Here is a 144,179-nt window from a genome sequence, read left to right as displayed (position 1 = left end):
TGACGAATCTGCCGAGGTAATGAACTGTAGTAAGGGAAGTGGTAAAGGATGAAAGAGGTAGTTTTTTCAACAGTTAGAAGGAAACTGTCGAGAGACAGGGTGATGTGCAAAGCGAAAGAGAGAAGGAAGTGACAGGAACAACGCTGTTGGCAATGGAGACATTTGAGATGGTGAAGACTCACATATTGACAAGGTTGAGGGAAGGACCATAGATGTGGGTGGGGGAAAGTTTATTCAATTCAATTCAATTTTATTTGTCATATATGCAGCAGACGTGTGTACTGCACAATGAAATGTTGATTTTTACGAATCCTCCCAACATTGGAATAAATATGGCATAACAATGATAGAAATACTAATAGAAAGACAGTAATAATACATAAAACAACAGTAATAAATAATAATAAATTAATCGTTCATGAGTCTTATGGCCTGGGAGTAGAAGCTGTTTCGAAACCTGTTGGTACGAGACCGTATGCTTCGGTATCTCTTACCGGACGGGAGCAGGGCGAAGAGGTTGTGGCTGGGGTGACTCGCGTCTTTAATGATTCTCAGGGCCTTCCCCCGGCACCTCTCGGGGTAGATATCCTGCACAGCAGGTAATTTAATTCCTATAGTGTGTTGTGCAGCTTTCACTACCATCTGTAGAGCCTTGCGGTCTGTGGCGGTGCAGTTGCCATACCAGGTAGTGATGCAGCCGGACAGGATACTCTCGATGGTGCACCGGTAGAAGTTGGTGAGAATCTGGGGGGCCATTCCAAATTTCTTCAGTCTCCTGAGGAAGAACAGGCATTGGCATGCCTTCTTTGTTACAACATCAATGTGATGGGACCACGTTAAGTCCTCCGTAATGAATACACCCAGGAATTTGAAGCTGCTGACCCTCTCCACCTCAGCCCCTTCGATGTAGATTGGGGGGTGTCCCTTCCCCTGCCGCTTCCTGTAGTCCACGATCATCTCCTTTGTTTTGCTGATGTTGAGGGAAAGGTTGTTGTACTTGCACCATTCTCCTAGGGCTCTTACCTCCTCCCTGTAGCCTGTCTTGTCGCCATCTGTGATCAGGCCTACAACGGTAGTGTCATCAGCAAACTTGATGATGGAGTTGAAGTTGTGCGTGGCCACGCAATCGTGAGTAAACAGGGAGTACAGAAGGGGGCTGAGCACACAACCCTGGGGAGCTCCCGCGTTCAGGATCAGTGTGGAGGAGGTGTTTCTGCCTATTTTCACCACCTGGGGTCTTCCCGTCAGGAAGTCCAGGATCCAGTTGCATAGGGAGGTGTTAAGTCCTAGCTCACTGAGCTTGTTGACAAGCTTGGAGGGGATAATGGTATTGAATGCTGAACTATAATCAATGAACAACATTCTCACATAGGTGTTCCTCTTATCCAGGTGTGATAAGGCAGTGTGCAGTACAGTGGCGATGGCATCATCCCTAGATCTGTTTGGGCGGTAGGCAAATTGGAGTGGGTCCAGTGTGTCAGGTAGTAACGAGTTGATGTGGGTTTTGACCAGCTTCTCAAAGCACTTCATGATGACAGAAGTGAGTGCTATGGGGCGGTAGTCGTTTAAACAGGTTACATTCGTTTTTGGGGGGACTGGAATAACCGATGTCATCTTGAAGCGGGTGGGGACTACAGACTCGTACAGTGAACGGTTGAATATATCCGTAAACACGCCTGCCAGCTGGTCAGCGCATGCTCTAAGGACACGCCCAGGGATTCCATCTGGACCGGGTGCTTTGTGGGTGTTCACTCTCTTAAAGGTCTTGCTCACGTCAGCCACGAAGATTGAGAAGACCCGGTCGTCCTGAGCCGCGGGCGCCCTTGTAACAGGCCAGTTGTTGTTGGCCTCAAACCGGGCGTAAAAAGTGTTAAGCTCATCCGGGAGAGAGGCATTGCTGGGCATGACACAGTTGGGTTTCCCTTTGTAGTCTGTAATAGATTGTAGTCCACTCCACATCCTTCGCGAATCTGAGCTATGATAGTGTGACTCCACTTTGTCCGTGTATTGTCTTTTTGCATTTTTGATGGTTTTTCCTGAGGTCGTACCTTGATTTCTTGTACTCATCCATGTCCCCAGAGTTGAATGCGATGGACCGTGCTTTTATGTGCAGGGTGTGGTTGAGGCAGGTCATTTTTACATTCAAATACAATACCAGTATATTTCATGTGGGAGGTGGAAAGAAACTGATTTTTATTACCTTGGCTGTAACAGTGATTTTAGTGCAGGGATATCACTGGTTCTATCTGATTGCCACAAGGAAAATAACTTGGGATGTACAAATCTACAATGTGCTATCAAAATGCAAAAATAGCAATAATTAGTGTCGGTTGTGAAACTGGAATATGCAAAGTGTATATTATTTTTTCTCAATGTTTCATATTTTGTAATATAGTTGCATTTGATATTAAATCATTTTTTCTACTACATCACAAAATACCCTTATTAATTGTTAAGTATATTTTCCTCTGTCCAGGTCAAATTTGTCAGAGTAAGGTACTGTAACTGCACAAAAGACCTCGATGTCCAGCATGAAATAAAAAAAGTAAAACTACTGTCTACTTCTGTAATATAAAACTAAGACAGAATTCATGCTCTCAGTATATAATACAATCCAACAGTTCAAAAAATGAACAGTTAAGAAAATAGATCAAACTACCAAATTAAGATTATTATATGGAATGATATTGCACTCCATCTGGTGCTCCTGCCAAAACGGTTATACTCTGAAAGAATTTGTTGAATTAATCTAATTCTGGTGCTTAAGATATGATTTAGGAATAATGTTTATTGCTTTCAGGGATACTGCATGACACAGGTAAAGCTAGAAAAAAAGAGAAGCAAAGAAGTTATTTTCTCACACTCTGCTTTTTGATAATTATCCAATTAGTGGCTGCTCTGAATGTCCAGTGGATAAGTGCATTGCATGACAGAACTAAGTTGTGCAGGCCAGGAAGGTAATAGGCTCAATGTTCAGTCTGTACTGAATTAGCTGATCGCAGCTGGGCCATGGTGACATAGAAGATCATCTCTGATAACTTCCTTGCATCCCCCTTCCAACCCCATTTCCTTCTGAGCCCACCTCTGAAAATAAACTCCCCCCAAGTCACTCACAACGGCACTTTCAAACTACCAAATGTTCAGCCTTTGGCCCTCTGTTTACAATACTATTGCAGCTATCGATCTGCTCAATCACACCCTCACCACTGCCTTTGATGCCCTTATCCCCAGTAAAGCCCTTACTAGCTCCCACCCTGGTCGTTCCCCCTGGTGCAGTCTCCATCTTCGCTCCCTTAAGTTCAAGGGGTGCAAACTTGAGCGTATATGGTGTACAAATGGTTTGGCCACTCATTGCTAGATCTGTTTGGACCAACAAGTGTGATGAGCTTATGGTATCCTTTGTCACTAAGATTTAGACCATCTGTTCAGCTGCCTTTGCCACATCCCTCCCTTCTCTTTGCCCACCAGCCAAGTTTCCTGCCTCCTGCCCTAGCCTTGAACGCACATCTTTCTCTAGTTTCTCTCCTATTTCTCCACATACCCTCTTTGAGCTCATCTTGTCCATGAGACCCACCTCCTGCTCTCTTGACCCTATTCCCACTAAATTGTTGACCACCAACTTCCCTACTAGGCTACCATGCTAGCTGATATTGTAAGTGGTCCCCTTTCCGTAGGTACTGTACCCCTCCCTTTCAAATATGCCGTCATGAACATCTCCCCAAAAATCCCACCCTTGAGCCTTCTTCTTTGAAAACTACCGCCCCACTTCCAACCTCCTTTTCCTCTCCAAAGTCCATGAAGGTGTTGTCGCCTCCCAATTCTGTGCCCATCTTTCCCGCAACTCCATGACTGAATCTCTCCAATCAGGTTTCCAGCCCTGATACAGCACTGAAACGGCCCTGATCAAAGTCACCAATGACATCCTCTCGAACTGTGACCGTGGTGCATCATCCTTCCTCATGCTTCTCGATCTCACTGCAGCCTTTGACACAGTTGACTACACCATCCTCCTCCAACATCTCTCCTTCGTTGTCCAGTTGAGTGGGACTGCCCTTGCCTGGTTCCAATCTTACCTATCCAGTCGTAACCAGAGAATCTCCTGCAATGGCATCTCTTCCCGCCCCCATATCGTTACTGCTGGAGTCCCCCAAGGATAAATGCTTCCTCCCCTTCTATTTTGTATCTACATGCTGTTCCTTGACGATATCATCCGAAGTCAGGTTCCACACGTATGCTGATGACATGTAGCTCTATTTCACTACCACCTCTGCCAACCACTCCACTGCCTGTGTTGTCAGACATCCAGTCCCGGATGAGCCGCAATTTCCTCCAAACATTGGGAAGATCGAGGCCATTTGCTTCAGGTCCCCGCCACAAACTTCATTTCCTAGCCACCTATTCCATCCCCCTCCCTGGCCACTGTCTCAGGTTGAACCAGAATGTTCACATCCTCAGTGTCCTATTTGACCCTAAGCTGAGATGCCAACCCCATATCCTCTTCGTAACAAAGGCCACCTACTTCCACCTCTGTAACATCACCTGTGTCCACCCCTGCCTCAACTTATCTGCTGTTGAAATTCTCATCCATGCTTTTGTTACCTCCAGACTCTCCTGGCTAGAATTCCCATCTTCCGCCCTCCATAAACTTGAGCTGATCCAAAATTCTACTGCCCATATCCTAACCTGCGCTAATTCCTCCTCAACCATCAACCCTTTACTCGATTACCCACTTCTGGTCCACCAATGCATTGATTTTCAATTTCTCATCCTCATGTTCAAATCCCTCCATGGCCTTGCCCTCCCTATCTCTGTGACCTCCTCCAGCCCTACAACCCTCCAAGAACTGTGTGTTCCTCCAACACTGGGCTCTTGTGCATCCGCCACTGACTTTGCCCCAACATTGGCAGCCGTGCCTGCGCCATATAGCTCTAAGCTCTGGAATTCCCTCCCTAAATCTCTCCACCTCTCTCTCCTCTGTTGATCCTCCTTAAAATCTACCTATTTTAATCAAGCTTTGTGGCTTGAATCTTTGGGCAAAACCCATTTCGGCTAATGTTCCACCCATTTATCTTCCTGTTAAAATTTCCAATCTGGGTGGGAGAAGGCATCTCCTACATCTGCCTCTTCACGGGTACACATGCCTACATATTTCAATTTTTTTTTCTGTTGTGGGGAGCTGCTGAGCTGCCAGAGTGAGGGTATTTCTGGTCACTAGCACATTTTGCATCCACATGGTAAGAAATACTATTGAGAAGCATGGGTTTCCCTATGGGAATTCTCACTTTTGCTACCTTGATGGAGGAGGCAAACAGAAGGGAGATAAAGAGAGTGAGGCAGCACCAAAGAAGGTTGTGGGCAGTCTGTTACTACATTCATAATGATTTTGTAAGCTCCAGAGATCTTGGGAGTTTGAGTGCGGAGCTTTGCCATCAGCAACTTCAATTCACGAAGAAAGCCCTGAACGTCACCTTCTGCATAATGACCGGTAGCACCAATCAAGTAACAGCTCTGTCCATGTCTGTTAAAGTCAGCACAGCCCTCAACCTTGATGCTATGGGCACCTTTCAAGCTGCAACTGGAGACTTATGCAACATCAGCCAGGGAGCTGTTCAAGTCTGCAATAGCTAGGTCATCAGTACCATCTTCAGGAGAGTTGGGGAATTTATTCATTTTGGGATGATTCATAGGCAGTATGAAAGGAGTATTCAATTCTATCATGCAGTTGGATTTCTAAGAATCAGGGAGCAATAGATGGCACCCACATTGCATTGTAGGCTCCTATTGTCTACATATTGAACAGAGAACATTTTCCAGTCAGTTGTGCCCGATTAGTGGGCATGAAGTGGAGTTTTGCATCTGCGCATCTGGTCCAATTAACCCCTGCCCTCTAACGCCATTTCATTACTCCCCATGTGCAATGCAACAGGGGATCAACTAGTATCTATTATATATTAAATTTGGTACGTGAGGTGAGTGTTTCATTGAAAACTTTCATGTGAATCTTGCTTTTATGGGAAAACCTATTATACAGTAGTATCTATAGTATCAGTTATACCTGTAGGTGGCACTCTGTTAGGAGTTTTCAATGTAAATGAGTGTCACTCCTTGCCTGTCACAGATTCACCCAGCTTGGTGTCACATACAGCGGCTCCTATTTGCATAAATCTATATGTGGTCAGATTGTTGAATTGTAGTTAGTTTCTGTTAGATTTGTGATTTTTAGTTTTAAATTGGTAAGAACTTTCACTTTAAATGTGAATTTATTTCTTTAAATATATCTTTACATTAAATCAAGCTTGCCTTTCTCTTAATTTCTATGATTTCAATACTTTTTAAAAGATTTTCCATGTCTTCATTCCTGTATATGTAGAAATGTAATGAATATTTAACTAGTTTATTAACAATCTGGATCAGGGCATAGATAGAGCAGTTATTAAATTTGTAGATGATATACCAAATTGTGCCATAGAGTCTGGACCTTAGAAGAAGGAAAAAAATTACAACTGGATTTGGATAGAATGGGGTAGTGGACCCAAGATTGGCACATGTTTTTCAATAACATGGGTGGGTGTAGATTAAAGGAGACACTGACCACTCACTAAAGTTCAAGCTCAGTGTTTCAGTGCACTCTGGCCAAACTGAACAGGGCCCTGGGCTCTATTGCCTGAACTGTTCAGTATAAAAGGATGGCCACAATAATAGGGTTATATAAGGCTTTGGTAAGACCACATATGGGCTATTGTGTGCCCTTCTGAACCTCCGCCCTGCCGCACCTCAAGGAGGACATTTTGGTTCTAGAGATAGTGCAGGGAAAAACAGTAAGGAAATTATATCCTACATCCGCGTCTCTTCAGACGCCCTCCGCCACTTTAACGGTTTCCAGTTTCCTGGCCCCAACCATCTCCTTTTCACTATGGACGTCCAATCCCTCTACACTTACACCCCCACCAGGATGGCCTGAGGGCGCTCCGCTTCTTCCTTGAACAGAGGCCCAACCAGTCCCCTTCCACCACCACCCTCCTTCACCTGGCTGAACTTGTTCTCACATTGAACAACTTTTCCTTTGACTCCACTCACTTCCTCCAAATTAAAGGTGTTGCTATGGGAACCCGCATGGGCCCTAGCTATGCCTGCCTTTTCGTGGGATGTGTGGAACATTCTTTGTTCCAGTCCTACTCAGGTCCCTGCCCTCACCTCTATTTCCGGTACATTGATGACTGTATTGATGCCGTTTCCTGCTCTCGCCCTGAACTAGACAATTTCATTCACTTTGCTTCCAATTTCCATCCTTCCCTCACCTTCACATGGTCCATCTCTGACTCTTCCCTTCCCTTCCTCGACTTCTCTGTCTCCATTACTGGGGATAGGCTATTGACATACATTCACTATAAGCCCACTAGCTCCCACAGCTACACTTCCTCCCACCCCGCTTCCTGTAAGGACTCTATTCCATTCTCCCAGTTTCTCTGTCTCCGCCGCGTCTGTTCTGACGATGCCACTTTCCATACCAGTGCTTCCGATATGTCTTCCTTTTCCTCAACCGAGAATTCCCCTCTACCTTGGTTGACACGGCCCTTGACCGTGTCCGTTCTATTTCCCGCACTTCTGCTCTCACACCTTCCCCTCCCTCCCAGAACCACGATAGAGTTCCCTTTGTCCTCACTTTTCACCCCACCAGCCTCCACATTCAACGGATTATCCTCTGCCATTTCCGCCACCTCCAGCATGATCCCACCACCAAACACATCTTCCTCTCCCCGCCCCTTTCAGCATTCTGAAGAGAGCGCACGCTCCGCGACACCCTGGTCCAATCCTCTATCACCCCCAACACCCCTTCCACGGCACCTTCCCATGCAGGCGCAGGAGATGCAACACCTGCCCTTTTACCTCCTCCCTTCCCCAAAGCACTCCTTCCTGGTGAAACAGCAATTTACTTGTACTTCTTGCAATTTAGTATACTGTATTCGCTGCTCACGATGCGGTCTCCTCTACATTGGGGAGACCAAACACAGATTGGGTGACCGCTTTGCGGAACACCTCCGTTCAGTCCGTAAGCGTGACCTCGAGGTTCCGGTCGCCTGTCATTTTAATTCTCCGCTCCATTCCCACTCTGATCACTCCGTCCTCGGCCTCTTACACTTTTCCAATGAAGCTCAACGTGAGCTCGAGAAACAGCACCTCATCTTTCAATTAGGCATTTAACAACCTTCTGGACTCCACATCGAGTTCAACAATTTCAGACCATAACCTTGGCCCCTATTTTTTTTTCTCTCTCAGATCACAGCTGTTAATGATTCTGCCATTGCCATTTACACCTCACCTAGAGTCATCTTTTGTTTCTTAACTTGTCCCATTACCATCTCCTTTTGCCTTGCACCATCATCCCTTTTGTCTTTTAACCTCTCTTGCCTTCCACCCTATCACAGACCTTCCCTTTTGTTCTTTCCTCCCCCCTCCCTTTCCCTGCCCCTACACTTGCTTAAAAATCTAACTTTTTCCAGTTCTGACGAAGGGTCATCGACCTGAAACGTTAACACTGTTTCTCTCTCTACAGATGCCTGACCTGCTGAGTATTTCCAGCATTTTCTGTTTTTATTAAGGAAATTCTTTGGCCTGATATCATTAAGCTATGAAGATAATCTTGGTCCTTTGAGTATGGATTCACTGGAGAGGTGAAGACTTATAGGGAATCTTATTCAGGACTTTAAAAAGATTAAGGACATTGATAACGTACTGGTGGATACATTGTTTGAGACGCTGTGGGTGGGTAGAACCAGGGCCCATTTAAATTGAGGAAGCCGGGAGTGAGGTTGAATGTGCGGAATTTTCTTTCTTTCAGAGGATGACTGGCCTCGACTGACTCCTGCAGTCCTTCAAGAAGGTGTTGGATGCATTTCTGGAAAATGACTAGACCACTGGAGAATAAAGGTACGATTTTGGGTAATAACTGATGGATTGAGGCCTCCTGGGGTTGTCAATGAAATTATTATACTGTTTTAAAGCTTTTACTAGCCTCACCATAGTAGTCGCAACACTACATAATTGATCTGATGTTTAAATGCAATTTTATGGCTCCATTAACTTATTCTTTAATTAAGGATAAATACATTAATCATTTCTTTGAAAGCTTTGAAATTGGTTAAATGACAAATTTGGCCAGGTTAAAATTCATCTATGCCCTGATTTAACTAGGAGGACTCAATCCAGGCATTTATTTTTCCCTGCCTGTTGACAGTATTACACTTTGTGAATTTGTTATGCTTTTTGTAAAACATTCTGTGTAAGGGCACTACATAACAAGTGAATCATCTGAAGTGTGTCCAGGGATATTACCACCATGACTTTAGTAAGTAATAAATGGGGCATCAGATGGTCATATCATGTTCTACTAACATCTCAACTACTAGTATATGTTCATATCCTTCCTATAATCATCCTGCTTGAGCTAATAGTATCTGAGTATGTGCTTAATTAAGATCCCTCCATTGATCCACTTGGCATTCTTTTGCATAACCCTATTATTTTACATTAATATGAACTTAATAATGGTGGAATTTACATACACATTATGGTGAACACATTTGTTATAATGAGTTCAGAATGATAATCTATCATTGCTGTCAGTTCTCTGAGGACTCTCACTGTTTGAAAACTGAGATCATACTGTAAACTAACACTACAGTGTCATGGGAAATGTTAGTTCCCAGGAAAGCATCACTATTGAATTAATCTTTGAAAGCTCTGAATTGTAAGGTGGTCCTTCTATCTTTAGACTTTTGTTAACAGCTCAAATGTAAGCACATGCCAGCTTCAATAAACATTTCCCCATCACAAAACAGCACAGCCTCAGTGTGCTTCATTATGGCTACTAATCTATTACTAATAGAATGATTATACTTGTATAATTATAACTACAAGATTATATTAGCAAGCCAATCAGAAACAGACATTTTGTAAGGGGAAAATATCAAGATGCAACTTTTTATTATCTTCCAGAATAAATACACAGCTACTCAATCCAACCCTGGCCTCAACATCCAGTCTAAATAATTTGAAATGAATAGTCTACTTGATACATAATTATATCCTGATGGGTCAAGAATCATGTAATGCAAATACTTAACCTTATGCCAAATGTGTTCTGCACACCAACTAAAATTGATATTTCTATTCAATATCTGATTCATTACTCATAAATGAAACAATAAAAAAACTACTGCATTAATTACTCTGTAAATAGTATGGACTGATCAAATTATTCAATATGCAGAACTCTTTTTTGTCACTATGCAATTTAGAGTCAGTATGGCTGCTGTATTAATGCCTGCAAAATACAATTATCACTTGTTATCTCCTGCTAGCGCACGGAGGTAAGTAGCACGGAGTCCAGTTCTACGGAGTACTGCTTCTACAGAGTACTGAACTCAGTAATTTGGTGAGTGAGGGAATTTTAAGGGTTGATCACTTTCTAAAATTTAGTAAAGTTTTGCATTTAACATTTGGCATTTAACTTAACTTTAACTTATAGTTCCTTTTACAATGGTAAACAAGCTGCCTGCTAGTGGCATTTGCACAACTAATTAGGTGACTAGCTAGAACTGGCTACCCGGTAATTACTGTCAGCAGGGGCTTTGGTATTTCTGCTGGTGTAAAAACAAGAGGCTTTTGCTAACGCATGTAGGTAAGTAGCATGGAGTCCAGTTCTACGGAGTACTGCTTCTACAGAATACTAAACTTGGGAATTTGGTGAGAGGGAATTCGGTGAGGTGGGGGGTAAGAGGTGCTGCTTGATACATAAAAAAATATAAACAACTAGGGTTAAATTAGCACTGTGGGATAAGTTACAGTAAAGACCTAAAGCATATAACTAAATTTAATAAATTAAACAAGGTTATTACCTAGATTAAAAACTATTAAGAGACAATTGAGTATTTCAAAACTTGAAAACCTAATTAGTTAAATAAAATACAATAGAGATGGCAGGGCAGGTGATGTGTTGCAGCTGTAGCATGTGGGAGCTGGTGGACCCCAGCGTGATCCACAGCAACCACATCTGCAGTAAATGTCTGCAGCTCGAGGAACTTCGGCTCAGAGTTGATGAGCTGGAGTCGGAGCTTCATACACTGCGATACATCAGGGAGGGGGAGAGTTACCTGGACACTGTGTTCCAGGAGGCAGTCACACCCCTTAGGTTAAATACTTCAGATTTGGTCCGTGGTCAGGGACAGGAGGGTGTGGCTACGAGTGAGGCAGGTATGGGGATCCAGAAGGTAGCATTGGAGGACCATCAGCCCTTACACTTTTACAACAGCTACGAGGTTCTTGCAGCCTGTGTGGACAAGAGCTGGGACTGCAGGGAGGATGAGCAAACTGACCACAGCACCCTGGTACAGGAGGCCATTCAACTTCGGGGAGTAAAAAGGAATGTAGTAGTGGTAGGGGACAGTATAGTTAGGGGGATAGATACTGTTCTCTGCAGCTGAGAGCGCAAGTCCCGAAGGTCCCAGGGTTAAGGACAACTCCTCGGGACTGCAGAGGAACTTGGAGTGGGAGGGGAAGGATCAAGCTGTCGTGGTCCACGTAGGTACCAACAACACAGGTAGGCGAAGAAAGAGGTTCTGCTGAGGGAGTATGAGCAGCTAGGGGCTAAATTAAAAACCAGAGCCACTAAGGTAATAAGACATACATATAGATTGGGCTAACCAAATAAGTAACAATACTGTGGAGAAGGAATTCCTAGAGTGTATACGGGATGGTTTCCTGGACCAATATGTCGAGGAACCAACTAGAAATCAGACCATCTTAGACTTGGTATTATGTAATGAGAGAGGATTAATTAGCAATCTTATTGTGCGAGGCCCCTTGGGGAGGAGCGATCATAATATGACAGAATTCTTCATTAAGATGGAGAGTGAAGTAGTTGACTCAGAGACTAGGGTCCTCAATTTAAATAAAGGAAACTACGATGGTATGAGGTGCGAGTTGGTTAGGATGGATTGGGGAACGTTACTTAAAGGGTTGACGGTGGATAGGCAATGGCAAACATTTAAAGATCACATGGATGAACTACAGAATTTGTTCATCCCGGTTTGGCATAAAAATAAAACAAAAAAGGTGACTCAACTGTGGCTAACAAGGGAAATTAGGGATAGCATAAGGTCCATGGAGAGGACATATAAATTGGCCAGAAAAAGCAGCAAACCTGAGGATTGGGAGCAGTTTAGGATTCAACAAAGGGATTAATTAAGAGGGGGAAAATATAATAAGAGAGTAAGCTTGCAGGGAACATAAAAACTGACTGTAAAAGCTTCTATAGATATGTGAAGAGAAAAAGATTGGTGAAGTCAAACGTAGGTCCCTTGCAGTCAGAATCAGGGGAATTTATAATGGGGAACAAAGACATGGCAGACCAATTAAATACATACTTTGGTTCTGTCTTCACAAAGGAGGACACAAATAACCTCCCAGAGATGTCGGGGAACATAGGGTCTAATGAGAGGGAGGAACTGAATGAAATCAGTGTTTGTAGGGAAATGGTGTTAGGGAAATTGATGGGATTGAAGGCCGATAAATCCCCAGGGCTTGATAATCTACATCCTAGGGTACTTAAGGAAGTGGCCCTAGAAATAGTAGGTGCATTGCTGGTCATCTTCCAAAATTCTATAGACTCGGGCACAGTTCCCATGGATTGGAGGTTAGCTAATGTAACCCCACTATTTAAAAAAGGTGGTCGAGAGAAAACGGGGAATTATAGACCGGTAAGCCTGACATCGGTAGTGGGGAAAATGCTAGAGTCCATTATAAAAGATGTAATAGCAGAGCACTTGGAAAACAGTGACAGGATCGGACAAAGTCAACCTGGATTTACAAAAGGTAAATCGTGTTTGACTAATCTACTGGAATTTTTTGAAGATGTAACTGGTAGAATAGATAAGGGAGAACCAGTGGATGTGGTGTATTTGGACTTTCAGAAGGCTTTCAATAAGGTCCCGCATAAGAGATTAGCGTGTAAAGTTAAAGCACATGGGATTGGGGGTAAGGTACTGTCTTGGATAGAGAACTGGTTGGCAGACAGGAAGCAAAGAGTTGGAATAAACGGGTCTTATTCCAAGTGGCAGGCAGTGACTAGTGGGGTACCGCAGGGATCGGTGCTAGGACCCCAGCTATTCACAATATATATTAATGATCTAGGCGAGGGAACTAGATGTAATATCTCCAAGTTTGCAGATGACACAAAGCTGGGTGGGCGTGTGTGCTGTGAGGAGGATGCAGAGAAACTCCAGTATGATTTGGACAGGTTGGGTGATTGGGCAGATGCATGGCAGATGCAGTATAATGTGGATAAATGCGAGGATATCCACTTTGGTGGCAAAAACAGGAAGGCAGATTATTGTCTGAACGACAACAGATTGGGAGAAGGGGAAGTGCAATGAGACCTGGGTGTCCTTGTGCACCAGTCGCTTAAGGTAAGCATGCAGGTGCAGCAGACGGTTAAGAAGGCAAATGGTATGTTGGCCTTCATAGCGAGAGGATTCGACTACAGGAGCAAGGATGTCTTGCTGCAGTTGTACAGGGCCTTGGTGAGACCACACCTTGAGTATTGTGTGCAGTTTTGGTCACCTTATCTGAGGAAGGATGTTCTTGTCATGGAGGGAGTGCAGCGAAGATTCACCAGACTGATACCTGGGATGGCAGGAATGACGTATGAGGAGAGATTGGGTCGATTGGGCTTATATTCGCTGGAGTTCAGAAAAATGAGAGGGGATCTCATTGAAACTTATAAAATTCTAACAGAACTAGACAGACTAGACGCAGGAAGGATGTTCCCGATGGCAGGGGAGTCCAGAACCAGGAGTCACAGTCTAAGGATAAGGGGTAAGCTATTTAGGACTGAGATGAGGAGGAATTTCTTCACCCAGAGAGTGGTGAACCTGTGGAATTCTCTACCACAGAAGGCAGTTGAGGCCAATTCATTAAATATATTCAAAAAGGAGTTAGATTTATTTCTTAAGGCTAAAGGGATCAAGGGATATGGGGAGAAAGCAGGGACAGGGTACTGAATTTGGATGATCAGCCATGATCTCATTAAATGGCGGAGCAGACTCGAGAGGCCGAATGGCCTACTCCTGCTCCTATCTTCTATGTTTCTGGATTACTACCTGAGCCACGAGCAAATCGGCATAGGGTCAATAAGATCAGAGAGTTGAATGCGTGGCTCAAGGATTGGTGTGGGCGAAATGGGTTTTGATTCATGGGGCACTGGCACTAGTACTGGGGAAAGAGGGAGCTGTTCCATTGGGACCGGCTTCACTTGAACCGTGCTGGGACCAGTGTCCTGGTGAATCGAATAACTAGGGCTGTAGATAGGGCTTTAAACTAAATAGTGAGGGGGGAGGGTTCAGGTGAGGGAAAACTTGGAAAGTTAAAGAGAGAGGACAAGGCAATAGTGCTGGGTAGCGATAGGGGTAATGATAATCATAGTGTGACAGGGACAGAACGTACAAGCAAATAGGGTCAGAGTAGGGAAAAATGGTAAAAAGACAAAATTAAAGGCTCTTTATCTGAATGCACGCAGCATTCGTAACAAGATAGATGAATTGATGGCACAAATAGAAATAAATGGATATGATCTGATAGCCATAAGAAAGACGTGGCTGCAAGGTGACCAAGGCTGGGAACTGAATATTCAGGGGTATTTGACATTTCGGAAGGATAGGCAGAAAGGAAAAAGAGGTGGGGTAGCTCTGTTAATAAAGGATGCGATCAGTACAGTAGTGAGAAATGATATTGGTCTCGAAGATCAAGATGTAGAATCAGTTTGGGTGAAGATAAGAAATAATAAGGGAAAGATGTCACTGGTGGGAGTAGTCTATAGGCCCCCTAACAGTAGCTACACTGTGGGACAGAGTATAAATCAAGAAATAATGGGGGCTTGTAAGAAAGGTACTGCAATAATCGTGGGTGATTTTAATCTTCATATAGATTGGACAAATCAGCTGGTAAAGGTAACCTTGAGGACGAGTTCATAGAGTATATTCAGGACAGTTTCTTAGAACAATACGTTGTGGAACCAACCAGGGAACAGGTTATTTTAGATCTGGTAATGTGTAATGATTGCATTGTTCCAATGAAGCTCAACGTAAGCTCGAGGAACAGCACCTCACCTTTCGATTGGGCACTTTGCAGCCTGCCGGACTGAACATTGAGTTCAACAATTTCAGATAATTATCCCTGCCCCCATTTTTCATGCAGTATGATTTTTGCCATTCCCATTTGCAACATTTTATCTTTCCTGCCTCTTACAAAAGTACAAGATGTTCTTTCAATTCCTTCCTCCCCTCCTAACCCCCCCCCCACCCCCCGCCTCTGCACCTGCTTAATATCTGTTACATCTCCAGCTTTTTCCAGTTCTGATGAAGGGTCCCAGACCTGAAACGTTAACTGTTTCTCTCTCCACGGATGCTGCCTGGCCTGCTGAGTATTTCCAGCATTTTCTGTTGTTATTTCAGATTTCCAGCATCCGCAGTATTTTGCTATTATACATGATTAATTAATGATCTGATTGTAAAGGATCTTCTAGGGAAGAGTGATTGTAACTTGATAGAATTTCACATTCAGTTTGAGGGTGAGAAACTTGGGTCTGAAACTAGTGTCTTAAACTTAAATAAAGGCAATTACAAGGGTATGAAGGCAGAGTTGGCTAAAGTGGACTGGGGAAATAGATTAAAAGGTAAGACGGTAGATAAACAGTGGCAGACTTTTAAGGAGATATTTCATAACTCTCAACAAAGATATATTCCAGTGAGAATGAAAAACTCTACCAGAAGGATGAACCATCCGTGGCTTACTAAGGAAGTTAAGGATGGTATCAAATTGAAAGAAAAGGCATACAAGGTTGCGAAGATTAGTATAGGCCAGAAGACTGGGAATTTTTTTAGAAACTTGCAAAGGATGCCTAAAAAAAAATAAAGAAGGAGAAAACTAGCAAGAAATATAAAAACAGTCCATAAAAATTAAGATAAAGTAAACATTGGTCCTTTAGAGCATGAGACTGGGGAATTAATAATGGGAAACAAGGAAATGGCAGAGACTTTGAATAAATATTTTGTATCTGTCTTCACGGTAGAAGACACTAAAAGCATCCAATAACAGTGAAAAATCAAGGGGTAAAGGGGAGGGAGGAACTTAAAACAATCACTATCACTAGAGAAAAAGTACTAGGCAAACTAATGGGACAAAAGGTTGACAATCCCCTGGACCTGATGGCCTGCATCCTAGGGTCTTAAAAAAAGTGGCTGCAGAGAGAGTGGATGCATTGGTTGTAATCTTCCAAAATTCCCCAGACTCCGGAAAGGTCCCAGCAGATTCGAAAACCGCAAATGTAACAACCATATTCAAGAAAGAAGACAGAAAGCAGGAAACTATAGGCCAGTAAGCCTAACATCTGTCATTGGGAAAATGCTGGAATCCATTATTAAGGAAGTAGTAGCAGGACATTTAGAAAATTATAATAAAACCATGTTGACTCTGCTTGATTGTATGAAAGGGAAATCATGTTTGACAAATTTATTACAGTTCTTTGAGGATGTAATGAGCAGGGTGTTTAAAGGGGAACCAGTAGATGTGGTGTATTTGGATTTCCAAAAGGCATTCGATAAGGTGCCACATAAAAGGTTACTGCACAAGATAAGAGCTCATGGTGTTGGGGGTAATATTAGCATGGATTGGCTAACTAACAGAAAACAGAGCACATAAGAACATAAGAAATAGGAGCAGGAGTAGGCCATTCGAGCCTGCTCCGCCATTCAATGAGATCATGGCTGATTTTCTGTCTCAACTCCATTCACCGGCCCTATCGCCATAGCCCTTGATGCCCTTACTAATCAGAAATCTATCGACTTCTGTTTTGAATATACCTAATGACTGAGCCTCCACAGCCCTCTGGGGTAGAGAATTCCAAAGATTCACCACCCTCTGTGTGAAGGAATTTCTTCTCATCTCAGTCCTGAATGGCCGACCCCTTTATCTTGAGGCTGTGGCCCCTAGTTCTAGACTCCCCAGCTAAGGGAAACATTCTCCCAGCATCCATTCTATCAAGCCTTGTAATAATTTTGTCGAGATAAATGGGTAATTTTCAGGTTGGCAAACTGTAACTAGTGGGGTGCCGCAGGGATCAGTGCTGGGGCCTCAACTATTTACAATCTATATTAATGACTTGGATGAAGTGACCAAGTGTATTGTAGCCAAATTTGCTGACGATACAAAGATAGGTGGAAAAGCAAGTTGTGAGGAGGACACAAAGTTTGCAAAGGGATATACAGGAAACTCTTTGGTATCCGGCAACGACAGGACCGGCGTGTTGCCGGTTGATCAAAAATTCCAGATGACGGAGAGGGTTATCTACCGAGGCTATTTTTAACAAAGAAAAATTTAAAATCAAGAAATGTGCAGTATACAGTAATTGGGTACTCACCTACAGAATGTTGTGTTAAATGGATGGTGGAAGATGCTTGATTAAGTTCAGTACTGCCAGGTGAGGGTAATGCAATGGAATGACTACCAGCAGCGTGGGAGACACACAGTACCCCTGTAAAATGGCGGATCAGAAGAGACTATCGGCAGCGCGGGAGAGTCAGACTCCTGTTACAGGGGGATTGAGGTGTTCCGACTTCCAACAGCGCCAAGAAGTCGAGTAGTGGCAGTTTGGAGAACTACCCCCACTGACTAACTCGGCCACCGCGGGAGACTCGGCCTCGGACTTGGCAACATTGACGGTTATTGAGGTGTTGTTTTTGGAGTGAAAATTTTGCCGGTTAATAGAGAATTCCGGATATTTAGGTGCCGTTTAAACGAGAGTTTCCTGTAGATAGGTTAAGTGAGTGGGCAAAAATTTGGCAGATGGAGTATAATATGTGAAAATGTGAGGTTATCCACTTTGGTCGGAAGAATAGAAAAGCAAAATATTATTTAAATGGAGACTACAGAATGCTGAGGTACAGAGGGACCTGGGTGTCCTCGTACATGAAACACAAAAAGTTAGCATGCAGGTACAGCAAGTAATTAGGAAGGCAAATGGAATGTTGGCCTTTATTGCAAGGGGGATGGAGTATAAAAGTAGGGAAGTCTTGCTACAACTTGCTAGCGTACTGCGTACAGTTTTGGTCTCCTTATTTAAGGAGGGATATACTTGCATTGGAGGCAGTTCAGAGAAGGTTCATTTGGTTGCTACCTGGGATGAAGGGGTTGTCTTATGAAGAAAGGTTGAACAGGTTGGGCCTATACTCATTGGAGTTTAGAAGAATGAAAGGAGATCTTATTGAAACATATAAGATTCTGAGGGGGCTTGACAGGGTAGATGCTGAGAGGATGTTTCCCCTCGTGGGGAAGCTACAACTAGGGAGCATAGTTTCAGAATAAGGGGTCGCCCATTTAAGATGGAGTTGAGGAGGAATTTCTTCTCTCAGAGGGTCATGAATCTTTGGAATTCTCTACCCCAGAGAGCTGTGGAGGTTGAGTCATTGACTATATTCAGAGCTGAGATATATTATGTCCGTGTATGATTGAGACACGGACAGCAGGAGTTGAACAAAACAAGTCTTTACTGAAAGGAGTCAATCGGGAAAACTGAAAAACAGAGGCTTACTAGCGCCTTTTATACAGGGGTGGTCGCTGCTGGTACTGCAGTCTGAGACCAGTTATTCTCTTAAAGGTACATACACAACAATTCCTCCCCTTTTAGATAAACAGTACATAACATTCATTTAACAACTAAATGATAACTAATTACAATCACAATTACGGTTGCTAGATACATTGGTTAAGTTTAAGCAATTATAAGTTCAGTCTTTGAGGAGGCTTCCTGATTCTGTCTGGATAACTCCTCTTTGGGGTATCAGGTTCCTCTGGCAAGGTTGAGTCGGGATCAATGTCGTTGTTTGGTTCATCTGCTTCCAATATCACCGATTCTGCGGTAGCTGCAATTGGTACGTCGATTTCATTGCCAGGTGTATCAGATCGTGGTGTGGAGTTGACGTTTTCCAGTGACTCTAGAATCTGGTCAGCATGGCGTCTTACAATGCTCTCTCCAACGTCCACGGTATACATGAGAGGTCCTTGCTGTGTACAAATCGTTCCTGGCTGCCATTTCTCAGTGCGGTAGTCCCGGGCCAAAACTGGTTGACCTACCTTAAAACTCCTGGTCGGCCTTTCATTCATATTCTGAAACTGCCTGTTCTCCACATCTCTTCGGACGTTTGGCTTAACCAAATCCAAGCGGCATCGTAGTCTTCGATTGAAGAACATCATGGCTGGAGTTTGGTTGGTAACCGCATGTGTCGCAAACAAGAAGTTGACCACCTTGTGTTGTAGGGGTATACCTTCATTACACATTGCCTTGATAGCCTTCTTGAATGTTTGAACAAACCTCTCGGCCAATCCATTAGTGGCTGGATGATATGGGGCAGATGTGTAATGCTTAACACCATTGTTCATTAAGAACCTCCGGAACTCTTCAGACACAAACAGTGGTCCATTGTCAGAGCAAATCTGTTCAGGCAGCCCATTCCTGGCGAATATGGTTCGTAAAACTGTGATAGTTTTTTCCGTGGTGGTTGAGGACATTTTTATTACCTCTGGCCACTTTGAATGTGCATCCACTGCAATTAAAAACATCGAGTCCATGAAGGGACCAGCAAAATCAATGTGCACCCTTTGCCATGGAGATGAGGGCCACTCCCATGGATGTAGAGGAGCTTGTGGTGGGGCGTTTTGGACCTTCTGGCATCCTGCACAGCTCTTGGTCATCTCTTCGATTTCTCTATTGATTCCCGGCCACCACACAAACGCTCTGGCTAAGTTCTTCATTTTTACCCCACCCAGATGACCCTCATGAAGCTCATTGAGCACTCTATCCGTCAACTTAGGTGGAATTACTACTCTGGATCCACACATCAAGGTTCCTCTGCACACTGACAGCTGTTCTCTTCTCGGCGAGAATGCTGGCAGCAGTGGTTCGCCATGTGCTGGCCATCCCTTCACCGTTAAATCATAGACCCGTGATAGTGTCGGGTCATTCCGTGTTTCCTTTTCTATGTTTGCATTCGTCACAGGGAGACATTCGACTATGGTCGAGTGGAATAACTCCATTGGATCCACTGCAAGGTCGTCTTCTTCCACCGTCGGCAACAGTAGGCGTGACAATCCAATCCATCAGCATTCCCATGCTGTTTAGTTCCTTTGTACTCGATGTCATATTGGTGTGCCCCTAGGAAAAGGGACCACCTCTGCAGCCGTTGCGCTGTCATTATCGGTACGCCCTTCTGAGGGTTGAAAATGGAGACAAGAGGTTGATGATCGGTTAGTAGAGTAAATTTTTGACCGTGCAGGTAGTGATTGAACTTCTTCACCCCCCACACTAGGCTGAGGGCCTCTCTGTCAATCTGGGCGTAGTTACGCTCGGCAGAAGTTAACGAGCGTGACGCAAAAGCTATCGGCCTCTCTAAACCATCAAGGAATTTATGTGACAGTACCGCCCCAATGCCGTAGGGAGACGCATCACACGCCAGTCTGATCGGCAGTGCTGGGTTGTAGTGAGCCAATATTTCCCTTGAAGTGATTAAGTCCTTACTCTTCTGAAAGGCCCGCTTACAGTCATTGCTCCATTTCCATGCTACTCCCGTTCGTAGCAGGGCGTTCAGTGGGTGCAGGATTGTCGACAAATTCGGCAAAAACTTATGGTAGTAATTCACCAACCCGAGGAATGACCTCAGTTGCGACACATTTTCAGGCGCTGGGGCCTGAACAACCGCTTCAATTTTGTCAGGGGACTTATGTAACCCCTCTTCATCAATCACGTGGCCACAATGCGATATCTGTTTCTTAAAAAACTCGCACTTGGGGCGGTTGGCTCGTAGCCCATGTTCCCGTAGTCTAGTGAGCACCTGTTCTAGGTTGTTAAGGTGTTCACTTGTCATCTTCACCTGTCACAAGGATGTCGTCCAAGTAACACTGAGTCCCTGGAATCCCTTGCAGGACTTGTTCCATCGCTCTTTGCCATATCGCCGGAGCCGATGCTACTCCGAATACCAATCGATGATACTGGTAAAGACCTTTGTGAGCGTTTATCATGAGATACTTCCTAGAGGATTCTTCAACCTCCAACTGCAAATATGCTTGTGCTAGGTCAATTTTTGTAAAACGCTTCCCTCCAGACAGTGAGGCGAAGATGTCTTCTATCCTTGGAAGAGGATATTGTACTGTGTGAAGGACTGGGTTCACCGTCACCTTGAAATCCCCACAGATGCGAACCTTCCTTGGCTCCTCAGACTTATTGCTTAACGTTTTCTTCATGACAGGAACGATGGATGTCGCCCACTCGCTCCAGTCGACCTTAGACAACACGCCTGCCTTCTCCAGATTCTCCAGCTCTGCCTCGACGGCTGGGCGAATTGCATATGGTACCGGCCTTGCTTTGAAAAACTTGGGAATTGCATTCTCTTCTATTTTTATTGAGGCGGTTACGCCTTTAAGCGTGCCCAGTTCTTGTTGAAATACCTCTTTGGCGTTAGCTAAGATTGTTGACAATCGTCCAGGAGTGACGTCTTCATCTTTTTTACCGTCCACCGTCATTGCATGAATGGAATGCCAATCTAAGCTTATCTTCCTGATCCATTCACGTCCCAATAACGGTGGTCCACCATTTTGCAGTATGTAGAGATACAATTTCCGTATTTTCTTGCCGTTGTATTCGACAGGCACCCTTATTTTTCCTCTGGGGTATACTTTTTGCCCCATATACGTCGTCAAGACGATGGATGTCTCTCTCAAGGGTATGTGTGAGAATAGCCGCTCGTAGTCTCGTCGATTCATGACAGTTAGCGCTGATCCTGTATCCAATTCCATTTTAACTTGGGACCCTGCTATCGTGAGGGTGACCCAAATGGTTCGGTGATCCTCTTTTGCGATTACATTGTGAAGTTTGAGACAGCTTAATCTCCTGTTCCCGGATTCACTATCGCTCATCTGGTCTTCGGAACTACTGTCCGTCATCTTTTGTACTTTCTTGTACGGTTCCTTAGTAGCCTTTTTGTTGTCGCTGGTCTTCTTCCCAGACCTGCAAACTCGTGCAATGTGTCCCATCTTTCCGCATTGCCTGCATATTTTGTCCTTGGACCAGCAGTCCTTCTGGTCATGGTTAGTTCTGTCGCAGCAATAACATTTTGCAAATCCCCGTGTCATTTCGTGGGTGCCATATTCCTGAAGCTTTTGTTGAATTTCCGCAGCTCCCAGGCTGCTCCTTCGTACGATACTGCCACGCTGAAAGCCTTATCTAGCGCCAGCTCTTTCTCTGAGAGTAACTTCTTCTGTGTTCCTTCACTCAGGAGTCCACAGACAAATTTGTCCCGTAGTGTATCTGCCAGTCCTGCTCCGAACTGGCAGTGCTTTGATAGCTTGCGTAGTTCCGTAAGGTACTCAGCATTGCTCTCATCTTTATGCTGAGTTCTCCTGTGGAATTTAAATCTTTCTGCTATCAACAGCGGTGCAGGGTTTAGGTGTTCCTGTAGGACAGCAACAATTTCGTTAAAACTCTTCGCCTTCGGTTTGGCTGGAGTAATCAGGTCCCGCAATAGGCCGTACGTTCTAGCGCCCATTAAGTTTAGCAATACCGATGCCTTTTTCTCATCGGCTATTTCGTTTGCCTCGCAATATACCTCGACTCTTTCCACATACGTGGTCCAGTCCTCTATTGTATTATCAAAGGCAGTGATACAGCCAGTCTTCGGCATCTTGAAAATCTAAAATGGCGCCTCCCGCGCTTTGCCTTCTTCCCTGATTTAACAAAATGGCGCCTCCCGCGCTTTGCCTTCTTCCCCGCTGATTAAGATGGCGCCTCCCGCGCTTTGCCTTCTTCCCCGCTGTTGCTAGCGCTGTTTTCCGCGGTTTCCGTTGCAACCTGCAGCTCCTCGCAGTTTCCTGCGCGTTTAATATTTCTTTTTTTTAAATTATTTTCCCGTCGTGGAACAACCGTGTGGGACTCTTGCCTCCCTCTTCTCGGGTCTATACGCAGCCCGGCTTCGTAGCACCGGCCGCGCCCTGTGTGCTCCACCCTCTCTCTCTCCTCTTCCCGACAACGCTGCTCGGCCCCGTTGCAAGCCACCCGCTCGAGTTCGCGACCGCCGCAGCCCAGGAAGGATCAGTGTACTACCTGCCACCAGCCCGATTAGCTGAAGCACCGTCGACAGGAACCAGGCCCCGCTTTCGACAGCTTCTCCAGCAATCTTCAACTCCGCCAACACAGTGGCGGATGCCCATGGTCGACGCCCGTTTCTACTGCTTCTTTCTTCCTTCTGGCCTCGACCTCTGCTCACTTCGCTGCAGGAATGGATCCCAGGAGGTGGTGCAGACTGTAGGTAAGTTCGTATCTGCTCGTCGCCAGTATTATGTCCGTGTATGATTGAGACACGGACAGCAGGAGTTGAACAAAACAAGTCTTTACTGAAAGGAGTCAATCGGGAAAACTGAAAAACAGAGGCTTACTAGCGCCTTTTATACAGGGGTGGTCACTGCCGGTACTGCAGTCTGAGACCAGTTATTCTCTTAAAGGTACATACACAACAAGATAGACAAGATTTTTGAACTACAGGGGAGTCAAGGGTTATGGGGAACAGGCAGAAAAGTGGAGTTGAGGCCAAGATCAGATCAGCCATGATCTTACTGAATGGCGGAGCAGGCTCGAGGGGCTGAATGGCCTACTCCTGCTCCTATTTCTTATGTTTATGCTGTTACTTCCTTCTCCATTTAATAGCACACAAGAGTCTGGGCTGCCAACCTCTCCACAGCTGCTATCAATGAGCACAAAAACTGGTCAAAAGTATTTACTTTGATGGTCCATTTTGTCCAGTCATGTAACACTCCATGTGTGGGCATGGCTAAGATCTGGGATCGTTCACCCAATGAGGTAAGGTAAGTTTGAGCGTCCATTCAGGCTGAGGCTATATCTAGGTTCCATTAAACACAATGGTCTTTGAAAAGAAACCCATTTTATCAAAATAATTGACCTAGTTGATAGCCAATCATTTACTAGCAATTCATGCATGTTCTTTTCTTCTACTCTCCTCTCACCTCAAATGGAACTCACATTTTCTCCATTGCTAATGCTGCCCCCAAGAGGTTTGGACCTGGATTTTAAATGCCAGCGTGTTTCCAGCGGAAACCCTGCTGGCGAGTTAATTTCGTGCCCAGAATAAGACCTGACCTATTTTAACTGTCAGGCCTCATTTAAATCCTGCCTGCTGAGACCAGCTAAGTGACAGGATTGGTCGCTGACACCGTCCTGCAAGGGTCTCGCGATTGGGAGGGGAGGGAGCGAGTCCGCGGCAAGGGAGGCCTAAACTTTCCTTGTGGTGCCTGGAGGAGCTTTCCTGCTCCACCTGGCCCCACAAGCAAATTTTAAAAAATTGAAAAACCTACCTTTTTGGGCCTTTTCTGGCCCCTATCTTCTTCCTCACTAGGTTGGCTGGGCAGAAAACTTACTGCAGCTTCCCACTCAGGGCGCTGAGTTAATTTTGCAGTTGGTTTCTGATGGCATCAGGAGGACGAGGGATAAGGTGAGGAAGCAACAGAAGAAGGAGGGCCACCTCAACGTCTTGCAGCAAGCAATGTGAGAAATCAGCTGACCTGCTCGTTTCCCAGCCCTGATAACTTACACAAAGCTCCTCTACTTAACAGTCCTTGTTACATCCTTCACCACCTCCTTCAATGCTGAAGTAAAGAACATTGAAACCATTCAGACAATTTTTTTATCAATGACAAACTGATAATGGAAATTAAGAAGCTGCTATTAAACCACAATGCAGACCAAAACGGCAAATGCGATAAAGGTGAATCATTTAATGGCAAACATAATAATTGCCTTCCATTCATTTCTCACCTGTGACCAACCCATACAGCTTTTTTTAAAGGTTTACTAACTCTACTACTCCTATGAGTTCCTCCACTAGTGGCCTCAGCAAAGCTTGTGGATGGCTGCTATTCCTCGTGTTGGGGCCCTTGAGATGCTTATGGCCGGTAACTTCTAGATGCTCCAATCTGTAAAGGAGTAGCTGGAGACTGCTGCACATTGGCTGTTGCCGGGGCTCTCATGCCTAGTTGACTTGCTGGCGTCATGGCGGGTGGAAAAGGAGCAGATGTGCTGACATCCTAAGAGAAGAAACCACATACAGCTCTCATAGTGCCACTGCCACTCCTGTGGGGTTGGGGCTCATCACTTCCACTGATCTGTGGGTGAGCAGACTGCAGAAGATGAGTGACTCCTTGAAAACCCCTATCCATTTGCTCCACCAATCTGTCCATGGTGGACATCTGCTGTGCCTCTCCAAAGCAGAGCACAGGTTTCAGCTTCCACCAAAGCTGCAAAGGCTGGTGACATTAGCTCCTTTTGTAAGGCTCTGGCTGCAGCATTCCTGGAGGTGGCCATAATGTCCATGGTAGGCTGTAGAGTGCTAATGTCATGCGAGGTGACACCACATAGGCTCCATAGGTGCTGAAACTCCTTAACAGACCTTCCAATACCTGGTACAGCAGCTTGCATGAGACCAGCGGTTTTGCTTTTACGGCTAGGTTCCTTAATTCCTCATCCCTTTCCTGCTCAGTAAAGCTGGGACAGAACCTCACCCTCCGGTGAGCTCTCTCTTGAGATGTTCCAGCCACCAGTACCTGCTGCTTCTGCTCACTTATGCTGGGTGCTTCACCATGTGCAGATCCCTGTGGCTCACTGTCTAATCCATGTGGAGTGCCAGTGTTTGAGTTGGTGCCTGGGAAGAATGGAGTGCATGAGAGTGCATTCTCAGGAGGATTATCCTCCTCGGAGGTGTTTTCTGCAGTCGCCTCTTGCTGCCAAGCTGGATCTAGAAGAAAGAGAAAAGGGACAAGTGTTAGGATGGCAGATAGAATCGGGACATTTGTAGGCGACTGTCCTGAGAATGCAGCTTGAAAGTGTGAAGCATGGTGCATATTTCCTGAGGTGAATAAAAGGTTACAAGAAATATGCAGACACCCTGTTCTGCTAAGCCGCTAGTCTTATCTTCCCTAATGCTCAAGGGTCTGCCTGGGTCACTGATTCCGGGGCTTCTTGCTCAGCTTGGGTCAGGGCAGTGATGTTTGCAAATCCATCCCTCGGTTCACTTCCTCACATTATGTGCTGTCTTGTTCTGCAGAAAGGTGAGAGTTAGTGAGTGCATGTTGAAAATGTTTTGCCCTGTTCCTCTTGTCTCTACTCCATGTGCCAAATGACAGTATCTCTAAACTCGAGCTACTCTCATAGATAGAGCAATGGGCAGGATTTTCATTGAGCCGTGGAGGCGGACTTGGAGGTGTGCGGGGGGTTAAAATTGCAAAAACTGGCGGGCTGGACATCGCGCCCCCGCCCCCCGCCCGGTTCCCGACTCCAAGCAATTTTAACTCATGCGTGTCTGATGGTCCCGACTCCGTCCCGCATCCAACAGGCGGGACTGGTCTTTAAGGCCCTTAATAACCACTAAATGGCCTCTATAATCCTATTTTAAAAGGCCCTTGCAAATTTAACCCTTTTCCCACGTAAAACATGCCTGGTGGGAAACACGAATGTAAAACCTGGCGGGAGCACTATTGGATTGCTGACTATTAACTGCAGGTCAACCATTAAAGAGGAGATTTGATCAGCCATCATTTGCAGGTGGCAGGACTTAGTGGTCTCAGGTCTGCGGCAACTTTTAGAAGGCTTAACCACACCTGTGGAAGGTTGGAGCCTCACACCCATCTCCAGTGTGGCCTCCTGGGAAACCCCTCTCGCCACCTTCACTCAGCGCTTCCTCAACGTAGGCATATACCAGAAGCATGGGAGCCATTTATTTCCTTCCCATCTGGGCATTAGAGGAGCTCGAGCACCAGCCGCAGCACCAGCAGAACCAGGAACAACAGCAGCACCAGCAACAGCAGCAGCAGGAGCGCCAGGTTGCTGCTCAACCACCTGAGGCTGCACAGGCCAGAAGGGGCCGGCGCCTGGAAGCCCGTCGGCGCAGGAGATACCCCCCAAACAGGGTCTACAGACTCAGGGTCACCTATCTCAACATGTCTGAACAGCAGTGCCAAAGACGGCTCTGACTTTCGCAAGAGGTACTGACTGACATCTGCGCAATGCTACAGCAAGACCTGCTGCCCAGAGGACCAGGTGGACAAGCATTATCAATGGCTGTCAAAGTCACCACCGCACTCAACTTTTTTGCCTCAGGCTCATTCCAGGGATCAGCAGCAGACACTTGCATCACGCAGGTAACCGATGCCCTCTTTGCCCTCGCGCACAATCACATCCATTTCACCAACGATCGAGCAAGTGTCACGGCGTGAGCGGTTGGATTAGCTCACCTGGCAGGCTTTCCAAAGGTGCAGGGCGTCGTTGACTGCACACATGTGGCCCTTAAGGCACCCCATCGCAATCCAGGTATTTTTGTCAACCGCAAGGGCTTCCACTCCCTTAACGTTCAGCTGGTGTGTGACCACAAGAAGGAAATTTTGCATGTTTGTGCCATGTACCCTGGCAGTTGCCATGACTTCTTCGTACTGCGCCAGTCTAGTGTGCCTCCGCTAGTCAGTCTACCAGACCAACTTAACGGATGGCTACTTGGAGACAAGGGCTATCCCCTGAGGACGTGGCTAATGACGCCGTTGAGGAGACCAGCCAACGAAGCTGAGGAGAGCTACAATTCCAGCCACATGTCCACCAGAGCCATAATCGAGCAAACCATTGGTTTGCTGAAGATGCGCTTCAGATGCCTGGATAGATCAGGTGGAGCCCTGCAGTACTCAGCAGCCAGGGTCTCCCGAATCGTCATGGTTTGCAGTGCACTTCATAACATGGCACAGCGTCATGGCTTGCAGATTCCTGAGGACCAAGTGGCTCCTCATATTGATGGAGATGATGGCGAAGGATGAGGATGAGGAACAACAACAACAACATCCTGCAGAGGCCCATCAACCAGCGGCAACATTACGCGAGAACATTGCTGGCCGGGATGCAAGGAACGCACTCATCCTGGCCAGATTTGCTTAGCCTAGTCAATCAAACACTTTTGCCTCGCAGCTTCTTACCAGAGCATTGACAATGGCCAAGAACCAGAGGATTCCTAGCACTCTGACCACCATACTGACAGTTGCAAGTATTCCTAAGGCCTCAATGTGGAAGTCCCAATAGCAAAATCACAGACGCCACAACTGCAACATTTGCCAACAGGATTTTTATTTACAATTACGACGTGATGGCATTTTTACACTAAACACAAAATTCCACCCAAGTGACTACCCTTGTGACTACTTGTACTTTATCTTCCTCTTACGCATGCTCCTACGTAGTGCATCCCCTGTGGCTTCAGCAGATGTGGAGGCCCCTTGCTCACTTTCCTGCTGCTCCTGTCTCGACACCTTTGGAGGGCGTCCTCTGAGGTTGCGAGCCTGTGAGGGCTCTTCAACAGTCTGCTGCTCCTGCGGCTGTGCAGGGGTTGAGACGTCTATCTCACTTGGGTGTGGACTCTGGTGGGGCTCTGACCGAGGACTCTGCCGCGGCATGGAAGTGTGAGTGCTTGGAGAGGAGCCCCCACTTCCTTGAGGTCTGCCACCAACCTCCCTCTCATGGGTCAGATCCCCCTCAGCACCTGCAAGTGGCTGGAGAGCACCTTGCTGCACATCAGGGGGGTCATGGGGACCCGTATCTGCAATGGCAGTCCTACTCAGAAGGACTTCCATGAAGGTCTGGTTTCTCTGTTCAGTAGATGCCCATCGCTCCTCAAGAGATGTCATTCTATTCTGAACAATGACCATGTTTTCCATGCCCTGGCGACTAAGCTCCTCCATGGCCGTAGCCCTCCTCTCCTCTATGGTAGCCAGCCTTACCACGGAGGTAGCAATCGTTTCCACGGAGGTAGCCATCCTTTCCGTGGTGATGTGTTCATGCGCCAATGACTCCACAAAGGCTATGCTCATGTTCGCTATGGACTCCTCCATTCGCTCCACACTCACAGCGACCCTAGAGACAAAACCTGCCAGAGACTCCTGCATCTGTGCCTGGAGTTCCATCACCTCGGATCTTATGGATGGACCCAGAGGCAGAGGGTCGACATGCTGCTGAGCCGAGCTGGCAGACTCCTGCGCCCTCCGACTTGGACTCTCCACTGCTGTCCCTGTCTCCACTATCTGCTGATGCTCACTTGTGAGCTGTGGTACACCAGGTGACAATACTACTCTATGTCCCAAAAGTCCCACCGAGGTGTGAGTGTCTGCGCTGGTGCTGGGTGCGCTGAATTCTGGTGACGTTGTGCCCTCAGAGGATGCAGCTTCCTCTGAGGAGTCTGGCTGCTCAGCCTCTTCTTCCTGGCTAGGGGGGGACGGATGCTTGTGATGGTCCTCTGGGGGGGTAAAGGAAAGAGTCAGAGATGTGATGCAAAGGCTACATGCACATAGCTTTTTGCAAATGCTCATAAGTCCATCTGTTACAGCTTCACAATCATTATCAGCGACTCATGCAATGTCAAAGAGAGAGATGGGAAACTTTTCTGTCACCAGCTTGCTGTGTTGCACCCGTCTGTCCGTCCCCCACGCGCGAATCATCCTCAATGCCCATAATTTCCAGGACGGCCTCCTCCCAGGGGGTCAGGTGGGCTATTGAGGCTGTCTCTCCTCCTGTCCTGGCTCACTCTCTTTTGCTGTGAGCTCTCTTTTCCTGCAATGAGGGAGACAAGTGGAGGTTAAGTGAGAATGAAGGAGTGAGTGTAGAGATTGCATAGCATAGATACTTAGAAGGAGACAAAGATGGAGTGAGGTTGCAAGACCAAGGGCCCTCCCTGTGTGTTGTCAGTTGTGTACAAAGCATCAGAGTGATAGGGAGTGTGAGGGCTGCATGGTCGAATAGTTATGTGAATGTGAGCATACAGAGAGAGGGAATGGGTAAGGGTGCATGGATGTGAGTGTCAAGTGGGATGTGGAGGAAGAGATTGCTAAAGCGGAGTGCTGGTGAGGAAAGGCAATGGGGATCAGATTGAGGGTGATGGGAAATTCATACTCACTTTTCCAGTGCACTGAAGGTCATGAAATCTTTTCCTGCACTGTATCCAGGTTCTGCGGGTGACTCCCAAGGAGTTGACCTCCTCAGCCACCTGCATCCACACTGCCTTGGTCTGAGTGGGAGGCCTCTTCCTCCCTGATGAAGGGAAGAGCACCTCCCTGTTGACCCTAGCTCTATCCACTAATGCCTGCAGTGCCACCTCGTCAAAGTGAGGAGCTGATCTGGCCCTCCCACTTGTTATATTTGCTGCAGCTCCCTCACACTGCACAGTCAAGAAGCTTGGCAGTCTGCAGAAGAAGCAAGGCTTGCTGTGGACCTTAAATGCAGCAGCAATGATGACATCATCGGAGGGGACTTTCAGTCATGAAAAACCCATTTGCAAAGGTTTCCCAGACGTTGGAAATCAATTGGCCAATTAAGTTAAAATTGCATCAATCACCCACATCCATTTAGATTCGTGTGGGAAACACGAAATTCGGATAACACGACACCAGCCCGCACCCGAGTTAAAATCCAGCCCATAGAGTTATACAGCACAGAAAGCGGCCCTTCGGCCCATCGTGTCCACACCGGCCATCAAGTTCTATCTATTCTAATCCCATTTTCCAGCACTTGGTCTGTAGCCTTGTATGCTATGACGTTTCAAGTGCTCATCTAAATGCTTCTTGAATGTTGTGAGGGTTCCTGCCTCTACCACCTTTTCAGGCAGTGAGTTCCAGATTCCAACCACCCTCTGGGTGAAAAAGTCTTTCCTCAAATCCCCTCTAAACCTCCTGCCCCTTACCTTGAAACTATGCCCCCTGGTTATTGACCCCTCTACTAAGGGGAAAAGTTCCTTTCTATCTACCCTATCTATGCCCCTCATAATTTTGTACACCTCAATCAGGTCCCCCCTCAGCCTTCTCTGCTCTAAGGAAAACAACCCCAGCCTGTCCAGTCTCTCTTCATAGCTGAAGCGCTCCAGCCCAGGTAACATCCTGGTGAATCTCCTCTGCACCCTCTCCAATGCAATCACATCCTTCCTATAGTGTGGTGACCAGAACTGCACACAGTATTCCAGCTGTGGCCTAACTAGCATTTTGTACAGCTCCATCATAACCTCCCTGCTCTTATATTCTATGCCTCGGCTAATGAAGGCAAGTATCCCATATGCCTTTTTAACCAACTTATCTACCTGTCTTGCTGCCTTCAGGGATCTATGTACATGCACACCAAGGTCCCTCTGATCCTCTGTCCTTCCTAGGGTCCTACCATTCATTGTCTATTCCCTTGCCTTGTTAGTCCTCCCAAAATGCATCACCTCACACTTTTCAGGATTAAATTCCATTTGCCACTGTTTTGCCCATCTGACCAACCCATCTATACTGTCCTGTAGCCTGAGGCTTCCCTCCTCGCTATTTACCACTCCACCAATTTTCGTGTCATCTGCGAACTTACTGATCATACCTCCTACATTCATATCTAAATCATTAATGTACACTACAAACAGCAAAGGACCCAGCACCGATCCCTGCGGTACACCACTGGACACAGGCTTTCAGTCACAAAAACAACCTTTGACCATCACACTCTGCCTCCTGCCACTAAGCCAATTTTGGATCCAACGTGCCAAATTGCCCTGGATCCCATGGGCTCTTGCCTTCTTAACCAGTTTCCCAGGTGGGATTTTGTCAAAACCCTTACTGAAGTCCATGTAGACTACATCAACTGCACTACCCTCATCCACACACCTAGTCACCCCCTCGAAAAATTCAATCAAATTGGTTAGACATGATCTCCCCCTGACAAAGCCATGCTGACTATCCTTGATTAATCCTTGCCTCTCCAAGTGGAGACTAATTCTGTCCCTCAGAATTTTTTCCAATAATTTCCCTACCACTGATGTTAGGCTCACTGGCCTGTAATTCCCTGGTTTATCCCTACTACCCTTCTTGAATAATGGTACTACGTTAGCTGTCCTCTAGTCCTCTGGCACCTCCCCTGTGGCCAGAGAGGTTCTGAACATTTGTGTCAGAGCCCCTGCAATCTCCTCCCTTGCCTCACACAGCAGCCCGAGATACATCTCGTCTGGGCCTGCTATAACCACTAGTACCTCCTCCCTCTCAATACTAATTTGTTCAAGTATATCACAATCCCCCTGCCTGATTTCTATGCCTACATCGTCCTTCTCCATAGTGAACACAGATGCAAAATATTCATTTAAAACCTCTCCCACATCTTCTGGCTCTACACACAGATTGCCACTTTGGTCCCTAATGGGCCCTACTCTTTCCCTGGTTATCCTCTTGCTCTTAATATACTTATAAAACACCTTGGGATTTTCCTTTAATTTGCCCGCCAGTGTTTTTTCATGCCCCCGCTTCGCTCTCCTAATTTCTTTTTTAAGTATCCCCCTGCACTTTCTATACTCCTCTAGGGCTCCCACTGTTTTTAGTCCTTTGTATCTGCCAAAAGTCTCCCTTTTTTTCCTAATCCATTCTTGTATATCCCTTGACATCCAGGGTTCCCTGGGCTTGTTGGTCCCACCCTTGACCTTTATGGGAACATGTTGGCGTTGTACTCTCTCTATTTCCTTTCTGAAAGACTCCCACAGCTCTGATGTGGATTTTCCTACAAGTATCTGATCCAAGTCCACTTGGCCAGATCCTGCCTTATCATATTAAAATCGGCCTTCCCCAATTTAGAACCTTTATTTCCCATCCATCTTTGTCCTTTTCCATGCCTACCTTAAATCTCACCGAATTATGGTCACTGTCACCAAAATGCTCTCCTACTGACACTTCTACCACTTGCCCGGCTACACTCCCTAGAATTAGGTCCAGTACCACCCCCTCTCTTGTAGGACTCAAAAAGCTCTCCTGGATGCACTTTAAGAATTCCGCACCCTCTAAGCCTTTCACACTCTGACTATCCCAGTTAATATTGGAGAAGTTGAAATCCCCTACTATTATTACCCTATTATTTCTACATTTCTCTGAGATTTGCCTACATCTGTTCCTCTATCTCCCCCTGACTGTTTAGGGGCCTATAGTACACTCCCAGCAAAGTGCTTGCCCCCTTTTTGTTTTTAAGTTCTACCCATATGGCCTCATTAGTGGAACCTGCTAAGATATCATCCCTCCTTACAGCAGTAATTGACTCATTGATTAATATTGCAACACCCCCTCCTCTGCTGCTCTCTGGCCTTGCCTTCTGCCCTCTCTTCATATCCCCACACCTCCCTCCTATGTCTGCCACTCATTAATTTCCACCAATCAACTACTCCTGGCCAACCTTGTTCTCAGCGCTACTCCCCAGCAGTACGTCACCACCAAGCCCCTATCCATCTGGCACTCAGGCTCTCAGCCCTGCTACAGAATCAGAAAATTCTGTTCTGATGAAGGGTCATGCCTCAAACATCCACATTTTTCCTATCTTTACAGATGCTGCCTGATGCCGACGTGCTGAGTCTATCCAGCATTTTCTGTTTTTGTTTCAGATTTTGTGGTGATTCTTTCCCCTCTTTTCACCGAGCCTTCAGCCACCATATTTCTGAAATTTCCCACGTAAGTCACTTGCTTGGTAACAAAGCACTTCCCCATCCATGACTCCACCATGGCACTGTATATCAACATCTGCCCCAATGATAGTGACTCCTTCGCCACACTAAGGTAAGAATTATCACCGTAACACTTTTATCGACACCAACACCTTGGCTGCCCGTGCTTGCAAACATCGCACCACCACACCTACGCCGCGAATATGCAGTCTCCAGAGAATACGACCAGCAAAGACATGCCGATCCAGGCCGACTTGAACAACCTACCACCAACCCGTCTCAAATCTAGGAGGCCATTATGGACAGCCACCGAAGCCCTTCAGCGATCTCCCCTCAGCCTTGATGACCAATGGCGAAATGCTTGGTAGAACTATGACATACGGAATGGATTCCCTATAGAAAACCCCGCAGTACAACCTGAAGGATCAAACCTTCCTCGCAAACAGTGGAACCATCAACCGCCTCAGAACCAGTCAAGTTAGATGCTGCCACTGTCTCCATAGATGGAAGATTAAAGCATCCCCATCATGCGACTGTGGAGCTCCTAATCAGACCCTGGAGCACCTCATTGAACACTGCCCTCAGAGGAAAGTTGCAGGCAGCCTACAAGATATCCACGCTGTTACACCAGAAGCTTTGACCTGGATATCTGACTTAGATATTAACATTTGATTTGCTTTGCTACTACTATACGAAAGAAGAACACGACGAAGGCCTCCTTTCCAGCTTCACATTCCCTGCGCTAACCACTACAGTGGCAGCATAGTGCTCATCTCCAAATCTCACATTAGCCTGTTCATTTGTTCCTTCTCCATATACAAACACTTCACCCTCTGCCACCCTTTGCATCTCTCTTTCAAGATCCTTTTCTTCTGCTTCCCTCTAAGTGCCTTCCGCATTGACTTCTCCTCCCTTCTCTCTGACGTCAGTCTCTGCACCAAAAAACTCCATTTCAGTTTCCATTTTAAGTCACCCTCCAATCTCCTTGCCCTCTTTGCCTCCCCACCACTACACACACCGACTCCCCCAGCCATGTGGCCAGGATGCCTAACCCCTAATTATAATCCAGCGATCACTGCTGGAAAGCTCACATGTTCGGATGGGTAAGGTCAGAATCAAGCTTAACTGTGATGCCATTTTAGTCAAATAGTCTCACAATGCTGACTGTCTATGCTTACATATGAAGAACGACCCTCGGGTGAAGTACGAGACTTGATGGCATCCAAGGAACCATGTTGCGGCATGCCTTCAGAAAAGAGAAAATTGAAAAAAAAATGTATACTTCACAATGTTTCCTTCTCTCCAATTGAACATCTACTTTACCAGCTACATGCGTGGTGTGGTGATCTTAAAATCCCTTAAACAGGGATGATAAATTAAGCTGATGGGGCTCCCTAGTCAAAAATAGAATATTAAACAGCAATGAGTTATAGAACTAGGATGAAGTGTTCGCACTGTGACTCACTATAAACAGAATACGTAGAATACTATTTTTTTTAAGTTCATCTTCTGTGCAAAAAAATCACAAATTAAATTTTTAATTCTGTAGAGATTGAATTTAACTTCATGAGCTAGAATTTGTCTTGAGTGGTAGCGCAAAGCGACAGTATGGCACGGCTACCTGTTCTACGCCCCCTCGTGCTCAGTTCCAGTGACGTCAATAGAACTGAATATCGGGCGAGGTGTACAAATGGCAGCCGATGCGATACTGCTCGTTTTGTACTACCGACCAAGACAAATTTCTACCCCTATAAATTTTTAACTTTTCCTGTTTTAATTAAAGCATAAAGCTAAAACTTAAATCAGACTTCATGACTCACAACTGGAATATGGTGCGACAGCTCCACAAATGAAATTCCTTATTGTCTTTAAGGCTGTTATATTGCTGCTACCAGTCTCAGACTGATATCCACCAAGAGTGATGTCCAGCAGGCTCCCAGAGTTATACTGCCAGCTGAACATTCCTGCAGGCTGCAAAAAGACCAGCCACAAAAGACTTCCATTCATACATGCTTGGACATATGTGCAGAGCTCTGCCCTGCCATTTCCTCATAATGCCCAACAGATCTCATGCAAACTTTCAAAATGTAGCTTCACACTGGGGTGGAGTTATATTTCAGCCAAGCAAACTCAACCTGGTGTGAGCCAGACGATTAGTGGAGAGTTTTGCATTGGATTAGTGCCCTCAGGCATCAAATTTGGACCCGACATCCAAATTAAACTGCCAGTGTTGTGTTGATGCGCACCCAAAACTGCTTCTCTTAACACGTGAATGTAGCAGTATAACCACATCCTAAGATTTTTCAAGATTTCAAATTACCACTCACTTTTGGAAAGGTGCAATTAAAAGGTTGTGATATTATGGTTAAATGAAAATGTAAATCATCATATGGTTTTTGTACAAGCAAAATGCAGCAGAAAAGGTGATTTGCAGTGAGCTAAATTCCATTTATGAGGTTGGCTTATGGAATACATACTGTAGTGTATAATATTAATTTCAATCGAGTATTTCTAAATGTTGCTGAAAGAGATATAAAACAAGAATCTTGAATTCCCAACTAAGAGGCCAGACTTAAATCCTAATTTTGATTGATATTTGCAGGCCAATGATATTGGAGGGCCAATTTTACGAATGTGCGCTTATGGTGGGGAACCTTACCAGCCAGCCACGCATATCAGGTAATCACTGACGCACTGCCCATGATTTACCATCCACAATGGATAGAAAATCATGGGCAACCGCCCACCATTTCCCAGTGCTTTTACTAGGCGTAAGAGTTTCGTGGGCATTCGCTGGGCAGCAGTTCCTGCGCCAGCAAATGTCCATTTCCTTCAGATTCATACGATCTATCAAGCTGAAACTTGACAGATCGCAAGTTCTGCTTTTTCGTGCATGCGCATCGCATGCGGAAACCCGGAAATTGCGGGGCACTTACGACCGCGTACGCTGTGCGTTCACGATCACAGGCCCTGGAAAATTCGGGCCATTGTTTTTCACAACACAGAAAGCGGCCATAGGTTCATCACACTTGTTACAGCTCTCTGAAAGTATTAGCCACTGGACCGCGATTTTATTAATGGAGGCGGGTTGAGGGCGGGCCCGCTGCTTGGCAGCTTTTGGATCCGCTCCCGGCCGCCGCCACCCAGCAGTTACGATTTTATCTTGAGTGGCCTCGTTACGGCCAATGTGCGGGTCCCTCCAGGCAATTGCTTGCAGCATGTCAGACCCTCGCCTCTGATGACGCATTGTTTGAGTAAAAATTTAAAGGGGCCATGTCCCCTTTGCAAAAGCATTTTTTTTTTTCTCTTAAAGGTGCTGGCTGCTGCAGGAATGGCAGCCCCAAAAACTGAGGCTGCACCCAGGTTCAATGAGGGCTCTCTCCATGCTCTTGTGGAGGGAATTAGAGGACGTCAGGAGGTCCTCTTCCCTGGAAACGGAAGGAGTCCTCCTCAGCAAACCAAGGCAGCTTGGCTGCAAATTGCTGAGGAGAGTTCGAGGTCTGTGTGCAGACAAATGTAAGAGGTCACACAACACCATGTTATAGTCCAACAGTTTTATTTGAAATCACAAGGCTTCACCTGACGAAGGAGCAGCGCTCCAAAAGCTTGTGATTTCAAATAAAACTGTTGGACTATAACCTGGTGTTGTGTGACTTCTTACATTTATCCACCCCAGTCCAACACCGGCATCTCCACACCATGTGTGCAGACACACATGGGTTCAGTGTGGAAAAAGGTTTAATGATCTGCTGAGATCACCTAAAGTGTGGCCTCTGTGTTCTGGGAAATGGAAGTTCAAGAGTGAGGGCTCAGGGCCAATTCCATGTAGAATGTTGGTGGTGACACTGAGCGCAAACCACCGGTATTTTGGACAGGTGATGCCTGGGGTTTTGAGAATGTCGGACTTATATTCATCTCCATGTGCCAGCCACCTGTGGTTGAAGCGTAAGCTTACGCGAATCTGGCATGAATGAGTGCATCCCTTGCCTGACGGCCAGCAATGTGGTCGCCTGCTGCTGGATTGGCCACATCCGGCCCAGCAAGGTGTCGATTCCCCGTCCTCCTTCTTATCCTCCTCCTGGTTCTCTTCCTCGTCCTCTTCCTCCCAGGAGGCTGTGTGCTGAGCCACTTGTTCATCCGGCAGCACTAAGCAGCGCTGCTGTGCGATATTGTGCAGGGCACAGCACACCATGACGATTCTGGATACCCTGGCTGGTGCATACTGCAAGGCTCCTCCAGATCTATCTAGGCATCAGAAGCGCATTTTGGGCAAATGATGGTGTGCTCGATGATGCTTCTGGTGGATATGTGACTCACATTTCCACCATCTACAAGGCACAAGTAAGGAGTGTGATGGAATACTCTCCACTTGCCTGGATGAGTGCAGCTCCAACAACACTCAAGAAGCTCGACACCATCCAGGACAAAGCAGCCCATTTGATTGGCACCCCATCCACCACCTTAAACATTCACTCCCTCCACCACCGGAGTACCGTGGCTGCAGTGTGTACCATCTGCAGGATGCACTGCAGCAACTCGCCAAGGCTTCTTCGGCAGCACCTCCCAAACCCGTGACCTCTTCCACCTCGAAGGACAAGGGTAGCAGGCGCATGGAAACACCACCACCTCCAAGTCACACACCATCCTGACTTAGAAGTATATCGCTGATCCTTCATAGTCGCTGGGTCAAAATTCTGGAACTCCCCCCCCACCTATTACAGCACTGTGGGAGTACATTCACTATGCGGACTGCAGCGGTTCAAGAAGGCCACTCACCACCACCTTCTCGAGGGCACTTAGGGTTGGGTAATAAATGCTGGCCTTGCCAGCGACGCCCAGATCCCATAATCTAATTAAAAAAAAAATTATACCACTCCTCAGCATCGTTTGATGGTCTCCTCATTGATGTCATAAGCCACTTTTTCAGGGGATAGCCCTTGTCGCCAAGAAGCTTTCCGGAAGGTTGGTTTGGCAGATGGAAGAGCTGAGGTACAGTAGACTGACGCAGGATGAAGGAGTCGTGGCAACCGCCAGGGTACTTTGCGCGAACATGCATGATGATCTTCCTGTGGTTACACACCAGCTGGACGTTCAGGGAGTGGAATCCCTTGCGGTTGACAAATACAGCTGGATTGTGATAGGGGGCCCTAATGGTTGCATGTGTGCAGTCTGCACCATTGGCAAGCCTGCCATATTGGCAAAGCCAACCGCACACGCTGTCACACTTGGGCCATCCGTGGAGAAGTGGATGTAATTGTGCGCCTTTGCAAAGAGGGCATCGGTGACCTGCATGATGCAGGAGTGTGCGGCCGACTGGGAGATGCCACTGATGTCTGCAGCTGATCCCTGGAAGGAGCCCGAAGCAAAGAAGTTGAGTGCGATGGTGACTTTGACAGCAACTGGTAAGGAGCGTTCACATGCTCCTCTGGACTCCAGGTGTTGGTGCAGCATTGCGCAGATGTTAGTGGCTACGTCTCTCGAAAGTCTCAGCCTCCTTTGACACTGCTGCTCAGTCATCCTGAGGAAGCTGATCCTCTGCGTGTAAACCCTGTGTTGGGGATAGCTCCTGCAGCGAGGTGCAGCCCCGCGCTGAGGCCCTCCGCCCTGTGGGTGAGGAGGAAGTTGGCGTTCCTGGTGCTGCTGGTGTGCCTGGTGTGGAGCTGTCGCGGCTGCTCTTCCTCTGAATCTGACGACCAGAATGAGAGGATATAAATGGTTCCCATCCCGTTGCTATAGATTTCATTTGAGGCAAGAAGCTTGGAAGCACACAGTCGAAATGGCCTAAAATTATTCCAATCAGGTCACACTGCAGTTGACTGCCAGCTTGAACAGTCACAAGGTCAGTAGATTTGCAAAATCTTATCCCAAACCTCCAGCAACAAAGTTATTGCATTTGAATGTCAGCCATGTTACAGGAGCGCTTTTAAAGTGCTGCACCAATGACAACAAATCATGTCCTCCAGCAACTCGTCTCCTTGCAGCTGGCCTGTTTCTGACAAGATGGGAAACAGGAGCCAGAAGCACAAAAATGGGAAACCCCTATCAAAATAGGATTAGCAAGGCAGTTAACAGGCTGACCCGACACTCATGAAAATCGCGTGGGGGTGGGATGGAGGCGGCTTGGCAGTCTGAAGCCATTTGTTCCGATTTTCGCTGCCGACCCGCCTCCTCAGGACTATTAAAATCGAGCCCCATTCCCCTGCCCTTTCCTTTATACCCTTTCCAATTTTTCTTGATTCAATACATATCTATTTCCATTTTAAAAGCTATTATGCATTCTGCTTCCACCATTGTTTCAGCTAAGGCATTTTCATGTCCTTACAACCCTCTACATAAAAAGAATTTTCCTAACCCCTCACTTTGATCTTCTGACGAGCTTAAATTTATATTCTCTAGTTACCAACTCACTCAAACATGAAAACTGTTTTATCCCAATTTACCTCGTCAATACCCTTAATAATTCTGAATAACTATCATATCTCCTCTCACCTTTCTCTGATGTAATGAAAAGAATCAAAATAAAAGCCTCTCATCACTGGTATCACCGTGGTAAATTTTTTCTGAACCCTCTCTACAACCTTGATATACTTCCTAAATTAGGGAACCCTCTGTGGACACTGCAACTGGGCCCTCACATCAGGGCCGCAATTTCGCCAGCTGTGGCGAGTCCGGTGCGGCCAGAGCAGACAGCGGCCGCAAACACCGCACCCATCTTCATCCCGCCTCCTCCAAGTGATTTTGCCCTGATTGGGCTTGTTAAGCTCGCCCTGCGACGTTCCCGGCCAATTAAAAGGAAGCGGGTCTGATGCTGTCATTTGATGACACGTCATCAGCCGGTATCCTTAAAAGGGGCCATGTCTACATTCATTTTAACAGTTGTGCTGTCAGTGTTCTACAGCATTGAGGTGCTGCAAACACTGACGAGCACTACACAAAGGTGGACGGCTGCACCCAGGCTCTCCCATGACTCCCTCCATATGCTTATGGAGGGAGTAACAGCACACAGGGAGATTCTCTTCCCGTCCAATGGGTGGAAGAGACCTCCCCAGGAGACCAACGCAGCCTGGTTGCACATTGCACAGGAGGGTACAAGCAGGGATGTTGTCAGGAGGACCAGTCTGCAGTGGCGCAAACCTTTCAATGATCTCAGTAGCTCACATAACGTTACTGCAAAGCCACACTCAACCTCATCCTCCTGTGCCACTCATCACATCCCCATCACTCTGCCTTCCCTACCTTTCTCCTGCACATCCTTACTCACATCAACTTAGCTTGCAACTCCACCCAGCGCTCTCTATCTATATTATCACTTCCCCATCTCACTAGCCACTCCTCACGCTCACCCTCATCCTAGTCCAATCATACCAACTAACAACACACAAGCGTAGGCAGTTGGATGTTTTAGCCAATGGTCAAGTAAACTTTCTGTTAATGTCAAGCATTGTCAAGCATTGAAATCCTCATTGTCACCACTTTGCCTTCTTGGACAGATTTGTGTGCACCTTTGAAAGTGTGTTAGTGAGTTCCAGTGACTGGTGAGGCATAACATCCCCCCACCCATGGTGATGAGTGTGAAAGGAATGGCTTGGACATTGCAGGCATGCTTTATGGTGCTGGTGTGGGGTGATGCCAATCTGGTGCATCATGTGGCAGCCAGGGTGTATGGCAAGAGTAGGACAAGATGATACAGGTTCAAACCAATAAAAGCTAAATTTAGGACTGATATGAGAAAAGTCTTCCTCACACAAAAAGTGACCAGCACCTGGAATAGACTTCCAGATAGAGTACTAGAGGCAAAAACTTTAGAATCATTTAAGAAATAATTGGATGCTGCAAATGGGCAGACTTTAGGATCTTTATGGATGGATGAATGGCCTTCCTTATCATAGCTATCTTGTGATCAGTGGAAATGCTCAGGGAGTATCCAGCAGCTGATGATGAAAATGCTACCTCTCAAGGCAACATTAATTTTGACATTTATTGGCTTTTCCAGAAAACATTTAATTTGCAAGTGGTCCACTTTATATTATTTTTCATGAATTAATCCCATCAAGTATCCTGCAAGAATCAGGCAACCATAGTATCTCTCTTACATAAAAACCATGAAAAATTGAAATTCGTTCAGACGTAATGAGAATGCCACATTTAAATAATACAAGTCAGCATTCATTTATCTTTGCTTAACATTTATTAGGAACATCTAGCAGCCTCAGTAGCACAATGGCCTTACAGTCCACCTTCCATAATACTGTACTATGACAAGTATTTTTACATTTTGTATTAGCCAGGGTTGTGGGAGTTTTGAACTGACAAAGCAGAATCTAACCTATATAAACTATTATAAAGCAAGGACAACAGAATATATTTCTGATGAGTAAAATAGTGAATGTTAAAATGTAGCTACTTCTTAAAAAAATTAAATAGCAGGGCAGCCATGTACTGCAGGTATAGTGATTATCCATTGTTTTATAGTGAAATAACATCTACAAATCTCATCATCGTGATTTCAGAATGTTCTAGATACATCAGAATAGGGTACATTTTCATCAATATCTCAAGTAGTCCAGCGCCAGATGGTTAATAATATCAAGGGTATTTCTGAGACTGGTGCAAGCTGGCAGCTGTAAGTATACTGCCTGTTTGCATCAGTGCATGTACACTCAATTGTACGTACAAAGTTCTGTTCACTAGCCTCTGGCTGCTAGTGAAATATCAAGTGAAAGAAATAACGGGATAGCTAGCAATGTTATGTCATTAGAAACTTAAAGGCTGTACTGGACGCTACAGTTTAAAAAGCTGCCACTGCTGTATCACGAGTGGTCAGCAATCCTGATACAACCAGCTGAGATCTGTGAAGTGAACCATAAAATAATACACTTTAGCTTCAGTGAGGCACGTCAAAAAGATATCACTGAAACAACTGGGAAATATTCTAAAACATTTAGTTAAGTTAAGGAAATGCCATTTAGTCTGAAGGAAAATCAGATGTATATCCCAGTAATTATGTTGTTAATTGCACGCTGAAAGAGCCTTTTTTTTTTTAGGTACTGAATAGTAGGCTTTTCCCACCTAAGGGAGACAAATAGCTCGTGATTTGTCAGTGCAAGAGTTTGTATAGATCCTCCCCATAATTGAATTTAAAAATATACACCATGATGCATTATTTGAATACTGAATTATAAATGTCGACTGTTCTATAACATGAACACTTGCCCACTGCAAGCTGCTTCAAACAGCTAAAATATAATTTTATTAGTTTGTCACTAAAAATTAATATTTATTGGGCCAAATATCCCAATCCTTACGGGTGTGTACGCGCTGTGTACTCACCCGTAGGGACATCGGAAATGCCAGTTTCAGGCATGCGCTGGAAACCGGCATTTCCGATCTGTCAAGAAAGCACTTGACAGATCCTCTGGCTGCCCTGGAGCAGGGCCTCTGCGGGCGGATAGTTCTGCTTTTTGGAGATCCTCCGCCCGCAGAAAACCCTTACAATTCTTGCGCCCGGTAAAAGCAGGCCTAAGAGTTGAAAAAAAGTTTTTTTTTTTTAATTCACTGATTTATCGTTTAAAAATACTTTTAAAAAGGTATGTTTATTTTTAGCCCCGTAAAAAACTAAAAAAAATTTTTTTTTAATTTAAATTTTTGTTTAAAATAGTTAATTTATTGTAATTTCAAGTCATTTTAAAAATGTGATTTAAAAAAAAAATGTATTTAAAGTTTTACTATGTTTTGGGGGTGATCTCCATTCATATATTTGACAGGTCTTTCTGTCAAGTGTATGAAGGGAGATTCCCTTCTGTGATTGGCTCACGTGATTCCAGGGACGCTGCGAACTACATGCGCCTCTGGGATACGTGGGCCCTGCGCACTTGGAGTTTGGAGAGGCCCAGCAGCGGAACTGTGCGCCTCCCGGGAGCCCTCAGGTAAGGCCGCAGATTTTTTCAGATCGCAGTCCTCCGCCCGCGGGTGGCCTGCGATCAGAATATCTGAGCCATTATTTAGAAACAGAATCATGAAATGCTTAACTGTTGAATATTAAGGCTTGTGAGGAGGGGGAAACCAGCAGATGTCACATGTGGCTTTAGCAATCATGATTATTTGGTTCCAATTTATGAGTTAATCTACAAATGATATACTTTTTTTTCCTGGGCTAAGGGGAATGAGAAATACTTCCAGTACTCAATTAAGGTGGTGTATACTTTCTTACATTTTATTATTTTATGATGCAAAAGTCTCCAAATTGAGGGAAAGGGACTTGTTCAAAATAATACATACAGTAGGTGCTAAATGTGCAGAAGGAAAGAAGTATGTATAACGCTATTAGAGTTCAGCTGCTGGAGACAGTATATTTGTTGTTGACATCTCAGTGATTTATTCCCAGAAGCCTGTAAAAAAAAGCTGTTCTGCTGATGTCCTGCTTTTCTTTGACACGAAGCACCACCAGATTTATTACTGTATTTATACTTCGTGTTTTCACTCTGCCCAACACTGGCTTTGCTGTTGGGAATCTGTCACCTTCTCCAACTTTCATTAATAGGTGCAAATATCGCTTTCTACATCAGTTGCTTTAATGGAAGTGTTGAATATGTTTAGATTAAATTGTTTCCAGAATACTGCAGTTTAAGCACTAAAATTGAAACTATATCTCAATAATTTTGCAGGGTTGCCATTTTTACTAATATTTGAATGTGAAAAGCAATCCAATTTAGCATGTATATCCTGCATTTAAATAGTTCTCCTGAGACTTAGCAGACATATAAAAATTAAGTATTTTTCATTGATATGAAGTGGAGTCCTAAATTAGTACTTTATATTTAAATACACATTTCCACCACAATCTGTAACCTCATGGCCCGGCATATCCCTCACTCTCCATCTCCATCAAGCCAGGGGGCCAACCCTAGCTAAATGAGGACTGTAGGAGAGCATGCCAGGAGCAGCACCAGGCGTACCTAAAAACAAGGTGCCAACCTGGGGAAGCTATAATTCAGGACTACATGCACGCTAAACAGCAGAAGCAGCATGCTATAGACAGAACTAAGCCATCCCACAACCAATGGATCAGATCAAAGCTCTGCAGTCCTGCCACATCCAGTCGTGAATGGTGGTGGACAATTAAACAACTAACGGGAGGAGGAGGCTCAATGAACGTGCCTATCCATGGCGGAACCCAGCACGCAAGTGCAAAAGACAAGGCTGAAGCAACCATCTTCAGTCAGAAGTGCCAAGTGGATGATCCATATCAGCCTCCTCCTGAGGTCCCCACCATCACAGATGCTAGTCTTCAGCCAATTCGATTCACTCCACATGGTATCAAGAAACGGATGAGGACACCGGATACAGCAAAGGCTATGGGCCCAGACAACATGCCGGCTGTCGTGCTGAAGACTTGTGCTCCAGAACTAGCTGTGCCTCTAGGCGAGCTGTTGCAATACAGCTACAACACTGGCATCTACCTGACAATGTGGAAAGATGCCCAGGTATGTCCTGTCCACAAAAAACAGGAGAAATCCAATCTGGCCAATTACCACCCCATCAGTCTACTCTCAATCATCAGCAAGGTGATGGAAGGTGTCGTCGGCAGTGCTATCAAGCGGCACCTACAAACCAATAACCTGCTCACTGACGTGCAGTTTGGGTTCCGCCAGGACCACTCGGCTCCAGACCTCATTACAGCCTTGGTCCAAACATGGACAAAAGAGCTGAATTTCCAGAGGTGAGGTGAGAGTGACTGCCCTTGACATCAAGGCAGCATTTGACCGAGAGTGGCATCAAGGAGCCCTAGTAAAATTGAAGTCAAAACTCTCCACTGGCTAGAGTCATACCTAGCACAAAGGGCAATGGTTGTGGTGGTTGAAGGTCAATCATCACAGCCCCAGGACATCGCTGCAGGAGTTCCTCAGGGCAGTGACCTAGGCCCAACCATCTTCAGCTGCTTCATCAATGACCTTCCCTCCATCATAAGGTCAGAAGTGGGGATGTTCGCCAATGATTGCACAGTGTTCAGTTCCATTCGCAACTCTTCAGATAATGAAGCAGTCCATGTCCACATGCAGCAAGACCTGAATGACATTCAGGCTTGGGCTGATAAGTGGCAAGTAACATTCGCACCAGACAAGTGCCAGGCAATGACTATCTCCAACAAGAGAGAATCTAACCACGGCCCCTTGACATTCAACGGCATTACCATCCCTGAATCCCCCACTATCAACATCCTGGGGGTCACCATTGACCAGAAATTAACTGGACCAGCCACACACATACTATGGCTACAAGAGCAGGTCAGAGGCTGGGTATTCTACAGCGAGTGTCTCACTTCCTGACTCCCCAAAGCCTTTCCACCATCTGCAAGGCACAAGACAGGAGTGTGATGGAATACTCTCCACTTGCCTGGATGAGTGCAGCTCCAACAACACTCAAGAAGCTCGACACCATCCAGGACAAAGCAGCCCGCTTGATTGGCACCCCATCCACCACCTTAAACATTCACTCCCTCCACCACTGGCGTACTGTGTCTGCAGTGTGTACCATCTACAAGATGCACTGCAGCAACTCACCAAGGCTTCTTCAACAGCACCTCCCAAACCTGCAACCTCTACTAACTAGAAGGACAAGGGCAGCAGGCGCATGGGAACACCACCACCTCCAAGTTCCCCTCCAAGTCACCACACCATCCTGACTTGGAAATGTATCGCTGTTCCTTTATTGTTGCTGGGTCGAAATCCTGGAACTGCCTCCCTAAAAGCACTGTGGAAGTACCTTCACCACACGGACTGCGTAGCGGTTCAAGGCGGCGGCTCACCACCACCTTTCAAGGGCAATAAATGCTGGCCTTGCCAGCGACGCCCACATCCCGTGAACACATTTTTAAAAATGCTTAACCACAAGTATTGTCAGGGAAAAATGTGAAGGACTAAAATTCACAAAACTGTAATATATTTTTAAAAAGTTGATGCCATCGGGGGTTCTCCTGTAACTTCAGCGGAAGATCGGCAGAAACCCCGTTTACACGCATACCCGGGGTTTCTGCAGAGGTTATGGGGGCCGATGGGGGAACCTCTAAGGAAATGTCAAGCGTGAGAGTCCACGTTCCATTTTCTGATTCAAGACAGCAGCATGGAGTTTCCGCTTGGTTGCGTTGTTTTCTTCGGTGCAATTCGCCTGAAATCGGCAGAACCTGCGCAAAAAGATCACGGAATTTTAAGTGCAAATTACGTTCAGCACAAATTGAGTTTCTGCGATCTTTTGCACTAGTTTAAAAAACATCGCGCTAGAAGCCGGCCCCGCCCACAAAACTGGCCATGCCCCCAGATCGAATTAATCACCAGTGAGTTTCCACTAATTGCGCTCATTTGCAGGCCTTCGAAGAGGCTCCAAAATTAAGCTTGTTTTAGGCACAAGGGCCTAGAAATTCATTATAGCCACTTTTGGGGCGGTAAAGTCGGGCGGCCGCTAAAGTTTGCGCCCGGCGCAAATTCGAGGCCACTTCGCCGATATTCATTAGCTTCGCCCTAAGAGTTTGCTCGAGCGCTAAAACTGGCGATGCACGGCTCTCTTTAGGCGCTAAGCCGGCGGCCCGGGCGCTAACACCAGAAGGTGGGCGCAGGGCAGGTGCGGCGAGCTGCTGATTGACGGCAGACACTCTGGCTCCGGTGAGCTCTTAAAGGGGGAGGGTGGATTTGTTTTTTTGAAAGGCCGAGACTGCTGTATTTGTGTTGTTGGGGAGGGCTTCTCTCCATCAGTTTGTTATGTGGTACCGGCACACCACTTCCTCCTCCTCCTCCTCCTCCTCCTCCATCATCACCATCTTTGTCTCTCACAAAGTGTTGCAAAACGGCTGCCTTTTCAACTGCAGGAGTGCCCTTTAATTTGCGCTCCCCGCGGCCCGCCTCGGCTGTGTACCGTTCCACTTCACAGTCGTTCGGGCCGCCAGGCGCACAATGGGGCGGCGCGAGTGAAGTTCCGGTTCCGGGCGCACAAAGGGCGTTGCACGACGAAATGACGTCATGATCTGCGCGCGCAGCTGAGCGCGCGCAAAGACTTTGCACCGGCGCTAAATGTCTACTGAAGTTGGGGCAAGGCGCAGATCGCGCTGCGCCCGGGCGCTAAGCGCCTAGCGCTCGAGATCTGCTCCTCCTAAGGCGTTAACGGCTGGCACAGCCAACTGAATTTCTAGGCCAAGGACATTAATAGGCACATTTTTAAAGCTTTTGAATATAATTTTTTTTTAATTTACTAAGAAACTGACTACTGTGCCCCAATATAACTAGCAAATTGTTCTGTATAGTCAAGTCATTTTCATTTATTTAAAATCAGGTTACTCACAGGTGGTGGACTAGGCACTCTGATTAAAAATGTTTATTTTTTGTGATAAACCCATTTTCAGCTGTATTAATCAAACTGCACCAAGTTACCACTCTTAAATATATCAAGGTATATTTTTTAAAGCAAAATATATATATTTTTAAATTACATTCTAAAACGCTGCCCGATTGCACTGGTTCACAACACATTTTACGTTTGGCGATCTGCAAATGACTTTGAGCGGAAACACGAGAAAAAAAAACACTTCTTAAAACTAGCGTAATCTAGGGCACAATTTGCATCCGGATCACCGTTTGCACCCAAAATGGAAACTCTACCCCAAGTACAGTACTTACAATAAATCCTTAGTACTGTAATCACACTTACAGGCACCACGTTCATGCAAAAGTAAAGTCTCTCCATTGTAAACTTGTTGAACCTCATCAACATGGAAGGATCTTGGAAGAGATGGAATAATCAAATTCAGAGTTATTCATTAATGTTTTGTTTTAGATTGCACTCTCTCCCCCCTGCACACACCCCCACCAGTGAATTGTATATGCAACACCATTACACCTGAGGGTCACAGGTGAGCAATGTTCCCTGTAAGCTGTGCGGCCGCACAGCCCTCCAGGGATCCTGCGCAGCCGGCTTTTCAATGCAAAAACCGCGCATGCGTGGTATTTGAATGGCCCGCACAGCCCCTTAAAGGAGCCACATGGCACCAAAAGAAATTACAGGGAACATTGCAGCTGAGGTGGGCTACAATTAGCCCAGGGCTGTAGTAAGGGTACCACTGATCTTGGTTATCACAATATTCTCCGTAGGCAAAATCAATAGCGTGGATTTGAAAAGTTGCAGGAATATTTTGATTCCCAAGAACATGTCTCCTATAAAAGGAAACATTCCCATTAACTATTATCAACAGCAAGATTTCCTAGGCAATCTTCAGACAGCCCTAAGTACTCAATGAGTAGGCAGAGAATTGGGAACAAATCATCTCGATACACTCTCAAATAGGGAATGGTGCGTGATATGGGGAATGTAAAAAGAGGCAGAAGAAAAATACATTTTAAAACACTCCCAAGATAGCTTCATCATTCATTTGATCAATCCCATGTTGCTACCAGTGTCATTTTCACTCTGATTACAAAAAAGCAAAAGCAATATTTGCAACTGCTATTTACAGACTTTGAATACACGTTATGTAAAATACTAGGCTGTTGGCTTGAACTAGGTACTGCGGAGAGGTAAATGCCGCGGTCCGTTATCATAACATTTCATCTTGACATGAATCTAGACTTCTATTGCGTAAACGTAACTCTGATCTAAATTGGTTGTAAGAAATTGTGGAGACAATTAAATTAATTTAGTCTTTTTTTAAATGCACAATGAGATATTAGACACTGTCAAAAAGATAAGATTATTTAATAGGCGTGTGCAGCCGCCTTGAGATATGTTACAAAATTCTGTTAAACTGCATCGTCACCAGTATGTTTAGTGTAAAAAAAAGTTGCAATTCTTTCTTGTTCATCGCACAGCTTTAACAGAAAAAGAATATGTTGATAATTAATGATTTTGAGACAAAGGTAACATTTCATCAACTTTGGTTAACATTAAATGTTGAAATATTCCTATTTCATTTATTTTACAGTCTCATAAAAATGAATATTACAGGTGGAACAAATAAAGACTGACTACTGCACCAGTATCAAACTGCTATTGTTTTTCAATTTTAGGTTTCAATCTGCTATTCTCTTGCATTACTGAAAGAAAGGTGCACTTTAGTAGTTGGAAAACAATGTTGAATAAGCAGAATCTCATTGTTGTATGCCACCACAGCAGGATTGTGGTGTACTTAATGTTAAAAATGCTGCTATTAAGTGAAATGTAGCTCTCAGGGGGCTAAATTCACAGAACATCAGGGCTGGGAAATGTAGATGGGGTATCTGTACCAGAGTGCTTTACACAATGAAACTTTGTTTAGTGGGGTGGAAATTCATCTGGGCCCCTTTTGGGGCTCAAAATCGGCATGCACTCCAACCTGGAGACTCGATGCTGGCCCAGTACGTTTGGTGAGCTGCCGGTGACTATCTTGCCACCATTGGCAGCTCGCCCATTTCAAGTGTTTTTAATTTCGGACTGCTAACCTCGATGGCAGTGCCCCCAACGTAATTCCTAGGGATTAGGGGTACATCGGCAACGGTGGGGGTGCTATAATGTAGAGTTGTGAAAAAACTCCTGCTCCTCCTAGCTCCAGTTTAAAATTTTGGTATCCATTCCCTTCCGGCCAATAGCGAGTAAGGGGCGGGTGCGGAGGGAAGAGACACTTGGGCAGTCAATCAAGTCAGGTATAGTCAAGCCTGCGGCCCACTCCTGGAAGCTAAAATGCGGGTCAGTGTTTAAATTAGAAGTCGCCTAGAAAGAAATTCAATGCCAAAACAAGTAAGCTAGCCTACGAAAAGGGCAGGGCATATGGTTTATCATTTTTTTCTACTTTTATGAGGAGAGAAACGAGTTTGAATGAAAGAAATGGGATTTGATTTGACTGTTACTCTGTATGTTCACTAGCTGCTAAACTATTGGTAATAAACCTCATCTCACTGAATGTATCTCTGTCCGCTGACTGAAAGATTGCAGAACAACAAACCTTTGGCCTCCCCTCTGCCAATCGTGGTCTCCCTGTCCCTCCCGCCACCACTGCAGACCTCTCCCACCCAAGAACCGATGTCCACTCCATGCTGCGGTCGTGACCGCCAGACAACGATTCCCGGCCTTCTCCGCTCCCATGATGGCCTCTCTCTCCTCCCCCCAACTCCGATTTCCAGCTTTCAAACTTTCCCGATTGCCGGGGATCGGCCCCAAGGGTCCAAGGCTGCAGCCTCTTGACGCTGGTTTTCCCGCCCGGCAGCCGGCCAGCCTGTCAATTTGGCTGGCTGCCGGGAAGCAGGAAAAAAAATTATAAATGAGATCCCCAGCCTCAACTCGTTCCCCGGCCGTTTTCGCCCTCTCCGTAAAGATCTGGGCCATGATATCCAGTACCATTACACCCGTGGGTCACACTATCGTATAATTAGACCCAGGACAGTACGGGAACACTCCTGAACACAAGATGCTCAGACCGCTTACTGGAGTGATCAGCACTGCTGTACCCAAGAGACTATATAAGGCAGACGTAAAACTTGTAACACCCGTTTTAAATGGAAGAGTGTCCACCACCACCTTTTATATAAGAGCTTTCTTAGTCTGCTTAATAGATTTTCCTTTCTCTTTACTCTGTATTCATGAATTACCAGGTCAGGGAACAGGTCAAATGGAATTGCAGACTCCTTCAAAGATGCTATACTTCGAATGAGTAAGTATTTCTGCTCAAAGAACGCTACAGTTGAGATGAATTTCTCATTTACCTCCAATTAACAGTACAGTATTAGATTTTTATCTCCCCAAAACTGGAAACTCATCTGAAGACTGACCAAATGAATCATATATATATAGTGCTCATCGAGGGGATCAAAGGGTGCAAGTTGTGTTCATCCAAGTAAAAAACCTTTTATATTAAGACAGTTAACACCTTGTGTCAGTCCATCTACTTCATATATCAGACCCCAAGAAAAACCATCTTCCTATTTTGCAACTTAAGAGTCTTTATCCAAGAGTTTAAATTTTACAGTATCAATAACTCAGTAATTATCTATTATATTGATATAATGGGACATGAAAATTCCATTTTGGCCAAAGCAATGTTTACTGAGAAATCTGACTCAACTAGGACACTTTTAGAAGACTGTTATTACAATTTTTGTAGTATTTCTAGCCGCAAAGTAGTTTCTATCATGAACTAGAACAATAAATGATACTTATGAATAATTTAATTATTGACTATATATACTACAGCCAGATTGGAGATTTAGAGTAAAGGCAGCAACAGCAGCATCACCAAATCTGGAATCCACTCACGGCCTTTATAAGAGCCCAGGGATTATTGCATTTCACCCAAACTCACTTAGTAAATCAAGAGCTTAGCTTTTCTAAAAAAGAAAAGCCAATTACTGTAGCAATCTCCAATCTGGTCATAATCAGCACAACCCTGAATTTTTCTGCCACTGGCTCCTTTCGAGCTGCAACAGAGAACATGAGCCGCATTTCCCAGACTGGCAGTTAGTTCACAGCTACATTCAGCAGGTGACCGACGGCCGCTTTGCCCGGGCCGAACAATACATTACCTTCCTACTGACCTCAGCAGAGAACAGGGCAGAGCTTGTGACTTTGCAGCACTTGCTGGCTTCCCCACATTGCAGGGCATGATCGACTGTATTAATGTGGCTTTCAGGGCACCAGAACATGAGCCAGTAACATTCATCAATAGAAAAGGATACCACTCTATCAATGTCCAGCTAGTGGCCGATCACAGGATCAACATCATGCAGGTCTGTGCAAGGTACCCAGGGAGCCGCCGTAATGCTTTTATACTCAGATAGTCTACCATTCCCCCCGTTATTTGACCCTGTGAGGAATCTGACAGGATCGCTGCTGGGGGAGAAGGGAAACTTCCTGCCGACTTGGCTAATGGCACCCATGCACAGCCCACCACACCCAACTTGATCCTTTTTCCAACAATGTAACAAGCAAATCAGGCAGATTCTTGCTTTAAATAGTTCTCGGTAGGCCTGCTGGAAATTGCACAGAGAAAATGGGCGTGAACAGGTGGGAAGCCCATCAATCATATTAAAATGAGGCCTGGGCATTAAAATCGCCCCGGCCTCACACTGGCGACATCATAGGGGCTACTTCTACCTATGGAATTGCAGATTGCTGTTTTCTTTCTATTGTTACATGCTGTCTTCTTATTTAAAACGATACACTAAGTGGAAAGTAGCTGCTGTTACCATGGCATGCAGTGACACCCAAGTATCAGCAAGCAGTCCATCATTAGTATGACGACAGGTTCTTACAACAGGCTGCTAGATTACATGATTACATGGAAGGCTTCTTGTGTACTGAATAGATGCAAGGATGTGAGTGAACGAGCCGGTGAGGCAGCGGGTGCAGAAGGAACCCTACTGCTTCATGGGCATGCATGGTTAGCACTTAAAGTACTTTAGGACAGTGTGAGGGGAGGTAATTGTGTGTGACATACATACTTTACCATACTAAATAAAGGTCCGGGTGGCTTTTCTTACTTTGCCTGATCTAATAAGGTTATTAAACATATTCCTGGACTGATACAATGTGCATGGAGCTATGGAAATGGCAGTGATAAATTTGATGACCTGCTTCCATTCCCTCAATAAGCTTTCCTTGGAAAACTGCATCTGTCCATGGCAAAGGTGTCTCCCTCCTTTGTCTGACTTTTTCTATCAAAACTTCTCCATCCTCGAGAGAAAATCTGATGCTTTACTTTTTTGACATGTTATCCTCTCCAAATGTTACTTCACTGACAAACAGAAGCAGCACAATGTCTGCTCATTTAAGCTGCTTGCGGCACTTTAAATCCTGCAGCAGCACACAATTTTCCATCCTCCAATGGGAGAACTCAAATCAGAGGCATTTCTGGTGCCTGGGGTCACCCATAGTATTATAATAAGGCTGACCCCTGAAACTATAATGTGCTCAGCATCCAGCATACTGGGCAGGCATGAATTACTCAATCCCAATCTTAAAGTCTGGGCTACATAATCCAAAATTAAAGCAATATTTTCCACACCGCATTTAAGTAGCATTTTTAGGCCATCGGGCCACCGGAACACGAGTCAGGGAAAAAGGATTAAAATGGATAGCTCCAGTTGAAGCATTAGCAACAGCATAGCACAATGGCCAAATGGCCTTCTGTGCTGTCATTTTTTAGAATTCTATAATAAAGAGATTGATCCTTTAAAAAAAAATCCAGGAACTTTTATCATTTAAATTTGTTCAAACAAGTTAATACATGATAAGTAAATGTGTGACAAAAAAATTATTGAAAATAAAATTTCTTAGCACTTGTTTAGAGAATGGGGTCACTAACTCTTAAAGATGACTATTCCCACTCATTTTCCAGTTTTAGCACCTACTTTGCGCAATCATCCCTATAAATTTGAAAAAGTTAGATTATTCATAAATTATGGGAAGAACTAGAACATTGAGCAACATAAATCACACTAAAATTAGGCAACAGAGTCAGACATTTATGGGCTATAATGGTTTTGAAATACTGTACATAAATTCCACTCCAGTCAATTTTGAAAGCTATGACCTTGTCCTCACACTACCCAGCATGTTTTCAAAACCAAATTCTGCAATAGAATTCTTACCTTTATGTCAAAAGATATGAAAAAATAGGAAATTGTTTAGTGTTAGATTACAGCAAAAGCAAAAATACAGATCAGAACACAGGTCAATTTAATGGACGCACACAATTAGGAAGAAAATATTTTAAAATTTGCAATTAGGTGGCAATACAAAGGGCTCCAGTGTGTTATTTCTACATTTCTACATACAAAGGGGGGCACGGTGGCATAGTGGTTAGCACTGTTGCCTCACAGCGCCAGGGACCCGGGTTCAAATCTGGCCTCGGGCGACTGTCTGTGTGGAGTTTGCACATTCTCCCTGTGTCTGCGTGGGTTTCCTCCGGGTGCTCCGGTTTCCTCCCACAGTCCAAAGATGTGCAGGTTAGGTTGATTTGGCTATGATAAATTGATCCTTAGTGTTAGGGGATTAAATACGTGGGGTTACAGGGATAGGGTGGGATATGTGTTGGTGCAGGCTCGATGGGCCGAAATGGCCTCTATCTGCATTGTAGATTCTGTGATTTTTCTGCACGGACTTTTCTGATCATTGACAGTACACCAAGAGAGATAATCAAATATTGTTGTTGCTGGCGAGGTAAATGGTCCCACACCAAAACAGATTTACTATAATAGCAGTTGAAAATCAAAATCATGAGCAGGAAAACTGATTCCCACAGAGCAGATTTGGTGCTTGCAACAGGATGGCTCCTGACCACAGCATCCCAACATTCCTATCGGTTCCAAATTTTCACCCACTTCCTATGATGCTGAATTAGGGGCACAATTTATTACACTGCAGCAACAATTGTTTCATAACATATTTTGTGCTGCAGATTGGCCCGATTTTAACTCCCAGGCCTCATCTGCATTGGGCCAACAGTCTCCCGCCTGAAACTAGCAGGAAGCCCCAGCTGACCGACGAGCGGGAACAGGATTTTTGGCTGCAGTAGGCTATCACCGGGGACCAAAAGGAACGGTCCCCATAGTTGGGAGAGGGGCCAGAAGGGCATCGCAGTCAGGGAAAGGGTAGGGAAGCCCGGGGTAGGAAAGGGCCAAGGTTTCCTTCTGGGACCTGGAGGAGCACACCTGGCCCAAAAGGAAACAAAGAAAAAATAAAATTGACTCACCTTCTGGGCTTCTTCTAGCCCCAGTTCCTCTTACCACCAGGTTGGCCAGGCGGGAAGGCCACAACAGCTTTCTCGTGCAGGCGGGTTAAAATTGCATTTGGGCCCCGATAGCATAATTGGAGCCTGATCTGCATATTTAAAGAAGGACACCACTGCCTTCTAACCACTGTGTCCTTCTAAAAGGTTAAAATTGCAACCCGCAGGAAGACAGTGGGATTGGTGGGGGTAAATTGCTATGGACATTTTAACTGTCCGCCCATTGGGTTTACACTGGGTCAGCAGGGTTAATAGCGGCCCTACTCTGTGCTGTGCAAATATTACCTCTGATTTCCCCTTTCTTCATTGGAAGCACAGGATGTGAGAGTCATCCCATTAAAGCATACGGTGAGGCAGTATAAATGAGCTGCCACCAAAATTAGAAGAGGTTTTATTGGATGCACTAGACTGATACTTAGCGATGCAGATTTTATTATCTCTCAACATTATGCCACTGGCTCACTACATGTTCATTAAATAGATGCTACTCCTGACTCTAAGGAACCTTAGCACCCTCTTTATGTTACTTTCATTTGAAACTGTTACTCCACTGATTCAAAAAAGAAATGTTATTTTTTGTTGAGATCATTTTCTCCCCAACAAAATTTAGCTAAACCATGCATTTTTATTTGACAATGCAAATGGCATGCTGCAGTGCAAAATACACACTGAGTAAACTCGCCAGTACAAAATGCCACTGTGCAGTGCTGAATAAAATATTGTACTGAGAGAAATAGCATACAAAGCAAATCAGGATGATCACGAACATACTGAAAAACAAAATGGAATTCTGCCCAATCTGTTCAACTTAATTAATTGGAACTAACTACTGCATAAACAATTTGAAATCTTGAGACCAGCTCAGCCTTTCTTGAGTTCACATAAAAGCATTAAACAGAGTTTCTAATTCCTTGAATGCGAACGGTTGTTGAGTCATTGGCAATGGCTTACAGTATATGGCAAATGTGTACAAATTTGTAAAAACTTCACTGGCTCAATGGTTACTTTGCAGGACACACTAACCATGTTAATTTTTTACTATGAATCTGGATTCCCCAGGTGCAAATTACACGGTCTCTGACTCTAATGAACATGGCACCCAAAAATTAAATAGGAAATCCTAAATGTTTCAGCCCTTGTTACAAAAAAAAAATCAGTGGTAACTGGGAATGAAGAAATTCCCGAAAGATGATAGAAACAAGAACATAAATGATTATGAAACTAAAAAAAATTCTCTATAATGGCTAAAGAAAGATATAGGGGGAAAAATTCAGTTGTTTGCGCCTCCCGTTAGCGCCTTAGGAGGGCGCCAATTGGGGCGCAAAGCAACTGGAGGCCGGGCGCGGCGATGTTTGTGCCGCTCGCGAAATTAACTAGACATTTTGCAGCGGCGCTAAACACTTCCGCCACGATCTCCTGCGCCGGCAGATTGTGACGTAATTCGAGTGCGCAACGCCCCGTTAGCGCCTCGGACCGGATATTGAGTGGCGCCCCCTGCCTTACCGCCTGCCGCTAGCAACGACAGGTTGAGGGGAGCGTTATGCTGTCAGAAAGGGACTGGGGAGTGCTATTTAAGGGCGACCGCTTCCTGCCTTTTTTTGTCAGTGACATTTTTGCACCACGCATTCTGAGAGAGAGAGATACTTCTGGAGAGATTCAACGCTGTGTGAAGGAGTTTTGAGTGCTTCGCCAGCACTCTGAGGTAGCGCCTCACTCCTCGGCGTTTGTGCCTTAAGACAGGTATGAAGCGCCTGATTTAGCGCTCCAATCGCCTCCAGGGGCGATAAAAGCCAAGTTTGTCAGAGGCGATAATTAGCACCAGGCGCTGAACTTTGCGCACGGCCGATAACGGCGCCCCAAATGGAGCGACACTGAATTTTTCCCCAATATTTTTTCGGAGTTGTATCAAATCCAAATTAAACGAACTTTCTTACACTTGTTTTCATGCCATATTTTAAGCTTGTATTTCATGTTTCACTAGGTCTGCATATAACTCTTCTGACAATGTTCTCACAGGGATAAAGCCCAGGACCTACAGAAAATATGTGCACGAAACATAAGTGCCTCAGTACTGTACTAGTTTTCTACCACAGAGGGAGCTCTGTTATTTGTATAGCTCATTGCAGTCTTCAGTTCAGAGAAGCCCCATACTGCAGCATTACCATATACAGCCCCATGCAAAATTCCAGGGGACTTTTTGGGGTAAAAATTCGGGGGCTTTACGCCACCCATTACCGGCAAAAAATAACAAAAAGGCGGCGGCCGCCGCTCTTTCGCCAGATGGTGGGAGGTCCCGCGGCGTCCTCCATTTTCCCAGGCCCAGCAGTGCTGCCGGTAAGATCCATCGCCCTGCAAATTAAAATGAGAGGTGACGTCACATGCCGACTTAATGTCACCACGGCGAACTTGGGCCTTTGCGCTGAGTTCAGCACTGGGTCTTAAGCTCACCGTGTAAACCCAGCATGCAAGCAGACTCACAGAGGTGCTCCTCTTAAAGGGACACACACCATCTTTCAGGTAAGTTTGCATTTAAGCTTTTGGACTGTTTTTTAAATTTTACTGAAGTAGTGACTTGCTGCAATAGATGTTAAAAGTTTTTTTTAAAGTGTGTAGGGAGTGCTGCTGGATGCTTGCAAGGCCTCGGATGGTAAAAGAAGGCCTCTTGAGAAGACAGAAAATGCTGCAAATAATCAGGCAACATCCGTGGAGAGAGAAACAGAGTTCATGTCTCAGGTCAAGATGCCGCCTGACCTGCTGAGTATTTCCAGCATTTTATGCTGTCATTTCAGATTTACAGCATCCGCTTGCTTAGGGAAGAGGAAGACGCAGAAGAGGAAGAAGTCAAAGAGGAGGGAGCTGTGGAGAAGGAAGCCAAGGAGGAGGAAGCAGAAGAAGAGGAAGAAGCAGAATGAAGGATGCAACCCAGACAGCCCCTTTCTGGCCGAGATATCTGGGATGGAATGATCCACCTGTGGTACCAGTGACCACAACCCCAATTCCCCTTTCAACATTTGTCCCACACCTTACCTTCCCTCTGTAACCATCACAGCATCATCTTCGCCACAATGCTGAAATAAAAGCCACCAGAAAGCAAACTTTCCAATCCAAGTTTATACATCTATCCATGCAATAGGACAACAGGAAATCAACTCATCACCCTTATGCATTCTCTTAGTGACGGTCTTGTGTGTGCCTTTGCCTATCCAACTGATGTTACGCAGTGCTACCTCAGTGGCTACAGCATGGCTGATAGAAGGCTGCTGACTTTCAGTGGGGGACACTGGCCTTGCTGGTCGGCCTTGAGAATCTGGTGGCTGGGAGTGTTAAATTGAGTGATGGTGTTTCTTCCTCTTCTTCTTCATTCTCCTCTCACTCTTCTTGGCCAACCACCGGCTGGGCAGCCTGCATTTCTTGGGTGTGTGAAATGAGGAAGGCACAAGGGTGGAGTTGTGGTGAGGGGAGGGCAGAAAAGCAAGAGGTGCATGTGAGAAGAAGGGTAACATCTGAGGATACCAGCATCTTGTATCTATTCTGCCCTGCCGCTGGCCAAGAGCTCAGCTATGCCCCTGCCAAGAATGGCCGGCACCGTTTCCTCCAAGGGGGTGAGGTGAGGCTAGGAATGGGAGATATTGGTTAGTAGGTGAGTGATTGGGGTGGGGGGGGGGGGGGGGGGGGAGGGAAGAGTCATGCATTGAGCAATGTGTGAGGCTAGTGGTGCAGTTGGTAGGAGACGACTTTTGAAGATGCATTCACTGACCTTGACCACTGGTCTGAGGTCATGAAGCTTCTTTGGGCACTGGAGCCAGATGGTGCGGGAAACCCTGCTGGCAGCGATGGCCTCGGTGATGTGGTTCCACGTCCTTCTTTCTGGCGGGCCTCCCAGCCCTTGTGGGTAGAGGACCTCTCTTGCAGTGTTGACCCACTGCACAAAGCTGGAGTGCGAGACCCTGGGTGCCCCTTCCATGGCTTGCTGATCCATTTGTGTTAGTGCTGAAGCACGCTTCCCATTTTTTGAGGTTCGGAAGGGAATTCAGCTTTAAGTGCTGAAGACTCCTATTTGGGACTTTTTAATGTTTTTAAAAAGCAGTAAGGGCTGAAAACTGCATTTTTCACTTCATTTTAGTTTTTTAGTTCAGAAGGCATTGCCCTTTTAATTTCCCACAATGCCTAGCAAACTCTTTAGCCTCGCTTCCAGAGGCTGTTGGAAGCTGGAACACCGCTCCTGGACGGGAACTTTGACTCCCATGCCTGCACTAACACCACCAGGACGGCGTTACACAGTAAGTTAGTGCTGGACTAACAATCCTTAGCCCCCAGCGCAAATTATTCTCTGGTAGCGCTTCGTCCACTTTCAGCGGCCGTTAACCAGCAACTCTCATGGCGGCCACAAATTTTTCCCCCTTAATATTTTGACCCACTCAGGACCAGGGCCATTTTATCAATGACTACATTTTTTCCTTAGCCATTCTATCACCACACCCCTGCAACAACATCTCCAGCATGAGGTGACCTAGATAGACATAAATTCAGAGTGCCGTATCTTCTATTTTCCTCACCTAATTGACAGTTTTTACAGGATCAATGACTTGGCAAATTAAAATGAGCTACCCTTTCCCACAGAAGGCTTGTACTTCAAAGTCAAGAGCCATTTTTGTCACTACAGTTTAAAGTAAATATTTGCTTATTCCACCCGACTGCAACAACTTTTTAAAAAAAGCTGGAATTTCCTAAATCAGTACAAACAAAGAAATAAAAATAAAAAGATGCAAATGCTAGAAATCAGAAATAAATAACAAAAAACCTGAAAATACATGGCAGGTCCTTCTGCATCTGAAAAGAGAAAAAATGGGTTAACCTTTTGGGTGTTGACGCTTCATCAGAATTAGAAATTGGAAGATAAACTAGCTCCTTTATTGATCTAAACAAAGCAAAGAAAGGAGGCCTGAAATTCCATCATCAGAAGTGCAGCGAAGTTTCGACTTCCGGTTGCCAGTCTGCCCTTGCCCTGTCACAGTCCCAAATCCTGGGAATGGGGTCATTTGCATTAGGACACCCATGCTGTCGACAGCACTTCCCCCTGAAGGGCCAAGAATTTGGAGCCGGCACCTTGCCGCTCCTTCAAAGGGAGTGGACCGTTCCAGTCAACGGTGGAAGATGTTTTTTTAAAAAAACGAACCGCAGCCACTTCCTTAATGGTAACGTATCAGGAAATCAACATGGGGTCCCCACTTCTGCTAGCCAGACACATATAAAATATATATTGAAAGGAAAGATATTAGCTCTGATGATGTGGAATCTGTATGGGTAGAACTGAGAAATACCAAGGGGCAGAAAACGTTAGTGGGAGTGGTATATAGACCTCCAAACAATAATGCGGAGGTCGGGGATGGCATTAAACGGGTAATTAGAGAAGCGTGCAATAAGGGCACAGCAGTTATCATGGGTGACTTTAATCTACATATAGATTGGGCTAACCAAATTAGTAACAATACTGTGGAGGAGGAATTCCTGGAGTGTTTACGGGATGGTTTCCTGGACCAATATGCCGAGGAACCAACTACAGATCAGGCCATCTTAGACTGGGTATTATGTAACGAGAAAGGATTAATGAGCAATCTTCTTGCGCGAGGCCCCTTGGGTCGGAGTGATCATAATATGATAGAATTCTTCATTAAGATGGAGAGTGAAATAGTTGACTCAGAGACTAGGGTCCTGAATTTAAATAAAGGAGACTACGATGGTATGAGGTGCGAGTTGGGTAGGATTGATTGGGGAATGTCACTCAAAGGGTTGACGGTGGATGGGCAATGGCAAACATTCAAAGATCGCATGGATGAACTACAGAATTTGTTCATCCCAGTTTGGCATAAAAATAAAACAAAAAAGGTGCCTCAACTGTGGCTAACAAGGGGAATTAGGGATAGCATAAGATCCAAGGAGAGGACATATAAATTGGCCAGAAAAAGCAGTAAACCTGAGGATTGGGAGCAGTTTAGGATCCAACAAAGGAGGACAAAGGGATTAATTAAGAGGGGGGAAATAGAGTATGAGAGTAAGCTTGCAGGGAACATAAAAACTGACTGTAAAAGCTTTTATAGATATGTGAAGAGAAAAAGATTGGTGAATGCAAACGTAGGTCCCTTGCAGTCAGAATCAGGGGAATTTATAATGGGGAACAAAGAAATGGCAGACCAACTAAACACATACTTTGGTTCTGTCTTCACAAAGGAGGACACAAATAACCTCGCAGAGATGTCGGGAAACATAGGGTCTAATGAAAGGGAGGAACTGATAGAAATCAGTATTTGTAGGGAAATAGTGTTAGGGAAATTGATGGGATTGAGGGCCGATAAATCCCCAGGGCCTGATAATCTACATCCGAAGTAATTAAGGAAGTGGCCCTAGAAATAGTAGGTGCATTGCTGGTCATCTTCCAAAATTCTATAGACTCTGGAACAGTACCCATGGCTTGGCGAGTAGCTAATGTTACCCCACTGTTCAAAAAGGGTGGTAGAGAGAAAACGGGGAATTACAGACCGGCAAGCCTGACATTGGTAGTGGGGAAAATGCTAGAGTCCATTATAAAAGATGTAATAGCAGAGCACTTGGAAAAAAGTGACCGGATCGGACAAAGTCAACATGGATTTACAAAAGCTAAATCGTGCTTGACTAATCTACTGGAATTCTTTAAGCATGTAACTGGTAAAATAGATAAGGGAGAACCAGTGGATGTGGTGTATTTGGATTTTCAAAAGGCTTTCGATAAGGTCTCGCATAAGAGATTAGCGTGTAAAATTAAGGCACATGGGATTGGGGGCAAGGTATTGACTTGGATAGAGAACTGGTTGGCAGACAGAAAGCAAAGAGTTGGAATAAACGGGTCTTTTTCCGAGTAGCAGGCAGTGACTAGTGGGGTACCGCAGGGATCGGTCTTTGGACCCCAGCTATTCACAATATATATTAATGATCTGGACGAGGGAACTAGATGTAATATCTCCAAGTTTGCAGACAACACAAAGCTGGGTGGGCGTGTGTGCTGTGAGGAGGATGCCGAGAAACTCCAGTATGATTTGGACAGGTAGGGTGATTGGTCAGAAGCATGGCAGATGCAATATAATGTGGATAAATGTGAGGTTATCCACTTTGGTGTCAAAAACAGAAAGGCAGATTATCTGAATGACAATAGATTGGGAGAAGGGGAAGTGCAACGAGACCTGGGCGTCCTTGTGCACCAGTCGCTGAAAGTAAGCATGCAGGTGCAGCAGGCGGTTAAGAAGGCAAATGGTATGTTGGCCTTCGTGGTGAGAGGGTTCGAATACAGGAACAAAGATGTCTTGCTGCAGTTGTACAGGGCCTTGGTGAGACCACACCTTGAGTATTGTGTGCAGTTTTGGTCGCCTTATCTGAGGAAGGATGTTCTTGCCATGGAAGGAGTGCAGCGAAGATTCACCAGGCTGATACCTGGGATGGCAGGAATGACGTATGAGGAGAGATTGGGTCGATTGGGCTTGTACTCGCTAGAGTTTAGAAGAATGAGAGGGGATCTCATTGAAACTTATAAAATTCTAACAGGACTAGACAGACTAGATGCATGAAGGATGTTCCCGATGGCGGGGGAATCCAGAACCAGGAGTCACAGTCTAAGGATAAGGGGTAAGCTATTTAGGACAGAGATGAGGAGGAATTTCTTCACCCAGAGTGGTGAACCTGCGGAATTCTCTGCCAAAGAAGGCAGTAGAGGCCAATTCATTAAATATATTCAAGAAGGAGTTGGATATATTTCTTCAGGCTAAAGGGATCAAGGGATATGGAGAGAAGGCAGGGACAGGGTACTGAATTTGGATGATCAGCCATGATCTTATTGAATGACGGAGCAGGCTCAAGGGGCCGAATGGCCTACTCCTGCTCCTATCTTCTATGTTTCTATATACCTGCAGCATGCAAGTGTATTTTTAGTTTGGAGCAAAGGAGGCAGAATTTGTCAGGACTTCTGGTGGGGGAGTCCTGCCTCCTCTTCGGACATCAGTACAGGGGAGCAGGAGAAAGAATAAGCGCCCACCCCCTCCCTCCATTAGAATCTCTCATCGGGCAACAAAAAGAATGGAGACCTGGTGGACCACCCCAAATTCCAGCCCCTCCTCTGGGACCAACATACGTCCCTTTAGCATCCTCCCAGGCCCAGGAGTTTTGGGCCATTTGTTCTCTCCTCCTTGCTTTCTTCAGTCCTATAAATAACCTCACTTCATTATCAGTTCTGATGAAGCTCCTATACTTGAAACATTAATCCATCTTTTCTCTTTTCAGATGCTGCGTATTTCCAAAACTGTCTGCTTTGTATTTCAAATGATAACCAGTATTTATGCAATAATACAATAAAGCTGGATCATTTCGGTTTCCCCACAAGGGACACTACTTATGTGGAAATTTGTACATTTTATATACATGCACAGAAATAAGTTGGCACTAATATATTTGAAGAACTTGAAAGCTCAATGCCTCGTTTGTTTTCTGATTTTTCAAGCCTCGTGAGTGAATTCCCCATCAACCTAACTTCTCTGAATAAGTCTCCAGATGTCTCTCTGTTTCCCTGACTATTTAAGCAAGCCCCCCGACATCTATTTCTCAGCTTCTCTATTTGAGCTCCCTTATGGCTTCACTGTTCTACAGGCCTCTTGGCTGCTGCCCCAGTTTCTTTCAACGGTCTCCAGATCACTTCTCTGTTGCCAGTTGTTAAAAGATCCCAGTCATGATATTGTAAAGAACTAGATTAAAAGAGGAAAGTAAAAGGATGGTTATTCCTAACTGTTAAATGGTTGACTGTTTTCTTACTAGCATTTGTAAACTGTTTGTAATGATAAGCTGTTTGGATATGTATTTCTCATGGTTTTATACCTGTAATAAGCAGTTTAAAAAAGTAGGAAGGATAAAAGCAGGAAAAGTCAAAGCAGCTTATAAAGAAAAAGTAAGTGAAAATTAATAACAGAAAAAAGTTACTTTAAAAAATATCAGCAGATAAAAAATAAGATTTTTTTTAAACAAATTTTGTATCTCATTTTTAACATTTGGCAAAACAAGTATACAAAATATCCCAATCCTATTGCTCAAATTGGTGCAGTACTACACCAAACCTTTGAAAACCATGTCATCAGTAAAGGTGCCCTTGGTCACTTTAAAAATGTAGTGCTAAAGGCATGTTATTTCTTATTGGTCAGTGGAGGGGAAGGAAAGAAAAAAAACACCAATGTTTCTAAATTACTGGGGACTGACAGTTGACAGGTTTAATTAACTCCTCACATTTCTTTTCACTCAAAAGGCATTTTTACACGGTGCAGCCAGGCAGACAACTGGTTATTTCTGTCAGCTACATTCCATGAAGAAGCTGAGGTTCAGGGAGTTGATTACACTGTAGACCCTTGCAAACGTGGGACTCTGAATGTTACATCAGATTAAAGAGGTCAGTTTCTAAGAAATAAATGTTGGAAAATGGTCACCACATTTACAATTAGACTACAGAGACCCAGCTCTCAACGTGTAACCTAAAATGAAGGAACATTGTCAATAGGAGTTGCTGTCTCAAAACAGGATTCTGGAACAATGTGCTGTTCCCTATTAGTCTGATGTAAACAAGGTTGCACACAGGAAAGGTAGCAGGATTAGCAACTACAGGAAACTCTTTGGTATCCGGCACCGATGGGACCGGGATGGTGCCAGTTGATTAAAAATTCCGGATGACGGAGAGGGTTATCTACCCAGGCTATTTTTAACAAACAAAAATTAAAAAATCAAGAAATGTGCAGTATACAGTAATTGGGTACTCACCTACGGAATGTTGTGTTAAATGGATGGTGGAAGATGCTTCATTAAGTACAGTACTGCCAGTTGAGGGTAATCCATAACCCTTTAATTACTTAACAGTAAACGACTGTATACAGCGCAGGAGAGTCAGACTCCTGTTATTGAGGTGTTTGGACTTCTGACAGCGCCAAGAAGCCGAATAGTGGCAGTTTGGAGAACTACCCCCACTGATAACTCGGCTACCGCGGGAACCTCGGACTCGGCAACATTTCCGGTTATTGAGGTGTTGTTTTCGGAGTATGAATTTTGCCGGTTAATAGAGAATTCCGGATATTTAGGTGCCGTTTAAACGAGAGTTTCATGTACTGTATTAAAACACAAATTATAAGAAATCAGTTGAATTTCGTATTAAACTACAAAAGGAATAGGATTACAGGACTCATTCTGCAAAACAGATAAAATAGAGCTTCCCTCTAAAAAAATGTTTTGGACTCCACTCCAACTTGAAAAGTGTTTACAAGTAAAAAACAATTCTACAGATTTGTAATTAATGTTAGAATAGTAGACTTAAATATTATTTATTATATTAAATATTAACATCTAAGACTCCGGATTTACTTCTGTTTTTAAACAGCTCCACCAGAATATTTGCTCTCTTCAGTATCTGCACTGGAACAGGTTTATTAATTGTATACTAATTTTACTGACCTTTAAAGCCAACTGTGCTACCAAATTCACTATAATATTTAAATTATTATAGGTAACATTGATTTTCCTTCAAGACACTCTTTAACACTCATGTGGTGATTTACACAGTGAAATGCCTATTGATAAATGTTGAACTGTACAAGTAATCCCCCAAATCTTAGAATGTCTGTTAAATGTTGGACTTTAGTGACAAAATGAAGTGCCTCCAGAGTATAGCTGATTAATGGATTGGAACAATGAGGCAGTTGAATAGTTTAAGAAGCCAAAAACAAACACTGAGTAAATTTGTTGCTGACAGAGTATGTACCTCCTCACTATTCTTGTTGTGCTAGCCAATGAATTGTCCTACTCAGCCCTCAAGTATCCTTTTAATAATTCAGTAGCTGTGAATTTTCTATGCAGACACAAAAATCAACATTTAAAATACAGTATATGTAATGGTAACAGTGGCTGGGCTTTGTGAATCACATACAATTCTAATACACAAAATACTAGTCACACTTCCTTTTATTTCAACTGTCATATAATTTACAGATGAATTTATACATAATACATCTGCTGAACTACCTCAAGCTCATTCCAAAGGTCTATTATTCAGTCTTTAAATATTATCTTGGAATGGGTGTCACCTTGTTGTTGTTTTTACAGTGAAGTCAATGTACATATCCCTCATGTTAGATCTGCAATGAGATATTAATAAATTATGTCTGCATTGAATAGGGCAATATTCAATTTAGAAGAGTACTCTCTCGCCTATCACAAGTGAAGAGTCACACTAGTCTCAGTAGCTACACAAACAGTTTTGTCACTGTACATTTTTCATTGTTTTAGCTGAGTGAATGGGAAGGTTTTTTTAACTTTAGAAATGGGTGTCTGGTGGTAGAGCACGTTACTTCAGATGAGACGTTAAACCGAGGCCCCGTCTGCTCTCTCAGGTGGACGTAAAAGATCCCATGGCACTATTTCGAAGACGAGTAGGGGAGTTATCCCCAGAGTTATCCCCGGTGTCCTGGCCAATATTTCTCCCTCAATCAACATAACAAAAAAAAATTATCTGGTCATTATCACATTGCTGTTTGTGGGAGATTGCTGAGCGCATACTGGCTGCTGCGTTTCCTACATTACAACAGTGACTATACTTCAAAATTACTTAATTGGCTGCAAAGCACTTTGGGACGTCCGGTGGTCATGAAAGGCGCTATATAAATGTAAGTCTTTCTTTTATTCTCTTTTATTCTGCTGAATTCTATTGCATACTGTTCAGAAATATTCTACACAGAATCATCTAGATTGATTTTAACCCTACCCATCTGGCAGAAACCAGACGGGTGGGCTGTTAAAATTGTCCTACAGCTGCCAGGAGCGGACAGCTTCCGATTTTCACATGCTCTCCTTAGTAGGAGGCAAGATCACCTGCCCAAAGCCAGCAAGGTCATTTTTAACATATGTATGTTGGGTCCTGATGACATCATGAAAGCCTGACTGGAATTTTTAGTAGGTGGCCTTAACGCAAAGTAGCTTTGAGTTTTCCACCAGGTCAACCCAGCGAAGAGGATCAAGGCGAAAAGAGGCCCCAAAAGGTTAATTTTTACATTCAAAAAAAAAATTTCAATTTGTTTCTCAATTAATCATGGCCCAGAATGCAGGAGTGCTTCCTCCAGGCCCCACAAGGAAAGTTCAGGCCACCTCTGCCACAAACCTGCCCTCTGCTCTTGATCATGGGACCACCACAAGAAGTCCCGGCAGCCATTTCCATCACTGACCTGATAGAATCATAGAATGATAGAATGGTTACAGCACAGGAGGCCATTCGGCCCGTCAAGCCCATGCCAGCTCTCTGCAAGAGCACTTCAGCTAGTCCCACTCCCCAGCCCTTTCCCCATAGCCCTGCAATTTTTTTCCTTCAGGCACTTATCCAATTCCCTTTTGAAACCCACGATTGAACCTGCCTCCACCACCCGCTCAGGCAGTGCATTCCAGATCCTAACCACTTACTGCATAAAAAAGTTTTTCCTCATGTCGCCTTTGGTTCTTCTGCCCTTACATTAGCGTCCTCTGGTTCATGACCCTTCCGCCAATAGGAACAGTTTCTCTCTATCTACTCTGTCATGATTTTGAACACCTGAATCAAATCTCTTCTCAACCTTCTCTGTTCTGAGGAGAACAACCCCAGCTTCTCCAGTCTAGCCACATAACTGAAGTCCCTCATCCCTGGAACCATTCTTGTAAATCTTTTCTGCACCCTCTCGAACGCCTTCACATCCTTCCTAAAGTGTGGTGACCAGAATTGGACACAATGGGCAGGATTTTCATTGTGCCGTGGAGTCGGGATTGGAGGCGTGCGGGGGGTTAAAATCCCGAAATCAGGGGTCCCGACCCCTTCCCGCACCCAAACCCGCCTCCATGCCAGTTTCAAAGGAGGCGGGTACCCTCCCTGCACTGGGACTCCCTACCCAAGGCGGGAAGGGATTAGTGCCAATTAACTGCCTGTTAACAGGTAGTTAACAGGCAGTTTTTAGCCTGATCCCTATTTTTAAGGTTGAAGTGTGGGATTCCCAACGGCTCCAAACCACGCCAAGTTAGAGGAGGCGGGCCGTCGAGTTGAAGGACTTGGAGGGGTCGAGATGTCGGTGTTCAAGTGAGTGATGTGTGCATGAGTGCAAAGGTAAGTGTGTTTGGTGTGTCTAAAGTGATTAAATAAGTTTTACATAGCTTTTCCTCCCTTTTCAGCCTTTCTTCCTTTAGGTTCCGGGAGTCCCTCATGTCACCGGCACAGAAAGCAGAATGGCTGCGAACTGTCAAAAGTGACAGCCTTCAGCTTACTGTGCAGGAGAGATTTCTAACTGAGTCTGTGGAGAAGGACTCAGGTTAGAAGTAAGACTGTCAGTGTTCGACAGCTTCAAACAGCTGTGAAACGCTGATATTTCATCTGTCAAAAGCTCTTGACAGATAAAATTTCAGTCTGTGACGTCACCTGCTGCCGGGTGGCCCTTAATTGGCCTGCTGAGCCCGCTGGGCGGGCTCAACAAGGTCAATCAAGTTAAAATCGCGTGGATTGGCCGCATCTAGATGGAGGCAGGACTACAACCCCGAAAGTTGTAGTCCCGACTCCAGAGTTAAATTCCTGCCCAATACTCCAGGTGAGGCCGAACCAGTGTTTTATAAAGGTTCATCATAACTTCCTTGGTTTTGTACTATATGCCTCTATTTATGAAGCCCAGGATCCCGTATGCTTTTTTAACCTGCCCTGCCACCTTCAATGATTTGTGCACATATACCCCCAGGTCTCTCTGTTCATGCACCCACTTTAGAATTGTACCCTTTAGTTTATATTGCCTCTCCTCATTCTTCCTACCAAAATGTATCACTTTGCACTTTTCTGCATTAAATTTCATCTGCCACGTGTCCGCCCACTCCACCAGCCTGTCTATGTCCTCTTGAAATCCATCACTATCCTCCTCACTGTTCACTATATGTCCAAGTTTTGTGTCATCTGCAAATTTTGAAATTGTGCCTTGTACACCCAAGTCCAAGTCATTAATATATATCAAGAAAAGCAGTGGTCCTAGTACCGACCCCTGGGGAACACCACTGTGTACCTTCCTCCAGAACGATAAACAACCGTTCGCCACTACTTTCTGTTTCCTGTCACTCAGCCAATTTCGTATCCATGCTGCCACTGTCCCTTTTATTCTATGGGCTTCAACTTTGCTGGCAAGCTTATTACAGGAAACTTTCGATTAACCGGCCCCTAAATAACCGGAACGCTCTATCCACCGGCAAAATTCAGGAGTCGGTTCAGGTAACTTTTTTTACTTTTAGTTACGTTTTTTACTTTTAGTTACTTTTCCATTTGTTGCTGTGCAAGGGTGTAGCTGAAGCTGTTGCTAAGCTACAGAGACACTTGCAACTTGTGCCGATTGAAACAGGGTTTGTTGCTTTATACGGGGCTCTGAGCTCTGTGGCCTAGAAATTCAGTGCCCTTAGCACCGATTTTGCGGCGCTAGAGGGCCTAGCGCTGCAATTGGCGCCGATTCCTAAATTGCCTGGGGCCCTTCCGCGGTGGTAGGCCGGTAGCGCTGCGCCGGCACCGATGACGTCATCGGTGTGCGCAGCGTCCCGGTTGCCGTGGTAACCCGGCCCCAAGCCGAAATTCAGTTGCGCCCGCCTCGCCCGTGGCAGGCGCAACTAAGACTCTGGCAACAGAGTCTTCCCCCAGTGTGCGCCGGCGCATAAAGGTGGAGCGGCGGCCGGCTGCGTTCCCGGCGGCCGCCTGCCCGCACCTCCCTTCCCGGACTCCTGCATTCCCCCCCCGCGGCCCCGATCAGTGTCTCATGCGAGCCCGGCACTTCCCCGAGGTGCCGGGCTCAGATGTCGGGTCAATCCGCCGGACAGTTGTCGGCTGCAGGCAGCTCCTCCTTAACAGGAGGAGGAGGCCTGCAGTTCCCCCGCCTGCCGCACCGCATCGGGTGCCGCAGCGGGGGATTAGCGCCGGGAAACCCAAGTTCACGCCCGTTTTGAGGCGCTAAAGGAGGGTTTTAGCGCCCGCCGCCGTCTGGGCCCGGCGCACCCGAATTTTCGTCGGGCGCTGCCGCATTACCGCTGGCGCAAACTTTCTGGCGCTACAGCCCTGGCAAGACCAGAACCCAATTTCTAGGCCTGTATCTTTTACTATAGCGTTCGGTTATCCGGAATTGTTGATGAACCGGCAACATGTCGGTCCCGTCCGTGCCGGATACCAGAAAGTTTCCTGTATGTGGTACTTTATCAAACGCCTTTTGGAAGTCCATGTACACCACATCAACCACATTGCCCTCATCAACCCTCTCTGTTACCTCATCAAAAAACTCAAATCAAGTTAGTTAAACACGAATTGTTGCATTGTTCCACGGAAGCTCAGCGTAAGCTCGAGGAACAGCACCTCATCTTCCAATTAGGCACTTTACAGCCTTCCGGACTCAATATCGAGTTCAACAATTTCAGATCATAACCTTGGCCCCTATTACATTTTTACTTATTTTTTATCCACACCTTTGTTTTGGCCCTTTCCCCCGCCCCCCCCCCTTTTTTTCTCTCCCACATGGCAGCTGTCTCCCGTTCTGCCAGCGCATTTCACACCTAATCTAGAGCCGTCTTTTGTCTCCACTAGTCCTATCACCATCTCGTCTCGTTTTGAATACCTCTTAATGTCTCTTCACTTCTCTTTTGTTCTCTCCCAGCCTGGCCTTTTAATCTATTTCATTTCCTCTGCTTTTTCAGTCTTGACAAAGGGTTTTGACCCGAAGCGTTGACTCTATTTTCTCTCCACGGATGTTGCCTGGCCTGCTGAGATTTTCCAGCATTTTCTGTTGTTATTTTAGTTAAACACAATTTGCCTTTAACAAATCCATGCTGGCTTTCCTTAATTAATCCACACTTGTCCAAGTGACTGTTAATTTTGTCCCGGATTATCGTTTCTAAAAGCTTCCCCACTACCGAAGTTAAACTGACTGGCCTACTGGCCTATAGTTGCTGGGTTTATCCTTAAACACCCATTTTTGAACAAGGGTGTAATATTTGCAATTCTCCAGTCCTCTGGCACCACTCCTGTATCTAAGGAGGATTGGAAGATTATGGCCAGTACCTCTGCAATTTCCACCTTTACTTCCCTCAGCATCCTAGGATGCATCTGATCCGGTCCTGGTGACTTATCTACTTTAAGTACAACCAGCCTTTCTAGTACTTCCTCTTGATCAATTTTTATCCCATCCAGTATCTCAGCTACCTCCTCTTTCACTATGACTTTCGTAGCATTTTCTTCCTTGGTAAAGACAGATGCAAAGTATTCATTTAGTAGTTCAGCCATGCCCTCTGCCTTCATGCGTAGGTCTCCTTTTTAGTCCTGAATCGGCCCCACCCCTCCTCTTACTACCCATTTACTATTTATACGCCTATACAAGACTTTTGGATTCCCTTTTATGTTAGCTGCCAATCTATTCTCATACTCTCTCTTTGCCCCTCTTATTTCCTTTTTCACTTCCCCTCTGAACTTTCAATATTCAGCCAGTTCTCACTTGTATTCTCAACCTGATATATGTCATATGCCCCTTTTTCTGCTTCATCTTACTCTCTAGCTCTTTTGTCATCCAGGGAGCTCTGGCTTTGGTTGCCCTATCTTTCCCCCTCATGGGAACATACCTCGACTGTACCCGAACCATCTCCTCTTTAAAGGCAGCCCATTGTTTGATTACAGTTTTGCCTGCCAATCTTTGATTCCAATTTACCCAAGCCAGATCCATTCTGAACCCAATGAAATTGGCTTTCATCCAATTAAGTATTTTTACTCTACATTGCTCCCTGTCCTTTTCCATAGCTAATTTAAACCTTATGATACTGTGATTACTGTTCCCTAAATGTTCCCCCACTGACACCTGCTCCACTTGACCCACCTCATTTCCCAGAACCAGATCCAGCAATGCCTCCTTTCTCGTTGGGCCGGAAACATACTGATCAAGAAAGTTCTCCTGAACACACTTCAGAAATTCTTCCCCCTCTCTGCCCTTTACACTATTACCATCCCAGTCTATATCAGGATATTTGAAGTCCCCATTATCACTACTTTAGTTCTTGCACCTCTCTGTAATTTCCCTGCAAATTTGCTCCTCGATATCCTTCCCACTACTTGGTAGCCTACAGAGTACACCTAGTAGTGTATTGGCACCTCTATTGTTTCTTAATTCGAACCAAATAGATTCTGTCCTTGACCCCTCCAGGACATCCTCTCTCTCCAGCACTGTAATATTCTCCTTAATCAATGCTGCACCCCACCTCCTTTCTTTCCTTCCCTATCTTTCGTGAACACCTTATATCCAAGAATATTTACAACCCAATCCTGACCTTTTTTGAGCCATGTCTCCATTATCGCCACAACATCATATTCCCATGTGGCTATTTGCGCCTGCAGCTCACCAACCTTATTTACCACGCTTTGTGAGTTTGCACACATGCATTGTAAACCTATCTTAGACCTCCTTGTATTCTCGCTTAGTCTGACCCCACCTAATACCGTACTATTTCTTACTCTAGTGCTATCTGCCTCTCCCAATCCTTTGTGCGCCTTGTTTCACCTTTCTAATGCTACATCCTGGTGCCCATCCCCCTGCCAAATAATTTAAACCCTCCCCAACAGCACTAGCAAACCCCCCCCGCCACCGCCCCCCCGCGAGGATATTGGTCCCGGTTCTGTTGAGGTGCAACCCATCCGGCCTGTACAGGTCCCACCTCCCCCAGAACTGGTCCCAATGTCCCAGGAATCTAAAGCCCTCCCTCCTGCACCATTTCACCAGCCACGCATTCATCTGTTCTATCTTCCTATTATACTCACTAGCTCGTGGCACCGGGAGTAATCTAGAGATTACTACCTTTGAGGTCCTGCTTTTTAATTTATTTCCTAGCTCCTTGAAATCTGCCTGCAGGACCTCATTCCTCTTTCTACCTATGTCATTGATACCGATATGGACCACGACCACTCGCTGTTCTCCCTCCCCCCTCAGAATGTCCTGCAGCCAGCCATTCAGTGACAACCTTGACCCTGGCACCAGGGAGGCAACACACCATCCTGGAATCATGTCTGCAGCCGCAGAAACGCCTGTCTGGTCCCCTAACTATTGGAATCCCCTACCACTATTGCTTTCGCGATCTTCCTCCTTCCACCCCGTACAGCTGAGCCATCCGTGGTGTCATGGACTTGGCTCTGGTTGTACTCCCCAGAGGAACCTTCGCCCTAGAATACCAGTTAGAGAGTGAGATGCACTTAGGGGACTTCTGCACTACCTGCCTGGTCCTCCTTGTCCGTCTGGTGGTCACCCATTCCCTTTCTGCCTGTACACTCTTAGGCTGTGGGGTGACCACCTCCTGAAACGTGCTGTCCACGTAGTTCTCAGCCTCCCAGATGCACTGCAGTGACGCCAGCTGCTGCTGAAGCTCCGAAACCTCCAGCTGATGACACTTCCTGCATACGTGGTTGTCCAGGACACGGGAAGTATACTGGAGTTCCCACATGGCACAAGATGTGCATTCCACGGGACTGAGGTGCCCTGCCATGCCTCTATTTATTTAATTTCACTATAGATTTCTATTGCATATCTTCTACTTAAAAAAATGAGGGACGATTTTGACTCATGGTGCGAATCGGAGGTGCGGGAGCCAAAGCGGGCGCGGCAAATGGTCCAGTCCCCCTCACTCACATGTTCTGACACTGACTCCCTCCCGAAGCTCTCAGGAATGATGTCACTGCCAGCAGGCGGGTGTCAAAATTCGTGGGTAGTCACGGAAACGGTTCTCGACAAGGTAAGCAAGGATTTGGGGAAGGGGGCTGAAGAAGTCCATGATCGGGGAAGGGGGAGAAGCCCCGAACAGGGGAGACCCAAGGTATCATTGTGGAGCCAGTAAGAGCACTACGCTCCTCCTGGTCCACAAGCAACCTTTAAAAATGTTTTTTTTTAATAATCTGCCTAGGCGTCCTTCTATTTCAAAGAACAGCAGGGGAGTTATCCCTGGTGTCTTGGCCAATATTTATCCCTCAATCAACATAACAAAAACAGATTATCAGGTCATTATGCTGTTTGTGGGAGCTTGCTGTGCGGAAATTGGCTGCCGTGTTTCCTATATTACAACAGTGACTATACTTCAAAAGTACATCTGTGGCTGTAAAGCACTTTGGAACGTCCTGAGGTCATGAAAGGCGCTATATAAATGCAAGTCTTTCTTTCTCAAATTGATCATGGCTTAGAAAGCAATTAGCCACACAGAAGAACACAATTACTGTACAATTTGACTGTTTCAATCAAGTTGTCAAAGCAAACACACTTACCAGATAATTGCAGGAATGAAATGCAACATAACAACTAAAATAAATACTAGCCTTAAACAAACATGGGTTTCTATATCAAGCAAAACAAGACTACTCATCCTTGAGGCCTATTATCAGTAGATAACGTACTATCACCAAAAATCAAGCCATACTGCGCGAGGTCCGACTGGTCAACTCTAACAACAATAAACTGAACACATTCCTATGAACATTTTAAATTAAAAAGAATTTCAAACAAATGATCTGAAGGGGATAAAATGGAATTCTATTACTGAACGAGACTTAACAATCAATTGACATTTTATAATCCCAATTCTCAAATGGCACTATTTTAAATGAAATGAACAATGAAAATGTGACACGAACTATTGTTATCCTAACTTTTTTGTTTTAAATTAAACTAATAGTGTTAAGTTATGAACTGAGAGTTCCTCCAGCATAGTTGTCCAGGTTGTTAGCTAGTACCCCTCTTAACCTCAAACACAATGGACCATTTCAATTGTGATGAAGCTATGAGTCAGTGTAATTTATTATTCAGCCCCAACAATGAACTCTGTTTGCAATAACGTTCTTGACTGAAATCATTTTCATTCTATTTTGTTATTTCCCAATATAAATACTGTGGCTACAAGAGCAGGCCAGAGGCTGGGAATTCTGCGGCGAGTGTCTCACCTCCTGACTCCCCAAAGCCTTTCCACCATCTACAAGGCACAACTCAGGAGTGTGATGGAATACTCTCCACTTGCCTGGATGAGTGCAGCTCCAACAACACTCAAGAAGCTCGACACCATTCAGGATAAAGCAGCCCGCTTGATTGGCACTCCATCCACCACCTTCAACATTCACTCTCTCCACCACCGGCGCACTGTGGCTGCAGTGTGTACCATCTACAAGATGCACTGCAGCAACTCGCCAAAGCTCCTTCAAAAGCACCTTCCAAACCCGCGACCTCTACCACTTAGAAGGACAAGGGCAGCAGACGCATGGGAACATCACCACCTACAAGTTCCCCTCCAAGCCACACACCATCCTGACTTGGACCTGTATCACCGTTCCTTCACTGTCGCTGGGCCAAAATCCTGGAACTCCCTTCTTAACAGCATTGTGGGTGTACCTACACCATATGGACTGCAGCGGTTCAAGAAGGCGGCTCACCACCATCTTCTCAAGGGCAATTAGGGGTGGGCACTAAATGCAGGCCTAGCCAGCGACGCCCACATCCCATCAATGAATAAAAAATTTTTTTTTAAATATAATCATTTCTAAGAGTTGGGTGATGAACCAAAAAATGAGAAAAATTCTTCAGCAATGTGTCTCCAAAAGTGGAGTAACAGCTTAGATCATAATCTTAATCTATATATATATAAACGGATGCTTCTTTCTGTCTGTCTGTCCTTCTGTCTGTCTGTCATCACATGTGCGTCTGTCTGGTATGCGCTCGAAAGTTATAGAGCGTACCTACGCGTGCGTTACGTCGAAAGAAAGCTTACCTTTCCAAGACGGTCTTAAGCGTATTTACGTTTCGGCTGGGCAAAAATCGCGCCCACGGTATCCGAAAAACCTTCAACATTCCGCTCAGAACATCTCATTATCCGCTCATTAGCGACAGAGTGACCTCGAGGTCGACCAATCGTACGCCGGGTTGCTGGCGCGTGCGGCCGGGCCCTCCTACGGTCGAGTGACGGGACGATTGACCAATCCTACGCTTTGGTGACCTAACGGTCGACCAATCGGTGCGTGTGTGGGCGGGCCTTATCGTTCTGAACCAAGGTGAGTCGCCGCCATCTTGCTTCCATTCTTTTTCCTGCTTTCTGCGTCTTTCTTTTCAAATATACATTTCCAGCAAAATAAAATTGCTTTCATTACATTGTTTTAAAAAAAACTTCATTCATTTGTAAATATTTTCTCTAACCTGAAGATTCTTTTTCCTACCTTTCCCCGTTTTTGTTAGGCCTGAAAGCCTGGGGCTTTCTTGCCCAGCCACGCCCGAGCTACGTAATTGTCCCACGGCTTCTGCAAAGCTCCCCCCCCCCCCCTTGTCACGTTACCCGGGGCAACGGCGTCAGCCACGAGGGTCAGGGTGCGCGCGCAGCAGGAGCAGCTGAGACGCAGCGTTTCTCTCTGTTCCCCGCTCGGCTCGGGCGGGGGGGGAGCGGGGCTCTCGGGAGTGCGGATCTCGGCCGGGGCTTGGTGAGCGGGAGGGGTTACCCCGGCAACCGGGCCCGCCGGCCGGGGCAACGGCGTCAGCCACGAGGGTCAGGGTGCGCGCACAGCAGGAGCAGCTGAGACGCGGCGTCTCTCTCTGTTCCCCGCTCGGCTCGGGCGGGGCTCTCGGGAGTGCGGATCTCGGCCGGGGCTTGGTGAGCGGGAAGGGTTACCCCGACAACCGGGCCCGCCAGCCGTCTCACAGCCGCAATCGGCGGTCTTGAAGCCAGCTCGGGAGGGCGGGGCTCCGGAGGGCGGGGGGCCGTGCTTGGAAGATCGGGCCTCCGGAGTTCAGTGCTTGGTGGGGGGGGTTGGGGTGGGTGGGTCAACCTCGGGAGTTCGGGGGGGGGGGGGGGGGTGAGCCTCGGGGGGGGGCGAGCCTCGGGGATCAGGGGGCTCGGGGACTCTCCCCCTTCCCCTCCCCCCCCTCCCTCCCCCCCTCTCTCCCTCCCCCTCCCCTCTCTCTCCCTCCCCTCCCCCCCCTCCCCCCCTTCCCCCCTCTCTTTCCCCCCCTTCCCCCCAGTCGCTCTCTCTCTTCCCCCCAGTCGCTCTCTCTCTTCCCCCCAGTCACTCTCTCTCTTCCCCCCAGTCGCTCTCTCTCTTCCCCCCAGTTGCTCTCTCTTCCTCCCAGTCGCTCTCGCTCTCTCTCTTCCCCCCAGTCGCTCTCTCTCTTCCCCCCAGTCGCTCTCTCTCTTCCTCCCAGTCGCTCTCGCTCTCTCTTCCAACAACAACATGCCCTCGAAAAAGCCTCGGCACCGCCGGGCACTCCAGCTAGTACATTATATACAAGTTCCCTTACACCTCAACACATCAATTTTCTCTCTTTTTATCCCCTATTCAGCTGGGAACAGCCATCTGTGAGTTGTCCTTCTGTAGCTTGTCCAAGTGATCATTCTTCATGGTAACCCTGGACAGCAAGTGTTGGCACTCAATCAACCATGGAGGACATAACAGCCAAGGCTGCTCCTGTCCTCAACTGCTTATTGCACATGCACACCATCCCGCAAGGGTTAATGATTCAAGATCAGGAATCCTGGGCAAATTTTCCCCCCTCCCTAGCCTAGGCACATGAATACCATAGAATCACAGCATTGTACAGCACAGGAGATCATTTAGCTCATCGCCTGCATCAGCTCTCTGAAAGAGCTCTCCGCTTAGTATTACTCCCCTGCCCTTTTCCCATTCATTTTTAATCTATTCATTTCCAAATATTTATTTACTTCCATTTTTCAAGCTTATCTGCCCCAACCATATGCAGCCACTGGATTAGTGTTGTGTCATCTCCCATCTCTCCCCCTCCGTTCCGCAACATCAGTGTTATTAATCTCATCATCAAGAACTACTCATGAAATAACGCTGGACGGCCAGCTGGTGGCGCCGTCCAAGGAGTATAAATACTCGGGCATGGGCCCCAGCTTTCCAGGGACATTTTGTAAGACAAGAAACTAGTGAAATACAACTAGACCTCCATGTTCTGAAACAAGTTGATTAAAGCCTTGCTTTATGCTCAAACCAAGTGCGTAGTGAGTTTTATTACGTCAATCAGTTCATATCCTCATTAGCAGAGCCAGACTTCAAAGCTACCAACTTGGGCCTCATGCCCTCCCATACATTATGACGCCTGACTTCTGACCCCTCAGGCTTTCAAGCCATGAGGGATACTGTGGAGAGGGGCTTTAAGAGCCTTCACTCGTGCACTCTGTTCTTATGCAGAGCTGCTGAGGCTCAGTCCCATGAGAGTGGCAGTGGCACCATGGGAGAGGCACATGCTATCTTCTTTCAGCATGGCAGCATGCCTGCAATCCCGTCAGCCTCTCAATCAGGGTCCTTGTTGGTGCTAGAGAGCCAGCTGGACAAGACTGACTCGGCTGCTACTGAGATGCAGCATAGTCTGCAGCCGGGCCCTCTGCGTCCAAAGCTCAAGGTCGCCCACCACGGCCATCGCAAGTGCCCTCAGTGGAAGATCAGCAGTCCACCTCCCAAGCTTCAGCCACAGGGAAATCACTTCATAGAGGCACCAGGATAGAGAAAAGATCACACAAGTCAAGCACCAGGAATTTACACTAGGGTGATTTTTAATTGTATATTGTTAATTTTGTGGAACAATGAAATTAATCTCATCTTGGTGTTTTCGGTCTTTTGCTGCTTGTTTAACTTTCATAGTGGTGGTACTGTGAGACCTAAGAAGGTTTACACTTTGAAGGCATTAGTGTGGTGGCATGGGAGAAGGGAGTGTTAGTACATTAGAGGGGAAGGATTCTGCAGCTGAATCGCTCCTCAATTAATTGCGGCTTCATAGCTCTGGCAGTTGGCGCAATTGGTTATCCCTGCTCTTCCTCATCATCCTCATCTTCCTAATCATCTTCAGGCTCCTACACTTCTTCCTCCCCAGGTGGTTCAGGCAAAGTAATGGTACATTCAGCTGATGACCATGAATTGAGACTCTGTCCTCTGTACCACAAACTCCAGCACGCGGAAGCTCTGCTTGAGAAGGCCGATGATCTGTTTGATCAGAGCTGTGGTGAAAACATGGCTCTGATTATAGTGCTCCTCAGGTTCTGTGCTCAGGTTTCTGACAGGAGTCATGAACCATGTGCTCAAAGGATACCCCCTGTCCCCAAGCAACCAGCCTGACCACCCATAGTCTAGATGAAATAGAGGGGGTAGTGAAGACTGGAGCAGGATGACGACATCATGACTACTGTCAGGAAACTGGGCTCAGACCTACATGACGTGCTTCCTGTCATTACAATTCGCCTGCATATTGAGGGAGTGGAATCCCTTCCTGTTCACATACATGCTTGGGTCTTCACGCAAAGCACACAAGGCAATTTGGATGCAGTCAATTATTCCTTGAACACTTGGGAAGCCTGCTATCCTCGCAGTGTCACTAGCTCTTTCATCCCGTTTCACTAGCCCCATGGGGAAGGAGATTAAGTTGTTCCTTTTGCAGTACAGTACTGAGCCTCGATGACATCCCTGATGCAGCATACTGGGTTATATCACTGATGTCACCTGTTGCAGCCTGGAACGACCAATGTTGCTTAGAAATTCAAGGCCACGGTGACCTTGACAGTCATACACAGTGCTGTCTATGCCCTAGTTTGGGGCGCCAGTTGGTACTGCAACAGGTGACCGTTTTCCTTCTGAAGCGGAGGCGCCTGATGCATTGCCCCTCAGTGTGGTTGAGGCATCACATTCGGTTTCTGAACACCCATGTGGTGTAGGGCCTCCTGCCCTCCCCTCCTCCTCCCCTCTTCTTGCAGCAACTGCAGGTTTGTGGACTCTAGGCCTTGCTGGTGCTGCTGCTCCTCATCCTCCAGCCTCAATGGCAGTACCAGCAGAACACCCATGCCAGCAGCAACTGTGCAGAATTGTTAAGACAGAAAACCTGCTGCACCTCCAAAAGGTATGTAGAAGATCTTTTGAAGCACAACTGTTGGAGCTAAAAAAAAATCAGCCCAACAAGCAGCCCGGCAGCCTTCTTTTAAATTCATGTGAGCGTCGCTGGCAAGACCAGCATTTACTGCTCATCCCTAATTGCCCTTGAGAAGGTGGTGGTGAGCCATCTTCTTGAACTGCTGCAGTCCATGCAGAGAACGTACTCACACAGTACTGTTAGGTAGGAAGTTCCATGATTTTGACCCAGCGACGATGAAGGAATGGCAATATATTTCCAAGTCACGATGGTGTGTGACTGGAATAGGAACTTGGAGGTGGTGGTGTTCCCATGCGCCTGCTGCTCTTGTCCGTCTAGGTGGTAGAGGTCGCCGGTTTGGGAGGTGTTTTCAAAAAAGCCTTGGCGAGTTGCTACAGTGCATCTTGTAGATGGTACACACTGCAGCCACGGTGCGCCAGTGGTGGAGGGAGTGAATGTATAAGATGGTGGATGGGATGCCGATCAAGTGGGCTGTTTGTTCTGGATGGTGTCGAGATTCTTGACTGTTGTTGGAGCTGCACCCATCCAAGTAAGTGGAGCGTATTCCATCACACTCCTGACTTGTGCCTTGTAGGTGGTAGAAAGGCTTTTGGGAGTCAGGAAGTGAGTCACTAGCCTCAGAATGCCCAGCCTCTGACCTGTTCTTGTAGCCACAGTATTTGTGTGGCTGGTCCAATTAAGTTTCTGGCCAATGGTGACACCCCCCCCGCCCCCCCAGGATGTTGACGGTGGGGGATTCAACAAAGGTAATGCCATTGAATGTCAAGGGGAGGTGGTTAGACTCTCTCTTATTAGAGATAGTCATTGTCTGGCACCTGAGTGGCACGAATGTTACTTGCCAATTATCAGCCCAAGCCTGAATGTTGTCCAGGTCTTGCTGCAGAAGGGCAAGGACTGCTTTATTATCTGAGGAGCTGCAAACTGAACTGAACACTGTGCAATCATCAGCGAACATACCCACTTCTGACCGTATGATGAATTGAAGGTCACTGATGAAGCAGCTGAAGATGGATGAGCCTAGAACACTGCCATGAAGAACTCCTGCAGCAATGTCTAAAATGACTAACCAGAGACTTAACTTAATTGAGGTTAGGATCCCTTTAAATTGCGCTTCTGAAGGCTGCTTCCTTACTGTTCCCGCCATGATTTTACAGGGCGGGCTTAAGAACTGCACTTCTAAGTGCTGCACTCTAACAAGAGTTATTGATTGTGGGATCAAGTCCCACTCCCGAGGCCTGAGCACATAAGGTAGGCTGACACTTCAGTGCAGTACTGAGAGAGTGCTGCACTGTCAGAGGTGGCTTCTTTCGGATGAGACATTAAACCGAGGCCCCCTCTACCCTCACAGGTGGACGTAAAAGATCCCCTAGCAATATTCAAAGAAGAACAGGGGAGCACTCCTTGGTGTCCTGGCCAACATTTATCTCTCAACCAACATCACTAAAACAGATTATCTGGTCATTATCACATTGCTGTTTGTGGGAGCTTGCTGTACGCAGATTGGTTGCTGCGTTACCCTACCTTACAACAGTGACTACACTTCAAAAGTACTTTATTGGCTGTAAAGCGCTATAGGACGTCCTGAGGTCGTGAAAATCACTATAGAAATGCAAGTTCTTTCTTTCTTGATAACACAAACTCAGTTTTCCACAAGAAATATGCAAAACTAAATAAAGTGACTCACAATCATGAAGTATTTCAGAGAGGGACAGAAATTATTCTATTATTTCTAAATCAGCAACTTGTTAAAAATTGTCTATTGTATAATAATCACCTTAGGGAATGACTTTGGTTAATCTTTATAAATAAGTGGCCTCAATAAAAGGTTTAAATCTGGTTTAATTGATTATCACAAACTGACTCTCCATATTTAACTGGCATTTAAGGAGGTTTCACTGCCAAATATAACAATTTCCTTATCTTTTCAAATGTTAGCAATTTTGATTCTGAAATCAGTGAAATGGGGCATGATATTTTGTCTTGATTTAACTAAGAATCTAAGTGTAGGTGTTTGGGATGGTGATGAATACAATGTGTACAAGTCATGCAATGATGTTGTAGTGCAATGTAGTTGAAATATTTTCTTTTTTCCATTTTCAAATGTTGTAATATTTAAGTTGGCATGAATATCTAAAGTGCTTGAATACACTAAGGTCGCAAACTCTACTGACGGACCAAAAAACCTTTATTTCACAATGGAGGACAAAATCAACTTGAAAGTGATCTGAAAATATGGCTCCATGGTTCTGCTTTGTGCACTGGGGAGTTTCAAAACTTGTCTTTTAAGACTGTTGAGACATTGCTGCAGTCTTTTTCCTTCAGGGATAGGAATTCATTTGAAAATAATTTTGTAAAATAAAAGTGTGGCATAGCATCAAAGCTATGCAACTGAATTCCTACGTTTATTAACACTGACACACACACTCTTAAAAAAAATTCAAATATCTTTTTTGCCAGCCGTAAGCACAATATCAGTCTCACATGGGCCTCTCGAATGTTGTATTGGACATGAAGCAAACATCATTAATAAAACATTACACTTATTTCTACATTACTGTAAAAACAGAGCCGTGCTGGTGTCTGGTGTTAAAAATAATAAAGGAATTTGATGGGATACAAAATTGGCTTTGTTGTAAACTGTTATGGGACAAACTTCTGCCTCGGATTCATTTTTTTTTTCTTGTGCCCCCTTCAATACAAATACATAATATTCAGGGAAGTGATTTGTCTTGACCCCTCCCTTATTGTGAAAAGGGTTGGGAAAAGATGCTGGCCGCGAAATTCGGCACCTAAGTGTCAGTAGTTAAGGCCGGTTTTGAAAAACAAAATGGCATCTGCCTCACTTCCGCCCACCTCCGGCGAGGCCCGCACTGTTCACCATCTTGGTGAGGACAATAGCGCGGGCGGGACCTGTGTGCGCTGACAGTATGCAGATCATGACGTCAGTCAGCATGTAATGCTGATTTTACACATGACCTGCCATTTTGGACATTACCGCTCCATTCAATGCCCTCTCTTAAACACGCACAGCTGAATGTGCATTCAACTGCACGAGGGACCCCCCACCAGCGCTATTTAAAGGGAAACATCCAACTTGCAGGTAAGCTGATTATTTCTCTTGTACTGGCTCTTGCAGGGTTTGCACGAATACTGGGACGATGGAAGACATTTATAAAGTTGTTAAAGTGTGCAGGGAGTGCTGCTGGACATTGGGAAGGTGTTGGCTGCTACTGCAAGGCCTCCGAGTACACCACTTGCTCCCAAACATGGGGGCTCTAGTTGCAGTCCCCCTCGTGCTGCAGCATGACACCGAGATGGAGCAGAAGCAGCAACAAGCTACTCGCAGAGGGAGGAGGAGGAGGGAGAGGAGGGCTCTCAGCAGGAGGCCTTACCCACCTAAGGTCTTCAGGGAGCAGATCTCCTACATGCACCTAAGCCAGGAGCAGTGTGTTCGGCGACTCCTCTTCACCAAGGAGGTGGTCACAGAACTCTGCCACCTCTTGGAACCAGACCTGCAGCCTCAGATCAGGCCAATGACGGCGCTGCCAGTGGCCCTCAAGGTGACCGTGGCCCTGAACGTTTTCGCCAGCGGACCCTTCCAGGCTGAAACAGGCCACATAGCAAACATCTCGCAGTTTGCTGTCCATCGCTGCATCTGGGAGGTCATAGAGGCTCTATCCTCTAGAAGAGACTTCATTGACTTCTCTCTAAACAGAGAGAAGCAGGAGGAGCGAGCACGTGGCTTTGCCAGGGTATCAGGCTTCCCCATGGTGCAGGGCGCCATCGATTGCACACACGTGGCTTTGCGGGCGCAAAGGGTACCACTTATTTAATGTGCAGTTGCCATGCGACCACGCCCAGCAAGTCATGATGGTGAATGCCCGATATCCTAGCAGCAGTCATGATGCCTTCATCCTGCGCCAGTCCGCTGTGCCAGCAATCTTCTAGCTACCACGTCGAACCCGAGGGTGGCTGCTAGGCGATAATTTGCTCTACACCTGACTGATGACTCTCCATGCAACCGCACCACTCGTGGCCCGCAATCATATAATGAGAGCCATGCTGCCACAAGGAACATTGGGGTGCTCAAGCAATGGTTCCGCTGCCTTGAGCACTCGGGAGGCGCTCTCCAGTACTCACTGGAGCGGGTGTCCCAATTCGTGGTGGTCTGCTGCATCCTCCACAACTTGGCCATCATAAGGATGCAGCCCTTTCCACCACGGTTCCACGGCCACCTCAGGAGGAGGAGGAAGGGAGGAGGCATTCTGCAAACCCCCATTCTGGATGGGCTGTCCACGATCGCATCATCATCCCCTTAATGAAACCCCAGATCACCGCTGTTCAACACTTCCCCACCTTACCATCCCTCTGTCACAGAACATCACAGTATCCTCCACAATGCTGAAATAAAAGCCACCACAAAACAAAATTCAAACGTAATTTATAAATGATTAATTCCAAAGCTACATAACAAGTCAACTAATCACATTTGTGCATTCCATTAGTGCCTGTCTTTTGTGTGCTTTTGCCTATCCTAGTGCTCCTACGAAGTGCTACCCCAGTTGCTGCAGCACAGCTGGTGGAAGGCTGCTGAGTTTCAGTGAGCAAGACTGCAAATGGCCTTGCAGGACGATGTCATAGAGTCATAGAGCAGCTCTGGGTCTAGAAGGCCCGGCTGTAAACTGCACCACCTCGGCATGGGCGGCAGCAGTCTGGGCTAGCTGGCTGATAGGCAACAGCAAGGGCACTGACCGAGTGGCAGTGGTGAAAGTACGAATACTGTCATCCTGAGAGAGGACAGCAGTTTGTGTTCCATGGAGCTACTGCCTCTCCCTTGGGGCGGTGCCTCAGCAATCCTAGTAATCTGATGGCGGACAGATTGTTGGACTGCTGTGAAACCCTGCAAGCCCCTTTCCACACTGGTAAACACAGCCACGAAGGCAGATGTCTGAGCTTGCATGGCAGTAAGCTGAGCCTGCATGAGAGCAGTCCGAGCTTGCGTGGCAGCAAGCTGAGCCTGCATGACAGAAGTCTGAGCTTCCACTGCAGCACTCAGACGTTAGGTCACTTCCGCTTCTGCTGCAATGAAAGCTGAGACATCGCCCATCAGACCCTGGATCATTGGGTCCACAAGTGCTCTAATGGAGTTGCCCATCACTTCCATCCTGGAAAGCATGGGCTCCAAGCTCTGCGCAAAGCCCTGTGCAAGGTTGGAGCCGGACTCCTCCAAGCTCCTTGACAGTGACAACAGGCTCTCTGGCAGGCCTGCCAATGCACCAAGCATTTCTGCGTACATGCCCATCACCCTTCTTCTGAAGGCCGCCCCATCGAAGTCCTCATCTGACACCTCTGCAGCAGAACTAGTGTGTGCCCTTGCCCTCCGGGGAGCTGGCACCTGCGCTACCCTTTCTACCTGCCCTGGCTGCAGGCCACTCATGCCCGGTGACTCAGCACGTGCAGATCCCACCTCTATACTACCCTCTAAAGTCTGCGCATTGTCATTTTCTGAGCTGGTGCCTGCGAGTGACGGTGGCTCTTCTTCTCTATCACTCTCCTCCTCTTGTTCTTCCTGAATAGGCTGGGTTGGTTGCAGTTCTTGGGTATTTGAAAGGAGAAAGGCACAAGGGTAGGGTTGTGGTGAGGGGAGGGGGGGGGAAAGCAAGATGCGCATGTTTACACCATCAGCAGCTTGTAAGTGAGAAGAGATTGTGCGATGAGGGGGAAATGGGATGTGAGAAAAAGGATTAGGTATGAGCATACTGTCATCATCAATGCCTTCAGCCTCGCTGATCGCCACAGCCTCAGTGACAGCCCCTCCAATGCTATCCAGCACTGTCTCCTCCAGCTGGGTCAGGTTCTGCAGCCATGCCCACCTCCCCATGTTAGCTGCTGCTGGCGCCGGTTATGTGCCACGTTGGCCTGCAAGAGAAAGGGAAGCGTGTCAATGAGTGTGGTGCAATGTGTTTTGGTGATCTGTCTGTCATGGTTGAATAGCTGGCATTGTGTGCAAGGCGTGAGATGTGGGTATGAGGCTTGCAACAGTAGTAAGTGTGAGGGGGAGGAGAAGCTATGATTGTGAGGTTTGAGTCATGATTGGTAGGGATTGTTGGTAGGTGAGTGATGGGGGTGTGGTGCATTGAGCAGTGTGTGAGGCTAGTGGTGCAGTTGGTGGGATATGGCATTTGAAGATGCATTCACTCACCGTGACCACTTCTTTCAGCACTGGATCCAGGTCCTGGGGGAAAAGACTGGTGGCACTCCCACTTCAGCAAGCTGCTCCCACTGCCTTCTTACAGTCACTCAGGAGGGCCTCCTGGCGCCTGCGGGTAGAGGACCTGTCTCCTCCTGTCCACGTCCTGCACCAAGGCCTCCAGTGCTGTGTCAGAGAGCCAAGGTGCCCTTTCTCTGCCCTGTTGAGCCATAGGTACCTTCCACTTTCCTTTTCTACACTAACAATGAGGTGCTTCTTTCAGAAAGCACCTCCCCTTTAAGAAGGGCAGACAGCGTTTAACACTGCAGGCTACCTTTAAATAGAGATAACACTTCCCACAAAATCGGCTCCCTGCTGAGCGCGGAGCCAACCAGCAACGCGTTTAGCGCTTCAAACATGTTCATTAACAGGCAGCACGAATTTCTCATGCTGCCGGCATTACTTTCAACCGGCGCAGGAAGATTGTGCATGTAACAAGGGAAATACAGTAATCATGGGGGACTTTAATCTGCATATAGACTGGGCAAACCAAATTTGCAGTAATAGTGTGGAGGACGAATTCATGGAACGTATGCAAGATAGTTTTCTAGATCAGTATGTTGAGGAACTAACCAGGGAACAGGCTATTTTAGATCTAGTATTGTGCAACAAGGGTTAATTAATAACCTTGTAGCAAAGGGGCCTTTAGAGAAGAGTGACCATATGTTAGAATTTTATACTGAGTTTGAAAGTGATTTAGTTAAATCCGAAACTAGGGTCTTAAATCTAAACAAAGCAAATTACGTAGGTATAAGGGGCGAGTTGGCTAAGGTAGATTGGGAAACTACATTAAAAGTTATGATGGTAGACAAGCAATGGCTAGCATTTAAAGAATTAATACATAATTTACAACAAATATATATTCCTTTAAGGCACAAAAACCCCACAGGAAAAGTGGTCGAACCGTGAGCAGCAAAAGAAGTTAAAAATAGTATCAGATCAAAGGAAAAGACTTATAATGCTGCCAAAAATAATAGTAAGCCTGAGGATTGGGAGAATTTTAAAATTCAGCAAAGGAGACCCAAGACATTGGTAAAGAAAGAGAAAATAGAATGAGAGTAAACTAGCGAGAGACATAAAAACTGACTGTAAAAGCTTCTATAGGTACGTAAAAAGGGAAAGACTGGTGAAAGTAAATGTGGGTCCCTTACAGGCTGAGACAGGAGAAATTATAATGGGGAATAAGGAAATGGCAAAGAAATTAAACAAATGCTTTGGGCAGGATTTTCGTTGGGCCGTGGAGGCGGGATTGGAGGTGTGTGGGGGGTTTAAAATCCTGAAATTGGGGGGGGGGGCACGAACCCATCCCGCCCCCAACCCGCCTCCATGCCAGTTTCAAAGGAGGCGGGTACCCGACCCGCACTGGGACCTGCTTCCCCGAGGCGGGAAGGGGATTAGTGCCAATTAACTGCCTGTTAACAGGTAGTTAACAGGCAGTTTTTAGCCTAATCCCTATCTTCATTGGTGAAATGTGGGATTCCCGACAGCTCCAAACCACGCCAAGTTGGTGAGGCGGGCCATCGGGCTGAAAGGCTTGGAGGGGTCGAGATGTCCGGTGTTCAGTTGAGTGATGGGTGCATGAGTGCAGAGGTAAGTGTGTTTGGTGTGTTTAAAGTGTTTAAAGAAGTTTTACTTACCTTTACAACCTTCCTTCTTTCAGGTCTCAGGATTCCCTCATCTCACCGGCACAGAAAGCAGAATGGCTGCGATCTGACAAAAATTGCAGCATTCAGCTTTCTGTTCCGGAGAGATCTCTAAATCATCCCGAGAGGAAGGAATTAACTTGGAGTATAGATTGTCAGTGTTTGACAGCTTCAAACAGCTGTTGAACGCTGATATTTCATCTGTCAAAAGGTCTTGACAGATGAAATATCAATCTGTGACGTCACCTGTTGCCGAGTGGCCCTTAATTGGCCTGCTGAGCCCGACAAGGTCAATCAAGTCAAAATCGCGTGGGTTGGCTAGAGCTCGATGGAGGCGGGACTACAACCCCAAAAGTTGTAGTCCCGCCTCCTACCCACCTCCTCAATGAAAATCCAGCCCTTTGTGTCTGTCTTCACGGAAGGAGACGCAAAAAACTTCCTGGAAATAGTGGAGAACCTAGGGCTGGAAATTGAGTGGTTGAACCCCCAAGAGGGATGCGGGGCGCTACTGGAAGTGCCCCGCATCCCTGTTGGGACGCTGCGAGTCAATATCGCGGCGCTGCGAGTCAATATCGCAGCGCTGCGGCACGTCTATTGCAAGCCTTCCTCCTCTTCTTAAAGGGGAGGGGCCTTGCGCAGCGCGACCCGGGTCCCAGCTGGGCCCCTGGGGATCGGGAGTGCAGGCAAAAGAGCTCGTCACTCAAGAGAAGTGTCGGGCTCTTGCAGCGTAGCCAGCACTCCGCGGGGGGGGGGGGGGGGGGCGTTCAGGAGGCCGGAGACGGGATCGCAGGCAGGTGCTGGCTGGCTGGCAGCCAGCAACAAAAATGGCCACCCCACACCTCACCTTTAAATAGCAACTCCCCGGCCGCAGGTAGGCCCCCCTGACCCCGTCGGACATAGCGTCCAGCAGTAAGTCAGGGGGCACTCCTGAAGACCGCGGCCGGGGCGCTGCGCACGGTGATGACGTCATCGCTGGCAGCGCAGCGCACTACCGGTTAGCACCGCCACTAACCTCCCGCTGAATTTAGCGGGAAGCATGGGCAGCACCGCGCCCATGCGCTAGTTGCTTGGCGGTAACGAGAGGTGTAAAGCAACCCAATTTTTCCCCCAAGGCTCTAGCGAGAATGAGGAACTGAAAGAAATGAGTACAGGTTATTAATCCCTTATCCGAAACCCTTGGGGCCAGATGTGTTTTGGAATTCGGAATTTTTCGGATTTCAGAACGGTAGGGGTATCTGCAGCTCTTTTTGACATTTTCAGTGAAATTAAACTAAAAATCACAAAATAACAAAAAATATCAGAGAGCAGCAGACGCACGTGTGACTGGTAGCAGCGCTGAGACACAACTGACGCCTCACACCTGCATGGGTCAAGCATCGGCCACGTCGGGTCATGTTTGGCGCCACTCGGGTCATGTCATGCACACGAGTGACACTCCACGAAAAACTTTCGGTTTTCAGAGCTTTTCGAATTTCGGAATTGCGGATAAGGGATTGTGGACCTGTATTAGTAAAAAAAAAGTACTGGAGAAATTAATGGGACTCGAAGCTGGTAAATCTCCTAGACCTGACGGCTTGCATCCTAGGGTTTTGAAAGAGATAGTGGATGCATTGGTTATCATTTTCCAAAATTCCATAGATTCTAGAATGGTTCGCACGGACTGGAAGGTGGCAAATGTAATCTCACTATTTAAGAAAGGAGGAAGAGAGAAAACGGGGAACTACAGACCAGTTAGCCTGACATCAGTAGTAGGGAAAATGCTAGAATCTATTATTAAGGGCGTGGTAACAGGGCACTTAGAAAATAATAATAGGATTGGGCAGAGTCAACACGGATTTATGAAAGGGAAATCATGATTGACGAATCTGTTAAGAGTTTTTTGAGATTGTAACTAGCAGAATACATAAGGGGAAACCAGTGGATGTGGTGTATTTGGATTTTCAGAAGGCATTCAATAAGGTGCCACACAAGAGGTTATTAAACAAAATCAGGGCTCATGGGATTGAGGGTAATATACAAGCATGGATTAAGGAGGACTGGTTAATGGACAGAAAACAGAGTAGGAATAAATGGGTCATTTTTCGGTTGGCAGGCTGTAACTAGTGGGGTACCGCAAGGATCAGTGCTTGGGCCTCAGCTATTGGTGCAAGAACATGGCAAATGGAATATAATGTGGAGAAATGTGAAGTTATCCACTTTGGTAGGAAAAATAGAAAAGCAGAGTATTTTTTAAATGGTGAGAGATTAGGAAATGTTGGTGTTCAGAGGGACCTGGGTGTCCTTGTACAAGAATCACTGAATGTTAACATGCAGGTACAGCAAGCAATTAGGAAAGCAAATGGTATATTGGCCTTTATTACAAGAGAATTTGAGTACAAGAGTAAAGACGTCTTACTGCAATTATCTAGGGCCCTGGTGAGACCACACCTGGAGTATTGTGTGCAGTTTTGGTCTCCTTACCTAAGGAAGGATATACTTGCCATAGAGGGAGTGCAACGAAGGTTCACCAGACTGGTTCCTGGGATGGGGGGATGGTCCTATGAGGAGAGATTGAGTAGACTAGGCCTATATTCTCTGAAGTTTAGAAGAATGAGGGGTGATCTCATTGAAACATACAAAATTCTTACAGGACTTGACAGGGTAGATGCAAGGAGGATGTTTCCCCTGGCTGGGGAGTCTAGAACCAGGGGTAACAGTCTCAGAATAAGGGGTCGGCCATTTAGGACTGAGATGAGGAGAAATTTCTTCACTTAGAGGGTGGTGAATTTTTGGAATTCTCTACCCCAGAGGGCTGTGGAGGCTTAGTCGTTGAGTATATTCAAGATAGAGATTGATAGATTTTTGAATATTAAGGGAATCAAGGGATATGGGGATAGTGCAGGAAAGTGGAGATGAGGTAGAAGATCAGCCATGATCTTGATGAATGGCGGAGCAGGCTCGAAGGGCCAAATGGCCTACTCCAGCTCCTATTTCTTATGTTCTTATGTTTTCAGGCTTTATGGAATTTAGCCTCCTCTATCTACAAAATCACTTGTAAATCAACTCTGCCACAACTTTCCTAGCACTGGAGCGATACCATGAACTTTAGAAGCGTACAAGCATAGGAAAGGGAAGTAGGTATTTGCGGAAGTGGCCACACACATTGCTGTCCATTTGCCAGCTGTTGCTTGCTGACTTTTCTGCATCAATTGTTTTCTGCTGGTAACACTGTTGGTTTTGAGGTGTGTGGCACACACGTCACAGAAAATTTCCAGGCTCCGCGATCTTTGACAACATTTTTTCAGTATGTTGGATGAATATCGCATTCCTTAGGTCTTTATTTCAGGTTATCCTTGAAATGTTTTGTCTGACTTCTTGCTGTCCATTTTCCTGTCATGAGCTGGCTTTTGGAAGCAGTTTGTCTGACATGCAAGCAACATGTCCAATCCACCAGAGCTGAAGGGTATCTGTGTAACTATGACTTTGATTGCAGGCATGTTGGTTCACTGCAGCACTTCAGCCACCGCTGTATTCTCCCACTGCATTTTCATGAGACATTTTGGCCCCGATTTTCGGGCAGCTGTCGGGCGGCTTTTCATGCGGCCGTGATCCGAAAATCGCGGAAAAAGCGGGTCGGGACCCCCCCCCGCCTGATTCCCCGCCCCGTCCGACTTTCGGACTGCCGTTTTCACGCGCCCCGCTTCAGTCCCGCCCGCCGCTGGCGGGACTGGTCGTCGGAGCACTAACAAGCAATTATCTGCTTGTTGAAGTGGATTTTCCCGTGCCGTTGCGACTTTGGGGCTTTCCCCACCTGAAACCCGCCTGCGGGGAACCCCGCCGATGAGAGCTGGCGTGAAAACAGCTGGCTTGCTTGCTTGCAGCAGCAGGTCGCTGAGGGCTGAAGATATTTAAAGAGGCAGCATTTGCAGGCTGCAGGACCTTGTTGATCAAGGCTTGGGGGAACTATTTGAAGCCTTAGGAGCAGCTGCAGAAAGTTGGAGCCTCACACACTTCTTCAGTGTGAGCTCCTGGGAAGCCCCTCTCACCACCCTAACTCAGGACCTCCTCAACCGAGGCATCTGCTAGAAGCATGGGAGGCCTTTGGCACCTTCCCTTCCTGGCATTAGAGGATCTCCAACAGCAGAGGTGGCAGCAGTAGAACCAGGAACAGCAGGATGATTACCAGGAGCACCAGGCTGCTGCTCACTCACCTGAGGCTGCACAAGCCAGAAGGGGCCAGCGCTTGGAAGTGGCTTGAGAGCACCTTGCTGCGCTTTAGGGGGCCAGTGGGACCCGTTTCTGCACTGGCAGTCCTACTCAGAAGGACTTCCATGAAGATCTGGTTTCTCTGTTCAACAGATGGCCAACGCTCCTCAAGAGATGTCATTCTCTTATGAGCACTCACCATGTTTTCCGTATGCTGGCGAGTTATCTCCTCCATGGAGGTTGCCAACCTTTCCATGGTGCTGCGTTCATGCACCAATGACTCCACAAAGGCTCTGCTCATGGTCGCTATGGACTCCTCCATTCGCTCCACACTCGCAGCGACCCTGGAGACAAAACCTGCCAGAGACTCCTGCATCTGTGCATGGAGATCCATCACCTCTTCTCTTGCGGATGGACCCAGAGGCAGAGGGTCGAGATGCAGCGCAGCGGAGCTGAGCTGGCAGAGCCCTGCGCCCTCCGACGAGGACTCTCCACTGCTGTCCCTGTCTCCAGAATCTGCTGAGGCTCACTTGTCAGCTGTGAAACACCAGGTGACAACACTACTCTATGTCCCAAAGGTCCCCCCGAGGTGTGAGTGTCTGCGCTGGTGCTGGGTGCGCTTACTTCTGCTGACGCTGCACCCTCAGAGGTTGGAGCTTCCTCTGAGGAGTCTGGCTGCACAGCCTCTTCCTCCTCCACAGTGAGGACGGGGGCTCTGGATGGTACTGTGGGGGAGTAAAGGAAGGAGTTAGAGATATAATGCCAAGGTTCCTCTGGTGACTCCCAGCGAGTTGGCATCTGCTGACACCTGCATCCATGCAGCATTGGTCTCAGTGGGAGGCCTCTTCCTCCCTGACCTAGGGAAGAGGACCTCCCTGTGGGCCCTAACCCCATCCAATAATGCCTGCAGTGAAGCCTCGTCGAATTTGAAGGCAGCTCGGGGTCTGGCACTGGCCACAGCTGCTGAAGGCTCCTTATGCCATCCTGTATGGTTCATTTGGAAGCCTTCAGATGATGCAGTGCTTGCTATGGACCTTGAAAGCACCACGAATGATGACATCATACTGTGGGGATTCCTGAGTCGATTTAGACAATTAGCAAGGCTTCCCACATGCTGGGAATTAATTGGCCAATTGAGGGAAAATTGCGTGGGGCTGGCTGACACTTTTTTTATGTGTGTCAGAAACCCCACATTCGGGGAAATCCGACCATTTCCCACACAAGCCGAAAATCGGGCCCATTAAGTGCCTTTTGCGGAATCAATCTCACTGTTTCACATGCTGATTTCAAAAAGTCCATATTTCACGGCCATATGAAGTGTAGGAAGCATAGCTGCATTGAACACCCGCAACGTTGTTGTAGTGGCGCTTCGTAATTTCCAAACATGCAACCACTGAGCTTTGAGGCTTTTAACAACGAGTAGACGCGTGTCGAAATAAAACGTTCCAAAACGTAACTTTGTCTTGAAACTGTTTACTGTTACACCTTACAAACAGAATTACAAAGCAAAACACGTTTAAACGAACACGGTCAAAAACTGTATTGCTCCAGCCCTCAAAGCCTTTACCTTCTCTCTAGCCTCGTGGAGCTTGAACTGTAAAATGGCTGGATACCATGTGACAAGCTTAAGGACTGTACCATTGTAGCAAGAATAAAGGGGGTGTCTCAGACTATAAAATAGGGGGTTTCTCAATACAATAAGTCAGTCAGGTAAATTAACTGTATTATACTATTTAACCAATATTTTAAAGTATTTTCTTTCTTAAACTTCCATGCAACTGCTTTCCTCAACTGGTGCCATCCTGAGAAATGGTTAACAAGCTTGTTCACTGTGTCAAAGTTCTCTTTCGTAGTTATGAGTTTTGCTGTGACTGATCTCTTGACTTAGACGTCGTCTTCAGCAATCTGACTTGGCATATCTGGTCTTTCTGGCCATGATCTCTCAGTTTCCAGCAGATAACTTGGGCCTTGTATCCAAGTTTCACTCCTCATGAAGTTTTCAGCCTTCAATCCCCGTGAGGCTTGATCTGCTGGGTTTAATGAGGTGTTTACATACCTCCATTGAGATGGTTGTGTAGCTTCTCTAATGGATGAGATTCTGTTTGCTACGAAGGTCTTGAAGCGTATCTTCTCATTCTCTATATACTTCAGCACCGTCGTGCTATCCGTCCAGAAGACAGATTCTTCTAATGGGAGCTGTAACTCTTTCCGCATCACCTGGTCAACTTTAACTGCAACAACCGCTGCCGTCAACTCCAGTCTCGGGATGGTGACCTGCTTCAGCGGAGCCACCCTGGATTTCCCCACGAGGAAGGCACAATGTTTCTGGCCCTGTTGATTTGTCAGCAAGAGGTAAGTAGCCGTGCCATAGCCGTCCTCACTGGCGTCCGAGAAATGATGTAGTTGAGCCGTCTTTGTAACTCCAAAACTCACAGGCTTGATGCATCTACTGACGTTGAAGCTAGAAAATTGTTGCAAATCTGTCAACCATCTGAGCCATCTCTGAGCTTGACCTTCTGGGATATCTTCATCCCATCCTCTCTTGTCTCTACACAGCTCTCGTAGGATCAGCTTCACCGGCAGAATGAGTGGTGCCAGGAATCCAAGAGGGTCGTAGATGGAACTGACCACGGAGAGAATCCCTCGTCTTGTGGATGGTCTTTCGTTCACCATTATTCTGAAGTTGAACGTGTCTGACTCGATGCACCATTGTACACCAAGAGCTCTCTCGATAGGAAGGACATCGTGGCTCAGGTCCAGATCTTTGACTTCAGTGGCTCTTTCCTTTTCTGGGATAGAAGCTAGAACTGCTCTGCTGTTGCTTATCCACTTAGTCAGATGGAATCCTCCATTCGAACACAGAGTTCAAAGGTCTCTTGACAGTGCAATGGCATCGTCTTCTGTTGACACGGACTTCAGACAGTCATCGACATAAAAGTTTCTGAAGATTGTCTCCACAGCCTCTGATGGTGCTTTGCCTTTGCCATCTTCTGCAGTTTTTCTGAGAGCGTAGCTTGCACAGCTGGGAGATGATGTGGCTCCGAACAAGCGTACAGCCATTCTACATTTCACCATAGCTTGACTAACGTCGCCATCTGGCCACCAAAGGAAACGCAGAAGATCAGCATCTTCCTCAGGGATTCTGACTTGGTAGAACATTGATTCTATGTCTGCCATCATGGCAACGAGCTCTTGTCTAAACCTCGTCAAGACGCCAATGAGGGTATTAGTAAGATCAGGACCTTGAAGCAGCTGGTCATTCAGTGAAGTTCCTCTGAATGAGGTGGCGCAGTCAAACACTACACGGATCTTTTTCTTCTTTGGGTGATACACACCGTGATGAGGAATGTACCAGACCCTTCCATCGTCTCTGTTCAACTGTTCCTCGGGCACTTTTACAGCATAGCCTTTCGCTATGATGTTTCTCATGAAGCCTTTGTAGTCTTCGTGAAAGTCGGGGTTCTTGTTCAGCTTTCTCTTTAGACTGATGGTGCGCTGCTCTGCTATGCAGCGATTGTTCGGCATCTTCGCGGTCTGTCTTCTCAGTGGCAAAGCAATGTGATAGTGGCCATCAATGAACTGTGTAGACCTTGTCATCAAATCCATGAACTGATGGTCTTCTTGTGACATCTGTCTTTTCCTCACAGCTGCGTTCTGAAAAGTCTGCGTTGAACTGCTGTATCAACAGCTCTTCAGTGCTTGCGATAGAGATACGATTAACTGTTACATTTTGTCGTTGCTCCTTGTTCGACTTGTTGCCATCATCTCTCCTTACCGGTCCATTGACTACCCATCCAAGGGCTGTCCTGACTGCGTAGGGTCCGTCATCCTTGCTGTTTATCACCTGCCATGGCTCCATAGTTTTGTAGGCATTGGTTCCAATTAATAGGCCAATTTCTGCTTCAATATATGGGAGACGCACCTTTTCCAGGTAAGGCCATCTCTCCACATCCTTCTGCAGGGCTAAGTTCCCTACTTTAACAGGAATCTCCCTCTGTGTGAAAACATTAGGTAGTTCTATGAAGTCCTTCTCTTCAAGTCCACACACTTCTAAGTCTGACAGGATATAACTTTGCATTGACTTCTCATGACCCATGGTGCATAATAGGATTTCTGTTCTTCTGCCTCAACGTTCAGCTGTCGCATGAGTGATTCTGTGCAGAACGTTGCTGAACTACCTGGATCCATGAAGGCGTACGTCTCCACAAACTTCTCACTCCTCTTAGACTTGATCTTTACAGGTACGATGGCAAGAATACAATCACTGTCACCGGCCCCAGTGAATCCACAAGTCTCTGGTTCTAGCGACACCAGAGCACTTGAAACAACCTTCTCGTCGGTATTGTTTTCTTCACTCTTCTTAGAGACTTGTTCTTCTTTGTGGATATGCAGCAGACTGGGATGTTTCTGAGTGCACTCTCTGCATGTTGTTCTTTGCTTACAGTTTCTACTCAGGTGCCCCTGAGAGAGACATCCAAAACATAGGCCATTGTACTTCAGAAATTCGATTCTGTCTTTATGTGGCTGTGCTCTGATGTCACTGCAGAAATCCAATGTATGATTCTTCTGGCAGAATAAACATGGCTTCTGAAAGGCATTAGCAGGCGTCACTGTGCTGCTCTTTTTGGGAGATGAGTTCTGAGACTTTTCTTCCCCAGCCTGAGTGATGATAGTTGCAAAGCTGCTTCCCCTGGAACCACCTTTCCCGAGAGTCTTTGATTCAGCAGGCTTGGCTTTCACTCTTCCATCAGTAGTCGGGCTGACATCCTGGATGTTTCCAAACAATGGGTCCCTAGCAATTTTAGCCTGTTTGTCTATGAAATTCACTAAGTCTGCAAACCTGGCTCTACTTTTCCGTCTCTCCATTATCTCAAAGGCTGTTCTTCTCCATTGTTCTCTCATCCTGTAAGGAAGCTTAGAGATGATGATTCTCATAGTCGTAGGATTGTCCATCTCTTCCATGAATTCAACATCCTCCATGGTGTTGCGACATCCTATGAGAAAAAGAACATATGTGTTCAGTGCCTCCCCGTCCTCCGATCTGATCTGTGGCCACTTGGTAGCCTTTTCAATATATGCAGTGGCTATCTTCAGCTCGTTACCATAGTGCTCCTGCAGCAACTTCCTGGCTTCTATGTATCCCCGGTCCAGTCTCATGTGTTCACAGCTTCTGACCAGGTCTTGTGGTTTACCACTGGTGTACTGTCCCACATAGTACAACTTATCACTGCTGCTCTCTGTTTTCGAGTCAATGGCTTGTTCAAAGGATCTGATGAAGGGCTTATACTTGAGTGGGTCGCCTTGGAACACTGGTATGTCTCTTTGAGGGAGTCGAAACAGATTCTGTTGTTTTACAAGCATCTCTGTAATTTCGTTCTGACGTTGCATCACTTGGCATAGGCTTCTCTCTGTGTCTTCAGGCCTCTGGTGGTCATCAGCAGGGTCTAGTCTAGACCGTCTGGGGTAGCATCACGTGCTCCTGTTAGTGGAGAGGCCTCTCTTCCACGCTGTAATGCCGGGAGATGTTCTTCAGACTCTCTTTTAACCTTTGAAGGTGACCTGGATCCAACTCTGTGTGACACCATTGACTGGCAGTAGTCGCTCATGCCATCCTGTGAGCCTTCATAATCTTCGTACACACTCAACTTGGCATCTGAGACCGCGATAGCTGTTTTTATCTCCAGCTGTTCTTTCTTTGCCTGCACTTGGGCCTGTTGGGCCTGCAGTTGGGCCTGTTGGGCCTGCAGTTGTGCCTCTTCCCGTTCAAGAGCTTGCTTCTCCACTAAAGATGCTGCGTGCGCCATCAACGCTGCCCGTTCAACCTCCTCTCTCATGCGTCGCGACGAGCATGTGGTAGAAGCGACTGACCTGTGTCCAGAAACAGAGCTACCTTCTTTTCGATTTTTGCTCAGTCTGGCTGAAGTCTCTGAAATGCTATCATCTGGTCCGACTTCATCGTCATCTTTATCTTTCTCTGCTGTATCAGCATCTTGACGAATCTTTAACATCCACTGTTCTGTGGCCTTGACATAGTCCTTAATGCTGGATGATTTAAGATCAAACCAGTTGTGATCAGCGTTTCCCTCTTCTTCAGACAGAAGTGCTAATACATCTTCATTGAGTACATTAAATTCTTCATGCAACTTGGAGAAATCATAATGCATTATGTCTTCAACTTTCTTAATATTAGCATTATCTTCCATGAGACAATCAATTATGTTCATTTTTCCAGTTATCTGAGCTAACTTAGCCCTCCTTGCACTTATGCTTCTATTTAACTTCTCTTCCATTGCCTTTGGGGTGAGCTTTACTTCCCTCTTTTGGCCGACAATCCTTCTGGCTGGGGGAAGCTCCTCACGGCTCCATAAGGCCTCGGCCATTTTACCCGCAGCTCTTATTTAGCTTCTCAATAGAATGAACAAGGCAAGTAACAGTCACTGTACCTTCGCTTTCTTATATTGTCGTCTGGCTCCGTGACCATTCATGTATACGTTCGCCGACAATTCCGTCCTTTCCTTCTTAGGGAGCTAGTTTTTGACTAATGTAGTGGCGCTTCGTAATTTCCAAACATGCAGCCACTGAGCTTTGAGGCTTTTAACGAGTAGACGCGTGTCGAAATAAAACGTTCCAAAACGTAACTTTGTCTTGAAACTGTTTACTGTTACACCTTACAAACAGAATTACAAAGCAAAACACGTTTAAACGAACACGGTCAAAAACTGTATTGCTCCAGCCCTCAAAGCCTTTACCTTCTCTCTAGCCTCGTGGAGCTTGAACTGTAAAATGGCTGGATACCATGTGACAAGCTTAAGGACTGTACCATTGTAGCAAGAATAAAGGGGGTGTCTCAGACTATACTACTGGAACAAGAAAATAGGGGGTTTCTCAATACAATAAGTCAGTCAGGTAAATTAACTATTATACTATTTAACCAATATTTTAAAGTATTTTCTTTCTTAAACTTTCATGACTCTTACAGTTGTCTTTAACTACAGGCCATATTGTTTTCAAACAATTTTGTACAACTGGGCGCATGCTGCACTAGCTTTTCTGATGCAACTATTGATCTTGTGGTCCAACTACACATCACAATTGAGTATTCTGCCTAGGTATATAAATTTGTCCACTTCCTTTAATTTTATGTCCCCCTGTCATGTTTGGGGTAAGATCAGCCTATGGCAGCCTGGTGCATAACTTCAGCCTATTTTTTTCACTGATCCAACATAACTAATTGGCTTAAGGACGGACAAATAAAATGCAATCATCAATGGCTAAAAGTTCCTAGATGATATGTTGCCTTATCTTAGTTTTGGCTCAGTCTACGGAGGTCAAATGATATGCCCTTCTTAAAGTTTACTGTTGCATTGCTCAGTCCTGCGGTAGAAAAGGTTTGTAGCAAGTATACAATTTCAAACCATTTGTTATATGGGGGATACACAGTTATCAGCAATGATGTTCCACCCATGCTGTTGTGGGTTGCCCTTTAGTATTAATGATCTTATCAGAACAGCCAAACTTGCTCAGCATGTTCCAGAGTTGTCCTTTGGCTAATCTTATAAAGGCCTCCAGAACATTAATTAAAATTAAAGGATTGTCATTGTTCCAGATACTGACATCATCTACTGTGATTTCTGCAGATTGGCGATGGCTTGCTTTTTTTTTGAAATCTCCATATGCTTCAAATGCAAGATTTGGAATTTTGTTTTGCCTGGCTTTGCTTTGACTCAATGGATGGAACTTTCAGCTTTGACGGGGGGGCATAAATTGGCCGGTAATGGATCGGCCACTCGTTATACACAAGGCCCTGTATTTTCCTTTCCAATGATATCACGCACTCCACCCATCCCAAGCACCAGCGTTGAGAGTGGCACCGCGGATGGTTTAGAGAGTCCGCATTTGGTGAAGCACCCAGCATGAGTGAGCAGAAATAGGAACTAGTGGAAAGGATTGCCCAGGATATGGCTCGTGGAGGGCAAGCTTGGCTCCAAGCTCTATTGTGGAAGACAGAGGTGCTAACTTCAGGGTTCCAGCTTCAAAAGAAAACTAATTTTGGCACACATGCAATTGTGCAATGTACTTGAAAGCTGTTTGCAGGCCTTCACCTGCACCACCAGGACCTCCACAGCTGCAGCACCATACCTGGGAGCCCTTGCAGGAGCCGTCTATCACAGAAAGTTCCAAACACCACACCAAAACTTTTTTCAAATTTAATGCACGCCTCGCTACTGTTAAGAGGTTAACGAACACGTTAATTAGGCGTTGGCTCTGCTCGAAATCCCACCCTCCAAAGTGGGGAGCTGTTAATTAACGCTACTAGCATGTGGGCAGCTCACCCGACCATCAACGTGGTTCAGATCTTTGACATTGGGCAGGCATCCGATTGCCTTGCCCACCGCCTGCCCGATGTAAACTGACTCATTGATGGGGGTAGATGTTCGTTTTCAATGTCTGTGTGTTAAACTGCTGGAGTGCATTGCCTGCCCATTGTCGTACCCACTCGATTTTCATTCCGTTGAAATCACTGGAATGAAAATGAGGTTGATTCTACAACGAGCGACAATTCACCCGAGCAGATTACTGCCCAGGCTATAAAGATAAAAATCTATCTCCATGAATTTTTCTAGCAATTTGCTGTGTAGGTGTGAAATTGTTTTTCTCATTGATGTTTCCCAATTGGATTAAAATCTAGGTAGCTGCACTACAAAGGAGTCTGGCTGATATGTTATGTTAAAGTGAACTTTTAGTAGCTGTTGTAGTATTTAGCATTCATATGAACAACTGATTGAATTTCCTGAACAGCATGATCATATCATCCATTCTATCATAAACCTTATCATTTTAATCAGCACGGAGCTTACTTTCAACTGCTATTACACTTTTCTACTGAAAAATTATGGGGGAATTTTAACCCCTTCCGCTCTGTATGAGGCAGGCGCACGGCTTTTAAGTAGAATTACATTATTTTTTTACATAGAATTTCATAGAAAGTACGGCATAGAAACAGGCCATTCAACCCAACTGGTCGATGCCAGTGTTTATACCCCACATGAGCCTCTTCCCACTCTATTTACCTGTTTCCACCCTGCCCCCATATCTCTCTATTCCCTTCTCCCTCATATATGTATCGAGCCTCCCCTTAAATGCATCAATGCTATCTACTTCAACCATTCCATATAGCAGAGAGTTCCAGCCTCTGTGGAAATTCCTCCTAAATTTTTGAACTGATTTGTTAGTGGCTATCTAACATTTACACCCTCTTGTTCTGGACTAGGGTTGCCAACTCTCATTGGACATATTCCTGAAGATTTGATCACGTGACATCTGATCATGTGATGGCTGATCATGTGATGGCTGATCACATGATACTTGTTCACAGTTTGCAAATGATATTATAAAAGGTTGGGTATGCTGTAGGTGAGTGTCTTTGCTCATGGTTTTGTGCCAACAGTTGTCGCGCAAGGAGTTCTGAGAAACATGAGGCCACTCGCAAACAATTGTTGTGGAAAGACTTACTGCTCTGTTCCCACTCAATTCATTCATTTTTAGGCGTTTTAGGTGCCCATCAGAAGCAGATGGGAGCTACGTGAATGAATGCAAATCGGGATCATATGATGTTAAAATTGAAGCGGGTCCTAATGACATGTCTGAAGCTGCTCAGAAAAAGCTTGCAGAATTGGTTTCAGGGGCACATTGGAAGCAGTATTTAATGGGGGGGGCTCACCTGCAATCACTCAGAGCATAGGGAACTGTTTGCTGTTGCTTTTTTGGGGATTTCCACAGGACGGTTTACTTTAGAGATTGATTTTTTTCCTGCATTTCTTCTGCCTATACAATCTCAATAATCATACGGCTTAACATGGGTGCCCTCCTTGTTACTTTAATCTGGTTGCAGGAAGAGGAGCAGCAGCAATAACAGCAGCAGCAGGGTACCCTGCCACACCAAGCATTGAGCACACTATTGGGCTTCCTGAAACTACAAATTAGGTGCCTTTATAGATCTGGGGCTCACTTCAATACAGCCCACAGATAGTCTCATGCATTGTGGTAGTGGGCTGCATGTTGCACTCTCACAATACAAAGAGGATTGCACCTGGAGGAGGAACAGCAAGAAGAACACTCATCATCTGACGAGGAGGGCTTAGGTGAAGGCGAGAAAGGAACAGATGACATAAGAAAGGCACTGTGTGTGTTTATTATTTCATTTGCCATTTGTTAACACGGTTAAACTGTGACACCGTTTCATGTGAAAATGTTGTTGTCTGCAGAGTGTTTCTGCAGCAGCTATAGACTCAGCAAAGCCAAAGGTCATATATATGAATGATGATGGTCAGTGGGATGGAAGTTTTTTACTGAAGCATAGATTGACTGGTTCCGATGATGTTCTGAGCAGGAAAAGGAATGTGTAGTGGGGTGGGGGAACAGTAGTAACTTAGGACAAGCGATGGTCAGTGAGTTGCTGGAATATAGCTCAGTTTGCAGGCTGATGTTGCAGAATTCCCGCTGCTGCATCCTCCAGCTCATGTTTCCTCCTTTTACGTGGTGGATGGTCATTGTGGTGTATGTAACCTGTTCCACCTTAAGAGAACTACCTTAAGAGATGTACTACTTTCTCTTGGCTGCTGTATACTGTAATACCGGTGGTGACCACACCGGTATATAAGTGTTGTGTAGGGATTTGCTGGGCAGTTCAGCCCTGACCTCCGAATAGTAAAGACCTGTTAAAGTTATTCTTGTGGTCTGTGTCCAGTGATTTATAATAAGCATAACTGGGACACACAGACTTAACAGTCATGAAACTGTTCTTATCATTCTGGCGGGGGAGGGGGGGCAAGGAAATGAGCAGGACATACTGGCCCAGAAATTCAGGTCTCCATGGGTGAGTACGCATGGGGTACTCACCCGTAAACCCAATGGAAGTGCCGGTTTCCTGCATGCACTGCGCATGCGCGGGAAACCGGCACTTCCGTTCCCCTGAGAGAAGGGGTTAAGAGGTGGAACGCGTGCGCAGGAGAGGCAGCGTGTGCACATCGAACTTACATTTTTTTTGCAGGTTTTCCAGGGAGGGTAAGTCTCCAGAAGTTAGTCGCAAGGCCTGCTTTTTACAAGGTAAGTGGTGAATTAATTAAAATTAAAACATTTTTTCCACAGGTTTATTATTTTTAAATACTTTAAAGAAAGGTAAGTTTATTTTTAGCCCCATTAGAAAATAAAATTATTTTTTTCAAAAATTTAAATTATTGTTTAAAATAGTTATTTCATGTAATTTATAGTTTATTTTAAAAATGTGATTTAAAAAAAAATTATTTGAAGATTTAGTGATGTTTTGGGGCTTATAGTATTTATAGGTTTGACAGGCCCGTCAAACTTATGAATGAAGCGTTCCCTGCTCCGACTGGCTCCCCATGGCCCACGTGATCCCAGGGGATGCATCGAACTAACTGCGCCCCTGGGATACGCAAGCACTGCGCGCCGGCAGTTGGAGGAGGCCCAGGATCGGAATCCAACGTGGGCCCACAGCTCAACGGCCGGCGCGGTAGGTAAGTGCAGGTCGGGGGCTTACACCTGCGGGAAGCCCCCGACCCGAATTTCTGGGCCATGGTTTCTTGCATTACCATGATACTTTCTATTCAATTAGAAGCAAACAGAATGTCAACACAAACAACAACAACTTGTATTTATATAGCGCCTTCAACATAGTAAAACGTCCCAAGGCGCTTCACAGAAGTGTTACAAGACAAAAAATTGACACCGAGCCACATAAGAAATTAGGGCAGATGACCAAAAGCTTGGGCAAAGAGGTAGGTTTTAAGGAGCGTCTTAAAGGAGGAAAGAGGGGTAGAGAGGCAGAGAGGTTTAGGGAGGGAGTTACAGAGCTTAGTGCCTAGGCAGCTGAAGGCACGGCCACCGATGGTTGAGCAATTATAATCAGGGATGCTCAAGCGGGCAGAATTTGAGGAACGCAGATATCTCGGGGGGTTGTAGGGCAGAAGGAGAGGGAATTGAAAACAAGGATGAGAATTTTGAAACCAAGGCGTTGCTTAACCAGGAGCCAAAGTAGGTCAGCGAGCACAGGGGTGCACTTCGGCTGTTTTTAATCATAGTCTCAGTCATTGCTGTAAAGTAAAGATGAGGTCAGAAGTTCTGGAAGGGCCCCAAGATTTTCAGACAATGGAAATCCTTCTGGAACACGAGGGAGATGCTCTTTCCAGTGGACGGGAGAAGAATGCCAAGACAAATAGCCCAGCAACAGTGGGCAGAAGTGACAGAGCAGTTGAATGCAAAGAGCATTGCTCCCAGGAACTGGCAGTAATGCCAAAAGAAATTCAATGATCTGATCAAAGCTGCTAATAGAAGATAGGAGCTATGCCATTTAATGAGATCATGGCTGATCATCCAAATTCAGTACCCTGTCCCTGCTTTCTCCCCATATCCCTTGATCCCTTTAGCCTTAAGAAATATATCTAACTCCTTCTTGAATATATTTAATGAATTGGCCTCAACTGCCTTCTGTGGTAGAGAATTCCACAGGTTCACCACTCTCTGGGTGAAGAAGTTCCTCCTCATCTCACTCCTAAATGGCTTACCCCTTATCCTTAGACTGTGACCTCTGGTTCTGGAATCTCCTGCCATCAGGAACATCCTTCCTGCATCTAGTCTGTCTAGTCCTGTTAGAATTTTATAAGTTTCAATGAGATCCCCCCGTCATTTTGCTAAACTCCAGTGAGTATAAGCCCAATCGACCCAATCTCTCCTCATACGTCATTCCTGCCATCCCAGGTATCAGTCTGGTGAATCTTCGCTGCACTCCCTCCATGGCAAGAACATCCTTCCTCAGATAAGGCGACCAAAACTGCACACAATTCTCAAGGTGTGGTCTCACCAAGGCCCTGTACAACTGCAGCAACATAGAAACATAGAAGATAGGAGCAGGAGTAGGCCATTCGGCCCTTTGAGCCTGCTCCGCCATTCAACGAGATCATGGCTGATCATCCAAATTCAGTACCCTGTCCCTGCCTTCTCCCCATATCCCTTGATCCCTTTAGCCTCAAGAAATATATCCAACTCTTTCTTGAATATATTTAATGAACTGGCCTCCACTGCCCTCTGTGGCAGAGAATTCCACAGGTTCACCACTCTCTGGGTGAAGAAGTTCCTCCTCATTTCAGTCCTAAATGGCTTACCCCTTATCCTTAGACTATGACCCCTGGTTCTGGACTCCCCGGCCATCCGAAACATCCTTCCTGCATCTAGTCTGTCCAGACCTGACAGAATTTTATAGGTTTCGATGAGATCCCCTCTCAATCTTCTAAACTCCAGTGAGTATAAGCCCAATCGACACAATCTCTCCTCATACGTCATTCCTGCCATCCCAGGTATCAGCCTGGTGAATCTTCGCTGCACTCCCTCCATGGCAAGAACGTCCTTCCTCAGGTAAGGTGACCAAAACTGCACACAATACTCAAGGTGTGGTCTCACCAAGGCCCTGTACAACTGTAGCAAGACATCCTTGTTCCTGTATTCGAACCCTATATAATTCCCCGCTTTTTCCCTACCACCTTTTTTGAATAGTGGGGTAACATTAGCTACCCTCCAATCCATGGGTACCGTTCCAGAGTCGATCGAGTTCTGGAAGATGACCAGCAATGCATCTACTAACTCTAGGGCCACTTCCTTAAGTACCCTGGGATGTAGACCATCAAGCCCTGGGGATTTATCAGCCTTCAGTCCCATCAATTTTCCTAACACCATTTCCCTACAAATACTGATTTCTTTCAGTTCCTCCCTTTCATCAGACCCTATGTTCCCCAACATCTCTGGGAGGTTATTTGTGTCCTCCTTTGTGAAGACAGAACCAAAGTATGTATTTAGTTGGTCCGCCATTTCTTTGTTTCCCACTATAAATTCCCCTGATTCTGACTGCAAGGGACCTACGCTTGACTTCACCAATCTTTTTCTCTTCACATATCTATAAAAGCTTTTGCAGTCAGTTTTTATGTTCCCTGCGAGCTTACTCTCATATTCTATTTTCCCTTTCTTAATTAATCCCTTTGTCCTCCTTTGTTGACTCCTAAACTGCTCCCAATCCTCAGGATTATTGCTTTTTCTAGCCAATTTATATGTCCTCTCCTTGGATCTTATGCTATCCCTAATTTCCCTTGTTAGCCACGGTTGAGTCACCATTTTTGTTTTATTTTTATGCCAAACTGGGATGAACAAATTCTGTAGCTCATCCATTCGGTCTTTGAATGTTTGCCATTGCCTATCCACTGTCAACCCTTTGAGTGCCATTCCCCAATCAATCCTACCCAACTCGCTCCTCAGACCATCATAGTTTCCTTTATTTAAATTGAGGACCCTTATCTCTGAGTCAACTACTTCATTCTCCATCTTAATGAAGAATTCGATCATATTATGATCGCTCCGACCCAAGGGGCCTCGTACAACAAGATTGCTAATTAATCCTTTCTCGTTAAATAATACCCAGTCTAAGATGGCCTGATGTCTGGTTGGTTCCTCGACATATTGGTCCAGGAAACCATCCCATAAACACTCCAGGAATTCCTCCTCCACAGTATTGTTACTAATTTGGTTGGCCCAATCTATATGTAGATTAAAGTCGCCATATGTAGATTAAAGCCCTTGCTCCTGTACTCGAATCCTCTCGCTACGAAGGCCAACATACCATTTGCCTACTTAACCGCCTGCTGCACCTGCATGCTTACCTTCAGCGACTGGTGCACAAGGACACCCAGGTCTCGTTGCACTTCCTCTTCTCCCAAACTATTGCCGTTCAGATAATAATCTGCCTTTTTGTTTTTGCCACCAAAGTGGATAACCTCGCATTTATCCACATTATACTGCATCTGCCATGCACCTGCCCAATCACCCAACCTGTCCAAATCATACTGGAGTTTCTCGGCATCCTCCTCACAGCACACACACCCACCCAGCTTTGTGTCGTCTGCAAACTTGGAGATATTACATCTAGTTCCCTCGTCTAGATCATTAATATATATTGTGAATAGCTGGTGTCCTAGCACCGATCCTTGCGGTGCCCCACTAGTCACTGCCTGCCACTCGGAAAAAGACCCGTTTATTCCAACTCTTTGCTTCCTGTCTGCCAACCAGTTCACTATCCAAGTCAGTACCTTACCCCCAATCCTATGTGCTTTAAATTTACACGCTAATCTCTTATGCGGGACCTTATCGAAAGCCTTCTGAAAGTCCAAATACACCACATCCACTGGTTCTCCCTTATCATTTCTACCAGTTACATCCTCAAAAAATTCCAGTAGATTAGTTAAGCACGATTTACCTTTTGCAAATCCATGTTGACTTTGTCTGATCCTATCACTGTTTTCCAAGTGCTCTGCTATTACATCTTTTCTAATGGACACTAGCAATTTCCCCACTACCGATGTCAGGCTTACCGGTCTATAATTCTCCGTTTTCTCTCTACCACCTTTTTTGAATAGTGGGGTAACATTAGCTACCCTCCAATCGAAGGGAACTGTTCCAAAGTCTATAGAATTTTGGAAGATGACCAGCAATGCATCTACTATTTCTAGGGCCACGTTCTTAAGTACCTTAGGATGTAGATTATCAGGCCCTGTGGATTTATCAGCCTTCAATCCCATCAATTTCCCTAACACCATTTCCCTACAAATACTGATTTCATTCTGTTCCTCCCTCTCATTAGACCCTATGTTCCCCGACATCTCTGGGAGGTTATTTGTGTCCTCCTTTGTGAAGACAGAACCAAAGTATGTATTTAATTGGTCCACCATTTCTTTGTTCCCCATTATAAATTCCCCTAATCATGACTGCAAGGGACCTACGCTTGACTTCACCAATCTTTTTCTGTTCACATATCTATAGAAGCTTTACCAGTCAGTTTTTATGTTCCCTGCAAGCTTACTCTCATACTCTATTTCCCCCCTCTTAATTAATCCCTTTGTCCTCCTTTGCTGAATCCTAAACTACTCCCAGTCCTCAGGTTTGCTGCTTTTTCTGGCCAATTTATATGTCCTCTCCTTGGATCTTATGCTGTCCCTAATTTCCCTTGTTAGCCAGGATTGAGTCATCTTTTTTGTTTTATTTTTATGCCAAACAGGGATGAACATATTCTGTAGTTCATCCATGCGATCTTTAAATGTTTGCCATTGCCTATCCACCGTCAACCCTTTAAGTAACGTTCCCCAATCCATCCTAGCCAACTCGCACCTCATATCATCGTAGTTTCCTTTATTTAAATTCAGGACCCTAGTCTCTGAGTCAAATACTTCACTCTCCATCTTAATGAAGGATTCTATCATTTTATGATCGCTCCGCCCCAAGGGGCCTCGCACAACAAGATTGCTAATTAATCCTTTCTCATTACATAATACCCAGTCTAAGATGGCCTGATCTCCAGTTGGTTCCTCGACATATTGGTCCAGGAAACCATCCCGTATACACTCTAGGAATTCCTCCTCCACAGTATTATTGCTAATTTGGTTAGCCCAATCTATATGTAGATTAAAGTTACCCATGATATAAGACTCCTACTTGCATCTCCTTTACTCTCCTCTTAGGCCTGCGCCACCTGTAGCCCCAGCACTCACAAGCCTTCCCTCCTCCACTTCCCATCGCTCTCCCACATTCACAGCAGCACACTTCACTGAACCTCCTTCTACTGCTGCTTCCACACTCTGTACCTGCCACTGCCCTCACAATTACTTCCCTCACTTCCCCACACCTCTGGCACCTTTCAAACACCATCCACACTATTCTACCCTGACACACACAGCTTCACAACCTTCCAGCAGGCCACATAGTAACGCATTTCCTTTCTGCTTGCAGAACAAGCTAGCACGTAATACCATGGAGCAGACAGGAACAGGTGGAGGGCCACTGAGGAAATCTACATATTATAAGGGGTTAATTTCAGGTGCTTGCTGGGTAAAAGTTTTCAGACTTGACACCGGTCAAGAGTCGATGTGTAACTAGAGCTATTGCACGTACTTGGATTACAGCCAAGAACAGATGTCTGCCCACCTAATGAGAATGTAGAAGTGAAACAATGGGTTCCGTTTGAAGTACCCAGTGACCTGACAACTTACGACCGTAAGCAAACCTAGCCTCCCGATACATGATTAAGATTAAAGAGGACCTCCGGTTACACGATTCATATCCTGTTATATCTTAACCGTTGACTTATGTGTCCAGGATCCTTCTGTCAATATGTCATAAGACCTAATGATTAATCTAAAATGTATCCTGATTGAGGAACAAAGGAATGTCAATTAAACTTGTTTGTTACACTGTATAAATATGGAACGCTTACGCTGTATCATTGGAATAGTAGCCTCACCCCTTGAGTGGAGGTACTGATTCCCCTTGCAAGTGAAATAAAAGGCCTGTCCGTCTGACGAATCCAAGAGTGTATTGAGTCATTACCCAAAGCTAAGAAGTAAGGCACTTCGACAGCCACCAACCCTACTAGTCCTCTGTCCTTTGGAAGAGGCTGCACTGGAACTAGTGGACAGAGGACACATCAGGAACATCGAAACTGGCGAGGCTGAAGGATATGCCGTGCAGGCTTTTGGCCATCTTACCCTCCTTTTCTCTTCTCACTGAAATATCTTCCTCGCACACGCTGCATGACAAAGTGATGGTGCTTTGAGCTACCACTCATCTGTCGCTGCTCACCCTTGCCACAAACTAACCCATGTCCCTCTCTTCTCTTTCCAAGTCCATCATAAGTAATGGGCCCAGTTGCAGCAGTGGAATAGGAGGACAATTCTCCTGATCACATACTTTACTCAACCTTAACCTTGCAGGCACCAGCTTAGAAACTTGCAATGGGATAAATATTGCACTGCATTATTTTGAAGACAAATCACACATGCATATACTCACCAGTAAATATATCTTTCTTCTGCCTTTTAATGAACAGTCCAGCATTACTCTCAAAAATGATATTATCTGAGTATCTTGACTCGATTAACTTGACACTTCCTGTCATTCATTATTCTACTACAGAAGTGAAAGGGAGCTACGTAACGCAGTTGTGACTTTATCACTCTTCAGTTATTTGCTTTCTCTCATTAAATGAATAAATTACACATCAGTGTCACAACACTGGTTATACTCACTAGAAATAAAAACGCCGGGACAATACGACTGAAGTATGTGAAAAGGTCATGCAATGTAGAGGTAAGAGTGCACGTAGACCTTATGATTCATTCCAAACTGCATGAATGTAAAGTGATCAATCACTAATTGTCTACAGCACAGAGATAAGTGTGTTGTATTTATTCTACTCACACGGAAGATTAACTCCCCTGTTCTGTGTCAGGTTTCAGCAATACTATAACCAAAAGTCAAAGCTGAAGAGTTATAGGTCCCTGACAGTACAATAGTAATCATTATTCTTTCCAAGAGGATCAGTGATAGCTTAAATGTTAACAACGGCTGGTGTTTTACCCTGTCAGTAAGTGGGGAGTAATTTTACCACCAACATTTTTGTGATTCCTGATGCCAAATTTCAGATAGTTCTCCTCTCTATTCTCAGCAGTTAAGAGTTGCAAGCAAAGTTTGATGAAGAAGTCCGATAGTCCAATAAGCTTGACAAACTACAGCACAGTCATTCAATTATTCTTTCTATGGTAGTAATATCAGCAGCAGAGACTAAAACCAAATACAGACAGCCTACTCCCCGCATAGTTTCAGAGCCCCATCGGGCATAGTTGAAGTCTTGTCCTCGTTGCCTTGCCTGTATTTGACTACTGATAAAAACATTCAGTTACTGATCAGTTCATCATCTGAACAGTGATAGGCCAATATTAATAAGAATTTTACCTACACAGGAAAAAAAAACCTTTCATTTCTAAACAGCTAAAAGCAAAATGCAATAACAAAGCAAAAAGTAACTGTCTGAAATAACAACAGAAAATGCTGGAAATACTCAGCAGGCCAGGCAGCATCCGTGGAGAGAGAAACAGAGTTAATGTTTCAGGTTCTGATGAAGGGTCCCAGACCTGAAACGTTAACTCTGTTTCTCTCTCCACGGATGCTGCCTGGCCTGCTGAGTATTTCCAGCATTTTCTGTTGTTATTTCAGATTTCCAGCATCCGCAGTATTTTGCTAAAGTAACTGTCTGAACTGTGTTTACCGGCAGAACTACAAGTTTGCTGAAGTTCCGTTGCTCACTTAAACAATGAGGGAGAATTACAAGTCCAAAAGAGCACGCCCATTTCTGGGAGATATTTGTGCCTGATGAGAAAAAGTCAGTTTTAAAGTCTGGTGAAAAACACATTGATATAGAACTACATATCCATTTAAATGTCACAACATAAATTCTCCTACTGGAAATGCAAATTTTAGCCATTAGTAATGCATCTAGAAACATTGGGGTTGAAATTCGATAAGGCCCGAAAATGGGCGCGGGCACCTCGATGCGAGATATGCTCGTGCCCATTCAGAAAGCGCAGACAACACGTCCATTTGGTGCTGCCTGCTACTTTACATGATAGGCGCGCACAGCCTAGCGACTATCGCATTGCTGACAGGCTGTGTGCTCAGCAGGAGGTCCATGTTGGTGTCGCTAGAGCGAGGCTGCCTTTCCTAAAAGCTAGCCTGTTCCTTTTCAAGGCAGTCTCTAGCCCTTAAAGCCGAACTGCCTTCAGCAGAAAAAAATTAAAAATCCTTCAGAACTAGGAAGTCTGCAGCTCTTAAAGCTGAACTGCCTTCTGCTCATAAAAAATGCTGAAAATGCTTTAGCACTAACACAAATGGCTCAACAGGACAGGGAAAGGGCACCCAGGGTCTCACACGCAGCACTCCAGCTTTGTGCAGGGGGTCAACACTGGAAGAGAGGTCCTCTACCCACAGGAGGCCAGGAGGCCCTCCAGAAAGAACAATGTGGGAGCAAACTGCCAAGGCAGTCACTGCCAGCAGTGTCGCCCCAAGGACCTGGCTCCAGTGCCCAAAGAAGTTTCATGACCTCAGAGGAATGGTCAACGTCAGTGAAGGCATCTTCAAAAGCCGTCTCCTACCAACTGCGCCACTAGCTTCACACACTGCTCAATGCACGACCCCCCATCGCTCACCTACCAACAATCTCTACTAAACACAAGGCACACTTCATATTCCTAGCTTCAGCTCACCCCTTTGGAAGAGACGGTGCTGGCCATTCTTGGCAGGGGCATGGCTGAGCCCTTGGCCAGCCGCGGGGCTGAAAGAATACAAGATGCTGGTATCCTTGTACGTTATCCTCCTTCTCAAATCCCACTTCCCCCCATCCCATAATCTCTTCTGATTTACAAGCTGCACATGGTGTAAGCATGCACCACTTACTTTCCCACCCTCCCCTCACCACAACACTACCCTTGTGCCTTCCTCATTTCAGACACCCAAGAAATCCAGCCTGCCCAGCCAGTGGTTGACCAATAAGAGGGAGAGGAGAGTGAAGAAGAAATACCGTCACTCGATTTCACACTCCCAGTCACCAGCTTCTCGAGGTCGTCCTGCAAGGCCATCTGCAGTGTCCCCCACTGAAAGTCAGCAGCCTTCCACCAGCCATGCTGCAACCACTGGGTAGCACTGCGTAACATCACTAGGATAAGCAAAGGCACATGCAAGACAGTCACTAACGGAATGCACAAGGGTGATTAATTGATTTCTTGGTGTAATGTTGGATGATATATGGATAAAGTTGGATTGGAAAGTTTGCTTTGTGATGGTTTTTATTTCAGCATTATGGTCAAGAGGACGCTGTGATGGTTAGTAACAGAGGGAAGGTAAGGTGTGGGACAAATGCTGAAAGGGGAATTGTGGTTGTGGTCACTGGTACCGGAGGTGGATGATTCGATCCCGGATATCCCAGCCAGAAAGGGGCTGTCTGGGTTGCTCCTTCCTTCCGCTTCCTCCTCTTCTGCTTCCTCCTCTTCCCTCTGCGAGCAGCTCGTCCCCTTTGCTACCTCTGCTTCATCACCTTGTGATGTTACAGCCGAAGGGGGACTGCAACTAGAGCCCCCAGGACAAGGGCATTCTTAAGGGGGAGGGTGAGCAGGCAGAGGTCGTGGTCCACATTGGGACCAACGACATAGGTAGGAAGGGGGATGAGGTCCTGCATCAAGAATTTAGGGAGCTAGGTAGCAGATTAAAGAGCAGGACCTCAAAGGTTGTAATCTCTGGATTACTCCCAGTGCCACGTGCTAGTGAGTATAGGAATAGGAGGATAGAACAGATGAATGCGTGGCTAAAGAGTTGGTGCAGGAGGGAGGGTTTTAGTTTCCTGGATCACTGGGCCTGCTTCTGGGAAAGGTGGGACTTGTACAAGTCGGACGGGTTGCACCTGAACCAGAGCGGGACAAATATCCTTGCGGGGAGGTTTGCTAGCACTGTTGGGGGGGGTTTAAACTAACTTGGCAGGGGGATGGGATACAGAGGGGAGCTGAAATAGGGGGTGATGTGCTGCCAATTATAGAGAAAAAAACAAGTCAGCTTGGTAGACAGGACAAATATATAAGGGCAAGGCTGGATGGCATCTATTTTAATGCAAGGAGTCTTGCAAATAAGGTGGATGAACTGAAGGTGTTGATAAACACATGGGAGTATGATATCGTTGCTATCACAGAGACATGGTTGAGGGAGGGGCAAGACTGGCAGCTCAATATTCCGGGGTACAGAATCTTCAGGCGAGACAGAGGGGGAGGTATAAGAGGAGGGGGTGTCGCAATATTAATTAAGGAGTCAATTACTGCAGTAAGGAGGGATGATATATTAGCAGGTTCCTCTAATGAGGCCATATGGGTGGAGCTTAAAAACAAAAAGGGGGCAAGCACTTTGCTGGGAGTGTACTATAGGCCTCCAAACAGTCAGGGGGAGATAGAGGAACAGATATGTAGGCAAATCTCAGAGAAATGTGCAAATAATAAGGTAATAATAATGGGGGATTTCAACTTCCCCAATATTAACTGGGATAGTCAGAGTGTGAAAGGCTCAGAGGGTGTAGAATTCTTAAAGTGCATCCAGGAGAGCTTTTTGAGCCAGCATGTAGAAAGTCCTACAAGAGAGGGGGCGGTATTGGACCTAATTCTAGGGAATGTGGCCGGCCAAGTGGAAGAAGTGCTAGTAGGTGAGCACTTTGGTGACAGTGACCATAATATGGTGAGATTTAAGGTGGTCATGGAAAAGGACAGGGATGGGCCGGAAATAAAGGTTCTAAATTGGGGGAAGGCCGATTTTAATAGGATAAGGCAGGATCTGGCCAAAATGGACTGGGATCAGCTACTTGTAGGAAAATCCGCATCGGAGCAATGGGAGGCTTTCAGAAGGGAGATTGAGATCATACAATGGCAACATGTTCCCGTAAAGGTCAAGGGTGGTTCCAAAAACCACAGGGAACCTTGGATGTCAGGGGATATACGAGAATGGATTAGGAAAAAAAGGAGGGCTTTTGGCAGATACAAAAGGCTAAAGACGGAGGAAGCCCTAGGGGAGTACAAAAAGTGCAGGGGGATACTTAAAAAAGAAATTAGGAGATCAAGGAGGGGCCATGAAATAACACTGGCGAGCAAAATAAAGGAAAATCCTAAGATGTTTTATAAGTATATTAAGGGTAAGAGGATAACTAGGGACAAAATAGGGCCCATTAGGGACAAAAGTGGCAATCTGTGTGTGGAGCCGGAAGATGTAGGAGGGGTTCTAAATGAATTTTTTGCATCTGTTTTCACTATGGAGAAGGACGATGTAGACATAGAAATAGGGCGGGGGGACTGTGATATGCTCGAACATATTAACATCGAGAGGGAGGAGGTATTGGCGGTTTTAGCAGGCCTAAAAATGGATAAATCCCCAGGCCCGGACAAAATGTATCCCAGGCTGCTGTGTGAGGCAAAGGAAGAGATTGCGGGGGCTCTAACACATATATTCAGAACCTCTCTGGCCACAGGGGATGTGCCAGAGGACTGGAGAACCACTAATGTAGTACCATTATTCAAGAAGGGGAGTAGGGAAAAACCGGGGAACTACAGGCCAGTGAGCCTAACATCAGTGGTAGGTAAATTATTGGAAAAAATTCTGAGGGACAAAATTAGTCTCCACTTGGAGAGGCAAGGATTAATCAGGGATAGTCAACATGGCTTTGTCAAGGGAAGATCATGTCTGACTAATTTGATTGAATTTTTTGAGGGGGTGACTAGGTGTGTGGATGAGGGTAACGCAGTGGATGTGGTATACATGGATTTCAGTAAGGCCTTCGATAAAGTCCCGCACAGGAGACTGGTCAAGAAGGTAAGAGCCCATGGAATCCAGGGTGCCTTGGCACATTGGATACAAAACTGGCTTAGTGGCAGAAGGCAGAGGGTGATGGTTGAAGGTTGTTTTTGTGACTGGAAGCCTGTGGCCAGTGGGGTACCACAGGGATCGGTGCTGGGTCCCTTGCTGTTTGTGGTCTACATTAATGACTTGGATATGAATGTAAAAGGTATGATCAGTAAGTTCGCGGATGATACAAAAATTGGTAGGGTGGTAAATAGCGAGGAGGGTAGTCTCAGTCTGCAGGACGATATAGATGGGCTGGTCAGATGGGCGGAACTGTGGCAAATGGAATTTTAGCCGGAAAAGTGCGAGGTGATGCACTTTGGGGGTCTAACAAGGCAAGGGAATACACAATGAATGGAAAGACCCTAGGCAAGACGGAGGGTCAGAGGGATCTGGGTGTGCAAGTACACAGATCCCTGAAGGCGGCGGAACAGGTGGATAAGGTGGTAAAAAAGGCATATGGGATACTTGCCTTCATTAGCCGAGGCATAGAATATAAGAGCAAGGAGGTTATGATGGAGCTGTATAAAACACTGGTTAGGCCACAGCTGGAATACTGTGTGCAGTTCTGGTCGCCACACTACAGGAAGGATGTGATCGCTTTGGAGAGGGTGCAGAGGAGATTCACCAGGATGTTACCAGGGCTGGAGCGCTTCAGCTATGAAGAGAGACTGGGCAGATTGGGTTTGTTTTCCTTGGAGCAGAGGAGGCTGAGGGGGGACATGATTGAGGTGTACAAAATTATGAGGGGCATAGATAGGATGGATACTAAGGAGCTTTTTCCCTTAGTAGAAGGGTCAATAACAAGGGGGCATAGATTCAAGGTAAAGGGCGGGAGGTTTAGAGGGGATTTGAGAAAGAACTTTTTCACCCAGAGGGTGGTTGGAGTCTGGAACTCGCTGCCTGAAAGGGTTGTGGAGGCAGGAACCCTCACAACATTTAAGAAGCATTTGGATGAGCACTTGAAATGCCATAGCATACAAGGCTACGGACCAAATGCTGGAATATAGGATTAGATTAGACAGGGCTTGATGGCCGGCGCGGACACGATGGGCCGAAGGGCCTCTATCCGTGCTGTATAACTCTATGACTCTAAGTGGTCTTCAGAGACCTTCCTTTAACATCCAAACCCTTGCAAGCATCCAGCAGCACTCCTTGCACACTTAACAACTTTTAAAATATATTATACCAAGCCACTACTCCAATAAAATGTAAAAACAAGTCCAAAAGCTAAAATCTAAACTTACCTGAAAGATGCGTGTGTCCCTTTAAGAAGCGCTGGCAGCGTTCCTGTATTACTGGACCGTGCGTGGTTTGGAGAGGATGCTATCCAGAGTGGCGACGCCAAAATCACAGTCGTGCGTCAATTCAGGTGTTGCATGCTGATTGGCGTCACGATCTGGATAATTTAAATGTGGGCGGCGAGCACAAGCAACAGCAGCGCTACCGACCTCCCCAAAATGGCGGCCACCGCATTCCGCACCGGAGACAGGGGGAAGCGAGGCAGAGCAAGCCATTTTTTCAGCAAAACCGGTCTTAATGGCCAGCGCTAGACCTCCAAATTTCGCAGCCATCGTGTTTTTACCTTATCGCAATAGCGCTTACAAGCAGCTTGATCTTAAAACACAAGGCTAACAAAGTTTTAACACCCTCGTCCTGAGAATTGAAAATGGCACTAAAACCATTATTAGCATAGAACAAAAAATTATATTTGTGTTAGAATTGAAAGCAGAAAAATAACTCACCATAGCAAACAGGCAACTGGTCAAAACAGATCATTTTTAAATGTATAAAGGGTCAACAGTCTGAGAAGGGGCAAACTAGCAGCTTTAACAATGAAGAAGACGGGGACTGAAAATTCACGGAGTTGCATCCCAACATCAGTGCACCTGCCCAGGACCACTGCTGCTGATACCACCAAAGTCTGTAGGGTCAGAGGGAGGTCTCTTCATTTGAATGACTATGGTAGGTGTCCACACCACTAGGGGCACATCTCAGGCACCTGCCCAGTAACGAGATCAATGGCTGGCCGAGGGGGGAGGAAATGTAAGGACCATCCCCTCCGGAAAGAACTGAGGATTGCCCCCAGTATTCACCTTTGTAAAGGGGATGCATGTTTTTTTAAATGACTTCATCTTTGGCGGTCCAGGCCATGCTGCCAGCCTTAACCCCGAGGTGGGGCCCACTACTGCCATTTGAGCTGGTATGCCACCACCAATCATACGCCAGGTCCTTCGGAGATCCAGGGACACTGGCACTCCTAGCATGAGAGGTCCTTGTCTCGGTTTGGGGATTGGATCTGTTCGAGGCCCCTGACTGTGCAATTGCACAGGTTGTATGGCCTCAACGTTGACCCTGACTTCGGCGATGATGGGGAAGATCCACATAGAGTAACGCACTCTTTACTGCACGACTGGCCTAAGAGCTCAGCCTGCCTGGACTGACTAATGTTGCCAGCAGCAGGTTACAGGGACTGAATCCACCTGGGGCCCCTGACTGGCTCAGGGCCCTGTGCAGCACCAAGATCGTCAACTAGGTTTGATCCATTCACCTTGGACGAACTAAGCGCAGCCCTGTCGACAACCAAATCTGGAAAAGCTGCTGGTCCAGTTGGTGTTTACCCAGAATTCTTAAAAGCACTGGGACCCAATGCGAAGAGATGGTTGATCTCCTTCTTCTCCGAGCTACTGGCAACTGGTAACATTCCACCTATTTGGAGGGAGACTAAAATAATTGCCCTCCTGAAGCAGGGGAAGAATGCTTGTGAAGCCTCCAGCTACCACCCGATCTCCTTACTTTGCACTTGTTATAAAGTGCTGGAGAGGCTACCACTCCACAGACTAGCCCCCATCATCAAGCCAAATCTTTCTGAGGAGCAAGCGGGCTTCCAGAATGGCCGTAACTGCTGCGACCAAGTGGTAGCTTTAACAACGCACATCGAAGCAGGCTTCCAGCGCCAGCTCAAGACCGCCATAGCACTTGTCAGCGGCGTATGACACAGTATAGGAGCATGTACTGCTTTTCAAGCTCTCCATCATTTTACCCTGCAGAACAACGATCCATCTTCTCAACTCCATGCTTAGCAACCGATGCTTCCGTGTATACTCTGGCACCCAGAAGAGCAGATATAGGACATTGAACAATGGACTCCCACAGGGTTCTGTCCTAGCACCCATATTATTCAACGTTTACACCAGTGACCTGCCCGAAACCGAGTCCCGCAAGTTCGTATACGCTGATGACATTGCCGTGGCCACGCAAAACATGAATCTGTCCATCACCGAGGAGACCCTGACCAGTGATTTACAGAGAATGGAAGCCTACTTCCGCTGATGGCGACTTTGGCCAAACCCGCAAAAGATCATCACCTCGACATTCCACCTCAACACCCATCAAGCAAACCAAGCTTTGAAAGTCTCCTTTTGCGGCACAGAGCTAAACCATGCCAAAAAAACCTCCTATTTAGGAGTCACGCTTGATCGCACCGTCATATAGACAGCATCTCCAGAAGCTTGGGAAGAAACTAAAGAGTAGGGTCAACTTGATCCAGAAACTCGCCGGATCCACATGGGGAGCAGACGCTCAAACCCTCCATACGGCAGCACTCGCCCTGGTGTACTCTACAGCGGAGTACTGCTCTCCGGCATGGCTATCGAGTCCGCATGTCAAATCCGCTGATGTCTGTAGTGATCAATAACATGTCATTCTGTGGTGGACTCTAGGTGGAGCAGTAGAGCTGTAGTAGCTGTATGTATAAGACTACACTACCCAGCTGTATATATATTAAGACTACATTACCCATGAGGCTAGGCTACCCACAAGGCAACAGTCAAGATGGAAGCCTCTACAAGATGCTGTACAAGTCCACATGTGCTCAATAAAAGTAGCTAGCAAAAGCTAGCTGTGTTCATAATAAGAATGTCTATTTATTAATGAACATAACATGGTACCAGGGTGGTGAAGATCTGCTGAAAATTGTGAAAAGCGAAATGGAGAATTTGAAGCCACAGAAAAAATCGACTACAACTGGCAGACTTTTAAACAGCAATTCGAACTCCACATTGCAGCCATCGGATTCGGTACGAAGCCAGACGCAAGGAAGATAGCATTGCTGCTTATGGTTGCAGGCCCACAGGCGATAGAGGTATTTAATACATTTGTATTTAATCCGGCGGAGAACAGAGAAAAATTAGAAGATGTGCTAAAAAAATTTGATGCACATTGCTCTCCCAAAAAGAATGAGACCTATGAAAGATACATCTTCTGTTCTCGGACACAGCAACAAAATGAGACTTTTGATAGCTTTATAACTGATCTGAAACTGAAAGCACAGACATGTAATTTCTCTGAGCTCAAAGCATCCATGATTCGTGACCAGATTGTGTTTGGTATTCATGATAAAAAAAGTCAGGGAACGTCTGTTGAGAGAAACCGAACTAACATTGGAAAATGCTGTGACAATATGCAAAGCCAGCGAGCTAGCTCGAAATCACGCGAAGACTTTCAGTGAAATCAATAATGATGCGAATGTAATGAGTGATAATGCTGCTGTCGGTGCCGTGTCCTACAAGGGGAAGAAACGTGGGCAGAACAGAAATGAAAAGCAATCGGAGGATGAAATTTTTAATTGTAAACGCTGTGGTTACAAACTCCAGTTAAGACAATGCCCAGCGTTTGGAAAAATGTGCACAAAGTGTAATGGAAAGAATCACTTTGCCAAACAATGCTTTTCAAAAGTAAAAACAACAAAAGGGCAACAAGTTAATGTGATTGAGGACACTGATTTAAGTGAGACATTTTTTGTAGGAATGGTGTCATGTGACGATATCAAAAAAGATACAGAAAATGTGCAGCCCTCAGAAATGGACAATGCTGAACATAAAGTCAATGCAGTAAAAGTGGACAAATGGATGATCCCACTGCAGATAAATGGAGCATTAGTTACATTGAAACTGGACACTGGGGCAAAAGCAAACTTAATCAGTATGAGTGACATAAAAAATATGAAAGAAAAGCCCAAAATACAGAAAAAGTCAGTACTACTGAAGGACTATAATGGACAGAAAATAGATAGCTTAGGTGTATGCAGACTTAAAGTGACAGTCAAAGACAAAGTGCATCATCTCATGTTTTCTGTTGTGGCTGAAAGACTTGATTCGATACTAGGTGACAAAGCTTGTGAGGACTTAGAACTGGTCAAAAGAGTCTACCGTATAAACTGTGCCATAAGCAGACCAGATGACTCAGGTGATGAAGCAGAGAGCCCATCAAGGATGAAAAGGCCAAAGGGTTTCCATGTCTTCAAAAAGCCTAGTTTCTCCAAGAAGAAAGAAAAAGACTTTAAGGTCAAAGAGAAGCCAAAGGAAGAAAAGCACAAAGAGGAAAAACACAAGGAGAAAAAGTCCAAAGATATAACCGCAGCAGATGTTGTTAAGCAGTGGAAAGAGAAAAAGAAAAAGAAGCCTGCACCAGAGCAGGAAGCAGTTCCGGTGGATACTCCTTCTTCCCTCAGGCCAAACTTTGGTGTTCCATTAGCCGAGGCTGCTGAGAGGACTATGCTGTATGATGGGATCCAGCTGCCAGCAGTTTTTCGAGAGCGCATTGACTACATTGAGAGTTATGGCATGAAGAGTGAAGGAAACACTGAAACCCTCTCCAAGCAAAGATCGCAAGGAGACCTCGATCTATACAAGAGCAGATTGATGACAATGCCGCAACTGCATCTTGTCATTCACCGCCAGAACAATCTCATGAAGACACATCAGACTTACCCGTGTTGAGAAGATCCACACGTGAAGTAAAAGAGCCTGATAGACTTAATCTTTGAGTGCAATGTAAAGCTTTGAAAATGTGTTGACTGTTTTGAAAATGTTTATGTTTATAGAGCACTAACAAAAGTGTTACTGATATTATCTTTATTGTTTTCTTGAAAGTTGATTGATATTGATTTTGTTAAACCTCAAAGAAAGGAGGATGTAGTGATCAATAACATGTCATTCTGTGGTGGACACTAGGTGGAGCAGTAGAGCTGTAGTAGCTGTATGTATAAGACTACACTACCCAGCTGTATATATATTAAGACTACATTACCCATGAGGCTAGGCTACCCACAAGGCAACAGTCAAGATGGAAGCCTCTACAAGATGCTGTACAAGTCCACATGTGCTCAATAAAAGTAGCTAGCAAAAGCTAGCTGTGTTCATAATAAGAATGTCTATTTAAGACATGCCGATCCAGGCCGACTTGAACAACCTACCACCAACCCGTCTCAAATCTAGGAGGCCATTTTGCACTGTCGCCGAAGCCCTTCAGCAATCTCCCCTCAGCCTTGATGACCAATGGCGAAATGCTTTAAAGAACTCCGACATACGGAATGGATTCCCTATAGAAAGCCCCGCAGTACAACCTGAAGAGTCAAACCTTCCTCGCAAACAGTGGACAACCATCAACCGCCTCAGAACCGGTCAAGTTAGATGCTGCCACCTTCTCCATTGATGGAAGATTAAAGCATCCCCGTCATGCGACTGTGGAGCTCCTAATCAGACCCTGGAGCACCTCATTGAGCACTGCCCTCAGAGGAAATTCGCAATTGTACCAGTTTAATGGTCCTAACGCCACCCCTGTCCGCCCCCTCTTACACTGCTGGCCTTGTTTGGGGGGGGGGGGGGGGCGGGAGGGGGCAGGGAAGACTTAGAATCCACCCCTTCGAAAGCTTGCAAGGTTCTGGCCTAATTTCCAGCACTTCCAGCTCATTCCGGCAGAGCCCGGAAAGACTATAGATTTCAGCCCTGTTTGAATTCTAGTATGGACAGATACACACAGATTTCCTAAATTTACCATGAACCAGGTAATCTGAGAGAGGAATCTTGTGCCTTAAAGCTCAAGCACAGAAATCTCCTGGTGGACAAAAGAAAGAGCATCGCCAATAGAGAACACTCAGATGTCAACTAGTTGGACTATCCCACCATCATGAGAAACAAAGGCAGTATGTGTGTGAAAAACACACAGAGAAAAAAAGACAGACGAGAGTGTTGGGGAGAAGGAGCAATAGGAAAAAGTAAACAAACCTGAAATGGTTCAGCAGGTTCATCTTTAAAAGAAAAACAAATGTATTGTGGAGACACCCAGCCACAGTCAGAAAACAAAAAGCCTTTCTTTACATAGATATGATGAATAAAGAAGCCCAGTTCAGCTCATTTGATATCTTACTTCCAGAATATCAATCCTATCGGGCGCAAATGGCTTTGCAACTGGGCGCGGCGCTGACATCAACCATCGATTTTGCAGCGGCACTACAGCATTGCGCCCCGATCTCCTTCGCCCGGAGATCGTGACGTCATCGCCGTGCGCATCGCCCCGGACCTGAAATTGACTTCTGCCCCCTGCAGCAGCGCCGGTCGAAAACACCGACAGCTGCAGGGGGCGTGCATCGGGCAGCCAACCGCTTTGGGGCCATGATTAAAGGCAAGGTGGCCGAGCTTACTTTTCTTGTTCCAGTTTTTTTCGTCGATCAGCCCGGCACTCTGCTTGAGCGCCAGGCTGATTGCACGGGATCGCAGCTGCCTTGGTTGTCCAGGTTAGGTACTTTTTATATTGCAGAGCCTGCGGCGATGGCCCTTCCCTTTCAGGGAGGGAAGGAGCCATTGAACGCGGCAGCGCTGCACAGGCTCCGCCCCGCCTGCTGCCGATTGCGCTCCAAGAAGGAAGTGGAACGCTAAATCAAGCGCTCCACTTCTTTCTTGGAGCACAAACGGCGAATTTTTCAAAAGTTTAAAATCGTTAGCGCCTGGCGCTAACTTTACAAACTTTTAAAAATTAGCACCCCAAACAGGACGATAGTGAATTTCTCCCCTAGTCTTCCCATTCCAGCTTTAACATCCAGGCAGATAGGACCTAAGTTTAATGTCTTAAACAAGGATATCACCTAACAGTGCAGCACACCCTCAGTACTGCCATGGAGCACAAATCTAGATTATGCACTCAAGTCCTGGTATAGGGTATCAACCTATAACTGGACCTAGAAGCAAGAGTGCCACCACTGAGCCAAGTTACCACTCTTTGCTACAGGTTTACTTACAAATCCACGCTGTTACAATAATCTAACAGTGTAGACTAATGACTTTTGTCTTTATCTTCCCATGGGTCATTTATTAAGTGGAATGCTTTTGTCTGTAAATTAGAAACAGATTCCATAAAGCTTTGATAAAAAATACAGTTGCCACTCAATGAAAAAACAGTACAGTATTAACATTCTATAAACTAAGCAATGGTCATAAAAATCTGAGCACCACTGGAAATTTTAGTGCACTAAAACTCCCAACAGCAACAATGATGTTGGGTCATTCAACCACACAGAACTGAATATTATCAATTCAGCCCAGACAAAACAAGAACACATGAAGAGCTTTGTGCAGTGACAGAAAATTACTAACATACACGGTTGTATTTAATTTTAACAGTGCTATGTAACATGTTCTTTGTTAGCCCTCAATGTACAGTGCAGTTTAGGTCTCGTGTTTATTTGTCAATAGGATTTAAGGCTGATTTGATGGCTGTAAACTAAATGCCACACTTTCTGGGTGAAATCACCAGAATTAGAAATCTTGATTTTTTTTTTTTTAAAAACAGTCACAGCATAATACATATTTATTGACAAAAATAACACTAAACATCGTTTCATATGTAGTATGTTAATACTATTTTTTAATTGAGCAAACAGATGATGAGGTAACCAGGCTGAGGTACTTCTGTGGAGTTGGAGGGTCAGCAGCCCCACTTTCTTAATAACCATCCATCTGGTTTTCCATCTCCTTGAAAAAGTACAGACCGCATGGAATGCCACACAATAAAGGCATCATGACTGCTTCCGGGATAGGACTGAGGTGCATAATGATCCTTCTGTGATTAGGTGTCACATGAACTGTCATTGCGTGCAAACCCTTTCTACTGAAAGGCTATGGGATTGATATGAAGACATCTGATGCTTACATGGGTAGCATTTATGGCATCTTGCACTTGAAGGAATCCTACCACGTATTGAAAGCTATGTGTTCTGTCCAACTAATGCCTGCTTTCCACAGGAAAAGTGATTAAGTTGTTGCTGCTTACAAACTATATACAGGAAACTTTTCTTTATCCGGCACGGACGGGACCGACGTGGTGCCGGTTCATCAAAAATTCCGGATAACCGAAAGCTATAGTAAAAGATACGGAGAGCTGACAGCTCCGTATAAAGCAACAAACCCTGTACTGCAGAACAATGGCCACAAGTTCCAAGCGTCTCTGTAGCTTAGCAACAGCTGCAGCCACACCCTTGCACAGCAACAGATGGAGGAACGCAAGTACAATATGAAGTAAAACCTACTCCTGAATTTTGCCGGTTAACCGAGATTGCCGGTTATTTAGGTGCCGGTAAATCGAAAGTTTCCTGTACCTGTATCACTTGCTTGGTATGTGTGTGCACTATAAACTGTTTGATGTGGCAGATGTCTCCTGCAGTGGTTTGAAAGGAAGCATGAAAGCTTCCTGCAGTGGTAACCTTCACTTCTACAGTATGAGCCTCCCCTTCAGTAGGTCATTGTGCAGCAGGTAACACAGTGCTATGGCAGCCTGTCTTGTGATGAGGAGGCAGTGAAGACATGTCTCCTCTGACATAATCAGGTATGTCCAGAGGTATTTTTTGGCGGAGGTCCCAGAGTAATGACAGGTGTAGTAAAAACTCCGTGGGGATTGTTAAGCCTGCAATGTAGACTCTCATCTTAATTGTGCAGCATGTTCAGAACCCCTAAAGGAATACTTACCGTCACATCCTCGTATGCTGCAATTTCAAAGCCTGCAGCAACCAAGAATATCAAACCTAAGTATTGCCGAGGAAAACTGCAAAAATGAAGGACTACCTAGCAAAGCCAACTGATGCATGGAAAAAACTGAAGCAAGAGGGAATAAAAATGCAAAAAAAAAATAATCTGATAAAGAAACCACCATTTTAAGAGGTTTGCCAGAGCAAGCCAGGTTCTGGGACTCCCTGTGCCCCGATTTTATAGGTAAGGCTCATGTTGTGGGCAGAACCTACCCAACGATGTGAAATTCAGGAGGGACTTTTAAATGGGGAGATTAAAATATTGAAATGATTGAGAGAAAGTTCATCCATAAAATCCCAGTTATCTGGTCATTTGTTTTTTCCTGATCAATTTCCCAGTATTGCGAGTAATAATAAAGCGTTGTAAAAATCTACTCTTGATCCGCTTGCTACTATTTTCTAAAGTCATCAACACACACAAGTTAAGCTTTTTGTAAACAATCCACAGTTTCACTTACACAGAGGATTGTCTGCCTGCCTGGCGTCTGCGACGGTCGTTCTTCATTTCTAGTCTCATGTAAAAACCCCCCATATCCTTTTGTCCCCACAGGTTATCCAGATCTTCTGCATCGATGAGGCCAAAATGATCTCAGAGAAATATGACAAGGTACAATACAGCAAGGTATTTACTGGTGTGAGGGAATCATCCACAACCACTGAACACTTACTGTCCTCCCTAACCACCACCCTCCCCGCCCCCCCCCCCCCCCCCAACCATTTCAGTCTTTAGTTCCATTACATACACAGCTGTGACTCTTCAGCATGGCGGCTATTCACCCTAATGGATGTAATTATAATGTTTCTGGAACCTTCAGTCTAATGTGACGCTCTTTTATTCAGAGTCCTGCTTATATTCATGTCATGAATATTTTGACTTTTGCCAGTTACAACAGAATCCTTTGTTCCTTCTATATGTATGTTCCAATTGCATCCATGTCTGATATGTGCATTCAGAAGAATACATTAACATAATATTATGCACAGAGAAATTATTATGCATACTGCAATGTCAATCAACAAGAGAGAAAATTAGCAAGATTAATGCACAATGCCCCACATATATCAGAGTTCTACAGCATGCTCCTTTTTATTAAAATATTCTGAACAATTAAAAAAATTAACTTCAATTGTACTGACTTCACACCAGCGACATAGATTATAGGCTTATAGCTTGAGTAGAGTATTCCACATAACTATTCAGAATTTTCAGTATGCCCAGTGATTCAGATCCAGCCTTGAATAACTGGTTCAATTACTGTACTTCACCGGCATTAAAGACTTATTGTCATGCTAAATCCATGTTAGCACTTGCAAATTGACACAAGTCCCATCTAAACTTTAATTTTCTGTGTAACAGTGAGTTGGCATGAAAATGACGGAAATGAGAAAATTAGCCTCTCCTCCATGGGTTGCAAAAAGTTTAGACTCTTGCATGAAGTTCACATTTGCGATTTGTAGATAACAAAGACGAGACTGCATTAAACCAATCAGTTCTCTTAAATACTTGCTTTAGTCAGTGATGGTGCTGTGCATGTATTCACTTCATTTGGATAATTACTAAGCTGTTTATCACAGTGTTAGTTGTGTTTTATTGATTCTGAGTTAACCTGTTTGATGAATGCCTCGCAATTTGGCAGAGGTAGGCAGGGAAGGAGAAGGAAACTGACAGTCCTCTGTTTTGTCTCCGTCTTATGTAACTTCAGCATCATTGGGCAGTCAAGAAAAATAATAAATTAATTTGATTTGATTTGAATTTCCCAGATGAGTGTGTACTCTTCCATTTAAATTAGTATCACAACATAATACTGTAGATGTTTTCTACATCACACAATGTTCAATCAAATTCCTCCAAAAATAAATCTCTACTGCTTGAATTATTTAACCCAAACTCCAATTCAAATCAAAGCCCGTGAAAACAGCAATAACTGCATAATGCAAACAATAAGCCATCATAATTCTGAAAAGAATGCTTAAAATAAAATGTACATATTTATTTACCAATGCACATAAATAGTGGGCTGGATCTTTCTTGATGGACACAAAGATTACTCTGTTTTCTGTCTCTTTGTTTATTTAAAACTAAAGGGGACTGCTACCTAAATAAAGCCCAAATTATTAAAGATTTGATTGCAGTTCAGGAGAAGCTGACTGATATTCAAGTCGGAAACGACGACAGTCTGATGACTCAGTATGGAATATGACAAATGCCTGTAGGCCGCATCCTTCTTCCAATACCTGGGATGATGACTGATGAGCAGGAGCAATGGCACAGATGGGTAAGTAAGCAAACCAAAAATCTAAATGCAGGACAAGCAGACTAAAACAGGGGGTGGTGGGGGAGGAGTAAATTTAGCATAACCCGCCCAGCATGAATCTGCCGGGATCAGATCAGCCGCCTATTTTGCATCCCGCCCGATTTTACTTTCCACTGACTTAAATGGAAATATTAAATGAGTTGGGTGTAAAATGGGTGGCAGATCTGATGCTGTCTGTTTCCTGCCAAGCTCAGGGTCTTAAAACAGCAACAAATGAGGTAGATAACATGACAAGGCAAATTTATAAATAACCTACAGGTGACATTAATCAAGTTATAGTTACTTTTTAAAGAGGAAGACACTTACTTTATTCTATTATTATAAATTATACGGGTAAGAACAGTCGCTTTGCAGCTAGAAAATTTAGACCAAATCAAATGATCTTCTAGTTTTATCCACTTTGTGAATGAATTAAAAATGTAAATATATAGATTTTTTCTTAACCACAGGAAGGGGCCATTCGGCCCTTTAGTCTGTGCTGAGTTTATGCCCCTTTTGAGAGCTGATTTTACACAATCCCATTTCTCTGCCTTCTCCCTAAAATAATCCCATTTTACTGTTCTCATCCCATACTGTTTTATACCCTCCTTCTTCTAAATGCCAGCCAGTCACCCGATAGTGCCGGCGGGAGGCCTGGTTCATTTTGATGGCCTGGCCTCATTAACATTGGGCCGGCAGGCTGCAGCCGGAAAACAAGCACCCTGGAGCAGCCCACTGGCTTCAGTCCACTGCCATAATGTGCAGCCTCCAGGCTCAGAAAAAGATAAATCCGGAAGGGGAGTCCATTCTCAGGGGGAGGGGGGGTGGAAGGACCCGGTGTGGCAGCGGACCAGGTTGTTTCTGTGAACACCAGAGGAACACTCCTCCTCCTCCCAACCGCACGGAAATAAATGAAACCTTACCTTCTGGACCCGTCTTCGGCAGCTGAATCTGGGTGGAATGTGCACGACGAATACTTCAGTCCATCGAGTCCTAAAATGGCAATTGGGGTTCTATGTATGTCATAGGACCTGGATTTGCCTACTGCCCAATTCAGGTGGGCACTCTGACCACCGAGCAGTAGGCCCTTGGGCAAATAGCGTCGGTGGGAACGGAGCGGTAAGTCATAACCCACCATTTCTTTCCTCATTTCCATCCGGCGGCCAGCCTGAAAATCTCCCCCCCTAAATCGAAAGAAAGGAAAAAAAACTTGCAATTATATAACACCTTTCATAGCCTCGGGTTGGCCAAAAGTACTTCACAGCCAATGAAATACTTTTTGAAGTCTAGTCACTGTTGTTATGTAGGTAAACATAGTAGCCAATTTGCACACTGCATGGTTTTGATGATGTTGGTTAAGGGGAAAACTGGCACTTCCGTTCCCCTGAAAGAAGGGGTTCAGAAGTCGAACGCGTGCGCAGGAGAGGCAGCGCGTGCACATTGAACTTACGTTTTTTTTGCAGGTTTTCCCGGGAGGGTAAGTCTCCAGAAGTTAGACATGTAAAAAGCAGTCGCAAGGCCGGCTTTTTACAAGGTAAGTGGTGAATTAATTAAAATTAAAACAGTTTTTCCATAGGTTTATTATTTTTAAATACTTTAAAGAAAGGTAAGTTTATTTTTAGCCCTGTTAGAAAATGTAATTAATTTTTTCAAAAATTTAAATTATTGTTTAAAATAGTTATTTCATGTCATTTATAGTTTACTAGCTGGAGTGCCCGGTGGTGCCGAGGGTTTTTTGAGGGCATGTTGTTATGAAAAAAGTAGAAATAATTTTTATTATATATATATATATATATATAAAAAAGAGTTTGTCTGTCTGTCTGTGTGGGAAGGAGAGAGAGAGAGAGAGGGAAAGAGAGAGAGAGGGACTGGGGGGGGGGGGGGGGAGAGAGAGAGAGAGAGACTGCTGGATTTAGTTCAGGATTAGCCTGGAGAGAGAGGGGGGGGAAGGAGCGCCTCAGGCCTGGCCCGATGGACCCCTGCGAAGGAAAGAAGGAAGGAAGAAGGCGAGCTGTCCCTCCCTCTCCCACCCCCTCACTCTTTCCCTCCCTCACCCTCCCTCTCCCTCCCCCTGTCTCTCCCTGCTTTACTCTTTCTCCCTCCCCCCCTCTCCTCTCCCTCCCCCCCCTCTCCTCTCCCTCCCCCGTCTCTCCTCTCCCTCCCTGTCTCTCCTCTCCCTCCCCCTGTCTCTCCCTGATTTCCTCTCTCTCCCTCCCTCCCCCTCTCTCTCACTTTCCTCAGAGCCCGGACACGGTGACCCGAAGCCCCCGTGTGCGGATCAGCACCGGCCCGTGCGCGTGAGGCCCGGCCCGACTCACCTTAGCTCAGGACCCGCTCCGGGCCACCGCCGATGTTCACGCACTCGCTGTCTCCCGCCCCGCCACCTTTTACCAAGATGGCGGCGATGGCTACGCTCGGCTCCGTCCCACCCCGCCAGCCTTTACCAAGATGGCGGCGATCGCGGGCCGCTGGTTTGGAATCGGGCCCAGCGGGACGGGCGGTGCCTAGCTCGGGCGTGGCTGGCGAGGAGAGGCCGAGGCTTTGAGGCCTGAGGCCTGCAGGCAGCTCATCCACCGCCGAGGGGGGGAAAGTCCGAGTCCCCTTTGCAAATGGATTTTTTTTCTTTTAAAACCAACTTTTTTTTTGCTGGAAATCTATATTTCATATCATTTAATCCCCATCTGCGTTGTTTCTGGCGTTGCCTCCAGTGGTTAATGTGTCAATACTAATGAATCAACAATTTCCTCACCTCCATTACCATTTTTTGAGCTTGAGGCCCGGCAGGTATTTAATGGCCGCCACTCACCTCAGCTCAACTCCCGCTCGGCAGTTTGAATGATTAGGCCCCGCCCACAAACGCCATGAAACGCCCCCCAATTGGTCAACCATCACATCACTCAACGCTAATGAGCGGTAGGATTGGTCAACCGCTAATGAGCGGATTTTGACCTTTTTAAAAAAGTTTTTTGTATACTGTCCGAACAATTTTTGCCTGACCAAAAAGTAAATATGCCTATGACACTCCCCTGATCATCAGCTTTCTTTTGATATAACGTGTGTAGGTACGCTCTATAACTTTTGAGTGTATAGCGGACATACAGACAAAAAGATAAACAGACAAACCAACTCTTTTAGATTTTAAACATGTGATTTAAAAAAAAAATTATTTGAAGGTTTAGTGATGTTTTGGGGCTTATAGTATTTATAGGTTTGACTGTCAAACTTATGAATGAAGCATTCCCTGTTCCGATTGGCTCTCCATGGCCCACGTGATCCCAGGGGACACATCGAACTAACTGCGCCCCTGGGATACGCAAGCACTGCGTGCCGGCAGTTGGAGGAGGCCCAGGATCGCAATTCCACGGGGGCCCACAGCTCAACAGCCGGCGCACTAGGTAAGTGCAGGTTGGGGGCTTGCACCCGCGGGAAGCCCCCGACCCAAATTTCTGGGCCAATGTCTACCTGAAAGATGGCACTTTCGCCAACACAGGGCTCCCTCAGTACTCCAATGAAATGTCAGCCCAGGTTATGCGCTCAAGCCTTGGAGTGGAACTTGAACCTACAACATCTTACTCAGAGGCAGGAGTGCCAAAACTGAGCCAAGCTGACACTTCTAATATTTTTATTCAGTCAACATGTTTCACTCAAAATCACGCATCATTCCTAAAAGGCTCTACTAAGAACAATAGATAAACAAATGAATGAAAGTATACTGACCATTTGTTTACCTTTTGGTGAATTGTTGTCCTCAACAAGGTGAAGAAAGTCCATCATGGGAATGGAACAATCTTTAATTTCTGTGTCAGCTTCAAACACTCCCAGATTAGTCAGAGCACAGCCAGATACAGAATAAACCTTCATCTCCTCTGCCCCAACAACATTTTTCTACCCATAACTTCATATGGGGTACACTACTACACCAGTGTAGTTTTTTTTTCCATTTTCCACATGAACAATTTTAATTCTCTCTCTAGGCAAGATTGCCAGTGTATGAAGAATCATGGGAATTCTGTGTTTGTAGCCTAGACCCATTAAGAACTGGGTTGAGACTGTCCAAACTCATTTCATGTTGGACTCTTAAAGACATCGGACATTTTCATCCCAACATCTGGATTTAATAAAGTGCAGAGATGAAAGGACAGTGTGCTCACCTATTGTACCATTCAGGACCACTACTCTAACATTTTCAGTGAAACCGTCTCTGCATGGATGTGGCGGACTCCGAATAGCAACATCTACATTGACGAGACATTAGAATTTATTCCATTGTTGGTACAGCAACACAGTGTACAAGTTTAAGCAGGTTGAGTGACATACTAATTTTCAAACTTTGATTTTGAATAATGACCTACAGTAGACAAACAACACGCCAGCATCTTGTCTTTTAGAAACTGGAAAAGTCCAATCATGGTAAATTTAACAGCTGAGTCCACACTTGTTCAGCTCACAGAAGTTTAGATTCTTTAATTCAGAGTGGTGTCTTAAAGTTAAAGTCTATTTTTGTCTCCATTTTTCATAGAAAAAAAAGCATCGACACATACAGAACTTGCACATGAAAATATAAATCTGTCACATCTCAATGCACATACTATCTTTCCGGCATATTATTTATGACTTTATAATGATACCAGTTATTTTCTATTATCTCTTCAATAAATAAGTAAAGTGAGGCATGTTGCAGAACTACAATTCATTAATGAGATGGACTACAAAATCGTCACAGTGTCTACCCTCAAAAGCTTGCACAGCATCTATTAGATTTCACCTCAGTGCTGAAGAGTAATTGGATTCCTTCCCAGTGACGTGTTGCAACCCGACAATTTGGGCAGATTTTTGGATAGAAATATCAAAAGCCCTTGAAGATATTCACTGATGGTTTTCCCCTTATAATAATGAAATCCCAATTTTTTTTTAAACTGCCGTGTAACTACTTGCAACTTTTGTCTTTGGTTTACCCAACTTGAGCTTAATTGCAGCATTGTGGATAAAATTTACCACCTAAACTGGTAACACAAAAGTACAGATGTAGCCCAGGTTTTCACAAGATCATGCTACAGTATTGTAATAGAGCAGATAGATGCTAATAACACATTTTACTTCCTAACAAACCACCACAAGGTTATGTGTACTGTTCCAGCACATTAAAAGCTACTGATATTATGAAACCATAAAAGCTATTTTTTTCCTCTGTGCACAGCTGCAAAAGTGAAGCATTTCATGATTTTGAATGGGTACACCTGCCTGTGCAAAGCCAGATGCAGGATAGCGTCTGAAACAGAAATAGGGTATATTTAATTACCACAAAGTAGCAATGATTTATGCCTCACTTTTCAGTAAGAAACTTGGGAACAGTCAAAATACTAGGTGGTACAACATTCTAATAATAAACATGAATTAATACTAGTACTCTTCAACTATGCGTCATTAATAATGGCATAGCTGCACTGTAGTTCAGGTTATTTTTACCTCCTACCTATAGTGAAACACTAAAACTGCATATTTAAGTCTTCTACTTTTTCTATTTTAAACAGCAGTTAATGATTTAACATTTTATCTGTATGCCAACCATGATGAATTCTAAGGACAGTGCTCAGTTTGGTAAGCCTCTCTATTACTGCATTTTTTCGCCTACAGTACCTATGTATTCTGTCATGTAGAGAATGAGCTAAGAGACTAAATGGTATATTTTCCTCTGTTCACTATTTCTAGAGACAAAGTAGATGCAAGTACAGAGCAGGGAGGACCACTGAATACTCATGCCTTTTTCTTTTGTAAATGCACAGAGGAAATATACTTACAAACTTAAGAATCATCTAATCTAAAACCTATGCTTAGAACTACCATGTAAAGTGTTAAACTTGAATTACCTATCATTATTTAGTTATTTGGTGTGGCTCTCTCTCATCACCAAATCACACCTTGGTCTGTCCCCCTATTCCTCTGGCAGTTTCTCCTCCTTTCAGCATCTTTTCTTTATTTGTTCATGGGATGTGGGCATCGCTGGCAAGGCCAGCATTTATTGCCCATCCCTAGTTGCCCTCGAGAAGGTGGTGGTGAGCCGCCTTTTTGAACTGCTGCAGTCCGTGAGGTGAAGGTACTCCCACAATGCTGTTAGGTAGGGAGTTCCAGGATTTTGACCCAGCGACAATGAAGGATATACTTCTAAGTCAGGATGATGTGTGACTTGGAGGGGAACTTGGAAGTGATGGTGTTCCCATGAGCTTACTGCCCTTGTCCTTCTAGGTGGAAAAGGTTGCAGGTTTGGGAGGTGCTGCCAAAGAGGCCTTGGCGAGTTGCTGTAGTGCATCTTGTAGATGGTACACACTGCAGCCACAGTGCGCCAGTGGTGGAGGGAGTGAATGTTTAAGGAGGTGGATGGGGTGCCAATCAAGCGGGCTGCTTTGTCCTGAATGGTGTCGAGCTTCTTGAGTGTTATTGGAGCTGCACTCATCCAGGCAAGTGGAGAGTATTCCATCACACTCCTGACTTGTGCCTTGTAGATGGAGGAAAGGCTTTGGGGAGTCAGGAGGTGAGACACTCGCCGCAGAATACCTATCTTCTGACCTGCTCTTGTTGCCACAGTATTTATGTGGCTGGTCCAGTTAAGTTTCTGGTCAATGGTGACCCCCAGGATGTTGGCAGATTCGGCAATGGTAATGCCGTTGAATGTCAAGGGGGGGTGGTTAGACTCTCGCTTGTTGGAGATAGTCATTGCCTGGCACTTCTGTGGTGCGAATGTTACCTGCCACTTATCAGCCCAAGCCTGAATGTCATTCAGGTCTTGCTGCATGTAGGCATAGACTGCTTCATTATCTGAGGAGTTGCGAATGGCACTGAACACTGTGCAGTCATCAGCGAACATCCCCATTTCTGACCTTATGTTGGAGGGAAGGTCATTGATGAAGCAGCTGAAGTTGGTTGGGCCTAGGGCACTGTCTTGAGGAACTCCTGCAGCGATGTCCTGGGGCTGTGATGGTTGACCTTCAACCACCACAACCATCTTCCTTTGTGCTAGGTATGACTCCAGCCAGTGGAGAGTTTTCCCCCGATTCCCATTGACTTCAGTTTTACTAGGGCTCCTTGATGCCACACTCGGTCAAATGCTGCCTTGATGTCAAGGGCAGTCACTCTCACCTCACCTCTGGATTTCAGCTCCTTTGTCCATGTTTGGACCCAGGTTGTAATGAGGTCGGGAGCCGAGTGGTCTTGGCGAAACCAAACTGGGCATCAGTGAGCAGGTTATTGGTGAGTAAGTGCCGCTTGATAGCACTGTTGATAACACCTTCCATCACTTTGCTGATGATTGAGAGTAGACTGATGGGGCGGTAATTAGCCGGATTGGATTTGTCCTGCTTTTTGTGGACAGGACATACCTGGGCAGTTTGCCACATTGTCAAATAGATGCCAGTGTTGGAACAGCTCGGCTAGAGGCGCAGCCAGTCCTGGAGCACAATTCTTCAGCATGATAGCCGGGATGTTGTCGGGGCCCAAAGTCTTTGCTGTATCCAGTGCGCTCAGCCGTTTCTTGATATCACATGGAGTGAATCAAATTGGCTGAAGACTGGCTTCTGTGATGGTGGGGACCTCGAGTAGGCTGATATGGCCTCAGGAGTACACTTTATTCCACCCCTCTCACCTCTTTTAAAATTCTTGTTCTCTACCACTCACCCAAGTACCATAAAAAGGTTATTACTGAGATATTTTCACTGCTCTCCTCCCTCAGCACCGAACAACTTCTTATCCTCGGTGATTTCAACCTCCATCTCAATTCATCATGTTCTCTCTCCTGAGTTCACTAGCTTCCTATCCTCCCTTAATCTCTCCCTCCATGTAAACTCCGCAATCCATATTCACGGCCACCCCCCCAACCTTGCCATCTCTCGTGGCCTTGCTACTCCCATCGTGTCAATCGCAAATAAGCCCATCTCTGACCATTTCCTCGTATCGCTCTCCACCCACATCCCCCTTCCACCCACCCCCAACCCTGCTTCCTTCTGTGTGCGCCCCTGGAAAAAACTCTCACCCAACTCTCTTACAACTGCACTTACGAAATCCCAACTGTCCAGCCTTTGGCTCTCCACTCACCATGACATTTCTGCAGCTACCGATCTGCTCAATCACACCCTCACCACCACCTTTGATGCCCCAGTCCCTACTAAAACAATTACCCTCTCTCATCCTGGCCGTTCCCCCTGGTACTGCTCTCATCTTCGCTCCCTTAAGTCTAAGGGATGCAGACTCGAACAGATATGGCGGAGAACTGGTTTAGCCATTCACCGCCAGATCTGGCTGGACCACATAAAGCATTATCGGGTCCTGCTCTCGTCTGCCAAAATTGCTCACTATTCCAGAATCATTCTGGAATGCAAAGATAAACCCCGGCTCCTATTCTCTACTGCTAACCGGCTTCTTAAACCTCTCTCCCCGTCTCCTCCACCCTCACCTCCGATAACAAGTGTGAGGAGCTCATGAACTTCTTTGTCTCTAAGATTAAGACCATCCGTTCAGCTGCCTCTGCCACTTCCCTTCCTTTCCCTTGCCCACTGTACCAAACTTCCTTTAAGGTTCCCCCCTGCCCTATCCCTGAACGCACATCTTTCTTCAGTTTCTCTCCGATCTCCCCTCATGATCTCTCTGTGCTCATCTTGTCCATGAGACCCACTTCCTGCTCCCTCGACCCTATTCCCACCAAACTGCTGACCACATAACGTCCTTTTCTGGCTCCCATGTTAGCTGACATTGTTAACGGTTCTCTCTCCTCAGGTACTGTCCCCCTCTCCCTCAAATCTGCTGTCATCACCCTCCTCCTCAAAAAAACAACCCTTGATCCCTCCGTCCTTGCAAACTACCGCTTCATCTCCAACCTCCCTTTCCTCTCCAAAGTCCTTGAATATGTCGTCGCCTCCCAAATCCGTGCCCATCTTTCCCGCAATTCCATGTTTGAATCCATCCAATCAGGTTTCCACCCTTGCCACCGTACCGAAACAGCTCTCATCAAAGTCACAAACGACATTCTTTGTGACTGTGACAAAGATAAACTATCCCTCCTCGTCCTTCTTGACTTGTCTACAGCCTTTGACACGTTTGACCACTCCATCCTCTCCAAATCCTCTCCGCCGTCGTCCAGCTGGGTGGGACTGTACTCGCCTGGCTCCATTCTTATCTATCTAATCGTAGCCAGAGAATCACCAGCAACAGCTCTTCCCGCTCTTGCATCATTACCTCTGGTGTCCCCCAAGGATCTATCCTTGGCCCCCTCCTATTTCTCATCTACATGTTGCCCCTTGGCGACATCATCCGAAAACACAGTGTCAGTTTCCACATGTACGCTGATGACACCCAGCTCTACCTCACTACCTCTTCTCTCGACCCCTCCACGGTCTCTAAATTGTCAGACTGCTTGTCCGACATACAGTTCTGGATGAGCAAAATTGTTCTCCAATTAAATATTGGGAAGACCGAAGCCATTGTTTTCGGTCCCCGCCACAAACTCCCTTCCCTAGCCACTGACTCTATCCCTCTCCGTTACATCTGTCTGAGGCTGAACCACACGGTTCGCCACCTTGGTGTCATATTTGACCCTAAAATGAGCTTCCAACCACATAACCGCAGCATAACAAAGACCGCCTATTTCCACCTCCGTACCATCACCCGTCTCCACCCTTGCCTCAGCTCATCCACTGCTGAAACCCCCATCCATGTCTTTGTTACCTCTAGACTTGACTATTCCAACGCACTCATGGCTGGCCTCCCACATTCTACCCTACGGAAACTTGGTCATCCAAAACTCAGCTGCCCGTGTCCTAACTCGCACCAAGTTCTATTCATCCATCACCCCTGTGCTCGCTGACCTACATTGGCTCCCGGTTAAGCAGCGCCTCGATTTCAAAATTCTCATCCTTGTTTTCAAATCCCTCCATTGGCCTTGCCCATCCCTATCTCTGTAATCTCCTTCAGCCCCACAACCCCATCCCCGAGATATCTGTGCTCCTTTAATTTTGCCCTCTTGAGCATCCCTGATTATAATCACTCAACCATTGGTGGCTGTGCCTTCTGTTGCCTAGACCCTAAACTCTGGAATTCCCTGCCTAAACCTCTCCGCCTCGCTACCTCTCTTTCTTCCTTTAAGACGCTCCTTAAAATCTACCTCTTTGACCAAGCTTTTAGTCACCTGCCCTAATTTATCCTTATGTGGCTCGGTGTCAAAGTTTTTGTCTTATAATACTCCTGTGCAGCGCCTTGGGATGTTTTACTACGTTAAAGGCGCTATATAAATACAAGCTGTTGTTGTTTAAGCTACCAGTGTATCCAGCTATGTATCATTACCTTGGTAACAGGCTAAGTGAACCTTCTGACAAGTTCACAGTACTTGCAGATAACATAAAAACATTTATTAATGTCATTAACTATAGAGAAAATTATTATTTTTACAAGTATGGAGCAGAAAAATCACTTAGTAAATCTGGCATTTACTAACGAGTAAATTATTCTGGAACAATACACTATGTTGTATACTACAACTGGCCTCAGTAACCCTGGACCAGAGAGAGTGGGAATCAGTCAAGTTTCCCACTCCTGATCACTATTTAGTCACACTGCTGGGAAGTATACATTCAGTAAAGATAGGATCTGGTACAGTCACGACGGCCCCCATGGGGAACAGCCATCCAACTTACATAGGCTCACACATGAAGAATGGCCACTTAGGTGAGGTACTAGAGTGCTGTTGTCACTCATGTACCCCAGCATGAGTCCGCACCTTGAGGAGAGTCAATTAAAAAAAATCCAGTACAACACAAGACATATACATTACCTGTATATATTTTATATTAACTGCTGATGCGACCTTCTTTGAAAAATGCTGATGACTGTTTCATGCAAAAGACTTTTTAAAAATTCATGTCAATTACAAGGAACTGTGTTGAAACATTCACCTTATCATAGCTTGCCAACACTGTGCCTTCAGAGTCAAGCCAGCTGTGGAACTTATCTTCAATTAATAAGGTTTACCTTCACATACATGCCAATTAACCATCCAACATTATGTTGCATGTGCCCACCTTTTAAAGTCTGTCTTTAGGCTTCCCATAGGTTAACAACACATTCATCCCACTCAAGACCTGTGCATGTTTAATCTAAACTGCACAATGTTTTGTGAAATTACTTATTGTGGTTTTTAAATGTTATATATACACATGCATTTTGTTTACAAAACAGAACTAATAGTTTATAACTATTATTAGAAAACTGGCTTAATGCAACATATGCACTGAACTACAGTAGAACCTCGATTATCTGCACTCCAATTGTGCACCGTCCTAATTATCACCAGAATTTTTGCAGCACAAAGTCTTGTGTAAGACGTCATCATCTAAGTGCAAGGCCTACTAACATCTATCTCCACCTGTCTACATAAATTAATCTCACAACCCGAGAAAGATAAAATTCAATTAATGTTATTAGCATTGCACTTGTCTTCATTCCCATGTCTATGGTTTTGTTAGATATGATGGACCAAAATTTCTGAATACCATCATCCACTGGGAAAGATGTCTGTTCCGTTCCATTAAACCAGATAGAGGTTCCATTGTATGGTTTAACTGACACAAGATGACATTATTTAGTACAATAGTAGCATTTGGTGCTCCAAGATACCTCATGTTTTACAGAACACCTATCCACATTTGTTGAGTTGGACATATGCAATACAGCTTAATACCAAATGACATCACAGAAAAGACTCTAGAAAAAACTGGATGTAACTTTGCATACCAACATTTCAAAAGTGTTGTGTTTCTCGCAAATCTTTCCTTCCCAGTAGAATCTGAAGCTTTGTGGCAACGGTGATGTGGGTCTAAATAAATCAATGCTTATTTAATTTGTCTGCTAAGAACCACTTACAGGGTTAGAATAGTTATTACAATGCATTGCTAAACTATGGGCATAGATCAATCCTGTATATAAACGATGTGTGTTGATGGATGGAGAAAGAGGTCAAGAACCAAACTTTCCAAAATTCTGTCAAGCTAACAGGGTGAAATTAGCATCAAAAACTTCAAATAGTGTGCTGCTAGCTACCTTTATTTTTTCCATATATTGATGTGGGCAGATGGACTCTTTGCTGCTAGCACATTATTAGGTTAGTTGAGATTAGAATTAATTTCACACCTTCTCCACAATCAATACATCAGTACACAGGCCCCCTCCAATATAAGAACGTTGACAGTCCAAGCCAAGGCTGGCCTTCTCCATGAGGGTTTTCTCCAACATAGCTCAAAGAGCCCCAACACCTTCTAGACGACAATAATCCCTTCTTGTTGAAACCATCGAATCAGCGGTACTCAGGTCAAAAAGAAACACAGCTTGGGCAAAACCAACAACTTGCACCAGGCAGAGTACACGGAAACTCAAGCACTTACCCCAAAGTTGTCATGGTGACAATGGTGTACCAAAAAGCAGCCGGGATGCTGGTGAACTTGGTGGCGGAGGAACCTTTCTCGGCGTAAAACATGACAGTGGCGAAGATGATGATAGCCATGGTGAGGGAGAAGAGGAGGAAGCCGAGCTCGGAAGCGCAGCTCTTGAGGGTGTAACCCAGGATGCGCAGGCCCTGCGAGTGGCGGGAGAACTTGAATATCCGGAAGACCCTGAAGACCCGCAGGGTGACGAAGGCGCCGCTCACGTCCTCGTTGTCGGTCATGATGAGGCCGATGTAGTAGGGCATGATGGCCACCACGTCGATGATGCTCATGACGCTGCGGACGAAGCGGTAGCGGCTGGGGGCCGCCATGAGGCGCAGCAGGTACTCGACGGTGAAGATCATGACGCACGCCGTGTCCAGGCAGAAGAAGGCCAGGGCGTAGCGCTCGCCGCACGGCAGCTCGTTGACGCCGCCCGGCAGGGCGCCGCACGGCACCGTCTCCACCACGTTGGCCATCACCGAGACGGCGATGAAGAAACCGGTGACGTAGTAGAGCACCAGCGCCAAGGTGCTGCTGTGCGGGTTCTCGAAAGCCCGCCAAACCTTCTGGCGCGCCGTCATGGATGGCAGGCGGTTCTCGCCGCTCAGCTCGTCCTCGGCGTCGTCCATGATCCGCTCCACGTTTTCGCGCTTTCGGTCCTTGTACTCTTCGTAACAGCAGTCGCCGATGATCTCCGGGATGATGCCGAAGAAAGACAGCTCCTCGTCGTATGCCGAGATGCACTCGTGCCTCGGGTAGTGCAGCTTGCCGGTCCGGTAAAAATTCAAGATGTTCCTGAAGATGTCGGGGTCGCGGTCGAAGAAATACTCTCTGATCTCCTCGTTGTAGAAAAAGTCTTTCTCCGAGCTGCCCAGCAAAGTGTCCGGGTAGCGCTCCAAGGTGCTCCGCCACGTCTGGAAGCGCCTGCCGCTCACGTTGAGGATGACCAGCCCGTCCTGCGGCCGCTTTCTGTCGCTGGGGGCGGCGGGCATGGGGTGGCTGGCCACCGGCATCCATCCGATCGCGGCCGCCCGGGCAAAGGGGAGCCAGGCTGCGACTCCCGCTGCCATACCTAAGCGACTTACTGCGAGCTGACAAAAGGCTGGGTGGGTAGGTGGGTGGGTATAGACAAGGGGAGAAACAGGTCGCTCCCGATTCAAAACCACGCTTGGTGTTGTACGCCTGACATCTAGAAAGAGAAAAAAAGACAACGGAATGTAATTTGCACTCGTATAAAATAAAACAAAAACGAACTCCCAACAGCAAACCATTGCCCCGGCTCCGAGTATTTATTTTGCAGCATTCTCCGTCTCTTTTTGATATATATATATTACACACATATGCATTTTAACGAGTACCGTCTTATTGCAAGTATGCTCCTACAGACATCAACTTCATGGGCAAACCCAAATTTACCAGGTGTTACCAAAAGAACATTTTAACTATTTGTTGTCGTACCTCTCTGAAAAGTCGGCCACTTGTCGGATGCATGGAGGCTTCAGTCCTGTATCTGTGCAATCCACTATACATATATATATATGTGTATATAAACGAATTTATATTATGTATAGAAAATGCGAAGAACCTGTACCGGATCAGTGACAGGAGAATCCCTCAATAGAGCTTTCAGTCCACCAGCAACAAGTTCAGGAAACGTAATCACGCTCGACGATTCAGTAGGCGATACGAGACCTGAACATATTCCACTTCTCCACTCTGTTTGCAGTACAGTACCTCTAAAAGAAGGCGAGATCGTTTGCATATACATTTATATACAGAATATAAGGAGCCATTCGCAAGACTGAGGGCGCAGTTGGACTTCCTTGCTCTGAGATCGTGTGGGTGGTTCATAACCATCAGCTATTGTGTATTCAAGGGGACCTCAATGTAAGATCAAGACCTAGTTTTTTTTTAATTTAGATTACAGATAAAATAGATAAGGGGAGGGGGATGCTACTGAATCCAGAACTTGCGTAAAATAAAATCGATTGCTGAAACGAGAATGACCAGAAAAATGTAACGTTCTTACAGAAATTCATGACCAGAGTTCATTCTAACGTCCAGTGAATGTCGTTTATAGTGACTGCAGCGCTCTTTCCCCTTTTGCCGCCCAATCCGGTTTCTGTACCGTTTATAAACAGAGACGACCCAGGACTGAGAAGAGATCGTTTCATGCACTCCAAGACGTGTTTCGGCTCTCCGGTCAATTCATCGGAGTATTTAATTCTGTTTCCTCTGCTACAAGCCCACGGCAGCGAGTTCCACCTGCAGAGGGCGGTAAGATTCAGTATAGGCGCTGATCTACCTGAGGATGGCAATCAATGAAAACGGCTGCATGTAATATAAACGATTAAAGAGGGGAGTGAGGCTTTAACGTTATAGCATGTATTTCGCCATTCAGCCGTTTTTAATTTCAAAAATGCTGTCAAAGTTCCTATGAATTTGATGGCTTTTTTTAAGTAAAGAAAAACCCTTACATTTATATAGCGCCTTTCGCGACCTCAGGAAGTCCCAAAGCGCTTTACAGCCAATTAGCATGTCCGAAACAGGGCAGCCAAAATGCGCATAGCAAGATCCCACAAACAGTACTGAGATAATGACCAGATAATCTGTTCTTGGTGCTGTTGGTTGAGAGATAAATATTTGCTCGGACACCCCATATATGCCCCATGGTAGTGAACAACATTGCAAACACCGAAATAGGTGACAACCATATGAAACATTAAACAACATTTTATGTATTTTATATAATTGTTTTTATGAAAGGTCAATTACAAGTCTCAATACAGTAACAAAGATTAGATGTTACACTGTTAAGCATCAAATGATATTAAAATTAACTGACTCGGTAAAGCAGACCCGAGGGAGGAAAATTAACAACGTGTGGTCTCTGTAAAGATGTTTCTATGTTAACATTTCTAGGCATGCCACAGACTCACGGTTTAGACAATTTGGACGAAAAGATACATTTAATCGGAACTGAGTTTGTAAACGTTTCTGTTCTGACGAAAGGTCATCGACCTGAACCGTTAACTCTGTTTCTCGCTCCACAGATGCTGCCTGACCTGCTGAGTTTTTCCAGCACTTTCTGTTTATATTATTGTAAACATTTGATTGTTCTTAAAACAGACTCGGTTAAAGTACAGTGAAACGATTATTAAAACAATCTTGGAACAGTGCAGTGAAACAAATTCTCTTTCCCCAAACATCGGGTACTTCAAAAGAGCCCGTTTTACAATCGAATGTTTAAACTCGATTCCGATTAACTGTATCATTAAATCCCAGCTGTTACAGCCATGAGAAAGCATACAGCAATATAATGTTGAATAACAACAAGCTATTTCCAGACTCTAAAAAGTTGGATCAAAGTATTTTGTTTCTATTGAGTTGCTTTTTTTTATAACTGACTGCCGAAGTACAGCGAAAAACATTATTAACACGAGATGAATTTACTCCAAATTGGTAATTATGTGTTGGCAAAACTTTGACTCCACGCGTACAATGAGAAACGTAAGCCAATGAATAGTTCAGATGCATTTACCATCAGTTTGGAGGGACAGCGCTGCATCGTGTGATGTAAACTAACCATTTTGCAAAAGGTACAATGGAAGATTATAGTTTTCATAACAAGAACATTTATTTAATCTTGTATTACAGCAGTTAATACATAACTTTGATTTTTTTTCTGTGAATCAGTATATACACCTAAATGGGTTTGTCAAAGATGTTTTCCAATAAAACAGCCTTCTCTCGTCTTGATCGAAAGTCTTCGAGTTTGATATGCATTTTAACGGCTTAATTTGAACCAGACTGTGGA

At 45.6% G+C, this 144,179-nt stretch overlaps 1 protein-coding gene across 1 annotated transcript; it reads right to left on the bottom strand.

Moving 5' to 3' along the window:
• Positions 1-46,206: 46,206 nt before the first annotated feature.
• Positions 46,207-141,539, bottom strand: LOC147106250 (A-type voltage-gated potassium channel KCND2-like). The gene is made up of 3 exons (XM_086009199.1): positions 140,321-141,539; positions 48,321-48,391; positions 46,207-46,806 (listed from the first exon to the last, which is right to left on the bottom strand). The coding sequence occupies exons 1-3, from the start codon at positions 141,430-141,432 to the stop codon at positions 46,733-46,735; spliced, it is 1,257 nt and encodes a 418-aa protein (XP_085865325.1). The 5' UTR covers positions 141,433-141,539; the 3' UTR covers positions 46,207-46,732.
• Positions 141,540-144,179: the final 2,640 nt, after the last annotated feature.

This window comes from Somniosus microcephalus, chromosome 16 (genome assembly GCF_052327205.1).
Source record: "Somniosus microcephalus isolate GS21.2 chromosome 16, FLI_Smic_1.0, whole genome shotgun sequence".
NCBI lineage: Eukaryota > Metazoa > Chordata > Chondrichthyes > Squaliformes > Somniosidae > Somniosus > Somniosus microcephalus.
The sequence above is the reverse complement of the archived record's forward strand: the minus strand, read 5'-3'. Positions and strand labels throughout refer to the sequence as shown.

Excerpts from the sequence above, each read along its gene's own strand:
- LOC147106250 (XM_086009199.1), bottom strand. The coding sequence starts at position 141,432 with ATGGCAGCGGGAGTCGCAGCCTGGCTCCCCTTTGCCCGGGCGGCCGCG. Across the intron at positions 48,392-140,320 it reads GTCACCATGACAACTTTGGG|ATCCTTCCATGTTGATGAGG; the intron begins GTAAGTGCTTGA and ends ATCTCTTCCAAG. Across the intron at positions 46,807-48,320 it reads TTTGCATGAACGTGGTGCCT|GTTCTGCCGATTTCAGGCGA; the intron begins GTAAGTGTGATT and ends CTTTTTGCGCAG.